At 37.8% G+C, this 144,179-nt stretch overlaps 1 protein-coding gene across 6 annotated transcripts; it reads right to left on the bottom strand.

Moving 5' to 3' along the window:
- Positions 1–61,878: 61,878 nt before the first annotated feature.
- On the bottom strand, positions 61,879–143,784 carry SS18 (SS18 subunit of BAF chromatin remodeling complex). Of its 6 annotated transcripts, none has more exons than XM_082416197.1 (11): positions 143,583–143,784; positions 140,610–140,686; positions 132,274–132,358; positions 100,253–100,406; positions 96,239–96,460; positions 83,603–83,770; positions 82,834–82,938; positions 79,881–79,973; positions 79,046–79,168; positions 76,609–76,742; positions 61,879–63,650 (listed from the first exon to the last, which is right to left on the bottom strand). In XM_082416197.1, the coding sequence occupies exons 1-11, from the start codon at positions 143,649–143,651 to the stop codon at positions 63,624–63,626; spliced, it is 1,257 nt and encodes a 418-aa protein (XP_082272323.1). In that variant the 5' UTR covers positions 143,652–143,784; the 3' UTR covers positions 61,879–63,623. The 6 variants fall into 6 exon arrangements, with proteins under 6 accessions (XP_082272323.1, XP_082272321.1, XP_082272319.1 ...); XM_082416195.1 differs by lacking the exon at positions 143,583–143,784 and adding an exon at positions 132,469–132,505; XM_082416193.1 differs by lacking the exon at positions 76,609–76,742.
- Positions 143,785–144,179: the final 395 nt, after the last annotated feature.

The following is a 144,179-nucleotide window of genomic DNA, read 5'->3' as shown; positions in this document are numbered from 1 at the left end:
GTTACTCCATCTCTCTGTATCTTGTCTGTGAAACGGCAGAACTAATGCCTACCAGGGTTATTGGATTAATTGATCTCAATGATCCACCTAGCATATATCAGATACTTGCCCTGGTCTTGCCCCCCACCTCAACACAGAAACTCATGTGCATGTGCGCGCACGCACAGACACACACACACACACACACACACACACACACACACACTCCTTCCCAAGAGAAGAAAATGAATGAAGCCCTAGAGATGAAGTGACTTGCTACTTAGTGACACACAGGTCAGTGACAGTTACTAGTATTCAATGAAGGGGACTCAGTTAATAAAAATAACTACCTCAACTCAGGATAAATGGCTTTTAAGTGTTACCTGGATTGGTCTAGTAAAAAAATATGTTCTTCCCACAAAACTGCCCGCTCAGAGAAGAAACATACTAGAGGCCATTGTGTGCGAAGATTCTGGACTAGGCAGGTTTTGCCTGTCCAATACAAAGAAAAGCACTGGATTCCTGGGCCTGGTGATGAAGTTTCTTGGAAGGAATGTGTCACTCTTTAAACGATTAAAAAAGACATTTCTCTCTGCGGCCTTAGTTGGGTTTCCTCTCTTATCTTTCAGAGTGCCTGACACATAAGGAAGTGCCCCCAGGAATTTTAAAGTCATCAGGAGACCAGTGCAGATCTGAGAACAGCCTTCCACCCTCATCCCCTGACTTACCCCCTGCATTTTTCCATCTCCCCAGCCCTCCTGTTTTCTGTATTTTTTAAAACTTCTTTATATTTATTCTAGTGGTAGCCTGCCATGCAATAAAAGAATGGGGAAAATCTCATTAAAATTATATCAAAAGGAAAAAGATGGAGTAGAGCTTGAAATTCCTGCAATCTACACACAATAACCTAATCAACTAGAACACACAGGTTGAATGGAGTCCACCCTATGGTGAGCCTGGATGATTAAACCCCCTCCCAGGGAACTGTTACCTTCAGGATACCTAGTGGTGAGCCATATTAAAATGCAGCCATGAAAAAACCTCACATTTAAGAGCACTTTCAACCTTCCCACTCACTTTCACAACTATTTATCTTACTGACTTCTGCACAAGGGCCCTGGGGGGGGGGCGAGAAAAGCTATTGCTATTATCCTGTTTTGACAGTTAAGGTAAAGGAGGCAGCGAGGTTTCTCTGAGGTCCCCTAGTTAGTTATGGGGAAGCCAGGCTAAGAGCTCAGTATTGGTTAAAACAGACCCAGGCCGAAAAGATTTCAGATGACTGACTTGAAAATTATCCTAGCATCTTCCTTTCCCTCGGCTTCTCATCTGAACTTGATATGAACCTGAATAAGTGGGAGAACACAGCATTTATCCAAAACTGAAAGTCAGGGTCCTTAAATTCATCTTAGCCTGGAAACACAGGAGTAACGAGAAGATCAGAAACCCATATGCACACCGCCACGGTCAGTAAACTCAATAAATATACCTCTTAATAAATTTGTACTGATTCCTCTTAAAGTTAATTCATACTAGTTTCAGTCAGGGCAAATTTTCTCAATCAAAAAATATTAAAAGTAGAAATGTGTGGGGCAGTGGGGAAATTTGAAAAACAATTTTAGCCTTAAAAAAAGGTTCCAGGTTCTAAAGGGCTAGAAATCACTTCAGACTATTTCTCTGCCCGCCCCCCACTCAGAGCTCACCATTTCGGATTTCCATTCCTTCAGGGGTGTGCTCTCTGCTTTAAAATGATAGTAAGCTAATATGATAATATAATACGTATTAATAATTTAATGCTTACCCTTCCTAGGTAATATATGTGCATTTTAAATGGGTCTTTTTAGACAACACACTTTAATCCGAAGCAAACTTCCAAACCCATCGTTCTCTAGCTCTGACCTCTCACCTGAGTTCCAGACTGTATATTCTTAGCTTACTAAAACATCTCCACTTGAGCCTCCCACAGGCATTGAAACTCAATACGTCCAAAACTGATCCTCCACTTCCATTCTTTATCTCAGTGAGTAACGACACCAACCATCCATTTATCAAAGCCAGAGCCCTGGCAGTTATTCTAGGCTCTTTACTACCCCACCCCCAGTTTGTAGCTGGGTCAATCCACGTAACTCAGCCTTTCCCAAACTGTGTTCTATGAATATCCTGTCAATAGACAAAGTAGTTTCCTTGATTAAATAAGTTTGGAAAACACTGAATCAGACAAAGTTAAACCTTTATTATAAGACTTAAGAGTTTCTAATACGTTGCCTTACATTACAAATATTCAAAAGGAAAATACACCACTTAGTGTTTCCCCAACTCATTTGTCCAAGGAACACTTATCTTCCTTGCAGAGTATCTTACAGGATCTGTGTCTTATAGAACACACTTTGAGAAATACCATGATAAGAAATATTCAAAATGTGCTTTATTATCATAAACTGTCTCAGGCAATGTCTGTGATGTAGATGAGTAATGTATGTATTTTTAAAAAAAAACTGAAAGGCTGAGGCATTTTATGATTTGAAATCCAGAAATGTGAAAGAAAATATGTCTTTCCAAATATTTATTGGGAAATTGTAGCCAAAATAGCACCGATATTTTGAGGGCACTTCTTCATGAAGTGAGTTTGTACATAAGAATGGGAGAAAGTGCGAAAGGATGGATACGCAACACAGGGCAAATAGGAGTTACCTCTGGGCTGTGCTGTTAAAGAGGAAGAGGGACTTGCCTGGTGGTCCAGTGGTTAAGATTCCGCACTTCCAATGCAGGGGGCGTGGGTTTGATCCCTGGTCAGGGAACTAAGATCCCACATGCTGTGTGGCCAAAAAAAAAAAAAAGTAAAGAGGAAGAGAGGGAGGTTGCCAAGGCATATTCTGCACCTGTCTGTATGGTTTGACTTTGTTAGAGCAATCATATGTTACTTTTGTAATTTGTTTTCCTGAAAAATCAATACAGAAAAAAAAAAAAACCAAATAAATGAAGTGCTTGGGATAGTAAGTACTATTTTTAAAAATCAATCTGAAAGAATAAAAATGCAAGAAGAGCCAAGACGTTTCTTAAAAAGTAAAATAATTTGCAAGAACTTGTATTACCAATTATTTTAATGTCTTTAAAGTCATAGTCATTTTTAAAATGAGAGTGGCATGGGTATATAGACAAACAGATGAGTGAAATCAAATATAAATTCCACAAATAGAATCAAGGAGGTATGAAATTCAGTGTAAGGTTAAGGTGGCATTTCAAAGCAGTGGAGAAAGATAAACTCAGTAAATTTTATTAAAACAATAGATTGCTATTTCCCAAATAAATATGCCTATATTCCTAAATTTTTACACCAAAATAAATTTGATAGATCAAATATTTTAAAGTTATCCATGAAGCCATGAAAATAATAGAAGAAAATATGTATAACTATTTTTATAATCTTGGTTTGAAGGAAGCCTCTTTAAACTTACAAAAAAGCCAGACATGATAAAAACAAAAGATCTTATTTGCAGTCAAAAAATCATGCATCAACAATAGAAAAATTCTCTAAAGCAAAAATCATGGCAAGGTTAAAATACAAATAATACATAGAGGAAAATGCAACATATATGACAGAGGGCTAACATCTTAAAGCATTAAAACCCCCTTTCAAATCAGTGAGAAAATGATGACTACCAGCAGACCCAAAAATTATAAGTCCCAATTTCTTAAACTTAGCATTAATTAAAATTAAAGTTAAAATCAGAAATCACAAGCTTTTCATAGCAGGAATATTGAGAAAATGAATCACTGAGCAAGGCTTTAACATTTTATTAAAAGATAAGGAAGAATATTTAAAACTCTGATACTTATATTTAAAACTTAGATACTTATATTTAAAACTCAGGTACTTATATTTAAAACTCAGATAAAGATAAGGAAGAAACTTCAGGATATTTAAAACTCAAAGAAATTAAGAATAAAAATACTACCCAGGTTGGAGTGAAGTTTCTTTCTTACCATCTTAATACTTAATCAATAGCTTTTCATTATAAAATTGAACCCTGGATAAGTCATTTGCAAGAAGCTCTCCTGTGAGGTTCTAGTTTATAAATAATATTTTATTATTATATAAACCTTTAATACTGAAATTACTAAGTATGCTTATTTGCTTGTTACAGGAGACTGTATTTACTCATTGTTCATTTGTTGTATAAAAAATGAATTTAATTCATCAGTGTAACATTTAAGTCACTGATTTTTACTGACATTTTAAATAATTCAAATAGGAAGGAAGGAAGGGAAGAAGGAAGAAGGGAAAGAGAGAGAAAGGAAGGGAGAAGGGAGGGAGGAGGGAAAGAGAGTAAGGGAGGGAAGGAGAGAGAGAGAGCAAAAGAAAAAGAGAAAAGAAGGAAAGTCTGTTCCAGTTTTCCTAGAGTTAGAAAATCAGCTTTTTTTCTTCCTGCATAAATTATAATGCAAATAAAAAAGAATGGTAATTACAGTCAAAACAATGCAAAATTTCAACTTTTTCCTCAACATGCCTTAATACAAAAAATTGGCAAAGAACATTGTATCAGTCAAGATTGTTTTTGGCTGAAAGCTACAGAAAACCTAACATTGTCTAAGCAATAAATACATTTAATTACTTCAAAGGACAAGAAGTCTGTGCCAGAAAATTCTAGGGATTGATTCAGCCTTTTACTAATGTCAACTTTCTAATCAATATCTCTAGAATCCTCTTGCAAAAATCACCTCCTTAAAAAAAAATCCAAAGCAACTAGGAAGCTTCTCCAGCTGGGAAGCCCCTGACAACCCCTAAAGGCTGAATCATATCCCCGCTTAAGCCCCCAAAACACACATCTATCCTAGCACTTGTCACAGTGTCTGATGCTCACTTTTCACAACTGCCTTCACCAGGCAATGAGGGAGTTTCCTTCTGATTTCTAGGACCAAACAAGTGCCAGGTACACGTAGAGGCCCTCAATAACTATTCTTTGGATGGATGAATACTAGAGACACCCTCTTAAGCAAGTGGAAACAGTTACGGAGCCCACGGACTTTCATCATCCCTCAGACACTGTTTTGAACCTTGCAACTAAGCGGGACAAAACAAAAGGCAACCGTGCCATTTAACAATAGGAAATTCTGTAAAGATGCAGACGTAGAGAATGGACTTGAGGACACGGGAAGGGGAAAGGGTAAGCTGGGACGAAGTGAGAGAGTGGAGTGGACATATGTACACTACCAAATGTAAAATAGATAGCTAGTGGGAAGCAGCCACATAGCACAGGGAGATCAGCTCTGTGCTTTGTGACCAGAGGGGTGGGATAGGGAGGGTGGGAGGGAAACGCAAGAGGGAGGGGATATGGAGATATATGTATACATATAGCTGATTCACTTTGTTATACAGCAGAAACTAACACACCACTGTAAAGCAATTATACGCCAATAAAGATGTTAAAAAAAATAATAAGGGAATTCTGAAATTCTAAAGCCAAAGGCAATGGGATCGTTCAGAACATCAACTGGCAGGTCACATACCATGAGACTAGAAAGGGCACAGAGACACTGGCCTTGCCAGGTTGGTTCCAGTTCTAACCCTGAAAAATTGAGCCCAAAGTTGCCCCTGCTGCCAGCACCACTTCTCACATGCAAGAGAATGTGTAAAACATTTAGGGGAACCCTTCATTCTTTTCCTTCAGGTTTCACAGGAAGTCTCTTTTCCCCAAAATTAGGCTTTCTCCCTTTTACTCCCCTTTCTTCCTTGCTAACCAGCCCAGGGGAGCCCTTTACTGACCCTCTTGGAGGAAATTCTCTCATCTTAGTCAGCACTGCCTCCACCATGAGAACTTTGCTCCTGAAGGTTTAGCACAAATTTAGACTTTGGAAACACAAAAACCAGAGACTAGATTCTACAGCAGATGGGGAGGCCCTGTCAAGGTGAAAAAGATGGAAATAGAAATAAACATTGGGGCAAAATGAGTCTCACTGTGTTTGTTGTTCTAGTAAGTCTTTGCATTCCTGCAAAGGAAACTTACTCTTCCTCCAGGTGCCCCCAGCAAACTGCATCTCTGTCCCAAACTAGTTTTTCAGAATAGGAATTCCCTCAAGCAAAATATCCCATGGTAGAGTGGGCACTAGCTTCCTCAGGCTCGAGTTGGTGAGCCCCTTTTCAGAGCACATCTCCTGCCTCACTGAACTGGAGGTCACTTAATCTAGGAGACCCTCAGCTTCTCCCTTCTGCATCTACAGCCCCATCCACCAGAGGGAGTCTGGCCGCAGGTAAGACTATTTCATGTCAGAGTTTGGCTTCAAGACAGTGGGTACTGTGGCTGGCGGGTTCCCCAGCTCCGTCTGCTCCCTTCCTCCTCAGCTGAGTCTGGGAGGGTGCCTGGTGCAAGAGGTGAAGCAATTCTCACATGATTCTCAAGTCTCATAAGTCAAGAAGCCAAGAGTCAAGAGTCAAGATCTGACTCTGTCTCTCCTTTCTCAAGACCCCCTCAACCCTACCTTAGTTTTGTCATTATCAGCTGTGGTTCTCTATTGTCTACCATGAAAAGTTCACTTATATCCTACAAGAAAAGGAAAGAGAGGGGAACTTGTGTTTCCCAAATTCTTGGAACTATTTTTAAAGCATTGCACTTCCAAGGCTGGGCAGCGTTCTGCAGACAGGGCACAGTCTCCCCCAGCTCATGGGCCCCAGGCTCCTGCAGCAAGCTGTGTGCCTGTTTGTGTGTTGTATGTTGAGCCAGCTCTGGGAAAGGGGAATTCTCCTTGCCTTTCCAAAAAGCCCCAAAAGTGTCCCTTGGGACTTATCTGTTGTCCCCACCAGCCTTAACTGTCAGGAACTGTGGTGGAGCCATGAAGTTCACTTCTCCTTCCCTTTCTAGAAGATTCTCCTGAATATCAAATAATTTAATCTCTTCTGTGGATCCCATTAAGGTACCCTCCTTCTGGTTTCTACCCACCTCAACCCCTCCTCTCCTTCGTCCCTCTGTTACCTTCTCTGAGTCTGTCCCTGAGGGTTAAAGCACCCTGTGACACTCTTAAACTCGAATTCTTCACAATCCACCTCACACTCCATGGTTACTCCCAAGAGTCCACCTCATCTTTGCCCACCAATTCCCTGCCTGGGTCATGGTCTTTGCCTCAAAATGGTTATCCTCTAGTTTGAGGGAAAAAACAGTCTCCCATGAACTTCCTCAAGAGGCTTAGAAACCCTGGATCTGGCCCTTCTCATGACAAGCACAAATCGTAGTTTACAACTCTTTATTTTCATAAAGTCTTTACTTTTTATATTAACTCACTTTATTTCTGTATTGATACCACATTCTTCCAGGCTGGTAGAAATTCAGTCTCACTTCTTTTAGAATCCACCTTCTTTCCCCAGGGTTGTGTTTAAATTCTAAGGAGACCTCAGACAGTGCTAGCATGTTTAGTCCCCATAGGAAGCCATGACGTGCCTGTTCTTTATTCCTTTGTGCCCCCTTGGGTCCAATGGCTCTCTCCCCAGCTGCCATGGCACTTGCTGGGGCACAGGAACCCTTTATTCTTTGGGTGCCACTTTGTGGCTCAGGAATTTCTGCAAAGCCGTGCATAGTCTTTGAAGACTGGCTGTGTCACCACATCCCCCTGGAACTGTCCAAACTGCAGGGCACACAGCCCTCCTTCCAGCACCCATCAACATCTCTGCTCTCCTCCCTTCCCCAAGCAGTCCCCTCCACTCCCTGGCCCAAGGGAATCTTCCTTAAATCAAAGAGAAAACTCTCTCTCCTCAAACCCTATTCTACCAAATTCTACCTATATCCCAAATCTTCTGGATTCCTCCCAGGGCTTAGATTTTAGAAACCAAAGCTACTTCCTCCTTCTCTTTGACACATTGTCATATCCCTCCCTTGTGGCAATGACCCTAGAGGACTTACTTAATCAGGTGGGGCAATAGAGGAAAAGGGGAGAATAAACTCAGGGAGAAAGAAAGAGAAAAACATCAGTTAATATTTTTAAATGCCATCACGTTTGCATCTGCTTTTACCTGATTTGGAACTGTCTTGTTCTTAAATCTCAGGAGATACTAGTAATTGAAAGATGCCTTCCCTACAGGCTATTTCCCTTGTTCTCAGATCATGAGCCCTGCTCTTTCCTTATCCCCAGCCTGAAAGTATGTTTTATACCTTCACCAAGAAGCCCAGATCCATATTTATAACAAATACTTCTCTCTCTCCATTATTACACTGAGGCATTCTTCTCAGCTCCTGGACCACTTCACATTTCATTAGGTGCTTCATCAGGAAAGGAAGAAAGAAGTGGGGTAGCTCAGAATGACTGCCTTCATTTGTTGATTTCTTTGTTTTGCACCAGAAAGCATTTCTGCATCTCAGTTGGCATATTCAAGCACAGTCAAGAGAAACCCCTCCTGTCAATTCCAATTCCACTCCATTTACTGGCAAACACAGTTGAATGAGCTGTTTAAATGTGGTTGTTACGAAAAGAAATGAATTTGAATTTGCATTTCATATTCTTTCAATTATTTATGGGTTGGGGTAACCCATATCTATGACTTTTCCCCTCTACCCTCCTGAATCATCACGAGAAAGCAGAAGGAAAAGTAACTCAGCACTTTCTTCAAAGCCTGATGGTGATTACTGCTTACTGTGCTGAACTGATTTTCATTAAGGACTCATACCCTGGCTTCTTATTATAACCTTCAGACCTCTGAAGGTCTTTGGGTCAAGGGCTACCACTCTACCGAGCTAGAGGAGACCAAGTGTGATTTGAGAGGCCTCACCAGATACCAGGTGTTCTACCCTTCTGAAATCCCAAATATTAAAGTCGTTTTTTAGGCTGCTTTCAGAAAAAGTCTTAATTAGTCACTATTTGAGTGATTCTTTGGGGGTTTTGGAGTAGGCCCCTTAAAGGTCACTGTTAGAATGTATATTTGTGACCTGCCTGCCATGGGGAGTCTCCCCTAATTTTCTCTCATTATCAGCTTAACTAACCATCACCTAAGAAGGCTCAGAGAATCTGGCCCTGCAAGGGAGACTTTTTGTAAAAACCTCAGGACTATACCGGGAACGGTGAAAGGACAGGGGTTGACTATACACTATTCAGCCACCTGACTATTAAGTTCACGCACAGACTCCAGGAGAATGTGCAAAACAGGCCCTTCCTCTAGAAAACAAACAAAATGTCTGCCTCTTCAATTAAAACTAGGAGGCTAAGCACAAAGGGATCAAGGCAGTCACCCACTCATTCCAGGGCTGGATTTAGTTACCAAACCCATATTGTTAAGCCAGTCTCCTCCCGATTTAGTCCATTCTTATACCACTTATTTCCACCAAAGTTTATGCAGCCATTTTGGTGATTTTCTTAGGTTGTTTTTTTTGTTTGTTTGTTTTTAATAAAGAAGGGCTATATTGGAAAATGAGGGTGGTGTATCACTAAAAAACAAATACAAGATTATAAAGAACTGACATGGTAACTAAAAGTATATTACAGAACAAAAGCCTAGAGAAAATGAACATAAACAAAATTAAAGGGCAGCATTTGGAGGTCCTTTAATTGCATGGTAATTGGGAGTCAAAGCAGAATCTATTTAGAATCCACAAGGCCTATTAGGAGTCCAGAGGACCAATAGCAAGTCAACCGAAATTAGGAAAAGAAATCAGACTTTAATTGTAAACAGAAGACTAATCATTAGCTGTTCCCTTTCCCTAGAGTAGGTCATGGATAGCTGCCTGACATTTTACATTTTACTTTAAGTACAAAAAAAATTACACAAGTGGCCTGCTCATTAGCAGGTTTTTCTGTGTTAGTAGCCATCAGAAATCTAGCTAAAGCCCAAAATTAAAAAACGTCTTCCCAGTTCCTCCACAATAGTACACTCTTCAAATTGTCCCGTACCCACCCTAGGTCTACAACTGTGGACAGGGGACCACCTCCCCATTGCATACGTGCATGACAGCTCACCTGTGGCTTCATGCCAAGTCACCGCCTGATATGCAGACCAACTACATGTATGTTGAAAATATAGTCAGTCAACCTAAAGACTTTTAGAAATGTGTCTCACTGCTAAGTTGCAAAGAAATTTATTCAACAGCTGCCAGATTCATATGACAGAGGTAAATAAGGTCAGCATAAGCAATAATTACATACACATTGACATAGCATCAGCGAGCCTAAAGTTGATTACATCTTTTAATGACCATGCTTATTATATAGTAGACAAATACGATTTTTAATACTTAATCTAGCCATAATACCTTTAAATGTATTAGGGCTCCATTAGCCTAAAACATTAGAGCAAACTGTTGTTGAGTTAGAAATGAAATTATGACATTGTTTAAATGGCAGATTATGTTGAAAATTACCAACTGCTAAAATATGGAAAACTACCCCAATCTCTTACCTTTATTTGGTTTTACTTTAATACCCTACCGTTCCTTTGTCAGATCCATATACTAATCTGCTCTGTGTAGGTTCTAGGAACATTTCTGTGGTATTAAAAAAAGTAGAACTAGGTCTACTTTTTAATTTTAGTTTACTAAATATTAAATTATTTATTAAGTGGATTTTTAAGCTTTTTAGGGATCCCATGAAATTCATATCCCAAGGGCTTTGTGTTACATGGGTTTAAAAAGACTGAATTAAGTCTTTCATTCATTTAATAAGCACCTGTTAGGTATAAGGTACCATGATGGGCATTGGAAAGACTACAAAAATGTATAAAGTGGCATAGGACTAATATAATAAAACAATGCCATAGGAGCTCAAAGGAATAGAGATGGTTTCCAGGGAAAGGATCAGGAAAGATTTCGTGGAGGTGACAGAACAAGAACTAGGCTGAGAAGAGTGAAAAGAATTCTGTTCGATAGCTGAGCAGATACCTGAGCAGATACTCCATTCATTTATTTAGTATATATTTCTTGAGCTACAACCTGTGCCCCAAAATGTCATGGGTGAAGAGGCAGAGACAGATACACTCAAGAATACTGGCATAACTACCAGCAGACTGGCCATTAGGGCTGTGGTGAGAGAAACTGCTCTCGAGATACTGACTGGACTTGAACTGACTCATGAAGGGCCCTGAATTCCAGCCTGAGGAGTCTGGGCTTCACTTCTGGGCAATATGAAGCCATTAGATAACCATAATAGATAACCGCACCTCCTGGTTAGATTTATAACAGGGAGAGGAATGGTAGTCTCAGGTTTCACTTGGGTAAAGAGAGAAAGGAGTCAAGGAAAGAAGGCAGAGTCTGCTGGAAATGCTTCTGGACATGAAGATGTATCAGAACTAGTGTTACTGATTTGGAAGTCACACAGAGATGGTGTTTAAAGCCACCAATTTGCAAGAGATTATCTAGGGAGGATGACTATGTAGACTAGAGTGACAAGAGAATAAGATCAAAGAGACCACACTAGAAAACAGGAAACTGAAGGAGTGGACAGTGGTCAGACACAGGAGAACTGTGGGGCAATGGCGTCTCAGGCATCCAGAAAGCAGAATTTCACGAAACAGGGAGTAAACAATCTACCTTACGCTACAGAGAGGTCACATAGAATGGAAACTGTAAGTGAGCAATTAGGAGCACTTGATAAACCAAATGTGAGAAGTTTTGTAGTTTTGTGGGAGCCAAAGCCAAAATACTGTGGCTTTTGAAGAGTGCGTGAAAGGGAGGAAGAGACAAAAGCCAGGCAGAATACTCTTTCAAGAAATAGAGCTAAATGGGCTCTAGCGAGGGATAGCAGTATCTTGGCCAAGGAAAGAATTATTTAAGATAGGGGCAATCTGGGAGCATTTCTATGTTTTAGGGAAGGAGCCAGAGAAAGGGAAAAATTAAAGATACAGGTAAAAATCGAATAAACTGATATAGTGACAATGCATAATCTAGGAAGTACTTTATAAGAAGCAATAAGTAGAGAACAAATGCCATGGTTTTCCCGGACCCCTAAAACCCACCACCACAGACTCAGGCACAACAACATGTTGAGAAAAAAAGACAAAGGAAAAAAATAGGAAACTCCAATCAGGACCAGGAACATAAGAAACGAAACACAGCTGTCCAGCATTTGTGAGGAGACTCCTCACCCAGGGGGACCTGAAGAACATTCTAGGATGACATCTCTGTACATGCCTACTGCCTCTACTGCCAAAGCATTGCAGTTGTTCCTGGCAATCCAATGAGTCCTGAGAGGGACGTCAGGCCCTGTTTTCAAAGACTGGTGCTTGTAGGCACCTCTTGAAAAGGGCAGGAGGGATTTCCCAGCTGTGGGTTTGATGGATTCAGTGAAGTCTGTGGAAGCGACAGAAGAATGAGGAAGGGTCCCTTTATACCAAAAAAGCAGTAAAGGGTAGGCTACCTTGGTTCACCTATTCTTGGCCAAAGCGGTATAATTCTGTATGGCATTTTAATTAATTAAGTAGAGGAAAATTAATTAGAATGAGCAAGTAAAATTTAGCACATTACGTAAACGACTTCCAGTAAATTCCTCAGAAAACAACCCCAAATATTTCACTGAGAGGTGCAGCAAGTTTACTGTTGAATTTCTAGGGTGAACACTTTCAGGAAAGCACAGGTCCCTACAAAATCTCCAGTTGCTCCCACTTTCCAAAGGGCATCTCCCTACTGACCACTGAGCAAGGTTATGTTGTAAAAGACTCAGGCTGAGGAGAGGCCTACAGAGAGGGCTACAGGTGCTCCAAATTATCCCAGGGACTCTTGGTTTAGCCTATTAGAAGGTTAATCCTAATTCCTGTAAAGGAACCAGATTTGAAAACAGGTGTTTAGGAACAGAAGCGGCCCCAATGCCATGGCTCACAAAGCAGCCGGGCAAGTAGCATGTTCGGCGCACCATTCAATGATAACAGGTTTACTGATCGAAATGAAGCCTAAATTGGGGATGGCGGAGAGCATTTTACCCTATTTGACCTCTTAGGAATGTCACCCAGGGTGTCCTGGGGGGAGCAGAGCAGATAGAAGGAAAATGCGGACATGGCCCTCCCCCCACCTCCCCATCTGAGGTGGCTCCTTGTTACGGAACTGAAACAGAAAAAAGAAAAGGTTTCCAATTACTTTTGCAATTATTTTATTTGTCATTATTTTATGTATTGGAGTAGGTCAGTATCTGTCAAGTTCTCCTCCTTGGTCTCCACTATTAGGTCAGAGTGGAGCCCACAAACACTACAGGGGCAGCATCGCCTCCTCCAAATCTCTCCCAGCCCACATCCCTGAGGCCACCCTCTGTCCCCACAGACCACAGACACACAGGGACCCGCCCTAAAATCCTGACAACTCTACTCAAGCATAGGCTGGGCAGGAGGGATGTGGGTGGAATATATCACAATTTTGGAGGTCTGAAGTTCCACATTCTATGGCATTGTTATTTCATCAACCCTAAATTTCTTAAAAAAAAAAAATATTTAAGTCAATCTGTCTACGGAAAGTGAAAATTACATGGATTGTTAATTCTGTTTATGCCTTTTTGCATAGAGATCATTGGGTTTTCAGACCACGGGTTCTGCACATACACACACACATCACATTTTAGCAGCCTGCATGTGCTTCTTTGCAAATGTTAATATCTCTTTGTTAATGGGAATTCTTGTAGTGGGTGCATATATATGCACTATATACAGTTTTTGAGCGATTTTTGCCTTCCTATTTCCCATTATTTTCTAAAATAATATTTTCCCTACTTGCAAATGGAATACTTGTTTATTATAGAAAATTTAGAAAGTAAAGGAAAGCACAAAGGAGAAAATAAAAATCATTCATAAGCCCCTACCCAGGAATAAACACTCTCATTTTGGTGTATATACTTCTAATCTGGTTTTCTATGCATAAATACACTTTTATTTCCTCCAAAATAGTATTATACTATGTATACTATTTTATAAAGAGGTTTTCTTCCACTTAATATGTAACATACATTTTTCTATATCATTAAATATTCTTCAAAGCGTAATTTTCAGGAGACGCATAATATGCCATACTATGCATATACCTGAAGTTATTCAACCATCCTCTATTGTTGGATATTTAAGTTATTGCCAATATTTTGTTATCATTAGCCACATTATGTTGAACATCCTTTTATCCTTGCTTAAATCCAGAATTATTTCCTTAGGGTAAAACTTGTAAACTGAGTCATTGGCATTAGGCAATTATTAAGGCTTTCTATATATTGTAAAATGGCTTTTCAGAAAGATTATATCAATTTACATTCCTACCAGTGGTGTATCAAAGTGCATTCTCCCCTATTTTCCAACACTACTTTTCCCACTATTATGACATTATATCTTTTTGGAATAGAATTTTTTCTGACCGTTGTCTCTAAACCGGTAAATGAACGGCATTAGACCTGTCAGGCAAAACTGGCCGTCAACATATTAAATCTGATCACTGACCACTGTTCTAATGCGCCTCCCATACTCTCACTTTCTATGGCTAATCTGTCCTTTTACATCCACACAAAATGTTTCTGATCATATATCTAAATGCTCTTAAGTAAAAATAAAGGTAATTTCAAACAGTTGGGGATAGAGATTCCAAATATGGTTCTATGAAATGTAATGAGGTTTTGAATTGTAAAACTCTCAGTTGAGGGGAGAGTTCTCGGCAGTGACTGTGATACTAACAGGAAGATCTAAAAAGTAAACAGCTCAGATCCCTGAACGGACCTCTGAGGAATGAAAGCTGGGTAAAAGCTAGCAGGAGTGAACAGAACAATATCAGAGTAAATAGACTGTACCGATTCCAAGAGATAAGACTGATGAAATCCAGTGTAGCACTAATATATCCCACCCACACAGTTATATAAATAGGATTGTGGAAGAGAGCTTATGGAAATGTGTGCCCTAGGGAAAAAAAAAAGAAAGAAAGAAAGAGAAAAAAAAATGCAGGCTGTGTCAGGTCAAGGCAGTGGGCTTGCTTTGTGTAATGAACAAACTACCTCCCCAAAGAATCCTCCTAAAACTGGATCTGACCTGGTAGGGTAATATAAAATAGGGTGCATTGAAAATAATTTCTTTTAACTAGTAATGCTAGTCCATATGAAGTTATGATCTACATCCAATTTCTCGTCTAAAACAGCTTGGAGCTCAGTAATTAGTATGAAAGGTAACTTCTAGAAATGTTTGACAGAGAAACCCATTATTTCTGTGTGAGGCTGCCACCTGGCCTCCACATCCACCAAAGTAGTAAATGAGTCCCAGAATGCTTAGGAAAAGCTGACACACTGAACTAATCTTTAATTTATTGATTTGCTACCTCACTGAAAAAAAGTAGGATATCAATAAATGGCTTTTGTTAAGAAGTTAAGGTCCAAGAAGAAACAGTGAGGGTTTGCTGGAATACACTGAGTACAACAAGGTTTATAGAAAATAAAATCAAGGGCTTCTGGGAGAAAATTGATGTCTGGTAAGGATACAAGAGCATCAAACAATATAAACTTTAAGATCAACAAACTTGAAGATCTATTTTATTATGTCCTTCCTTTTTTTCTGCCCTCTTATTTGTACAAAATAAAAAACAACAACAATAAACTGGAAATTTTCAGATGAACTAATCTAAAAACAGTAAGTGAAATGAATAATTTAGAACTCTAGGATCCAGCAAAATATGACTTTGTAACTTATGACTTTATGCTTAATTATAATGATCAATTAAAGAAATCTCTGTATGAAAATTAAAAATAGGGAATCCTAAAATGATAAAACTAAAAAGGAAAGTAAAAGAGAAAAGGCAATGATGTAAAATAAAAATAATCCTTAATTCTGAAGTTGAAAATGGCCCCTGAACATATTTAAATTACTTCTTGCTCCTGCAGTCTTATATTACTCTTTCATAAGAAGGAATTGTAAAATTTTCCTTTATACACAAGAGAAAATGTTGTTGAAACATATTCTGAGCATCTATATGACATTAATAATTTGGAAATGTGCAAAATTATTTCTTTTTAATAAACATGGAAAGTTGATTTTGAATAAAATTTTAGGTAGATTTTATAATATACATGTGGTATAACTTTTAAGAAGTTTTGATTAATGAAGAGCAGACTGACTCATACAGCTATGAAAATTTTTGTATGTTCCTTTCCAACATTTTTTATTTGTATTAATGTTTATTACATAGTTACCATAGGTTTCATAAAATTGGGTATCCTTTTTTTCATTAACAGTATATCAGAAGCATTTTTAATATTACTATATGAGAGCTACCAAATAGTTCTCCCAGTGTGTCATAATTTTTTATTGCTCATATTGGACATTGAATTACATTTATGTATTGCTACACTATAAAAACCACGGTGATGAACATCTTCATGCATAATGTTTTGATTGCCTATGCAGATTGACTGCAAATATAACAGCAGTTCTTCCCCTTCTAGTATCCATGCCTCTTGCCCTGTAACTGTGAGTGCAGTGCCCCCTGCTCTGACTCTGAGCTCATGTGACTTGCTTGGCATATAGGACATTAGAAACCATGATGCATGCAGGTGCTTTCACATTGGAGCTTGGCTCCCTTGCTCTCCTGGGAACTCTTGTCACCATATCAACAAGCCCGAGCTACCTTGCTGAATGATGAGACACATGGGCCAAGTTGCTGCCATCCCTTCTGCAGACCTGCCAACCACCAGACATGTAAGTGAAGCCATCCTAGATCACCCAGCCACCAGCCAACTCTCCAATTGAACATTGAGATTTGAGCAAACCTTGCTGAAATCAGGAGAGCTGGCCCAGACAAGAAGTAACGCCAGTGACCCAAGGAATCATGAGCCAAATAAATAGTTATTATTTCAAACCACTTTGTTTTGGAGTGGCTTGTTATACAGCAAATATCATTAATATAGATTTTTTTTATATTTCCTTATGCTACTTTCCCAGAAATGAATTTACTAGGTCAAAGGGCAAGCACACTGACTTTAGTGTGATAACTTTAGTTATCACATTCAGTGATAACAAATTATTGTAAACAGTCTACCTTCTCAACATGCAGTAGCCCCGAGAATGAATTAGCCATTGTGTAACTATTGTCTGAGTGGTTCCTAAAGTCTTCAAAGACTCTTCTTCAGTGAGCCAGAACGTGGTATTTGAGGTATTGATGGGCTAAAGGAGAACCCCTTGCCAGGATTTCCTTAACACCCAAAATTTGAACCTCCAACTCTGATAAAGAGACATGTCCCAGGTCCCAAATCTGCTAGTAAGGTGGGAAATTTCCTGTCCTTGGGCATCCTTACTCTTAGGCCTGATGAGGTCCACTCTGAAGCAGTGAAGCCATTCTATCTCTTACTTTCTTTCACTCATTCATTCAAAACATATTTACTTAGAGATGAAGCAGGTGTTGGGAGGCAGCAAGGAAATGCCTCCTACCTTCAGGATGCTTAGTCTTCTAGAAGAGAGGATACATGTCTAACCACAGAGATCCTGGCAGCAATCTCCAGACTTTCTATTAAAATATATCCTGAAACACTCTGTTCACAGCCACCCAGTTCCTACCTTGATCCTAATTTAATTTCTTTTGGCTTCAGTAGTAGAGTAAAAGTGATTTAGAATAAAAGTAATTTTTATATTGATTACCTGGTGAAATGATAATATCTTGGATATAGTGAGTGAAATAAAATATATTATTAATTTCACTTGTCTCTTTTTTTACTGTAATTATCACTAAAATTTAATGTATGGCTCACATTTGCAGCTCACATCATATTTCTGTTGGACAGTGTTGCCCTAAATACTTTCAAAGTCTGGATGAAAAGGATGCTGATTTAAACCGAGCAGTAAATAAATTAATTGAATGAAGTTAACTGCAACCTGGATAGGTGTGAAGACTCACATGAAGTAACAAGAATGGGTCAAAGTGTGGATTTGAAGTTCTCTCCTTGATGTAGAAACTTGGAAGATTAGCTAACCCTTCGGCTGGTAATACAGAATCATCACAGATGCATGTAGCCCTCAATCCCCACATCCCATCTCTCACCTCTGATCACATCCTGGCCATGACTTGTAAACCCAATAACCAACTCTGCTCACCCACTAGAGGAAATATTCTAATGGGTAAGTATCAGCATATTATCCAGATTGGGAAAGGCTTGAATGAAATAGAAATATAATGAAATAAATCAAGCCCATAGTATTAAAACTTTTGTGTTATATTCAGGAAAAAGTTTTACCATTAGGACAATCAGTATGTATCTGTTATTAAAGTATTTTTAGGAGAATTTGGTATATTAGGGATTCTGACAGGTTATTAAGCTTTGTGATTCCAACATAAAAAATGTGTATATACTTTTAGAATTGTTTTGAAAGGATTAAGAGAATTTTTCAAAACATGCTAAATAATACTGGAATGTTTCAGAGAATTTCTTCATGCTTATCATTTGTTTTACTATGCTTCCAAATTAATGCAGTAGATTTACAAGAGTTTTTTAAGTGCTTGGGAAGTTTCCCCTTGTTAGAGTCAATCATTTGCCCTATCAGTATTCAAATTTGTATAAAAGAAAATAAAATCTATTAAATAATTGGTGCATTTTTAAATGCTTAAGAATTTGTTTAAACTGGATTTGTAGATAGGACTTGTTTAAAGACTCTCTGTTCTTTTCAACTTGAGTTAATTAAATAATCTAAGAAAAAGAATTATTTGTTCTTATTTTAATATTTTTATTTTTAAAAGCTTAATAAAATGTATTTCATTTTTAAAATTTTTACGAATTATTAATTTAAAACTCAAAGTATTATAAGTGGTTCTTTCTATGCACAAAAGCCCTACTCAGGACATGAAAAAACCATGCACAGCAGCAAGGGAAGGTATCCAAAATTCTTGGGGGAAAGCCAAGTTCATCCTTGTATACAAATTATACTTGTTTATTGAGTAATATTTCCACTAGAGATTAAAAAGCCAATCTTATATGAGATAAGAAAGTTGTGTTCGATGTCAGCTTAGACTCCATATCTGCCTCAAAAGGCCAAACATCTCCATCCTTGGAAGCAGTTGCCTGGTCATGCCCAGGAAATGGCTGTGGGTTGTGGGCAAGCCCTCTGTGAGCATCCCTTCAACCAAGAGGACCACGCTGGTTCAGGGGTGCTGGATGGCTCATATCGTGAAGCATTCCACTTTTGGCAGAGGCCTCAAACAGTACCTTCATACTGCCCGGAACTGGGAGTAGAAGGACAATAAAAACCACGTGAGGGGTCTCTTAGAGCCCTGAAATTTCTATCTCATTGTCATTAAGAGAACCAAAGTTGAGCCTATCCCAGAAAGAGGACTCATTTCTAATTACGGCAGTCCCTAAAATATATTCTGTATGCCCACCCTGGCAACTATGTCAAAATGCTGGTCCACATATGCCTCATTCGTTGATGCTCCATACTTTCCTTTCATAGAGAAGCAGGAAGTAAGACTGAAAACACAGTTTGAGGCCACATCGTGGAGGGCCTTAAACAAAGACCAAAGAGCATTTACTCTGTTTAAAAGGCAGTGATGGGTTGGTGATGGTTTCAAAGCAGAGGATCAATCTTTTCCAGTAAGCACACATCCAGGCAGAACCTAGAGGTAAGAGGCCAGTTAAGAGGTACTGCAAGAGGGACTGAAGATCTGATCTAGTGCTGTGTAAGTTGTAGGGTGACTGTCTCATGGTCCTAATCAGGACACTTTTGTGAGTTAAAGAGGGTGTTAACAGGATGGGATGCTGGGCAGGTATAAATCCAAACTGTCCTGAGAACACTAGGGTGTATGGTTACTCTAGCCAGTGGGAAGGTAAAGGAAGAAAGATGAGAGAGAAATGTGAAGAAAAAAAGCAAAAAGGGGCTTCCCTGGTGGTCTAGTTGTTAAAATTCTGCGCTTCCACTGCAGGGGGTGCAAGTTCGATCCCTGGTCAGGGAAGTTCCACATGCGGTGAGGTGCAGTCAAAAAAAAAAGGCTTAGTGATTTACCAGATTCAAGAGGTGAAGAGGAAGAGAAGAGTCAAGTATGACACTGAACTCTGGGTAACTTGGAAAATACTGGTACTGTTAACATAAACAGGACACACCTGGGTGCTGGGTAGAGGGTGGAGGTAATCAGGTAGGGATGTCAAGCAATCAACAAATGCTGGATTAAAGCCTGACCAGGTCTGGGTACAGAAATATGGGACTCAGCTCCATAAGAAGGAAGGTAAAAAACGACAGAGAAGGAGTCTTGGAAATATTGTCGGGGGAGAAAAGGAAGGGTAGGCAGTGAAGGAGTGGACAAAGGGGTCAGAAATATACAAGGGGGAAAATTGAGCGCGATCATTACAAGAAAGGCTTCCAAGCAAGTTTGGAGAAAACAGGAGAACAATGGTACCAGACACTACAGGAAACACCAGGCTGCGAAGAACTGAACCAAAAACTACTGGATTAGGGATCAGGGAGTTACCAGTGAATGTCAAGAACATCTCTTTAGAGAAATGGGAACTACAGCTAAATTGCAAGAAAGTAAGTAGTGAGTGGTGATGAGAAAATGGAAACACAGAGAATAGACTATTCTCTCTTAAATGTTTGATAATGAAAAGAAGGAGAAAGACAGAAGGGTGCTGGAGCATAATACCACCCTGTACAGAAAACATATTTCCAACAGCTAAATTCAGGTTCTCTACACAGGTAAGACCTACATGAAAACCACCTGATTCTCTTGGGCTCTGTATATTCATTTTGGAGAGAGCCCAACAAAGCCCATATAATAACCTACAGCATGTTCACTTCTGTTTGAAGTCTCTCAGTGACTGTAAATTCTGGATCAATTGTTTTGGTTGAATTCAAGTCAAGTGGTTCTTTGTGTTATTGGAATTTTGTCAAAAATCTTATTTCTCATTCAAATTTCCATGTTATTGCTATTTAGAAGACTGTCAATTTAGGAATATTCCATCTTCTAAATACAATTTTAATTTTCAAGTTACCGAAGTAAAGGTTTACTTTCACCTTAATAAGGTGGAAAGAGGGGACAGGGAGAGGAAGGTGGGAAGAAAATAGAGAAGAATGGCAGCTCACTATAATTTATTTATTTATTTTTTATATACTGTATATATGAAAGTAAAATAAGGTAAATAAAAATCTCTCTAGATTTGCTCATTTGAACACTGGGTCATTAATCAGGACAGTACTCCAAGAAAATTTAAATTTACTTATATTACTTATTGACCTGCCTCCTGCCCACCCATCCCCAATCTTTAGCCCCTTTTCCCATCCCCTTTCTAGCTCATGGTCACTTTCAGTTTACAGCTGAACATCACTCCCCATGGCCCTTCAAACTGGGTTAGGATAACATGACATATGTCACTTTCATAATCCTCAACATTCTTTATTTGCAATTATTTGTTTACTATCTGTCTTCCCACCAATCAATATTCTAAGAGGGTAGGAACCATGGCTGTCTTGTGTAAGCTGTGTCAGCACTTAGCACAGTGCCCAGCACAAAGTAGGTGCCCAATGATACTTAGCAAATGAGTAAACACCTAAAGCTCTGAAAAAGGTGATCATCTATCAAGCCTGGTTCTACCTCCTATTCCTGACAGGCCACAGTATTATTTTTTTTAATTCACAGAATCAAAGATCATAGTACTTCCAAGCAACAGTGATACTTAAAGATGATCTGGTTTAAACATTTATTTTAAGCAATAGATCCTTTTTAAAAAAAAACACACACACAATCTTATATAGGCTCTAATCTCTAAGTGAAGTAAAGGAGAGCTGCTGTGGTTCAAGCATGGTTGAGGGAACCAAGAGCCCTGCCCATTCTGCCTTTCATTTTCAAGGAAATATACCCACACACCTCACACAGCTCCACAGAAACTTGGGGCTCCATAGACAACAATTTGAAAACTACAGGACTAGATTAATATCAGTATATTAAAAGCACCTGGAAATCAATAAGAAAAATGACAAATTAACCAATAGAAAAAAGTATGCAAAAGCTATGAAAAGGAAATTCACTGAAGAAGATATACTAATGGTCAATAAAGATATGTAAAGATGAGGAACTTCTCTGCTAATTAGGAAAATGTAGATTGAAACAAGGAAAAAGACTTTACCCATAACACTGGTAAAAATGCAAATATTATCAGGAAGAAACACTGCTATGGAAGTGGAAATTGGGCAGCAATTCCAGTTTTCAATTGTATTTGCCCTTTTTCCTAGAAATACTACTTTTAGGAATCTATTCTACAGAAATTGCAGACATGTACATAAAGATAAACATCCTTGAACATATCTTCGTGCATTATTGTCAATAAAGAGAAATTGAAAACAACCTCAGTGACTATAGCAAAAGAAGATTTATATAAATTATAACATTCATACTATGGAACACTATTAAATCATTTTTTAATGGTAGATAACAACAAAAACAAATAACGATGAAAGTAAAAGCTGATATAACACTATGTTAAACTGGGAGTTTTAACTGAGGTACCAAGATGCAGTGAATATAATATACCAAAGTCTGATACCAGCCTAATTTTCAATGCAAATAATCCAAAAACTTGTTACTGAAATCTTAAAACATCTCTCCCTATTCAAAGATACAAAAGGATTGAGTTATGGGAAATAAAGAGGATCTGAGGAATACTTCTCTGAAAGGAACAATTTGCTGAAAGCCATTGATGTACAATGAGTATACCACCAAGGGGGGAGGGTTTGAGGTGCTCCCTGTATATCTCAAGTTAAGAGAGAGGGACTACAAAGACTACTTAGAGAAAGAAACAAACATCCCCTGAAGTTAGGGTGCAAGAGGGGGATACAGTGAACTCATGTCTGATCCCACCTGAAAAATGGAAAGAGAGACAGGCTGTCTTGCTACTGATGGATGAGCTGAAGGAGTGGTGGCTGTGCGGGGGGTGGCCCTCACTGCCAGAGCTGATGGAAGCAAAGAGACTTGAGCGATGCCCATGAGCCAGATGTGGGCAGCGGGGGAGGAACAAGCAGCTTGGTGTCTTCTCGGGGCCCATCTAATTGGGCCATTTGAAAGGGTGGACAGGCCTCAGCAGAGAGAAGCTGAAAGTAGTAGTGTATTTCTAGGAACTACATAGTGGGAAAGAAGTTCATCATTCTTATCAAGGGAAATACAGGTGGGAACTCCCTAGTGGCTGGGATATCCCAAAAGAGCCCATGCATACACTCAAAGGAGAAAGAGTCCATTGTTAAAAACTGCCAGATTCAGAAAGCACAAAATCATCCAGTAACTTTCCTGCCCCCTTACTGGTCTCCTTCCGTTTCCCCCCTGAAAGTGTCAGGGATCATAAAAGATGCCAGAAGAGGGATGGAAGGGGAAAATGGAGAAAGAACATGGAGAAAGAACTTGAACTCCAACCACCTTTCCCTGGTTAAGCTTCCCACTTACAGCAGGTCGTAGCTGAAGGAGGGGAGAGGTTTGAGGTTTAACTGTAAATCATTGATTACATTTCAAAGAGATGGCTCCCAGGTCCTGAGGAAGACATTCCTGGGTCATAAAGAGACTGACAAGAGACTTATTTAGCTTCTAAAACGATTTACATACATTTCAAAGAGATTGAGAAAGAACTTCAGTGACAAGTTTTCTAACATAAATGCTCTAAGAGAAAGAAGAGGAGGGAAATCTCTTATGAAGGAAGAATTAAGCCTCTTATTTTTAATTTCTTTTTTGTCCTTACAGATTGAATGTTTTTACTTAGTGGTTTGTTACCTTAATTTATAACCTTTAGCTATTTAGATATATGTCATGTAGACCTCATTTTTCCTGCAGGAACTGCAAACGTTAGAGGCAAGTCTGCCAGCATATTGCTTGTATTTATTTTCTAACAACATTTTTTGGTCATTTTTAAATGATATTTTTAATTTTTAAAAAAGGAACTGATCTAGGTTAGCTATTTAGTTTACATTTGAGGAGACTGAGTTTCGGAATCAATGAGCACCTTGCTCAGGTCACTCAGGAAGTCAGTGAGAACTAACCAGACCTCCTGGTAAAGCTCTGCCCTCTGTCTGTTGAATCATGCTGCTTCCCAGTCACTCAGATCATTTACTATCATTGCAGGCTATCCTGGCATATCTTAATTAGTCCTGATATGGTCTAAGAGCTAAACAGCTAAACAGGGACCTGAAGAAAACTGTGTTGAATTTGAGTACTTGAAACTTGGTGGGGGGAAATATGTTTTTAGCACATAATTGTTGTCTAGGAAGCTAGTCTGAAATCAATAATGTCAGAAGAGGTCATTTTGCACTTCCAGAATTAAAGATTTTTTAAAAAACTGACATGTCAGCTGCCCACTCCCCATGCCCAAGATTCCTATAAATCCCTGAGGCTCACATTCCCCCAAGCCGCCTCTGGCTCTGACTTCCCTTCCTCTAACTCTCCGTTTCACTCGCACTGCTCCTCCCCAGACTGAACCTGGAGCTCATCCCACATTCAGTGAAGTCTTCATGCTACCAGACTTTCTCGTCTTTCTCCTTGAAATCCAGCTCCCCCTCCTATTTCTCATTCCCCATTCACACACACAGACAAACACACACCTACTCACATCTGGGCTCAAGATTCTCATCCTCCCTCCCTGATCCTCTGTACTCTGGCCCCCTTCTCTCAAAACGCAAATCCTTTCATTTCATTATGTAAAGCAACTTTGGTCTCACCCACACCCCAGCTACCACATTTGCACATCCAAGACTCTGGAAGGACTAGCTACTCTGGGATCCACAGTCACATAAAAGAAAGAGAAGAGACTTTGTAATTTCAATATTTTCTTTCTCCATCGGTGGAAGGGAGTACTAGAGAGATTTCTTTTTCCACTGTATAAATTAGGATGATTTCAGCTATAAGTATTAGATGACACAATTCAAACTGATTTAAATAAAAAGGGTTTATTTTATCATGTAACAAGAAGTCTAGGGTTTGGGAGATTTGGGGATTGATTTTAAGGACACAAGCCCCTCCATCTTTTTTGCTCTGTCATCCTCAGTTTACTGGCTTGATCCTTAGAGCTGTCTCCTTATAGTCACAATATAATTGCCATGGTTCCAGAAGTCAAATGTATACACAACAACATCAGACTGAAAAACACATACGTTTCCTCCCAGAAGTCTCTTTTTAACTGTAAGGAAATGCCATCCAGCATCTCATTGACTGAACTGGTCAAATGTATCCCCCTAAAATACTCTGGCAAAAGCCTTGAATTACAAAAATTGGCTTAAACTAATCAAGATTCACCTCCTGGGACTGGCAAGGGGGCCATTTCCTGAGCACATTTGTTCTCGTTATCTATTATTACATGACAAACTATCCAAAAACTTAGTGGCTTAAAATGATTTACTATTATCACTCATGGTTTTGTCAGTTGACTGGACTAAGCTGGGCATTTCTGGGGGCTCTTATGTGGCTACAGTCAGATAATGATGGGCTGGAATCTCCCGAAGGCACAACTGGGCTGGATGTTCTCCAAGATGGCTTCCTTGCTCACACATCTGGTCCTTCAGGATGCTTCCACACAGCCTCTCTTTCTAGCAGAGCAGCCTAAACTTCTTACACGGCAGTCATAAATGACAGGAGGCAGAAACTGCCAGTCCTTTTTAATGGTAAGTCTGGAACTAGCCATATTCTATTATGTCATACTCTTCTGCCATATTCTATGGGTCAAACCAGTCCAGCCCAGATTCTAGAGACTCCACTTCTCAATGGGAGAGTGGCATTCCTGTACAGAAAGGGGAGAATTCATGCCAGTCATCTTTGGAGTCAAGTTACCACAGGATTTCTGACCAACATTCAAATAAAACTGGGATCCTGTTGACAAGGAAAAAGTGGAAAAATAGCTGTTGAGTAGGCAACCACTTTAGCCTTTCTTTGGGCAAATTGTCTCTGAGAAGAGGTGTGTTTGCAATCCTAATCATGAGTCTGTAGAGCCTAATCATGGGTCTCCATTATGAATCTCAAACCAGAATGACCATCCATGATATAACTGCATAGATTCCTTTGATGTGTCCAATCATTCACTCAGTTTTAACTACCATAATTTTTTTTTAAATCATAAGATATTTTAGCTGATAGAAATTCAGAGATCATTTTATCCAACAAATCATTTTGCAGGGATTCAATGGAAATTATATGCTATATCTAAGGTAACAGTAAATGGCAGAGCCAGGACATTGACCACCAAACCTTGGGCACTTCTCAGTCCCCCTCTCTGCCACTACAATATAGAGTTCACATCTTCAGTTGGGTAGTAGAGTTAAAAGAGCACTCGATTAGGAGTCAGAGACCAAGTTCTACGTCTGACTTTGTGTGACATAGACTATTAGTGCCTCCTCAATATTCAGCCTCACATTTTCCATAGTGAAAGACCTCCCAATTTCATTTAGGGCATGGGCTTGACTAGAATACTGCATTTCCCAAACTTCCTTGGCCAACAGAAACAGCTATGTAACAAAGTTCTGGCCAGTAAGATTTAAGCACAAGTGTGTGCCTTCCAGGAAACCTCTTAACAATCTAACCTTCACCCATGGCCTTTGTTTTCCCTCTTCTTGCCCTTTCTCTGTTATGATGTCTGACTCCGCCATGATAGCTAGAGCACTGGCAGCCCTGTGGACCACACAGACAAGGGCCACACCCTAGGAAAATGGAAGGAAACTGGGCTTCTGACAACTCTGCACAACCACCCACAAATGATTTTACCTTTCCCCCCACATTTTCTTCCTGTCAGCTTCCACAGTCTCCAGGTACAGCAATACTGCCCTCCCAGACACAAAACTACTCATAACTTTGGCATCATTTTCATCTCCCTTATTTCCGTCATCAGACAGCAAATCCCTCACACATCTTTCTGATTCTTTCATCACTGCATGCTTTGGCTCTTCCCTCCTAGCCTGGATCTGCCTGAGCAGCTACCTGATTTGTATTGATAGTGACAGCAGCAACTAAAGCTACTTGCCAACCTCCTAAGATGATGCTTTGCTCACTGACTCAGCTGTATCCTCTGTTTTTGTCAGTCACTGTCCATTGTGTTCTCTGTGGGCAGTGCATCTTGTAAGCAGAAAAGAAATGTCAGGGTTAAGATCTTCCTCCAATGAACGTACAGTCCTACCAAAGAGAGTCTGCCATTCATTCATTCACTCAGTCAACTTTTATTATGTGTTTGTTTTGTGCTAGGACCTGAGCTGGTGCCAGAGGGAAAAAAAAAGGATGACTGTGACATAGCCCCTGCCCTCAAGGACCACAGCTTCCAGAGGAGAAGATAGTTTTATATAAACAGAAACCAGAAACAAATAACTAGATGAAAATTTATTTTCAAGAAGAAAGTCCCAAAGCCAACCAAGTTTCTGTTTGCCATTCAAGGAAGAACAATGCAAACACCACCCAAAGTCTCTTAGGCCCAGTCTACACATTTGGAAGAGAGTCTCATAGAGTCCATGCAATAACCTACAGCATGATAACTTCTGTTGTAATCTCTTAGTGGTTGCAAAATGCCCATCTATCGTTTTAGCTAAGTGGGATTTGGGTGATTACGTTCCTTCCAGCTCTAAATTTCTATGTTCTATGAAATACATACCTAATGAAAGTTATGGCTACCCACATACATATACATGAGTGCTTACAGTGATACGAGTGTCTTGAGATGAGCGAGTTAATCTAGGAGGGTTTAACAGAGGAACTACCCACATAGGCATTCCAGTAGGAATGAGAGTGCTTTCCTGTCAATAATACTTCCAAGTGAATAGCAGCCACAATCAGAACCCTCACCTATGCTTAATACAAAAGAGTTTCCACATATATGATTTAGAAAATGAGGCAATACTATTTAATAAAATTTTATGGTTTCATTGCACATTTTTTTATACTCCCACTGTTTCTAAAAACTGGATTTGAAATCACTTATAATAATATATATATATATATATATATATATATATATATATATATATACACACACACACACACACACACACACACAATAGTAGAATTTTGTAATGGGTAAGAGAGCAAGAGACCTAGAAAACTAGAATGATGGAATTGACCAGAATACTGACCTATGAGCTTCCTGATACCTAAGGTAAAATGTAAAACATCTTGAGTTACATCATTCTCGTTAACTGAAAAAAAGAATATCAGTTTATCAGGATCTCTTTTTAATTTTTGAGAATTTATTGTATAGATCTTTATGAAAGGGACATTGAACAATTTGCAAAGAATATATTCAAAAGCAGGTTTTTAAATACCTTAAATCAACATTCAATAAAACACCAAAGCATGGAATCAAATTATATCCTGTGTAGGACTACCTAATATAAAGTTCCTGCTAACTACAGAACCCTATTTTTAGAAGGAATGAAGGTCCTGTCCTAGACTCTTGTGTAAACTGAATATCCTAGGCTCAATTGCCCACCTGGATGAGCTGTCACTTTGCACAGATACACTTCTGTGTGACCTGGAACTTTGCAACAGGAACCCCCAACGAGGGGGTTCTCTGAATTCTCAGTCAGTACTTGCTGACCACTTGACCAAAGTAAGCCAAACCAGTCCACCAAGTCCTAGTATACAGGATCACAAAGAATTCTCTGAAACAGCCTTCATTCTCAGTGGGTTCATGTTGAACTCTGAGTACCCTGAACTTCACTGAAAGCCACTGGCAGCACCAGATAACCTTCCCAAATGGACCAGGTACATTTCTACAATGACAAATGACCAACTAGGGCTGCTGATGCTTCTTTGTTTTCTTTCCAAAAATTCAAGAGCATGGATTCCTCTAGTCTGCTGGATGGATACTGGTTTGTCCCTTTGACATCTCAGGCTTGGTCCAACCTTGATCACCAGACATCTGTCCAAGGGCTACCTAGCTTCTCATCCCTAAGAAAGAAGCAGCAGTGCTCAGCATCCAATGCAATTCAAAGAACAGGGACTTTGGAGACCAAAAGCAGATGCTCTGGAGTAAGGCAGGACTCCAACAACTGCTTTCCAAACTTGGTTACCCAAGAGTTTTTTCGGAGTATTTAGAACCCACTTCTTGCTCTGAAATCTTCAGACTCCCCTAGATCCACAAAGCAGATGCTGAAAGCCCCAGCAGGCTTTAAACGTCTTTTCCTAAATCACTCTGGATCTCAAAGATCCCAAGTGCAGCCAGCAGAGGAGGGCAGGGTAGAAGCTTGGGACAAGTCCCTTTGCCTTTGCACATGCTCCTTCCACTTGGATGGACCTGCCTCTCTCTTGTTCATCTGTCAGAATCCTATTCATCCTTCAAAACCCAGGTCAGGCCTTATCACTTCTGTAAATATTTCCCTGACAACTCTCTCTCCATGAGCATAAATCACTCCCAGCTCTGTACTATTTCTTTATTTGTATGGACTTTACTGTTGCCTGTCTCATTCGTGTGTTTATTTCTCATGTTCAACTCTAAACTCAATGAAGGCAGAGATTTTTACCCCTCTTTGTAATCCTCAATGCTAGCAGAAAATGTTCTAGGGGCTTAATTAGAGTTTGTTGAACTACCTGAACAAGAGTTTTAAGCATGATTAAAAATTCCATGTGTTACATTAGGGATTTTTCAGTCTCCCGGACTGCCTGGGTAAGGTATTCATACGTCCAGTGCTGTCTACCATACTTCACATTAGATTCTTAAGAGTTGTCAGAGTTCATCTTTAAGAACTCAAGACCTGTACTGGTGACAAGTTGGGACACGGAGGGATTGTGTGCTCAGTGAGGTTACAGAACATGTAGAAGGAAAATGTTTTGAAATGTTTGCCTCTATTGTTCCCTGTTTCTCCCCCTTCCTGCCATGGGGAATTCTCCCACTTGTATACTGATAACCTCTTTTCTCCTCAGCTCATGGTCAAAATTCTCTCACTCTTTGCCAACTAAACTTTAACAAAGACAAACTTTAGTCAGGATCCTGAACCTTCCTGTAGGCCATCTGTGCACTTCTTGTAAACTCTAGTTTGAGCAAGAACCCTGCTAAGTCACTCTGATCAGAGGCCCCTCCCTCGCTATCTGAGCACCTCTGATATCTGGTCAGGCTCCTCACCCTCCACCATCCCCCAGGTGATGTCTGATCACCCTGGCCTGTCTTCAGCAAGAATCCCATCTGGCTGGTTGAGCTAGAAGCTCCCTTAGCCCTGATGGTTCCTCCTAGTAACTTTCCATCCACTGACCCCCACTCTGCTCCTTGGCAGTAAAATCCCACTTGTCCATGCTGCATTTGAAGTTGAGCCCAATCTCTCTCCCCCACTGTAAAATCCCATTGCATAGGAATTCCCTGGCAGTCCAGTGGTAGGACTCCATGCTTTCACTGCTGAGGGCCCGGGTTCAATCCCTGATCAGGTAACTAAGATCCCACAAGCCTCATGGCCAAAAAAAAAAAAAAAAAAATCCCATTGCAGTGGTACCTATACCTATCACGATGGTCCTGAATAAAGTCTGCCTTAACATCTTTTACATGTATCAGTGAAAAATTTTTTCTTTACTAGAACCAGAAGGAAAAGCTTCAGGCACTTAACTATTTTGGGAAAAGAGAAAATCTACTAACCTAAATCCAAGGAGAAAGACTCAAATGCATACTTGCAAGGTGTGTTTTTCTGTTCTTAGAAATAAGAAATTTTCCTTTCTCAGCTTCGAATGGAGAGGATAAGGGAAAGGGATCACAATGGGGGGAGGGGTGGCACGTTGAAAAGAAAACTGCTGGAGCCAAGAGCACGGAGCCCACCCTCTCCCTCCTGTGTCTGAGGACCCGCAGCTGACAGCAGCCAACCCACTGCCCAGGCATTCTCTGCGTTGGAGTGACTCTCATAAAGACACCAGAATTTTCCCTACCCTCTTCTCCCCACCTATCCTTACACCACCCTCATCTCGTGCTGGCCCGGGACGTAAGCTCCTCTCAGGATGGACAGTGAACGTCTTCACCTTCAGGTGATGGCAGGAAGAGAAAGACTCCCAACGGGCAGGGACCATATGGAACCATTTGAAATCAGCCACCCATCAGCACAGTGGTGGGACACATTATCCCCAATACAACAGCCTTATAACTGTGCAATGTTCTGAAATATGGAACCTTCATACATGTGACATCAGGCAACTCAGATGTCAAGGTCCCTTGATCCTGGCAGGATTCTAGTTAAATGATCTATGGTTTGAGGAGGGACCCATCGTCTGTGTCTCCAGGCCACATAGTTAGCCCTGTGTTTGGGATTACGAGGAGTCTTTCGGATCCTATCTTCCAGCTTCCAGCTAACACCCCAAGTGCTAACATTTTTAGTACTGGGGCTCACTACAAAAATGTGCTTAAAGTTAAAATCTAACCTAAAATATACATTTTTTTACTTGGTGACTGAGGCATGAAATGGAATCATGTGGGATAAGGAAGTAGCAGAGTAGAACAAAGAAAAAATACCAACGACACAGAAATTAGTGTTTTCTGAGCCCTGGGAAACACATGTTTGAGAAAGCTAATTCCCCAGGAAGTACTTGCTTCTGTGTTGTAGTTTTTTTTTTTCTGTTCTACTCTACCACTTCCTTATCCCATGTGATTGTGTTTCATGGCTCAGTCACTGAAAAGAAAATGTATATTTTAATTTTGAAGTGCGAATTCTGAAACATCTTTGAAGTATGCATTGGTGCAACAAAGCTGAATCCCTAGGCCCGACAGCTCAGCAACAGAGGTGAGACGATTGAAAAGAAAGTTGAGAGCTCAAAACGTTGATTCAGCAAGAAAATTTGGGATGACATTAGGTGGCAAGAAGTAAAGAAGTGCCAAACTAACCTACTGCTGCTCAAAATCAGGTATATACTGAGACCACCAAAAAAATAGTTCAAGCGCCTATGGAAGGCAGGTGGTAGCAATTAACAGGAGAACAACGGGTTTTGTTTTTTTTCTGCATTGATTTTTCTGGAGAGAAGCATTGCAATGTTTGAGCCCAATTAAAAGAATTCTAATATTAATCGCTTCACTTGTAAAGAAGAATAAATCCAAAGGAAAGGTGTATACAATAGGTTATTGTTGCGTTTTTAATCAGAAGTACAGCATTTTAAGAGTCCAGTCACATTTTTTAATGGCGAAGAGGGCTACAATTGTTTTTCCAAGACAGTTATTCAATAATTCTTACACTAACTGTTTGCTGTTATAGAGAAAATCTTTGGAGAGAGGGAATTGATGGTTGTAGAGGGACAAGACCTGCAGAAGTTCCAACACAAAAATGCTCCTAACGTCCAGTTGACGGTTCTATCAAAGTCAACAGCCATCTGGGGCTTGAATGTCATTTGCTATTTGTGTTTCTGAAAGTTATTTATCATCATTTCTTTTTGCCTTTCTAAAAAAACAGAAAGAAAAAAAATCAACTTCTTGTATCCTGGGAGATAAATTTCACCCTCAGTGGAAAAGAGCTTTATGCTCATATGTTTTCCTAACAATAACAACATTTGTGTTACCCAAGCAGCCTCCTCCTCAGCTCTACAATAAAAATCTATTGTTCAAGGAGAGACATGATTCCTGAGATAGCTGTCATGCTTCAGTTTATTTGCTGCACTGAAGGAGAAAGAATGCTGATCCCTCAAGTCCTCACTGCACTTCTGACGGATCTCAAGGTTCCAAAACTGCAGCTGATGATTGAAAAAAAAAATCCTACAACGTTGTGTGTGGAAAGTCATGTTTACCTAACAGGCCTGAATGTTATAGAGTCACCAAAACAAAGACATGACTGAAGAAGAGAAGTCTTGCAATAAAGAGACAAAGAATCCCTGGATAGCCATGGGCCAGCTGTTCCTCAAAAAAGGCCTTCAGTTCATGGCATATCTTTTTGGACTGTTTTCTATAAACTAGTTCAATTATCTATTAAACCTCTCCTGAACCTTTCACTAGCAACTTTTCGCTCCTCTCTGTTACTTAAGACAAAGTGAGACAAATAGCCCAAACAGGGGGAAAAAAAAAAAAATCTATAGTAATGCTTACTAAAATCAAGAACTTAAGAGTTTTTCCCTTAAAAATGCATTATAAATTTTTCAAGTCATGACTTTGGCCATTTACTATTTTTATTTCAGAACAAAGTGTACAGAGTCTGAAGAATGTACACACGTGTACGTTCCATGTGTGTACATTCCATATGGCTCAGGAACCATATGTATAAATTCAGAGATTAAACCCCTTTAGTGTTTCACATATTTGAGCTCACATAAGTCAATAAATTTTGAAGTTATGGGTTTCTAGAACAAGAATTTTCCAACTCCTTCACAGTAAATATTTTATACTTTTAAAAATATATAAGCAAACCCAAACTGAGAGACATTTTACAAAATAACTGAATTGTATTCTTCAAAATGTTAGTGTCATGACAAAGACAGACTGGAGACTGTTCCAGATTGAAGAAGACTAAAAAGACTTGACAGTTGAGTGCAATGCATCATCTGGGGTTTTCTCTTGCTATAAAGAAAATTATTGGGAAAACCAGCAATTTGAATAAGGTAGATTAGATAATAGTATTACATAAATGCTAATTTTGTAAGAGAATGTCCTTGCTTTAGGAAACATACAAGCATTTAAAAGTAGAGGGGCATCATGTCTGCAACCTACTCTTCAAACTACAGTTGAGAAAAAACTAATAAAATGTATATATGTGCGTATATATACACACATACACACAGAGTAGGGGCAGTATAAATAAAGCAAATGCAGTAGTATAAAAATATGGAGACTGACTAAAGGGCATACAAGAATTCTTTGTACTATTCTTCTAAGTTCTCTGGAAATCTGAAATTCTGTCAAAATGAAGAGCAAATAAAAAATATTTTTAAATAAAAATATATACAATTCGGGGCTTCCCTGGTGGCGCAGTGGTTGAGAGTCTGCCTGCCAATGCAGGGGACACGGGTTCGAGCCCTGGTCTGGGAAGATCCCACATGCCGCGGAGCAACTAGGCCCGTGAGCCACAACTACTGAGCCTGCGCGTCTGGAGCCTGTGCTCCGCAACAAGAGAGGCCGCGACAGTGAGAGGCCCGCGCACCGCGATGAAGAGTGGCCCCCGCTTGCCACAACTAGAGAAAGCCCTCGCACAGAAACGAAGACCCAACACAGCCATAAATAAATAAATAAATAAATAAATACATAAATAAATAAATAAATAAATAAATAAATAAATAAATAAATGAGTTCCTTTAAAAAATATATATATATAAAATTCAAATTTTTACTGTAATACATGCACTCTCATACAACCTTTAGAAGTATTTAAAAAGAGAAACATATTAAGGGGTCAAGACTCCTACTAGGCTGTTTTACCCTAAAAATACGTAGAAAAGAGCACCCCCTTTGTCAGGAGGCCTTGCTGGGCACTGCCTAATTGACCAGGGCCTTGTTAGATCAGGCCAATCAGCCTGTCATCTCCCCAGTCTCCCCGTAAAGAAATGTACCGGGGAATACCGGGTGGTACAGGACCTCAAGGCAGTCAGTGAAGCACCTGAGGATGTACATCCAGTGGTCCCCAATCCCTATACCCTGCTGGCCGCTCTACCGTCCACCAGGACCTGGTATCTGTATTTGATTTACCTGAAGCTTTTCTTCTGAAAAACAACAAGACAACAAAAACTACAATACACCAGGGATATTCAGACCCCGGCAGTGAGCCTCGACACCAGGGCACACTCGCCTACAGGCAATAGATCTAGATACCTGCATTTTTAGGAAAAATCTGACACATGACCATTATTCCTTTGCTAATATTTGGGCCATGCAACCTAAATTTTCTGGCATCCTCTGTCGCCAAAAGGTTAGACAAATGGTGGTCGCTCAGAGAAACAAACAGTGAGGGCTGAGGTCTGGGGGCAAACAAACACATCTAAAGGCAGCTGAGGAGAAGGTCTGCTCCTCCACCCGCGGTTATGACGACGCCCACACTCAGCAGGCAGCTGTTACAGAAGACGCACCTGCGCCCCTCAGCGTCCCTCGAGAATGAGGAGCAGGACAAATGGCAGAGGAGAAATTTGTCACCAGCAAAGATGATTAACAATTTCCGGGGAATAGAAGTAGAATCTGGGCAATAAAGTCTTACCTTTTTTTTTTCCTTTGTGCTTAGGCTAGTTTCACTGGCTCACAGGATGCCGCAGGCAGAGGCCTCGCACCTGGCCCTTCAGACCAGACTTCCTCAGGCAAAATGGCTGCTCCGACAGCTCAGCTCGGCAGACCGTGTGCAGAGACCGCACACGCCACACCTCAACCCAACATGGCGGTGGCAGACCGTGTGCAGAAGCACGGCGCCCGGCACTGCAGTCTGGAGCCGGGAGCTGCACAGCTGCGCCCGCCCTGCGAGAACCCCCTAGCCCCGCGAGAACCCCCTAGCCCCGCGAGAACCCCGTTGCCCCGCCACGAGATCCCTATAAAGCAGCCCCGCCCACCCCGTCTGGGAGAGCGTGTGCCCCAGAGCGAACTTGCATCTCTCCGTTCTTTGATCAAAGGATAATGGTTGGCTTGAAGGATACCTATCAGGAGGACCCTTGTTGGGGCGCGACTTGAAAGGTTTGGTAACATTAATCACCAGCCTTCTGTTTCCAACCAGTCTGGGGTCTTCGTGCTTGTTCTCAGCATGTAGCCACCATCCTCCACCTGGGTGGGCGTCTTAGTTCCTGCAGAACAACTGAAAGGTATGTGTCAAATTGTTATGACTATCCCTTGAGGAGAAATTAGGTCTCTGTTTTATCACTGAGCTCGTTTCTTGACTGCTTTTCCTTTGTTTCTGCATTCCCTCACTTCCCTAGTGAGTAACTCTCTTGCCTGCTCTTTGGGACTCAGGAAAGGCATAGGAGACTAAAGGCTTTTTCCTACAAACAAGAAACAGGGTACATGGAGGGGCTTTGGTACCCAGGAAGGGCCCCCCAGGGTCCTGCTCAGTTTCAATCCCTTCTTTGCTTTGACACTTCTCAATCCTGAGGGGAACAGGGGTGGGACAAGAAAGGGAATGAAGTTTTGGATGGAGAGGTTAATCATCAACTCAGCAGGGGAACTCGGTTTTAGGGGGACTCGGTTTCAGCGGCAAGACACGTAGACAGTTGGGGAATGTTAAAGCTGGCAGTGTCAAAGGTGACTATAAATATTATCAAGTTCAATTCTTTTCAAACTTTGGAAACGTAATTCCGAAGAAATGCCACCAGGAGTAAAGGGGAGATGGAGCATGTGACTCAGAACTTTCCACTTCAGCTTTAAATGGAAGAGCTTAAATTTCATGTTTCATTATTAGGCTTCCACAAAATGTTTCATAAATTTTTTAAAGGGTCCTCTGGGAAACAAAACCTTGCTCAAAAACAGTATGCTTATTTACAAAAGCCACTAGATGGCCTTCACTTTCTTATTGCCCTCATCATCTTGGTCTGCAGAAGCAACTCCATAAATGTTGGTTGAATTAAGGCACTTGCCCAAGACAACACTGTTGGTCAGTACTAAGCTGGGACTGGAACCGAGGTTTCCAGATTCCCAGCCCAGGGTTGTGACTGCCATTGTCACACTGCTTTCAGTTATTAGGGTCCTAAGTTTAATAAATACTTGCCGAATAATTGCACTAATCTGCTTCATGTAAAAATAGATGCACACTTCCAGGAAAATATATTCAGCTCCATCGTCATGGTTGGTCATGGCTTTTCCAAGACCTAGCTTTGAGTTGAGATGGGACAGAGGGTTGCCTAGGTGGTGCAACTTGGAGAGGAGTGGCTATGGCAACACCATAGAGAACCCAATTTCCACATCTTTTTATTTTTTTAATTAATTTTTATTGGCATATAGTTCCTTTACAATGCTGTGTTAGTTTCTACTGTACAACAAAATGAATCAACTATACGTATACATATATCCCCTCTTTTTTGGATTTCCTTCCCATTTAGGTCACCACAGAGCACTGAGTAGAGTTCCCTGTGCTATACAGTATGTTCTCATTAGTTATCTATTTTATACAGAGTATCAATAGTGTATATATCCTGTTTATCACAGACTTCTGTTCTTTCAGTACAAAATTTTGTATCACCAGAAGTCCCTTTTTCAAGTGCAGATGCTCCTGGGTAGACCAATTCATTCAGTCATTATCAAAATGAAGTAGAACAGTGATTCAGAAAATTGTACACAGCCTTTATCTTGGGCTCTCCTTAAAAAGCAACTTCTGATTCAGTCATTCTGGGGTGAGGCCTGAGCTTCTGCATTTCAAACAAGTTGCAGGTGCCATGATGCTGCTGGCCTGAGGACCACTCTTTGAAACTAAGCAAACAAGTGTCCAAAAAAGACCTGGGGGAATAGAGCACAGGCATAAATCTGGTGGCAGAGCTTCCGCATGAGTTCCAGATTCAGAAAGGCCAGGCCTTGGGGCTTCTAGTATGGGAGATTCTAAAAATTTTCTACGAAGGGCCTGAGTGTGGTCACGAGGCACAGAAAAGGCAGGGCACCAAAGACTGTTTTGCTGGAAGCTGCCTAGTTTGAAAAAGAAAGTACAAAGCTGGGTTCAGCCAAGGGAATGGGTGAGTCTTATAATGAGCCATCTCTACGCTTAGCACCCACCTGGGCAGCCACAAGAGCCTGGAGTCCCGGATTGTTTAATAAGACCCCCTTCCCAGGCTCCCTCGACTTTCAAGTTAACACCTCACTGAGGTGACTAAGCTGTAAGCACGCACTGGAGTCTCACCTAGCTCCGCCGCAGCAGCAATATCAGGATTGGAGATGATCTTCATAAAGGCTGGGGGACAGGAGCACTTGCTAAGTTGGTTTCAGTGAGACTTTCACAAAACTCCTTAAGCAGTTTGCCTTGTAGCAGGCAATATCCAGTCTTCCTTCCTCTGTGGCATTATGCAGGGGCTTGGAGTTTCCTTAGCCCCAGCTTAATTTTTACCAGATCCCTACTGAGCATACACAGAAGCAATTTTTTTAATTGCGCTGTTTTTTTTAAATATATTTTGTACTTTTCTTTCTTCTTTTTTAAAATTTAAGCAAATGCTATTGCAAAAGGGAGATGAGTCATTGGTGAAGTTTGAAGTTTTATTTGTCAGGATTTTTTTAAGGCATTATGGTAAAAAAATATCTTTTCTCTTTTAAACCTATACAATTTAGAAATATATCCATATTTTTTAAGGGTGGGGAATATCTTTGTATAACAAAATAAAGAAAAACGAGCTCTAAAATAATTTCCCAAACTATGTTATATGTAAAATTACATCATTCATTCCTTTGCCAAATAAGGTGTAATTTTAATTTCTAGAAATGATAGTTAGGTATTTTGTTCTCATCTTGAACACGTCTTTTCTCTTATTGAAAAAAAACCACCCCAGATTATCTTAATTATTTGTCAGCCACAAGCTTGAGACAAACTGGAGCTAATCTCGTTTTTAACTTTCTGAGTTTGTTGACACCACTTTGCATTCAGTTAGTTAGCAGTTAGCCCTCCTTCTCCCAGAAAAAGAAAATTTTCTTGTTGGCGTTCAGTACATTCTTCACGGTTGTCTTCCTAGTTCTCATCTGCACTTCCCATGTTGAGGAGTCTTCCTACTTCTTTTCTATCACTGAAAAGTTAATGTTATTTTAAAATGTCCCCTGTCAGAGCCTAGATTCTCCCGAGGAGCATATTCCTTTCCATGGAATGGGCATTTTCGCAACTTAATATCTCATATTTGATTACCATCGGTGTGTATTTAAATGTTGTCTTGCTCATCTTGTTTATTACATATATGTATTAAAAACTAATAAAAGCAAAATAAGACAAAAAACGAGCATTTCATTTTGGCATCCTCCCTACTACAACACCCTGCAGATGTTTGGCTGCCTGTGATATATTTTGGAAGATGGAATTTGCAACTGTTATAATTAAGCAATGCCATTAAGTCACCCGAGAGTAAATTAGAAAGTAAACTGGTGCTGTGTGCTCAGGAACCCAAGATTATAGGCTGAGATCTCTATTCAGTGTCTGAAGTCAGCTCCCTTCAAATTGATTCTGAAATAAAAGGTGTTATTTCTATTCCCTACCTCCAAAATACATAAGTGTATTAAACATGTCCCTAATATTGATTTGGCATGCCAGTTGTAATCTTGAATTGTAGGGGGGGAAATGTTTTCGTAAATAGAGCTATTTCTATTTTACTACTACTGTTTCAGTGGTAATGGGCAAGAGAAATGCGTAGGTCTGGATTATTTCCAGGGATTTGGCTGAGATCCATGAACTCAGTAGTGGTTTGAAAAAAAAGGAAAGAAAGAAATCAAGAGAAAGAAAGGAATCCTAGCACTTCCCATTGCAGTTAGAATAAGATGAAGGTAATGCCACATCTCAGACTTTTCCCTACATAATACCATCTGGAAAGAGACAATCAAATCCCAACAACCCAAAATACAAATCGTCAGCAATCTGAATAGAACATTGATACAATAGTTGTTCACCAAAGCAGCTTGAACAACCTATAATCTGATAAATTTAGAATATTAACAATTAAAAACTTGTTAATAATTACCTAACAAAATTAAGCTAGATAATCTTTTTTCTTTATTATTAATTAATTTATTTATTTTTGGCTGTGTTAGATCTTCGTTTCTGTGCGAGGGCTTTCTCTAGTTGTGGCTAGCGGGGGCCATTCTTCATCGCGGTGCGCGGGCCTCTCACTGTCATGGCCTCTCCTGTTGCGGAGCACAGGCTCCAGACACGCAGGCTCAGTAGTTGTGGCTCACGGGCTTAGTTGCTCCACAGCATGTGGGATCTTCCCAGACCAGGGCTCGAACCCGTGTCCCCTGCATTGGCAGGCAGATTCTCATCCACTGCGCCACCAGGGAAGCCCCAAGCTAGATAATCTTGAACATAGCACCATGCTAAACTCCTCTTCTACAGCAATTTAAGCTGACTAAACTAAGACATAAAGGTCCAGCCCCTTGCTATTAGCTACCCAAAGTATGGTCTTAGGAACTCGCCCCTTGCTACTCCAGGTATGGTCTTTGAAGCAATATTATAAGCACAGTTTGGGAGCTTGTTGGAAATGCAGAATCTTAGCCCCACCCAAGACCTACTGAATCTGAATCTGTATATATATATTTTTTAATTACTATTTATTTATTTATTTGGCTGTGCCGGGTCTTAGTTGCGGCACGCAGGATCTTTAGTTGCGGCATGCGGGATCTAGTTCCCTGACCAGGGATCGAACCCAGGCCCCCTGCATTGGGAGCGTGGAGCCTTAACCACTGAACCACCAGAGAAGCCCCCTGAATCTATATTTTAACAAGATCTCCAGATGATTCATTCATATATTTAAGTAGGAGAAGCACTGATCTAGATCCTTGGCTTCCTACCTATTTTCAGGGACCCAGGTCAGCCCAAATTCACAAAGCCTTTTAGTCACAGGACAGGTACCTTCTTTTTCTACTTTCCCACTGGTCAGTCATTTCCTTGACTTTCATGATGTGGCTGATCTCCCTAAAGTCACACTGCATTTTGGCAGTTTCCAAGAATGCTTTACAAATACCACCCGTCTAGAGGATTGGATCCCCCCTCTTTTCAGCAGAGCTGCTTTTACTGAGCTCCTCACAGAAACATTAACAAGATATTGATGGTATACATTTTCAATTTAGTCCTCAGACTGATCTTTCTGCACCTGAACTGTTGTTAGGATAGATTGCTTTTCTGCCCATACCTGACATATGCCTCCCCTGATCTAACAATCTGTTGCAACTTGGCAGCCTAAGTTTATCAAGTTTTCTATTCTTCCAGTTTTTCGTCTATAGATACTACTCTGCTTTTCTTCTTCATTTGTCTGGGTTTAATCAGTTTTGATCTGATAGAATTGATGCAAAAGGACACTCTTTGTAAAATGACATTGTCCTTTATAGATATGGCCTATCAGGAATGTGTCCTACTACGATGACTCCAAAGACCTTCTTCCACGGCCTTCTCAGGCTCCCACTTTTTCACTCTACCCATCAGCAGAGGTGGAACAGTGTTCCCATTGTGTGTGATTTTGTTGGAAGATTGCAAAGGATATCAATACCTGAGGACATATATCCTTTAATGAACTTTAAGGAAGAGGAAAAACAAAAATACAAACCTAGCTACATGAGGTCCATTGCATCATGTTCATACAGATACAAAAAGATTTAACTATGGCAAAGTCCAATCAATCACTATGGTAACTAGTATATCAACCAAAAGGCCAAGGTCTGCTTTGTACTCTAGGCAGCCTCTGTAGATTCTTCTCCTCCCCCACATATACTTGCTTGTCAGTTGCCTCCATGATTACGTTTAATCCAAGATTTTGCTACATAGGGTTTGCTTTTATTTCTACCTGGCAATTTTAGTTTTGCTTTGACTTCCAGAAACTCAACATTATGAATCACTTGAGCAAATAACGAGCCAATAAACACAAATCCAAGGGAAATTTCTACAAAGCTGTCTTTGACTCTTTTTTCACACAGAGTGAAGTGTTTCTTGTCATGGGATAATAATCTGAGAAACAACATCTGGCCAGATCCACAACTTCATTTCAAATTGCATACTATTTTAATATGTTAGAATAAACATTCCTTTATGCAGTCAGTATCTATTCAGTGCCTACTAGATGCAAGAACAAAAGAACAAAGGAACAACTCATACAGTTAAATGATTTTTTTTCTTATTTCTTCAAGCCTGTTCTTCTCAAATCCATCAAAAGGGCCTCCTAGCTAATTGAAAGGTCTCCATGGCTTTCCCTACTCCTAAACAGCTCACATCAGCCCTGGGAGCACTATCAATTCAGAAGAGGCCTTGAACACTTTTCAACTCCCCATGGAGGCACTCTCGCAAGCATCTGGAGGAGAGAGCTCTTGATAGCAAATCAAACATAATTTTAGTTAATATGTTTCTTAGTCATCTCAGTTTAATTTTTGTCCTCCCCCCACATGAAGCATTTTTCATACTACTTCCAATGGTAACAATTTCCCAGCCTCTTGAAACTATGTGCTTAGCACTGTGGGACCTAATCAGGTTTTCTAAGCAGCTCCATGCTGTGCTCTCAACACTCTGGGACAATGGAAGACAACTCTGAAATAAACTGGGGGAAATGTTTTTCTTTCCCTATTCCCAAGTATGCAGTTGGTTCTCAATAAGTTTGCTTCTGATACAGTAGCCAGGCATGAAACCTTGTGATCATATTGAGAATCAGTGCCCCCAAGATGCATCCAAAGGTGCTGAGAGACTTCTGATACCAGACGGGGGCTTGCACAAGACCAGGGAGGGGGCACTCAAGAGAGCAAGTCTCCATGCTGGATGCTGGATCTGTACATCATTGGCTGAGCAGAGAGATGTACATGAACAAATAAAATCGCATTTTGTTGAAAAGCCCTATTTGTTTCAGCTACCTGCTCCAATATGGGCTGTTTTCCAATTGAGATGTCCTTTAACTTGGAAGAACTCTTCATTCTATTTTCCTAAACATTCCCTGATAAATTCTTCTCTTTTGCATATGGTAAGTTTTTTGTCTCCAAGGCTTTTCCTTCTAAGCTTCCCTGGAGCTTCACACAGCCTTTTTTAGGAGATACCGTAAGAGAAAAGGCAAACAGAATTATAAAGTTGAGACAAATGCTGCCTGATTCTAAAACTAAAAACAAGATTCAGCCATCACTATCTAGAAAAACAGACCCTATTAATAATAATATGATGCTTCTGATACATCCCCTACTTTATACTTTGTAAATTAGTCTGCCATTCTCATCAGTCTCCCCTCAGGGTTGGCGAGAAGAGCACTGGCGCCCCAGGTAATATTTTTTTGGCAACCCCTCCCCAAAACAACAAAGCCAGTCCCCCACTGCTCTCTCCTCTCCAGTCCTCAGGTCGCCCCATCTCTCTAATTGGTATTCATCCAACGCGGAACAGTAGCTATCAGTACTTGATGATTAACAGCCTTGTGAGACCTTGTGGTAGCAGCAAGAGTTGGCTCTTGTATCCACCATTTAAAAGGGATGCTTGAATGTGAGATTCTTGTTTCAAAGAGTTACAGATGGATGGCACTGTGTTTCCACCACCTGAATGGGTCATGGGAGCGAGGGATGTGTGGTGGAGGACGTACACCAAAATCCCTCTGTGCAGTGTCCCTCCCAACATCGCTATATTCTGGGGAACTTTGAAAGCTTGATCTGATTCTACAACGCTCAGACATTAATAAATCACTTGACTGTTTAGTCTTGAGACACCTGTTTGTATTTCAAAGGGCCTTCTGATCTTTATTCACTTTTCTCCTCCATATTTTTTTATATAAATTTATTTTGTTTTATTTATTTATTTTTGGCTGCATTGAGTCTTTGTTGCTGCGTGCGGGCTTCTCATTTCAGTGCCTTCTTTTGTTGTGGAGCACAGGCTCTAGGCACGCGGACTTCAGTAGTTGTGGCTAATGGGCTTAGTTGCTCCGTGGCATGTGGGATCTTCCCAGACCAGGGCTCGAACCCGTGTCCCCTGCGTTGGCAGGTGGATTCTTAACCACTGCACCACCAGGGAAGTCCTGTCCGTGTTGATTTTTGTGCAATCCAGACCTCTTGACGCCCGCCTCCCCCACCAACCCCAGATTCAGGATTCCTGACTCTCTGCATTTTGCACCAACTTCACTGAGTCATAGAAGATTGGATATTCATCTACATTTATGCTAGAGAGTAACCCAGAGTCACATATAGAATTAAACTTCTTTTCTGAATGATCCTGAAGGTCTCTAGTTACAAAGAATTTTGCATGTCAAAATGATGATCCCACCATGTGGGGCTCTTGGCTTTGCACTGGACTTGGGCACTGGATTTCAGAAACATGTTTTGGGTCTCATGGAACTACCAAGTATATTTAGATGGCACCAGACTTTATAAGCCACAGAGCAAATTGTAAATACTTTTGGATACTGGTGCACATTTTATAAATAATTCTGGCAGAGTTTTAATTCTTTAGGACTTTGGGGGTTTGTTGTATTCCATTTTTCATTATTTGTTCATTTCCATGTGGCCTTATTTCTGCAAACATGATTTCTTGAGAAATGGAATTAGGTCCAGATTTAGCAAATACAAAAGGATCATTTGTAACATTTCTCTCATAAACTAGTTCTGAGCAAAATGAACTCATTTATACTTAGTGGAACATAATTGTAAATTTACACATAAAAGTTGAAGGGAAAATTGATATTTTGAATTTCACCGGTCTCTACAGTTGCTCTCCTAACTGCTTTAGGGTGATGAGGCCCCCCTCTTTCGGTCAGTCTTATGCCCAGAACCCCACAGCGCCCGTCTGCTGACCAGAGGAAGCAGTGACTAAGTGGCCCCGGAGACAAGTTCCTCTCAGTAGAACTATTTCTTTTTCGAATGCTTCAGACTCACCACTGTGCATTGGTTCTATAGAGTGACTCAAGGAGAAAGGAAATGGCTAATGTAAAAATAATTTTTTGAGCTATTCATGTAATTATGTTCCTTCTGCCTAAAATACTCTTCAAGCAGATTACACGACACAATGTCTCACTCCCTCACCACTTTCAGGTCACTCAATTGCCACCTTCTCAGGTAGGACCTCCCTGACCACCTATTTTACATTGCAGCCCCTCCACCCCCAAACCCTTATCCCTCTCTGCTTTTTCTCCAGAGCCACTGTGCACGCACACAGACCATCAGACACACACACACACACATACACACACACATACACACACACACACACACACACACACACACACACACACACACACACACACACACCCCACTAGGATGCAGGCGCCATGAGGAAAGGGATTTTTGGTTTTTTGGTCACTCCTCTATCCCCAGTTCCTAGAATAGTGCCTAGCGCAGGAGAAACGCTCTGTAAATATTTGTTGAATAAAAAAGGAATACAAATCCATAAACAACATACATATAAACACAATCTCAGCCACATTATCTGTGTAAAGTTCACACTATAATATTCACTTTTCCCCTAGACTTTTCCTCATTAGGACTGAGCCTGTACTTGATATGCCTTTTAACCTGTTTTCCTCTCTATAGAAAGGTTTGAAGTGAGAGAAAATGCATTTCCTAAACTCTACACTTTACTGGAAGTAATTAGTTGAGCTCCTTAAATGACTAGTCTATGCCTTTATTTCTTCAACAGACTCCCTCTTCAACTCCTGAGTGCTGAATTCAGTCCCCACCACGCCACATAACAACCCTGAAATTCTTCTCACTCAATCACTAAATCCAAGTGGATGAGTTTTCACTTTTGTGTGTGTCTCTCTCTCATGGAGACTAAGTGGCCTCCCTCATGGAGCTTACATGCTGGTGGGTCTTACCTCACTTTAATTCATTCTCCACAATGATGTCAGAAGGACGTTCCCAACTCTTTACTCATCCTTCAGGTCTGAGCTGAAATTCCACGTGCTCAGGAGAGATTTTCCTCATCCTACAGACTGGGTTGGATGCCCAGGTCAGATGTCTTCCTGGTGTCCTGCCTTTCTTCATTATGGTCCTTACCACTCTTAAAACTGCTTAAGGATGAAGTTAAACCAAAGTATAATATGTGGCTTTTACTGCTCACTTCTGCCACTTTGCCATGTGCTCACAATTCATCCCCATCATGGCAACTTATCAAACCCCCCTCTCCCTCCCAATGCACTGCATGCTCTCAGCTCTCTGGGCCTTTGCTCACAACAGGAACTGGCATTTCTTGAGGCCTGTTATGAATCAAACATGGTACCAGGTGCTTTTAATATATTATCTCATTCAGGACTTAAAACAATCTAAGAACTTTTGTTTTAATGGCAGTGGACAGAAAGCCTCACAGAAACTGACTTATGCATAGGGAGATTTGATTCATAATAGAGTGCAGGAGCAAAATGGGGGTCAGGCCGGACCTCACTGGGGTGACAGTGAGGACCTTGGCACTCAGTTTCCCTTTTCTCACTTCTGAGATCTGCTTTCCTTATATTGGCATTTCTGTGGGATTCAGATGGCTGTAGAAGGTCTAGCCCAGTATAATTCTAGGTTCAAGCCTCCCCAGAAAAAGTAGCGAATCAAAAGAAGACTCAAAATTGAGTCTTGCTGGCCCTCAAGTGCCCATTCCTGGACCAACCATTGCCATCGGGAGAACACAAGGCATTGAGTGGCCCAGGCTGAAGACACATGCCTCCACTTGAAGCTGGGAGTGAACCCTGCCTCATGGGTCTCACCCAAAGATGAGAGACGGGTGGTTTCTCCAAAGCAAATTTAGCATACAGTTATAACAAGAAAAGGTGGTAAATAATAAATAACAAAAATAACTAACACCCAGTATACAGCCCCATCATCATAAATAATGCTTCCCTCTTTTTTTTTTTAACAGTTTTGGCAATAAAGCTCACAAAGGTTAAGCCACTTGGCCAGGATCACAAAGGCCAGGTCTCTCTAGTATGACCAATGCTTCCTAAGACCTCTCTTCTCCCTTTGCCTAGAAGGTTCTTACCCTATTTCTTCACCTGCCTAACTCCAAGATGTGCTTTGAATCTCAGCTCAAGTGTGACTCTCTTTTGGAAGCCTTCAGAGATGCACCTTCTCTCCTACCCAAGCTGATACTCTGAAACTCCACTGAGCAATCCCCCTCCTCCCATAATTTCCTCTCTATTCTCCTTAAGCCTTGACTTCTTATTTGTCTTCACCAGAAATCTGTAATTTATTCATCTGTAGAACCCAGTGCCTGGAGAAGTGCTAAGTTTGTTGAATAAAATTGAGCTATCAGGGTACTTTAAATGTCACAAAACCAAATGAGATAGGTTATCAGCTCCATTCTGTAGGAGGAAACTTGAGGCTCTGACAAGTTATGTGTAACTCGCATCCTCACAGGGTCTTGGGTGAGCCAGAGTGGGAACTAAGTCACCAAGGGTTGGTGCTAGGGCTAGATAACTTAGTTCAAAAAGGCTAAGATTAAAGTGAGTTTGAATCTAGGTTCTAAAGAATGCTGGGAGTTAAGAGGGGAAAAAGATAGAAAATTAGGACACTTGGAAGCACATGGACATAAACCTAGCAAGGAGGGGTCTGGATAATTGCCACAAAACAACAGAGCTGTTCACATTATCTCCAAGATTTATATTTACTGGCTGTTGGGTGGGATTGGTATGAAAATGTTGAGGCAAGGACTCAAGTGGAGGTCCTCTTCCTCAAAGGCAAATACCGTTAACATTGTTTTTTTATGTTATAAAGCTCTTGGTTTCCTTAATCCATTTTATGGATTGTAGATGTCATTCTCATCTAACAGCTTAATTAATAACTTCCTTGTGTAGCTCATTCTGGAAAGATGATTAGGAATCAGGAATATTTAAATATGATGAAGATGAAGTAATTCATCTCCATGTTCATGCTAGTAGCAAAAGGGCAGGGGAGGAAGAAGAGAATTAGGAGGTATATGGCTTCAAATACCATGGCTAACGGGGGCACCCTGTGTTTTCTGGAATTCAGCAGGGCCATCCCTTGCTGTCTAGTCTATTTCTGGAAGAGTAGCTGAAGAGCTAGCTGCTAACGTCAGGTGCATTATTCTTACCAAGCTTTCCAAGAAGGCACTGATGCAGTGGGCCAGAAGACTGCCTTCCAGGAAGGGTGAATTACAGAGAGAAATGACCCTATGTTTCCTGGGAGAAGGTAAAAATGAGGGGAAACATGAGTAAATACGACACAACAACAATATTTGGGCCCACTAATAATGTGACTTGGAGGACTTTTATATGATTCCTGTTTTGGGGAAACTGTTTTAAAATCTTTCACTGGCCAAGGCAGACCTGGTACTGTTAGCTGGACCGGTTAATTTTACATCTGTTCTAACACAAATAGCCAACAGGCATATTATTTCCAGATTCCTAAAAGTTGGTGAATAGCAGTGGAATTAATTCTTCAGTACACATGAGAACATGCACTCCCCCTACTTAAATCCCATCGTGTTTTTCTCTTATACATGGCACACAGCAGAGCTTCTTTCACAGTCCTTGATTTCTTACTAAGAAAACCTGATCCTTTTGAAAACTTGAACTAAAAAGTTTTAGAGTTTCTATAATATGATTGCTATAAAAATTGTGGAATTCACCAAAACTGTGATCCTGGATTTGATTTAGATAAGCTCCCAATAACAGAGCTAAAGTTATTAGCTCTGTTAAACTTTGGTTTTCCTCATGGAGTTTACTCTGAGACTAGATTCTCTATCCAAGTCTAACCCAACTAGGGGAAGGGGATATATATATATATATATATATATATTTTTTTTTTAAGTATTTCATTTTGTTAGTTTAGCATTGAATTGAACACTATTCAGATTGTAGGAATAGCAGAATATCACTGGAATTTAGGCCTTCAGAGAATATGAAGATGAATTAACTATAGTCCCTGCCCCCAAGATGTTTATAATCCAACAGGAGGATAAGACAGCGGGCTTACATAAGAGAGCTTCAAACAAAATATAATGTAGATTCAAAAGAAAAATATGGGTCGAGAGCTAGAGGTTGTTGCATTTTAGAAGGTTCTTGAAGGATTTTATCAGGAATATATTGAGGGGAGGGAGAGGAATGCAAAGTTGTGGAGGATATCTCAGGGAGCAGGAAAGCGTGGATTCTCCTGTCCCATTGCCCATGGTCCTCAACATTGATCTATAAGAACTGCATGACTTACTTATTCTTCTCTGAAAAACCAAACTGAGTGTTAAAACTGCTCCACAGACTTTTAAAATTTTACTCTGTTTTAATCGTCACTGCTGTTGATCACCAATCAGTAAGCAAATTCTTAATGTGCTCTGGGCATAACAATCAAAAGAACCAGAATAAATCAAGCTAATTTAATGACTAATGTAAATATACTGGATCTTCTATTCATGATTCACTTTGTTATTTGCCAGTTGACTCCAAAGTTGTGGTCCAGGAATAGACATCAGGTAAGGAAATCTCAAAGTCAGAACTTGGCTCTCAGGCCATGCAAAGGTACTGTTACATAAGACCGCTGCCTCAACTTGACCAACAGATGATACAGCAGCCACTCCCTTAAGAAATATTTGGAGTGACTATTTGTGAAGTTTTGTCACCTGATGTTCATCTTTCCTTTCCCACCGATATATCTTTCCATCAGTAATGTGCAGAGTAAAAGCAAGCATAACATAATATATAAGATCGTAACCCAGCAGAACTAACTATAACCAAGGAGAGGGGCTTCATCTAGTACAAGAGATGCAAGGGCTTTACACTTGACCTCTGAGATCCTCAAGTGACCGCCTTCTATATCTCTCTGTGTTGCCCTGCCTATAAAATGGGGCTAATTCAGCTCACCTAGATAACTCACAGACATGAAAGGAAGATTAATTATTCAGGGTTCATTGAGTGCTTTCAATATGAAAAGCACGATGTATGTCACAAACAGAGGGCTGTAACTTCAGGGGAGACAGTCAGCAGCAGGCACAGATGAACATTTAAAAAACAAAGGCCCTATTCTCATGTAAATACTCAATAATAAAGGCTATGGAAAGAAAGCGGCAGGAAATATAAAATATAAACAGAATATTTGCCATGAGGAGTCAGCAGATTTTATCAAGTTAATAAATTATTACAATAGAGTATATAAAATCAAACTCATGCAGAATCAGACCAGAGAATATCATGTGTGGCTGCTGGGATTATCTGGTGGGAAAGATCTCATTGATTTTTGTAGAGCACTGGATCTGAGAGATTTTTAAATTAGGTAAGGATGATGACCCAGTTTGGGTGGGAAAAGCTTAGAGGTTCCCAAGGAAGAATACAGCCCAAGAAGAAGTCCCTGGAGGTACAGTTATTTTTAACCTTTCAGACCTGCATGACATGAAGAGAATTCTGAAAACTGAATGCAAAAAGGAAACATTTTAAGAACTTCTGTATCCATTTCTCACTGTCATGATCTGAGCAAAGATTTTAAAAGGACAAAGTTTATTTACAATTAAATAGAGATTTAAGGAAAATAAAATTCAGGTTGCTTTTTTTATATTTATCAGTATATGAGGGAACAAAGTTGGGTGAATTTTCTCTTGGCCTGTGATTTGACTAAGAAAGCCCTGTAAACTATAAGCATCAAATACAAAACGTATTAGAGGTAAGTATGCCAAATTAAAAAATCAGTGGAGACATTACAGGAACACTAAATACTTTAAAAAGGCATTATGTATCAGTTAGCTATTGCCAAAATAGTGCTGCATGACAGACAACCACAAAAACTAGCAGCATATAACAGGCACTTGCTCTCATGGTTCTTGGGCTGGTTCTGTTTCACATATGAGGCTGGACTGTTACACATGTCTCTCATTCTCCTTAAACCAGTGAGCTAGCCAGGACATGTTCTCCTCATGGTTCCAGACTTCAGAACTGAAACTTCCACTCTATTCTGCCAGCTAAAGCGAGGAATATTGCCAAGCCCAAAGTCAAGGAGCAGGGAAGCACACTCTTTCTGTGTTATGAGGATCCAGGATGTGAATGCAAGGAAGGATGAAGAACTGAGCCCAAGAATTCAAGTCGAATTTTTTTCCAAAGTTATATATCAGAAAGCTCTGGAAAAAAAAAAGAAGTCCAGAGACAGAGATCAAGGTGGACCTGAGATACAGAAATACAGCTTTTAACAAAATATTTATGAAATGATGATGTGTTCAATTTCTTTTCCATCTATGTGTATATGTTCACTTGGGCATATAATTCTAATGGCTGACATTAATCAGTTCTCTTCTTACTGATAAAAAAAAGTCTAAGGCATTTTTCTTTTTAAACTTACAAAACTTCATAATGGCTCTATAATATGGAGAGCTTAGCTTCTTTGAGAAGCATTCGCCACGTACTGAAAGGTTTTGATAGTGTCATTTCTATATATCACAAGTAAACTCTCAAAAAGTGTCCTACCAAGATACTGTCTTCAACCGTAGAGGTGAATTCCATCTCCACGAATTTTGGGAGCGTTTCAAACTAATGAGGAGTGGAGGTAGCAGCCCCAGAATTTCTAAACCATCTTCATCAACTCAATAAAATGTACAACAGGCTCTCAGAAAAGTTAACTACTAAACACACTTTTAAACTCAACTACTGGGAGAATATTTTCCACCTGCAATATCAACTGTCATAATGTCAGTTTTCATCTTTTATCACCAGAATTAGTTTTTTAATCTTAAAATATAACTTCAACCCATCAGATAGAAATAGTGATAATGTTCTGTGTGGGTAAAGAAACAAGCACTCTTCTACACAGTTGACTGGGAAATAAATTTATGCAGATCTTTGGAAGGCAGTCTGGCAGTGTGTATTAGTTAATTAACTGGTATGTAAAATTACCAGACCCTTTGACACAATAATTCTAGGAACTTATAGATAACTTTGATAACTTCTAGGAACTTATCTAAAGTAATTAACTAAGTAGAAAAAGGAGCATATATTAGATGTTCCTTATATTGTTTATAGTAATAAAAAAGAATCTACTTAAATTCTTATCAATGGGGAATTTGTTCAATATCATGGAATATTAGGTAGCTATTAGGGCAAAACTAATCATGTTAAAATATCCAAGATGTAGTATTGACTGAAAAGTAGTAGGTTAAAGACCAAAATATTATATATAATATTTTGCACATGTTCATATATACATGTAAATTCCATATGTGCTTACGTAGGCATGAAAACCTATATACCAAACATTTACCGGTGACCGTCTCTAGGAGGAAAGAGTTGCTTTGGTGCAATAGGAATATGGTTACCTTTTGTTTTTCTTCACACACTCCTACGTTATTTGAATTAGTATAAAGAATGTATTAGTTTCATAGCCTTATTCAACAACAGAAAAACCTTTTCAACTATTTTCACTATCTCTGGCCTCAAAAATGCCTTTTCTAGTGGTTTTTACTTTTTCTGGCCTCCATACCACCTATATACAGTCCACCAAAATCTCCCATTTGCAGAAACCAAAATATTCAGTTGAGCAAAATGTGTTACTGTAAAGTTAATGAAAGGTCAGCGGAGCCCACACAACTAACTAGCCACCAGTAGTTCTGGGTCAGGTGCTGGATCCAAATGTGCTTTGGTTGAGGTCTGGTTTGTCTAGTCTAGGCAGTGTCTACTTTTGGTTTAAATATCAATAGCTACAATTCTGGGTTCATGTCTGGCTAGGATTTCAAAGGCAGTGCCAATAACCCCAGTTATCTCCTACTTAATTGGTATCCATTTCACAGCCACGGAAATAAGTCTAAGACACTACTGGGATGTGGCAACACACTCTTTTTACCTCCCTGCTTCCAAAGATGAGGTTACCTGCCACTCCCCCGGCCAGGTCTCCATCCCAAACCCTCTTGCCCCAGTACAAGAGACTTAGCCCTGCCCCTCTTTGAAAATGGGGCTGAGTGAGGACAAAAGCCAATGCCAACCACTCTACCTGATTTTACTTATTGTGGGTACCTTGTTGCAGGCGTTACCGTACTTCTAAATCACAGGTCTCTAACCAGATTGTGTTCATGCATTTTTTTCTCCATGCTTTTCCTACACTATCCCCTTTCATTTTCCCTCAGGGAGATTTTTCTCCCCACTGGCCCTTCAAGAGGCAGTTCAAATGCAGTCTCGTTCATGTGAAGTCTTTACGTGAAGTTGTAAAAATTTACATCCTTAACTCTAAGAAAATGCTTCACTCTCTTCTCTGATCTTGCCCATACTTTCTACTTCCGTCATTGCATGAGAACACACTGTCTTGTCCTGTAATGTATTGTAGTAAGAGCCTTCAATAACTCTCACCATCATCCTCATGCCTCACCCTCTTCTGCTTGCATTACACTTACGCAGCAAAATCTCAACACTGGGTCAAGCCAACCACCTGCCTTTGTACTCCTACACTGAGACTGCTGAGGAATGGTTAAATAGCAATGCAAAGTGCTGTCAGGGTCCAGTGCTAGTCTCCAACAGTAACTGGACCCTGACGCTGCCCAGGGCAGCCTCTCTCATACTGCCTACATGTAGTAGCTGCTCCAAAGCTTCCCACCTTAGTCAAGTTCTCTGCCCCCACCAGGATCCTGCCTACCCTCAGCAGTTAACTGGGATTGCTCTTAGAGGGAGAGCCCACTCACCAGGACCTGTCTCAATCTCTTCTCCCCTCCCATCTCTCCCCACCTTACACCTATGCATGGATCCACACTACAGTGGAGGCTGCGGTGCCCAGATCCCCTTACTGGCAGGTGCTTTTGTCCCTCAGCTGCTCTGAGAGCTGGTTGTTTAAAATTCACAGCTACTGCCTTCCCTGGAGAACTGCCCTCGGACCAACAAGACACACCTAGTCTGGAAGGCTATGACCCACTCCCCTGGTGGGCAGACCTTAACCGATGAGTAACTGGCACAGGGGGAAAGGCCAGTCCCCTGCCTCAAGGTGGGTAACCTTGTGATGCAGCCCCTCCTTCCATGATCAGACTGACATTAGTTTCCAGTCAAGATCACACTCTTGCTTAGCTTTCTTCCCTACCCCATAGAGAAGATGCAGAGTAGTATCAGAAGAGGAAAAGATTTTAGGAGAAAAATGAGTTCTGTTTTTGACATGTTAAGTCTGAAATGCCTATGATATTAAACTTCAAATGTTTAGTAGGCAATTGATATTGAAGGTTTCAAGAAGTGATGTGCTGGTAAACATATAACTGGCTCTTGGTGGGGAAGGGGTAATACATGCACACATACGTACATAAGTTTTTATACATTTTCCTGATATGAAAGATGTGTGGCGCCTAATTTACAAATACTAATAAAGTATGTAACACTCTACTGTAAATTCCATACCACCGATCAATACTCACAAAATGTTTTTGTTGACTTTTACCAAGTGCTTGTATCATAGACAACCTATAAGTGCAATTGACAAATGACTGCAGTTTGGTCTATATTTATGTTTATTTTAAGAGAAAGTGAAACTATGAAGATATGGGTCAGAATTTCTCTTGTTCATCAATGAGAGGAGTAATTTCTTTGCTGAACTGGATAATAATTTTTGAATATTTCCTCAATTTTTTGGTGTTACAATGTTACAGCTATAGACATGACACACTATTAAGCTTAATCTGCATTATTAACATTTTCTCAATCACCTTCTTAAGTCTAGACAATCAACAAAACAATAAATTAAGCCCTGATTTGAAGTATTTCCCAATTTCCATGGCATAAATATTCTCACTGTGGCAGTTCTCAAGCTACCGAGATGGCATCACTGAATGCGAGTTGGAAGAGATGTGCAGTGATACACCACTGTCGAGTCCTTTCAATATACAAATACAACAGACATCCCAAATCTCAAGAGCATTAATAGTTTTAAAATGTAGAAAAATTGTTAGGAAGTAATGAGTTTTAAGTATTTACTACCTCTGTTTTTACTATAATTTATTTTATCGTAAATTTATAATAAAGGCTGGGTTTAGCAGCTGGCTCACAAAATTCCTGAAAATTGGTAGTTCCCTGGCAGTCCAGTGGTTAGGATTTGGCACTTTCACTGCCATGGCCCAGGTTCAGTCCCTGGTCCGGGAACTGAGATCCCGCAAGCCACACAGCTCGGAAAAAAAAAAAAAATTAAAATTAAATCCTGAAAGTTTAACAATCGGTTCTCCTGAGGTAGCACAAGCTGGCTGCCGCACACCACTGGTTTAAAGTGAAGTTGAGAGGTCCAGGCTGAGACATTAAGTGTATAGATAGTCGTCAAATCAGGGATATGGATGAAATTCCCCCAAGATGAATATATTTAATAAGAAGGTAAGACAAAGTAGTGAGGATGAAACCCTGGAGGAAACCAGCATTTAAAAGCAGGTAGTAAAAAGTGAGCATGGGGAGGAGATGAGAAACTATGAAGGAGTAAAAGGGTAGGAAGCAGAGAGCGGTAGGGGCAGGGCAAGGGCGAAGAGTGACATAAGAAACGGGGCGGTCAGCGGTATGAGATGATGCCAACAGGTGATCACAAGGAATGAAAAGTATCCATTCATTCACGGGATCATTTGTTCACTCACGCAACACTGAGAATTCATTTTTGCTGAGCACTCTGGAGTGCTTGGGAATCTAATATATCAAAGTGGGACCTGTTAGCCTTACTTGAGGCTGAGGACCAAAACACACTCCAAATAAGGTGCTAGCCCCCTTAGACACGGTTGGGGGGTGTAGCAGCCTGGCGGCTGACTCGCGCCAGGAAAAAGAGCACACGTGAGAGGCGGGCTGAAGTGGTCTCCAGCCAGAGCAGGAGGCTAGGTTTGAGAAGTAGAACCTCAGAACCATTGAATGCATCCTAAGAAGGTTCTGCCAGAGGGCTAGGCGGTCTCCGCAGAAAGGCTGGAGGTGTATGTTTGGATGCAGAGATTACAGCTACCCATTTACTGTATAAAATTTTCTTCCCTTAGTTTCTGTGACATTTCTCACATTGTCTCACTAATGCTCCTCATCCACCCACTGCCCCCATCTGCTTACCTCTTTAGGAGTTCAGTCCTCCGTATATTACTGAGACTCCTCCATAAAATTATCTTCAGAAAGAAATACTACTTCCTAGTTTGAGCTGAATATACTATATTTCATCTAATCTAAGACTCATCTTAGATCTGAGTGTCCAAACTGAAGTGATATAATACGGCTTACCCTTTTCAGCCTGAATTTTCATACATCTTCCTTTCTCCACTGTGGCAAACTTATTGATGCGTCAGCCCAGATATGAGTGTACAGATCCCACACATGCTAACCGAGGTGCTCCAAGGAGCTCCTGCTATCTATTTTTCACAGAAGACAAATTATTAATAATAATAAAGCCATGTCAGAAGCCCATCACCCCTCATGTAAGGGAACTGTCTACTAGAGGAACTTGGAAATGCTTAGAAGCCAGAAAATGTTAATAAAGGAAACAGGTTTAACAGGCAACTGGATTGAACATGGTTGAGTGAATATTATGCAGTAAGGAAAGCCATTAGGAATGTAACAGTATGTTTGTGGAGGGTGATGTAGAGCGGGGGAGAAGCACTAGGAAATAGAAGGAGCATTGTTAAGGCAGAATGGCCATGCAGCCAAGGCTACAAGAGAGATGTGAAGTGGAGAGGCCGAAGGAACACGTGATGGTAAGATCATTATATGTATCATATAGTCGGCTATATGGGTGAAGGAGCAAAACAGCACATATTTTCCTAGCAAGTTGTAGAGTCCTAATGGTTTAGCTCTGGGCACAGAATAGAGGATAACAGAGACCAGCGAGGAATGTTGTCATCAGTGTCATCATTCTTCCCACAAAAATAGGCTCCCCTAAGGAGACTTTTTTTTATTAACAAGGGGAAATAAGACAAAGTTAGCTTTGCTTACCATTTTATAACTACAAAATTATTGCAATACTATAATTCATTAATCAATCACCAGCATAACCAGGCAACGACCCCTAGCCTACTTAAAAATGAAATGTATCCTTCTGCTACACATCTTAAGTATAGACATTGAAACAGGTTCACAATCCCTTATCTGAAACTCCTAGGACAACATGTGGGCATATACAGTATCTTACATTGGCACCTCAAGCAGAATCTGAGTCAGGTAAAGACAGACTATAAATAACCTCACCACAGGTCAGGCCAGGTTTTGCAGTCAGATGACCTCAGGATAGGTCAGGATGGGGGAATTGTGGAGAAGGCACTGTGGATCTGTTAAAAACCTGACCTTTATTTTAACCCATCTGTTTTATCACTTCATTTATAATATATGATTCCTTGATTTCTGCATACATCCTAATTCATAACCAAAATTCCTGATACTCTCTTTCAACTAATATTTATGGAACTCTCATTACATATTAAGTAGTATTCCACGCACCGTGTGACTAGCAGTAGATAAAAGCAAAGTCTCTCACTTTGGGGAGCTGACAATGACTCCCTTTAGGCAATAGGAAAATTCATAGATGAGCTATAAGTGATGAAAGAATTCAGTTTGATTGTTACATCTTGTCATGGCTCCTAAAGGGGCCAGAGACCACATCCCACATCACGCCGACCATATTTTGTGATATTAATGCCAAATGTAAGAATTTTATGATTAGGCTTGCTATACAGCTTTTTTATAGTATAGTTTTAGCAAACTATTTGGAATATACAGCACATTTGTAATCATACTCCTCTCCAAAACTGCTTCTTGTGCCTTTCAGAATAGCCTGAAAGTCGTGAATAAAGAAAAACATTGCTGTGTTTATTTAGAGAGTATTACCCCTTGGAGCCAGCGTTTGCACTAATGCATTTTACATTAGCGTGCCGCATCAGGAAATCCTGACTTTTTTTGGTGCCAAGGGGGTAATTAATATCAGTTCATGTTTTCAAAATAGTTGTGTTTATGTGGGAATGAGGACTGAGCACTAACATGTTGAGCTTGAAGTATGAAAGCTTGCTGTGAAGCAAAATCTTGGAAAAGAATGGAATACTGAAATTAATGAACAGGAAATAGGATTTCTATGGATAGAATAATATTAGGACCGAAAAGAAAGCCACAGCCACACTTCCTTGTTCTTAATTTACTAAGCATTAACAGAAATAATTCCCTAGTATAGTCATATCAGTAGAAGATAAAATCCTTGATAGCCATGAACAGTATTTTGATCCATGATATCAGGAGTCTTAAGTGAAAAAATCTGATGTGTTTGAAAAAGTATATGAAAAACGATCACTATTCCAAAATATCCTTCCATAGCTAATATAGTTACGCCTCCTGTAGATAGCAAATTCTTTATATTTGACCTAAAGCTGAATAATAAGAGCTACTATAGGTGTAAAATCAGAATGCTTTTAGTATTATACATCTTTTTTTTTTTTTCTTTCCCAAAAGAAAAGTTGGCAGGGAAATTAGAATCAATGTACACACTTCATATAGTGAAAATCAGAAAACTAAGGAAATATCAAGAAAACATTAGAGAAAAAAGTCCAAAGAACAAGTTAAAGCAGAAGCCAAAATAAAGTTAAAAACCCAAGAGATTTTATGAAGTCCTACCTAACGTAATTCTCAAAATAAGTACTTAGAAAACATGCTATTTATAAAATTTATAACTATAAAGATGCCAAAAAAATAATAGTATGTATATTTTTCCCGGTATTTTAAAATTAACTAAATCTATTGTTACTAAATATAGCATTCAATTAATTCACGTGATGGAAAGCAGAGGATGATCTTAAAGGAAATATAATGGATTCTGTCCTATTTCATTAGTCAAGGATATGAACTGAATGACCATGAAGTACACTCCACACACAATACACTAATCTGTTATTCCTAAAAACTGTGACCCCAGACGACTATGTCGTAGGGTAGTATGAACTGGCCCTCCGCTACGTGACCCTACGTTAGCGTACGGGGTTTGCGGCTGTAACAAAGAGCCTAATGTGACAGAAGTGTTACTTCTCTCATGTCAACACCCAAGCAGATAGGCAGTAGGGAGATTCATGAGGCAGTCCATTCAGGAGACTTTTCATTCTATCTAGCTGCACTGCCATTCTCTAGAGTATTTTTCTCATCTAGAAGGCCAAACCTCCCCACTAATATGTCATACGCCAGCCCTTGGGAAATGAAAAAAAGAATATGGAGCACACTTTTAAAAATGTAATCTAGAAGCTACACATATCACTCCAGCTCACATCCCACTGGCTGCACTTAAAGTCATATGACCACACCTAGCTGCAAAGGAGGCTGTAAAATGTAGTCACTGGGTAGGCAGCCATGTGCCCACCCAAAACTTGGGGATTATTTTTAAAAGGAGAGGAGAATATTGGGGAATAATCAGTATTCCCTAACAGAGACCAAATATATTTGCTATCACTCAGAATATTTCAAGGTTTTTCATTCAGCTATTTTAACATTAAATAATTATTTATAATGTACCGTCTCATGAAAAACCTCTCAGTAGGTTATCACAGTTAAAGATTATAGTCTAAACATAAATACACTGATTCACATATCTACGTTCTGAAACTAAACATCTCTATCAGGAAAAAGATAAAATAAAAAAGATATATACACATTTATCTACATATATACAAGTATATAACACACACACACACATATATATATGAATGTGTATGTATGTGTGTGTGTATGTATAATATCCCCCTTTCATTCTCAGAAGTTTCCCAGATTGAGCAATAAATTAAATGATCACCCTATTTATAGGTCTACTGAATTAATGAAAACTATATTGCATTGTCTACTTCCAAGACATGAAGTTTTAAACAATAAAAAAGAGTTTACATTGATTAAAAAAATTTTTTTGTAATAGTAATCAAATTGAGATGCTTTGGGGTGGCCGTGGAGAAAATTAATTAGTAGGGTACAAAAAATTACAGAGCTTGAAAACATCAGCAAGCAAAAATCTTCAAGAGGTTCCAGTTGTTCTCTATAAATACACATTTCAGTAATTCTCTTACACATTCAGTAATTCTATTAAGAAGCCACTCATTGTTGATACCCTTGCAGTTAACTCTTAGCCAATAAAAAACCCCTTGTGAGGGGGAAAAAACTCATAACTTTATGCCAATTAAGTGATGTATACTTAAATAAATCTAACTAGTCTTTGAAATGACATAAATCAAACATGCCTTAACTATAATTAATGTTTTAAATAAACAAAATAAGGTGACATCTCAGATCAGTCGGTTTATTCAATAAATGATGTTGAAACAACTGGTTATCCATATAGGAAAAAAGTTAATGCTCTAAATCCTACCATGTAAAATAAATTTTAGAAAAATTTAAAAAGTATGGGGAATATTTTTATGGATGATTGTAAGAAGCTATGAAATTGAATATGTAAAGTCTTAAAACTTTAATACAGCGAAAGGTAGTATAACTAAAGTTAAAAAATAGAGACTGAAGAGATGTGCAACATATAGAGGCAGAGAATTAACATTTGCATTTAGAGAGAACCATATATAATTTCATATATTTGCACATATGTCCTTACATTATTTCCTGTCTCTTACATCCCAAAAGAAAAACGGACAAAGAACATTAAAAGGCACTTCACAGCAAAAAATAATAAAGTGTCTTTAAGTATTTGAAAAGATGCTCAAACTTACAAATAAATCAAATGTAATTCAAATTAAATTCTGAGGTCGCATTTTTTTAAAGCATACTAGAATTGCAAAAATTAGCAAGGCTAATAATCTGGTGTTAGCAAGGATACGTCTTTTAGGAAGACAAAAATGTACATAGCCTTACACCTAACATATTAGAAATTTACTGTATAGGAATACCCCAACAATCATACAAAAACAAAACCAAAAACCTAGCCAGATAGTTTATGACAACTTTGTTTTTGCAGTTGTAAAAAAAAAAAAATCTGGAACAATACAGGAATAAGGAGCATCCAAGATATTTTTAACCTTAAAAAAAAAGTTACAAAAGTGTGACTAGTATAATTTCATTTTTGTTTAAAAAGACAAAAGAATAATATGTTGGCTTATGTGTGTAAAATCAAGCTGGAAGAAATGTATCAAACCTTTTTAATAAGTGTTACCTTTAAGAGATGAAATTATGGAAAACGTTCACTTACTATATACTTTTGCTAACATCTTAATTATTTAACATAAATGACTTTTTAAAATGAAAGAAAAGGCAGTGATTTAGTCGTACAAATTCTGAGATGGTTTCTCATTCATTGTTAACACTGAAAATACAAAATTTCAGGAGCAGGAAGCGCCCTGGTACCAAGGTGTTACTTTAAAAAGTACTTATCCTTTAGAGATACTTACTGAAGCAATTAAAGGACATAGAGTTTGCTTCAATTTGTGGGTGAATGTACAGGCAACACAAGATTGGCCATGAATTGCTAAGTGCATAAATTAGGTTTCTGGTACATGTGGATCTTTTTTTTTAAAAATTATTTATTTATTTATTTATGGCTGTGTTGGTTCTTCGTTTCTGTGCGAGGGCTTTCTCTAGTTGCGGCAAGTGGGGGCCACTCTTCATCACGGTGCGCGGGCCTCTCACTATCGCGGCCTCTCATTATCGCGGCCTCTCTTGTTGCGGAGCACAGGCTCCAGACACGCAGGCTCAGTAATTGTGGCTCACGGGCCTAGTTGCTCCGCGGCATGTGGGATCTTCCCAGACCAGGGCTCGAACCCGTGTCCCCTGCATTGGCAGGCAGATTCTCAACCACTGCGCCACCAGGGAAGCCCCCATGTGGATCTTTATACCATTCTCTCCACTTTGATGTATGTCTGAAAATTCCATTAAAAAATTAAAAACAACACCGAAAACAATTTGCCACCACAACTCTACAGAATAATACTAACATCTTCTCAAACAACTAAACTAGCACAGTTAAATATTTTTAAATGTTAATAATCACCCTGCTCTCTTCTTAGTAATATTTTGCTTCTGGAATTTCATGGGATGGTATGATATTTCTTTGTAATAATACATTTTGCTAAAATGAAACTTCCAGCTTTGGAATATATATAGTCTATATGGCAATGTCAAACTTGGTAGAAAGCTATTGGTAAAGTTATTCTTCTTACGAGGTATCAAAGGAGTAAGGTAATTTTTGTCACCACCAATTAAAAACTTTTACGAAACAGGACTGTTATAAAACAATTAAATAGTGCAAATGCACTAGTCTCCAGGAAGAAAGTCCTGGAGGAAATTCTGCTTATTAAAATTGCAATTTTAGTTTCCATTAAAAGAGAATAAGACAACAGAAGATGGGCTGGCAAGACAAATTATTTCTTAATGTCAGTTGAGCTTATTTCAAATGAGATAGCATATCTACACCAGGTTGGGTTCAGTACAATTTTGTCTCCTCAACTCATTTATCTAATTCAGTCATCTTGATTATGGCCTCATGGACTTCATTTTCAGAGAAAGAATTCTGTAACAAACAGCCCACACACATGCTGATTACTGCACAGTTAATTCTAATTAACTTGGGCATGACAGGAGAATTTTGATAAAGTCCTAGAATACAAATAAAGTCTGCTTATACTAGGCTAACTTATATAAAAAACCCACAACATAGTCTCCAGACAAAACAAGAGAGTCAAAGAGATCTAATTTAAAAAAACAAATGAGAAAATTAAAATCACAAATAATTTATTCTTCCGTTAGAGTTGATACAGTTTTAAATAGCAACAAAGTACACAGTGGTGGAAAATTGGCACAGAACCTAAAAGCGTTTCCATCACAATAAGGCTGTCCATGCTTTATGTGTTCAAACTTGATGTCCATTTTCTACTGACCATGTTGAAAAAAACCCTATTCTGACCTTAAAACACACACACTCTCTTTCATACACACACAGAGACACAATAAAATTTCTCCTTTTGATTACAGTATGTTGAGAACAGTACATTTTGCTTATTCAGATTTATCGCACCCCTTCTGTTTTGTTTCCAGTTAGAAGTGGGGAAAAAACAATTCAATTATAAAGAATATACCTTATTCCCTGGGCACAGGCAACTGTGATGAAAATAGCAACTTACCTTTGGGCTAGATCTTTTCAGATTACGCTTAAGTAACTGTGGTTATAAACTTCTCAATGCATGATTTCCTGCCCAATGCAATATCCCTGAAATTAGCTAAAACAATCAGGCACAGGACAGTCTCAAATATGATTAAGTATACCATGCTAATAAACAAAGTGATCTGAAATGCAACCTCTATGCTTTTAATACAGATCATAATAAACATCATCAATAAGTGTTTTCCTAAACATCTCTATATTAACCAACATAAAAAAGGGAAAAACTTAGAAGTGTTCCTTCCTTTATAAATGGCGTTATTTCCAGTCAATAAAGGTTTGTAAAGTCTCCTGAACTATTCTTATTATATAAACCAATTATCCTTCTAATGTTAAAAAATAAAATTACCGAATCAACGTTGACTCTTCTTTGACATCATTTATAAAATGTTTTGATGTTACTTACTAAGTTCCCTGATTACTCAAACAAGGTAAAATTAACACTTTCACTTTCAGTTATTGCTCTTTTAGGAGAGGATTACCACTTCATTTACATGAAACTTAGCAAGATTCTTCAGATCCAACATGAAGTAATTCTTATTGCCTCACATTTTAAAACTGTATTATAAATGATCTTTTATAAAAAGGTTTTAACCCACAAAACTGGAAAGCTTTTAAAAAATGTCTTTTTACTTAAAACTGTATCACAGTGCCCTTGATTATCTAACACATAAAAGGGATCTGAATTTTCTCTAAAGAACATAACAGTGGACATATGGTGTGCTTTGTCTTCTCCCTCACCTTCAGCTTCACAGAACACCACTTTGAGACCAACACCATCAAGCATCCACCATGCTCCAATCCCCATTAACAGAGGACTTCTGATTCTGTCCAGTGCGTAGTGTACCTCCTTGCATATTCACCACATGAAATAAACGTAATATACAAAATATTGCTGCTGTAAAAAGTGTACATTTCCCTCGTCCCCTTACAAAAGAATCTGTGGAAAAGTATTAAATTCCCTTAACCTTCATAAACATACAAAGCTGTTCACACCTTTCAGTCTGTAACAGTCCATTTGAAATACTGTTCCGAAATCATTGCAAATTGGTTATGTCATTCTATTTTCTGTCCAATGTTGCCATCTAGAGTAGACATGTGAAATCAAGAGTATTTTTGCACTACTGAAGCCTTTTATAACTAAGCCACAAAGGCTGTTTACTGATGAAACAGCCACTTATCCACAAGGTTTTTCCAAAAACTAGATGGAATGGAAGGGTCTCTTCACAGGGAGGTGTCCACAGTGCTGAGGCGACAATATGGCTGCTAACAGATTCTGGCTATTGGAATGTAAGTACTTTTCACTGCTGGTAATTCCCATACTGTCCCTAAAAGATAAATTTAAAAATATAATTAGATCATAGGTTGACCGTAATAGTTTGGCACAGAAAATTACAAATCAATCTTAACACTGTCATACTACAAAAGCAACTACAATTACAACAAACAAAAATTGTTACATATAATATTTAGGTACAGAGTATCTCTGTAATTTCTTCTGATATTACAGTCAACTGCAAATGGATTTCAAAGTCTATGAGCCTAGAACAGCACCTATCAGAGTGAGAACTCAGATGTTTGGTGAATTTTATTGAACTGAATCAAGAATGAGTGAGAAGTTCTGGTTCTAAATGCTGGCATAGCATATACTAGTGTGTCAATTATATTCTAGTACAACAAGTTTGTGACTGTTTAGATTATTATAGTGACTTATGAATTAACACCAAGGGTATTTGGGATAAGTAGCAAGGATGGAAAGATATTTGGGAGATAAAGGAAAAAGAACCTTCTAGCCACACTATGGAATTTGGGCCTCTGCCCGAGGCCAATGAAGTATTCGCAGAGGTATTCAGACAGGCAGCTGGTACATAAAATCAAAGAAAGATTGTTTTTGATTTTGTTGCTTTTAGTAAGGTAGACCTGAAGGGCCTGTAGGCTGACAGGAAGGGAAAGAAAATGAAACACAGGTATAAAAGAGGTAATGAATGAAGTAACAAAATTCTACAAGGGAGGTAAACAGTGTCCAGTATACAACCGTTAAGGCTAGCTTTTGGAGAAAAGGAACATCTTTTCCTTCAAAAGAGAAGAAAGGTAGAAGAAAAGAGGAATGTACTAGAAAAAATTCATTTTAATAACAAAAATGTCTTAAATGTGTTTAAAATAGATGCTCATAAAAGCACTTTGGCACATAATCAGTTAACTGTTTCCTTTGGCTAAATATCCCCCCCTCCAAGTCAAATTAACTATTTTATATCAAGAAAGTATTCTTATAGTTGAAATCCTTCTGTACAATAAGAAATAGTACCCTAAAAGTTTACACTTCCACAGAAGTAAGATATACTTGAAAATCTGTTGAATACCACTGTATCTAATGGAATAATGCACTATAAATAGAATTAAGGTATTTTAAAAATATTGATGTATTTTACATAATTATTTATATTCAGAAAAATTTAAAGTCAATGCTCATCCTGAAATATCTGTAGGTAAGATTTGCTTTAAAATACTCAATAAAATAGGGTGTGGGTATATAAAACAACATTGGTAAAATGCCGATAATTGTTGGATTTGGTTGGTGGGTACACAGGGATTCATGATGCTCCTCTTTTTGCTGTCTTTGTTGAAAAATTCCTATAATACCAAGTGTAAAATAAGAAATGCTTAGCATACAGGAACTTACTATTCAATTGTTACATTATCTAAATACTGAGTTTAAGTCCCAACTCTACTGTTGCCTTTTCATTTGAGCCTAAGGAAAGCTCTCTGAGATTCAGTTTCTTCACCTATAAGGTGGGACTGTAACATACCCATCCCTGGCTCTCAATTTTCTTTCTGTTTAAGGTTACACTAGTTCTACCTCATTTATTTGTTAGGACACTTAAATAAGAGAGGACATGAGAAAGAGCTTTCAAAAATTATAAAAAAGTATAAATAAGCAAGTCTCAATGCTGGAAGGAAATGCTCCCACAGTGAGTATGTGTGATGAGATATTAATGATGAAAGCGAGTTGCACGTATTATGAATGATGTGAAAGCAGGAGAGGTTAAGAACTGGTGTGCTATATAAATAAAAGCTATAATGTATCTACTATAGCATGAATTACTTGATGATAGGGACTAGGTCTAATCCATTCTTAGGCCCCAAGTATTGAAGAGTGCCTGACACATAAGACTTCCTCAATAATGTACACCAAATATGATATTCAAGCAATTACAAAGCAATTACAAACATTTATTGAGCAAATACTATATGCTCATCACCATAATAAATTTGAAAAACAGGAAAGGTAAGACTTACAAATAAATAAAGGATAAGTGCAGAACAAGGTCTACAAGAGTTCAGAAAGCAAAAGGCTATCCGGCTAAAATAATTTGAAAAATATTTCAGAGACTGTGAGAGCCTTAAGAAAATAGTAAAATTTGAATGGCAGAGAAAAGAAAAAGGGGCACTTCAAATAGAAGAAACAGCTAAAGCAAAAGAATGGAGAAAAAATAGGTAAAAAATGTTTAGGGAATTGGAGAGTAAAAAAGAATATACAATAATCAGGACTAGAAGCTATTGATTATTTGTTAACACAGAGCTTGAAGTAATGGATACGATAAGTCTGGCTAATACCAACAATAGCCGACTCTTAATATATCTCAATAACTTAATATATCAATAATATATCTCAAAAACAATATATCTCAATAACTCGTACCATGTGTCGAACACTGTAACAAGTGCTTTGTGTCCATCTGTTACCTGTGCAGTAAATGTGATTTCCATTTTATGAAGAAATTGAAGCACTGATAATTTAAGTAACTTGACCCACACCGGATCACTTTGCTAGGACAAAATCAAATCACAAGCAAGCCTAAAAAAATACTGTATATCTGTGACCATTAGCAAATTCCAGGGTTAAAAGTATGGGTTTGGGAAGCAGAAATCAATGTCTAGTTTTAACTCTCCCACTTACCAGTTTCTTGTCCTTGAGGCAAGCTATCTACCTTCCCTTTCTTGACTGTCTCATCCAACAAGTGAGGATAATCATGATTTCTGCTTCAAACAGTTGCTCAAGAAGAAAAGCACGACAGCACTCTGCAAAGTGCTGGTGTGGCTGGAGGCAGGGGCGCCGTGAAGGGCCCAGTCCCTGGGTCTTAGCCACTCAGCACTGGCTGTCCAGCTTGGCCCTGCTTACCCGTCATCTTGGGTGGATCACTCCAACTCTCTAAGCCTCGGCTTCTCTCTCTCTCTGCTCCTTCAGTTTCTTTGTTTGTAAATTACAAAATTCCTCTGACTGGAGTAAAGAATAAGTGGGAAAGGAGGCAAGAAGACAGCATGGGAGGATCCTCCATCCCATCATGAACTTAGGAGATGTTAATGGTCTAAACAAAGATAAGGCAGTGGTCAGAGAGAAGTGGATGGATTCAAGAATGTTGAAGGAAGTCAGGCTAACAAGATTTTGTCATTTATTAGATGGGGAGAGGGAGGAAGACTTAAGCATCAAGTGTGGCACATGGCATTCTAGCTTGGCTATAGTGCCCCTCTCTCTAAGAGAGAGCATAGAAAGGAGGAATGTGTGGGTACAGAAACTATGAATTTGTTTTGGTTATGTGAAATTGACGTGATATTTCCAAGTGCAGATGACTACTAGGCACCTGACTTTCAGAAGAGAAAGTCAGACTAGAAATAGAGATTTGAGAGTCAACAGCATGGTAAGTTAAAACCATGTGCGTAAATGAGATTTTCTAGGGAGTGTATGGAGTGAAGAGTCCCTAGACTGAGCAATAAATTTCTTTCTTTCTTAAAAGTATTCTGTCCCAGTACTTTTTAGGGGTTTCTTTCTCTGTTCTTACAATCACCATTCAAATTTAGTAAGTGAAGGCCCTACGTATTCACTCACCAATATTTATTGACTACTCAATGTGTTCTACTAGGTGATGGAGACTCAACAATGATAAAAAACAGATGTGGTGATGTCTTTAAAGAACTGACATCCTAGGGGAAGAGGGTATAAACAATAACTACATAATCTGTCACATGGAGATAAATGCTATGCTGAAAAATAAAAGCATCTAACACCATATTTCATGAAATTTTCCTGCTAAGATCAGGAACAAAAAGCAGGGATGTCCCCTCTCACCACTCTTTTTCTACACTGTACTGAAATTCCTAGTTTATGCAATAAGAAAAAGAAACAAAGGTAAACAGACTGGAAAAGAAGAAATAAAACTGTCTTTGTTCACAGATGACATGACTGTTTAGGTAGAAAATCCCAAAGAATCAACCAAAGAAACTCCTGAAACTAATGAGCAAGGTTGCAGCACACGAGGTTAACACAGAAAATTCCCCTATACACTAGCAATGAATAAGTGCAATTTGAAATTAAAAACAATACCATCTACATAAGCACCCCCCAAAATTAAATATTTAGGTATAAATCTAACAAAATATAGAGAGAGAACTGTATGAGAAAAACTAAAAAATTAATGAAAGAAATCAAAGAACTAAATAAATGCAGAGATGTTCCATGTTCATGGATAGGAAAATCAATATTGTTGCGACGTCAGTTCTTCCCAACTTGATCTAAAGATTCAACACAATCCCAATCAAAATCCCAGCAAGCAAGTTATTTCTGGATATTGAAAAAATAATTCTAAAATTTATATGGAGAGGCAGAAGACCCAGAATACCCACACAATATTGGAGGAGAAGAACAAAGTCAGAGGAGTGACAATATTCAACTGCAAGACTTAATATAAAGCTACAGCAATCAAGACAATGTGATATTGGTGAAAGAACAGAAAAATAGATCAATGGAACCGAACAGAGAGCCCAGAAATAGACCCACATAAATATAGTCAACTGATCTTTGGCAAAGGAGCAAAGGTAATACAATAGTGCAGAGATAGCCTTGTCAACAAATGGTGCTAGAACTGGACATCCGTGTACAAAAAAATGAAATTTAGACACAAATCTTAACAATTAAGATTTTCTTCATTCAGAACATAAACTCAAATAGGACCTTTACCTAAATGTAAAACAGAGAACTATAAAACTCCTAGAAGATAACATGAAAAAAAATGTAGATGAACTTTAGTTTTGGAGTGACTTTATAGATACAACACCAAAGGTGTGATCCATGAAAGAAATAACTGATAAACTGGACTTCATTAAAATTAAAATCTTCTACTCTGAGAAAGACAATGTCAAAAAAATGAGAAGACGAGCCAAGAAGACAAGGCAGTATTTGCAAAAGACATGACTGATAAGGACTGTTATCTAAACTATGCAAAGAACTCTTACAACTCAACAATAAGAAAATGAACAACCCTATCAAAAAATGGGCCAAAGACCTGAACAGACGCCTCACCAAAGAAGATATAAAGATGGCCAGTGAGCATACTGAAAAGGTGTCTACATCACATGTCACTGGGGAAATGCAAAATAAAACAACAATGAGATACCCCATACACTTACTGGAATGGGCAAAATTCTGAACACTGATAACAGCAAATGCTGATGAGGATGTGGAGTTAACAGGAACTCTCATTCATTGCTGGTGAGAATACAATATGGTATAGCCACTACGCAAGATAGTTTGGCAGTTTCTTACAAAACTAAATATACTATTACCATATAATCCAAAAATCATGCTGACTCCTTGGCATTTATCCAAATGAGTTGAAATTTTATGTTCACACAAAAACCTGCTCATGGAAGTTTATAGCAGTTTCATTCATAATTGCCAAAACTTGAAAGCAACCAAGATGTCTTTCAATAAATGAATGGTATATCCAGACAACAGGCTACTATCCAGTGCTAAAAAGAAACACTTTATCAAGTCATGAGAACACTTTAAATGCATATTATTAAGTGAAAAGCCAATCTGAAAAGGCTACAAACTACATGATTCCAAGTGCATGACATTCTGGAAAAGGCAAACTATGTAGATCAGTAGGAAGGATAGAGGGATGAATAAGGGGAGCACAGAGGATTTTTAAGGAAATGAAACTCTTCTGTATGATATTATAATAGTGGATACAGGTGATTACATATTTGTCAAAATGCACAGACTGTACAACACCAAGAGTGAATCTAATGTAAGTTATGGACCTGGGGTGGTAGGTTTATTGATTATAACAGATGTACCACTAGGGTGTGGGATGTTGATAATGGAGTAGGCTATGTATGTGTAGGGGTAGGGAGTAAATGGAAACTCTCTGTACTTTCTTCTCAATTTTGCTGCGAATGTAAAACTGCTGAAAAAAAGGTCTATTTTAAAAAAATTACGTAGGTTTCTGGTCAAGACAGATTTATACTCCAGCCTGAAAAAAAACCCAGGGCTTCCCTGGTGGCACAGTGGTTAAGAATCCGCCTGCCAATGCAGGGGACACGGGTTCGAGCCCTGGTCTGGGAAGATCCCACATGCCACCTGGTGCCCGTGCGCCACAACTCCTGAGCCTGCGCTCTAGAGCCCATGAGCCACAACTACTGAACCCGCGTGCTACAACTATGGAAGCCCACGCACCTAGAGCTCATGCTCTGCAACAAGAGAAGCCACCACAATGAGAAGCCTGCGCACCGCAACGAAGAGTAGCCCCCGCTCACCACAACTAGAAGAAAGCCCACGTGCAGTCATGAAGACCCAACACGGCCAAAATAACCCCCAAAACTACAAAAAATATATGAAATACTTGTATTCAGGACACAGAACAGAAGGTAACAAAGAACAGCAATCTGTGAGAAATGGGAAACAAATGAGGCAAGCACTCTGATTACTGCATCTTACTGCACTGAGAGTTTCCACACTGCAGCATATGGAGAGGAAGTGAGGCTGGGTCTGAGGTAAGGAGATAAAGCTTAGAGTCTGAAGAGAAAAAAAGGAGCTAGAGTTCACAGGCCATAGTACCAAAGAGGAAAGAAATGCACAGAGAAAAGAAATGCACTGTGGAGATCTGCAGAGGAAACCTCCTGAGTATTCAGCATAGCACTGATATGCAAATGCATGCAACGAAAATACCCAAGTCCCAGAAAAGAAACACCCCAACGGATTAGAGGAAACAATTCCTGCACTCACAGAGGAATGGAAATAGTGTTTATTCCCACCAGCCAGAGTGGAAAACCTCATAATTCCAGGGCATTGGGTTGAGTACCCAAAAGGGTCTTAACTTACTAGTGGGGATATTTAGCCCAGGACTAAACACTGTCTGGTCCTGCCTAACAAATCTTAAAAGCAATCCCCAAAAGAGCAAGCTGTTTTCAAATTACTAAACTGCATCCCAAAACAAAACTCAAAAATGTTTGTAGGAATACAAATATATCCATCACTCAACAACGTAAAAGTAATATTTGCAATTTCTGGCATTTAATCAAAGATCACTGCACATGGAAAGGATGAGGAAAATATGACCCAAAGCGAGGAGGGAAAAAAAACAGTAGATCAGAACTGGCCCAGATGTTAGAATTACCAGAAAAGGATATTAAAGCAGTTAACGTACTTATATTCCTCATGTTCAAAACTTGAGGCAGAGACATGGGAGATATGAAAAAGACCCATATCAAACTCCTGGAGATGAGAAATACAATGTCTGCAATGAGACACATCTGGGAGTGGATTAAAAGCTGGTAAGACAATGAACAAGAAAAGATTAGTGGACTTCAAAACACAGCTACAGAAACTACCCAAAATGAAACAGAGAGAAAAAAAAGAATTAAAAAATTAAATAAACAGAGGATCACTGAATTATGGCACAACTCTAAGCGGTCAAATACACATGTAACTGGAGTCTGGGGAAGAGAGAGAGGGGTACAGGTGTAGAGAAAGGAAAAATATTTGGTCAGAATTTTTCCAAATTTGATGAAAACCATAAAGTCACAAATTCAAGAAGCTATACAAACCCCAAGCATAAGAAAATACTCAAATAATTTGATAAGGGGAAAAATCTTAAGAACAGTCAGAAAAAAAAAAAATACACTAACAGTTTATCACCAGAAGACCTGCATTACAAGAAATCTTAAAAGGAAATCCTTCTGGCAAAAGAAAATGATACCAGATGGAAATATGGATTTATCATAGGAATGAAAAGTACAAGAAACAGTAAATACATTAGTAAATATGTGACTCTTTTCTAATCATTTAAGTATCTTTAAAGGATAATTGATATTTTAAACAAAACTAATTCCACATACTATGAGGTTTGTAACATATGTAGAAGTGGAAATTATAACAATAACACAAAGGTTGAGAAGAAATGAAAGTAAACTATTATACTTTATATGAAATGGTATAATATCACTTAAAGGTACTGATACATGATACAATATGGATGAACCCTGAAAACATTATACTAAGTGAAAGCAGCCAATCACAAACACCACATATGCATGACTCCACTTAGCCTAAATGCTCAGAATAGGAAAATCCATACAGACAAAAAGTAAATCAGCTATTTCCTAGGGCTGGGTGTTTGGAGGGAAATAAACATACTTAAAAAACAAACAAACAAACAATGGTACATCTTAAAATGATGAATGGTATGTGAATTATGTCTTAAAAACGATTTTTTAAAAACAGAAAAAAATTCAAAATAAGATAGAAAATGAGGAAAAAGGACAAAGAACAGAAGGGACAAATAGGAAAAAATATCAAGATGACAGACTTAAACCATTATCCATATTCACATTAAACATAATGTTCAAACCCCCTCCATTAAAAGGCAGAGATAGATTGGGTAAAAAAAAAAAAAACCAAAAAAACCCAAGTCCTAAGTATACGCTGCCTTCAAGAAACAATTTAAACATAAAAATACAAATGTGTTAAAAATAAAAAAGATTAAAAATATATTATCATTCTAGTACTAATCCAAAGAAAATGATATTACTATTAGACAAACAGATTTCAGAGCAAACAATATTACCAGGGATAAAGAGAGTTATTACATAATGATACAGGAGAAAATTAATCAAGACATAAAGATCCCCAAAACATATGCACCTTAAAAAATGTAGCACTGGGACTTCCCCGGTGGTGCAGTGGTTAAGAATCCGCCTGCCAATGCAGGAGACAAGGGTTGGAGCCCTGGTCCGGGAAGATCCCACATGCCGTGGAGCAACTAAGCCTGTGCGCCACAACTACTGAGCCTGCGCTCTACAGCCCGCGAGCCATAGCTACTGAGCCCATGTGCCACAACTGCTGAAGCCCTCACGCCTAGAGCCCGTGCTCTGCAACAAGAGAGGTCACCGCAACGAGAAGCCCGTGTACCGCAGCGAGGAGTGGCCCCTGCTTGCCGCAACTGGAGAGAGCCTGTGCGCAGCAACGAAGACCCAACGCAGCCAAATAAATAAATAAAAATTTTTTAAAAAGTCACATTAAAATACATGAAGCAAAAATGAATAGAACTGCAAGAAAATATAGACAAACACACAGATATAGCCAGAGATTTAATATTTAATATCCCTTTCTCAATAACTAATAGAACAGAAAATCAGCTAAGTCATAGGAGACTTGAACACCACTATCAAGCAGCTTGATCTAACTGACATTTACAGAACATCCCCACAGACCATATTCTGAGCCATAAGAGAAGTCTCAATAAATGCAGAAGAATTCAAGTCATATCAAGTATGTTCTATCAAGATGATGAAATTAAATGGGAAATCGGTAACTGAAAACTATCTGGAAAATCCCCAAATATTCAAAAACTATACACTTCTAAATAACTCTTGGGTCAAAGATGAAATCAAAAGCGAAATCAGAAAATATTTTGAACTGACTGCAAATAAAGACACAACAGAAGAGGGAGCGGTAAATACAAAGGTTCTGAGGGAGAAACATGCTGGAAACAGGCCAGTGTGACTGAAGCAGAATGAATGAGGGCGGCTATAAATACAGAGGTGAGGTGGTGGGGTAGGTGCTGGGGACATGAGCTGAGCAGGGCCTTCTAGGCCATTATATTACTCTGGGTGGGAATGAAGTCGAAACACGGTTATGTGCAGAGGGGTGGCCTAATCTGACTGACGTTTTTAAAAGATCACTGTAGGTCCTGTGAGGAGCACATCCTGTAGAGGAGCCAGGAGGAAGCAGGAAGACCAGGAAGGAGGACAGTGCAACAGTCCAGATGAGTGAGAGTTATGACTGTGACTTGGGTAAGGGCAGGAAGTTGTGAAAAATGACTATAGATACGGCATGTATTTTGAAGGAAGAGGGGATGAGATTTGCTGGCTGACTAGACGTTTGATTTGCAAAAAGAAGGGAGTCTAGGATGACTCCGGGTTTTCCGCCTGAGGAAGTGGAAAACTGAGCTGCTGTTCACGGAGATGGAAAGACTGACCCAGGGCGGGGGGGCGGGGGGAGAGGGGGGTCCGCAGCCCCTAACAGGGTTCTCTCCCAATGCCCCTCTTTTAATTCATCCTGCATACTGCTACAAGAGTCACCTGCCTAAACACCACTATAATTAGATTTCTTTTCCATTGCCTTAACTCTCTTCAAGTGTTGAACTACTTTCCCTAAAACGAAGAAACCAACAGGTGTTTGGGTTGGGGGGATCCATGAGATAAATGTGGGGAGGCTACTAACACTAGAGTAGCTAGAATGGTCCCCTCCTCATAGCCTTTTCCAATGGGGAAGAAGATGTGTCTGGCAACTACCCCAACATCATGGGTCTTTTTCTACTGTATAGTCCCAAAATTCCTGAGAACTTTAAAGGGTGGAATAATTATCATGATAAAAGAAGAAACATATTATATATCTATCATATATGCCAGCCACTGCTATATACTTTAGCTACATCATTTAAAACACTTTAAAGGCTCCACATTGTTATCAGGATAAAGCCCAAGTTCCCCAACATGGTTTATAAGAGCCCTCCTAATCTCGCCCCAATTCATCTCTCCGCTCTTGCCTCTTCTTCCCTACACTCCTGCTTTACTGAGCCACACATCTTAACACGAGTCCTTTGTGGGTGCACTTCTTTCTGACCAGAATATCCTTCTCTCCTCCACAACCAGCTGGCTAGTACCTACTCATCCTTGGGCTCTCGCACTTATATAATACTTCCCAAGGAACACATGTCTGGGTTAGGAGCTCCCTTCCACAAAAATCTTGCCTCTCCTCATCCAAGTACTTCTCACACTATATCGTATCATCTGCTTACTTGTCTGTTCCCACCAAGACTCAAGTTCACAAAGGCAGAGTCCATGTCGATCTTATTTCCCAATATAGCCCCGTCTTAGGTACTTGGCATATAAATGTTGCTCGAGAAACATTTGCTTAAGGAATGATGTTAAGTTTGGGAGACTCAGAAATATGTTGATTTAGAGAGAAAATGATGAAGCTGAGGAAAATGACAAGACATCCAAAGAGAGATGTTCTGCTCACAGCTGGAAAAATGGAGCTGAAGTTGGGTTGAGAAGAGTAGGCTAAGGATACTGAAAATGTAAGACAGGGTGAATATAGAGACTGGGAAAAACACTAAGCCAAGGATTGATATCTGGGGAAAAGAAAGATGAGAAACAAGTAAAAAAATAAAGGAGGAATCACTGAAAATGTAAGAGGAACAAAATAGTACAGTAATATAGACGCTAAAGAAGACCACTTAAGAATGAAGACAGGAACAGGTGTCAAATGCTACAGTGAAGTCAAGGAAGATCCAGATAGTTGCTCCATGAGCCATAAGGACCAGGTCTGTTTTACTCATCTAGGACATAATATAGTATCCAGCACACACAGAAAATTAATAAATATTTGTTGAATTAGGGAGTAAAGGACCACTTTTCAACAGTTAACCTGTGGATGTGAAGGAGCCTACGTTTTATCTGCTCAGGGATCTTGTCCTTAGATACTCACTAGTCAACACTTATTTTACTTTTAAAATTTAGATAAAACTTCTGCCTAATCCTTTGATTTAGTTCTAGTGTATTTTTCTTAGTATTACTTATCTGTCCATACTTTTTTTTTTTATTAAATTAATTAATTTATGTTTGGCTGCATTGGGTCTCCGTTGCTGTGCACAGGCTTTCTCTAGTTGCGGCGAGCGGGGGCTACTCTTCGTTATGGTGGGCAGGCTTCTCATTGCAGTGGCTTCTCTTGTTGCAGAGCACGGGCTCTAGGCGTGCAGGCTTCAGTAGTTGCAGTACAAGGGCTCAGCAACTGTGGCGCACGGGCTTAGCTGCTCCGCGGCATGTGTGATCTTCCCGGACCAGGGCTCAAATCCGTGTCCCCTGCACTGGCAGGCAGATTCTTAACCACTGTGCCACCAGGGAAGTCCTGTCCATAATTTTAAGCCTCTTATATCTCGTTTATTTTTTCCACTTAACTAGAACGTGTCAGTACAGGGGGTTGTAGACTTAAGAGAGCGTCGATGAGCGAGCTGCTTATGCCTTAGAGTCTAATCAGCACTGCATACGCGTTGTTTCTCAAACCAGATCATCCCCACTGGTCCTGGAACCCTAACATTAAAAAGTAACCTATTTTAGGTAGCTTAAGCGGTGAAGAGATCAGATTCTCCTCACTAGAAAGTCATCAGACAAACCTGAAATCAATTAAAAAAAACCTGCCAACATAATAAATCATTTTAATAATAATTTAGAGTATGTATGAGAAGATTCACAGAACAATGACTGTGGCACAGATTATTAAGTCTGAGAAATTTACTGATAAAAAGAAGGTAACACTAGGTTCAAGAGAATACAGTCATCTTAGGATGAGATACACCTATAGATATCTGAAGGTAGTAGAAGGGAAGATAACGGGAGAAAGAAAGATGATTAATATCTGAGATAATGGATATGTGTATGGAAGGAGGCAACAGAGACAGGTGGTGAGTGTGAGCTTAAAGAGAAGGGATATCGTGCATGTGAGGGGAGTGGGGTGCACATGCTGGAGTGCAGACGAGAGCCAGGAAGAGCACTGCCTCAGATGGACTCCACATTTCAACAGGTCAAAGAAGAGTCTTGAACAGTAAACGTGAGGGATATCAGAGAAATTAAGGGCTTCAGAACATGGAATAACGTTTGGGATAGCGAAGGGGAAGTATGCCTGGGGGGTAAAGCCCAGGGAGAAACTATGAATGAACGAACATGAACGAATGCTGGCGCTCAGAGATACACCATGTTTCGTAGGCTACAGCAACGATGATTAACTGTGTCAGCGTTCTATGAAGAAGACTCAAGAGTAAGTAACCACTTTTTTTCGGTTAACACTATAAACAAGAGGCGGGAAAAATGAATCTTCAGCTGAGAAACGTGCAACCTAATCGAGAGTGAGCAAACAACAGGGCAGTCCCGGCTGCCCGGGTAACTCACCTGGTCATACCCATAAGGCCTCTGCTGTGGGGGCTGGGGTGGCCCAGGCTGGGCTGGTCTGTAACCTCCGTACTGCTGCCCTTGCCCCTGCGGGTAGTTAGGGTACTGTGGACCTGGACCACCCTGCGAAGGACCTGTAAAATAATCAGCACACACAAGAGCCCAGAAGAAAAACAGTAAGTCCCTAGAATTGCAGAAGCGGTTTAAGATTAGGTGTTACCATATTCCCTTGCAGTCTGGTATCTCGATTTTTCTTGAATGCGTTTTGAAATACATTCCAAAAGTTATAAGAAGTAAAACTACTGTTAAGGACACTACCATGTATCAAGATGCTCTGATTCAGTATAACTTGTGCTATGTGTTAGCCATTAAGATTTTATATGTCAAAATGAGTAAAAGAGACTCAGGAGTTGTAAAGCAGGTTAACTCCATGATGTTAAGGAAATTCATCAATACCTCTACTAGGAAGTTAACCAGTATAATAAGCAAGCGGTGAAAAGAAAAGGCAAGGAGCAGACTCAAATTGAAATACTGAAGTAATTTCTGAATAAAGTTTGGAAATCAGTGATAGTTACAGCTGTATAACTCTAAGATTTATACTTGCAATAACTAAAAGAATCACAAAGAATGATTTTACATGTAAATTCTAGATTTGCATTTGCAATCATCAAAAGAAAGCTTTATGTTCCGCACTGACAAACTCATTATCACAATATTTTCAAACAGAAACTAAAGAAGACTTGAAAAGCCACAGGCTGTATGTGGAAAAAACATGATTCAAAAGTTACACTCTGTGTACCCATCACCTTTAATACTTAACCCATATAAAGAATGATTTCAACTTCCAGAGATGACAAGGGACTAATTTGGCTTGCCAAACAAATACGTCTATTTCATAAACTCTACTCCTGTCTATTGTAAAGAATGATTTATAAAGCATAAGCTGAAAAGCTTTGATACTTAAATGTTTTCTATCACAGCCATTCAAATCCTGTCATAAAAAAACACTGCAGAGAAAGATGTTAAAGAGAACAAGAAATTTTCAAGCTTAAATTCCACCAGTCTATTATTTTGTTTAGTTAGTTATTATGCATCCAATTATTAAAACTCTGTATTTTTTATTAGAAGCAAGTCTGACAGCTGAAACCTATAGATAAGCAAAATGGGAATGTCTCCTTTAGGGTGCCCAACGATGTCTGACAAAACAGCATTTAACTACTTAAGCCAAAATCACTAAATTTCTTTTATTCTCTCTTTCCACTGAAAATAATATTTCTCTTAAATCAATAAACTTACCTGACTGATCCACATAATATTTGTTTTCATGCAAACACAATAAAACCAGAATACTCTATTTATTCAATGTACAAATATTTAATGGTCATGAAATGGAAATGCCATTTGAGAGGAGCAAGAAAGTCCCTTTGTAAAGACAAGAAATACATGGAACATTTCTAAAGTCATAGTTGGAATTTGGGAACCAGAACTGATCATTTTGGGGAAAATTCCTGACACCCAATACCTGGCTGAATTCCAGTGCTTCTGTCGAAGGTGCAAGAGAATTTCAGCCTGATCCTGGTTCTTAGATTTGCTATCACAGGTGGAAAGAAGTGCCCATAATAACAGCAGAGTTTAAACCAATGAATAAAAATAATAAGACATTACTAATGTTAAAAAAAGAGGCCATGTTAGCAAGAGATGATGTCAGATTAAGCAGCTACTTCTCCTATCGTAGGAATCATATTTTCCTATATCTAAAGTAGTTATTATAGAAGCCGAAAATTTAAGACTGAGATATCAGGTCTGCATTATTCCCCCCCTCCCTATCTAATAGTCAGATAGCCAACTAGTAGACATTATAGTGAGTATATAATAAGAAAAGATGGCTATACTTCTCCCAAAGTGTAAGATACATACCTGCAATAAATATACTCCTATGAATGTGTATACTGCTATTTTAACAGAGAACGACAAAGACATTTTCTTTACGCATTCCAAATAGATCTCACTTGTACAGTAAAAGATCAATGTTACTTTTCATGGTAACAGTCATTAGTTTTAGAAACAAATTTGCCAAGCGGATTATGTAGATGTTGTTAATAATCACCCAACTCGTCAGTTTTCCAAGCACATAGAAAGCTATTGGCTGGTTGTGGATGCCAAATAGGTTTAAGAATTCATTAAGGATTCCACTTTGAGTGACTACATACCGTACCTTTGGTCAATGAACCATCTCTAGTTTATGTTTCTTTTTAAATGGATTACTAGTTTAAGAACAACACTTCGAATATAAACACTCCAGTAACAGGCTAAGCTAAAACTGTGAATTTTCAAAAATAATTCTTAGAAAAATAAACATTAAATATCCACTTCCATATTATGAAAGAGTAATCATCACATTTTTTGGTGACAAGAATAAATTGCAGTAAGCCATTACCGTAGCCCTGCTGCTGTCCTGGATATCCCTGCTGCCCTGGGTACTGCTGCTGCTGGGGTGGATATCCCTGTTGGGGAGGTGGTCCTTGGTAAGCATCTTGCTGTTGGCCATACTGTGAATTCCCTACAGGATAATTGGAGAAGAGGAAAAAAAAAAAACTGAGAAGTTTGCTTAATTAACTTTTTTCCTCTAAGATGCATAGCCAACAACACAAGAACAAAATAAAATGCCATATTGATTTTTAAAAGTTAACAAAACAAAGAAAAAACTCAAACCAAACAGAAGGATTTCGGCCAAACAAACTGCAGTTAAAGCCAATTGTGCAAGGTTGAACTGCAGCATTTTCAGCGTCTCTGCCATACGAGCATTACATTTACTGGAACATCACAGTCATAAGATCATGACTATGCTAAATAAAATAAAAAAGACAAAATTAAAGACAGCTACAAGAGCACACACTAGCTACACAAGATCAGCAAGCTGTTTCCTAAAGGCACTAAACTTATATGTAAAATTATACATATGTAAACACACACAAGAAAAAAAAAATTGGATTGATGGATTTATGTTCAAATAGAAAATTTCCACTGAGGAAAAAATTATTTTAAAATGTTTTAGTCTTTTTATTGTTGTTAGAAATGGCAAGTCATGGTTATACATTTTAAATATTTGTAAGGAAATTATTTTGATTGTTCTAGGCTCCCTGCGACTTTCAAGACAGCCAGCAACTAGTATTCTACGAGAGCTTTGCGTGGGTAGAAGTTGTCTTATGCAAGAATTTTCGTTCCTGTAGAAGGGGATATATATGTGTATGTGTGTGAAGGTATATAGATACCTCCTTCGTAGTAATGTTGTGAGGAATCCTCATAAGGCCTATCGTAGCCTTGTTCAGGATACGACGGTTGCTGATAACCGTAATCATTATGACCTACATCAATTCGACAAGAGACAGGAAGAAACGTTAATGGCCACTGAGTGAAAACCCTAAATATATTTAAACTTTCAGATAAAATTGAAAAAAAGAAAAAGAAATGGAAATACATAAAAAATAATTTCAATTGCATTAGCCAAATATTTACCAAATGTGACTGTTTTCATATTGAGATAACGTGCAATTTTTTTTTTAAGCAAAAAAACAGTTTTAGAAACATTACACTTAGTCTTAACTCTGATAATCCTCATCAAGGAGGGAAAAAAAACTTTATCTTCAATTTAAAAAAAAAAAAAAGAAAATGAAAGCATTTAGGACTTTCACATGTAAATAACTTGAATTAAATTAGAACGAACAAAGGAAGCAATTATATTTTGTCAAACACCTGTTCTGCTGGTCGCCAATTCCACAGCATATGCTAAAACAATGCAAAATATAAAAGAGCTCCATAAGTCTTTTTCCCCTAAAAGAAACTGAAACAAATTTTTCACATTTTCTTTTAACTTGCTTAAAGTATATGTATCTCAAAGTATTTTCAGATGCAAAAATATATTGCTTAATCCTGCCATTCTAGGAGCCTTTAGAAAATATTTCTAGAGTATCACAAACACACACCTTCATAAAATTAATACTGTGTTAAGTGCTAGAGTACACCTTTAATTTTAAGGCACGATAAATTTACACCTGCAAGATGACTAGACTTTTAATGAAATCAATACTCTAGTCCTTTTAACTAAGCTGCTCAAAGAAATCGCAGGAAATAACTTTTCAGTTAGCTAAAATCTGAACTAAATTTTAGAAAAATACCTAATTAAGTAAGGAGGAATATAGTTATGAATAAATGTAATACTCGTTGCTCTAGTATTCCAATGTTCCCAAACCACCTCATAAATATCTATATTATGGATTGGCAAACTATGGTCTGCAGTCTAAACACAGCCAGTGGCCTGTTTTTGTAAAGAAAGTTTCACTGGAACACAGTCATATCCATTCATATTTTCTATAGCTGTTTTCATGCTACCACAAGAGTTCAGTAGTTTAGACTGCGACCACATGATTTGCAAAGACGAAAATATTTCCTGGCCCTTTACAGAAAAAAGTTTGCCAACCCCTAATCTACATATTTATTGACATAGTATCTGAACATAATAACAAAATATCCAATGCTGTTTAAGAAAATTAATTGTTGTTATAAATGGAATAAATACTCTATGTAAATGTCAGACAAATATATTAATACACAGCTATTCAAAACTGATACCACTGAAATTTTAAAATTCCATTATGTAATAAAATGAATTATTTATAGCAACCTTAAAGTTCTGCTATTTACAAAAATAACATCTCTATTTTGAATAGAAAGTTCATATTTATAACAATACAAATTTCACATTTCAGGAAATACTCAGGACCAAAATAACAGTGTTAAGTTCAACTCAATTACTTAAAATGTATTTTTAAAATTAAACAAAACAATCATTTATTTTCAGCAGACTTCCTAATGTATAATATTTAACAACCTAGAGTTCATTTCTTTAAAATATCTATAGTCTATAAATGTAACTAAAGTTTTTCATTAAAAAAAAAACTTAATATAATGTCTACATGTGAGAGGAAAAAGAAAAAAAAATCCAACATTCTAAATAATTCAGGGCAAGTAAAACATTTTAAAAAAATGTTGTTTTCTAACCAGAATTATCCATACATATCACTGCCACTAACAAACATATATTTTGTGTGCAAAATTCTACAGGTGAGTGAGTGCTCTGCCTGTGTAAGCAGAATCTTTGCAGGAAAAAACCAACGTCCTTATACCACTTATGCTTTATACACTGATAAAAAGTGGTGGACAAAATTATTTTTTAAATACACCAAATTATATCTTCTTGCTAGCTTACATTAGCTTCTAGTCAAATGGTCCCAACACTTTAGCTTGAAGTTCTTAGTTTGCCCAAGTTTTCTGTTAGGTAGTTTACCTTAAATACATCAAGGGAGCTTAATATAAATGAAGATTTTGGCAAGTCCTTCCAAACAAGAAAAATCTAACCACCTCTATTTGATCAATTTTATATGTTTGTATTATTTTTTCTTCAACATTGTATCATAAAGTTTTCAAACATACAGGAAAACAAAGAACTGTATGATGAAAGCCTGCTTGTATGCTTGTATTACTACTAAGCACAGTACATCTTTTACTGACCACTTTTTCACAAGCCACCTTCCCACTAAAAAATAAACATACCATTAAACTAAATAACTAAAGTTAAAATCTGGTTTCCAAATGCCTTTCTATTCTACTAACTCTATTATAAACAGCTATATTATGGATATGATTCAGTCTCTAAAATCTTTCTCAAGTACAAATGCTAATGTATATAAACATAGTTCTGTTCTTTGAGACATATGCAACATTAACTAACGTGATGAAATTTGGAAGAATATTCAAAACTATATTCTCTTCATATTTATACAATGCATAAAAGTAAACCAGTGGGTGAACTTTACGGTATATGAATTACCTCAATAAAGCTTTTATTTAAAAAAGTAAATCAGTAACACTTGCTTTGGTTCAAATGAACAATTCCAAATATAAAAGGATCCTCTTTCATATAAGAAAGGATTCCAATGACAGAACATGATTCCTGATGGTACTAATATGGAATAACCAAACAAAATATACTTTAAAATAGATTATAAACTAATGCTACCATTGATGCTTTAGATTACTGAAGTGTTTCTAAATTTGGAAGAAACACATTGTTAGTTTCTTCATTCTGATTAGAATGTTTTGAGTAGCTACCCACATTAATACTGGGCAGGGATAGAAAATGGGAAAGTTAACATTAGGAGAGATTACCATCAGGGTAATATTGCTGGTTCATGCCTTCTGGAGGACCTTGTCCACCATGACTGTACTGGTCCCCATAATAGTCTTCCTGGCCTGAGTACTGCTGTGGTGGGCCTGAAAAACCACAACCAGTCAAGATGTAAATAATTTGTTCTCCAGGTCATTCAAAGGCTTTCCGTCTAATCTGGTGTTATGAGAGATGATTTCTCAGCTGTAGGTTCCCCTCCCATGCTTTGGCATTTCAGATACTTTTGACTATTCGTATATACACACATACATAAACACACAGCAACACCACACACCACATTTCACAAAAATTAATGTTAAGACCATACATGCAATATCAAACAATACCAACTCAAAAAAACAAACATTAACTTCCTAAAAAGAGATTCAAACTGGAAGAAAATTAATTTCCTTTTTATTTTGATATTAGAGCAGTTTGAAATAAATTAGGGTTTGTTTCTGACCATATATTTAGTAACCTCTCAAAAATAAAACAGTATTTTCTGCTGTAAATTAGTAAGCTTTTGATATAAAATTTTGACGTAAACTTTTCCCAGAAAAGAGTAAGTAAAAGAAGGCTATAAACCAGGAAGTTCATATCCACTTTCTGTGACCCTTTGTACCTGCTATACCCACTGCCTTTTAAGAAAAATAATAAAATATGATTTTTAAAAATCAAGAAACAAAAAGCTCTGACTTTGCCTGTATGAAAAGTTCATTAAAATTTAAAGCCTTTCGACTACTGTTAAAAACTTTCCAAATGGAATCGTACCCTGTTGCGGTGGCCTATAGGGAGGAATCTGTCTCTGTGCCATCATATGGTTGCCCTGGTTAACTTGACCCATCATTCCCATAGGCGGCTGCTGGCCTTGGTAATGCTGCCCACCTCCCTGAGGCATGTTGTACTGCTGAGAAGGAGGCTGCTGGTGCATCATTGGACCTGAAAACAGACAAAACATTATGCACGTAATTTTTTGCATATAATTTTAACATCTTAAGAGAAATACAAAAATCTTTTGTTATCATATAATCCCTAAACTATATAACTTATTGCAAGATAAACTGACTTCAAGTAATAAAAACAAATCTTTGAACTACAGTTCCCATGCCTAAAATAATCTGCAAACAAGGGAAAACAAGTAATCCATGGTAGCTGATTCGAATTCCACTGGAGGAATACTGTAACAATTTCTAAAAAAACAGAGTGGATACGATATATGAACATCCTGAATGTATATATTTTTTTATTATGTACTATATAGTATTTATCTATGCAATTTTTCTAGGAAAGACAGAATCCTTATGCTACATAAGAAAATATGCCAAAACAAAGTAAACCACAAAATCACACAGCAAATCAGTAGTCGAACTAATGGAAAGAAATCTAATTTCAGTGTATCCATTTTTTTTTTTCCTTTTGCAATGCCCAGTCATTATATAATGGTAGACAGGGAAACTACAAACACAAAAATTTAAGGGTCTTCTTTCCTTTTTCCAACTTTAAGATTTATAAACTAAAAAGGTCTTCCTGAAATCAAAAGGCTATACAATGCTTCTTAATAAGCTCCAACACACACATACACAATCAAAAACACCTAGGCAGAGAACTACAATAAGCCATAGACTTAGAAATCAGAACTCTGCGGTTTCCAAAGCGAGTAACATCGAGGTAGCCCAACTACCACTGCTACAGTTACCACACTGGCAACAGTAAAAATATATCACGTGATACAATGAACAATGGCCATCAAGTTCTGTGTTGTCATGTAAACATGTACGCAGCTCCCCAGAGGCTCACCAGGCTAAGTCATGGCGTGGGGAGCTCATCATTCTACCACTATAACCATTACTGCCTGACGAGTACGTATGAGTCATCCCCCAGTTTACTGCCTAAATAGCTACATACTCCCCCCCTTTACTGACTCGGGGAAAATTTAAGAAGAAAGTACAAAAGGCAAAGAACTAGAAAACTTTTACAGGCAAAACTGCCCAGATGAGCCAAAAGCTCATTATTTATATAAACATTCAAAACAAAACATTCCCACCTCTATAAATATGTTGCTGACCTACAACAGCAGCAACAATGTAAGCAGAAAGAACTCACTCTTCTCCGGTTTGAAGAACTGGTTATCTAAAGAAGCATTTTATCAGAGCTAACTTTTTCTCCTACTTGCCTTCTTCTGTTCTTCTACTTCTTTTCAAATTCCTTTTTCCTTCTAATTTTGTCATAAATATAAACCTTTCAAAGGTTACTCTGGGACTTTTTTTTTCAACAATAAACTCTTAATAGTAGGGATAAGGTGGCTCAGTGGAGAGTGGAGGGGAAGAGAACCTGACACAGAATGCACTTAACACTACCAGACACGCTTTCACACTTATTTAATGTAAATCACTAACAACTACCAAAGGTAAGGATCCTAATTTTCAAGTTTTTAGCCAAAGAATCCAAAGATCAAGATCATATAAGCTAATAGATATCAACTGGGAATCAGGCAAAACTCAAGTTTGATTTCAAAAGCACATTTATTCTACTGTTCTTCACTGCCTCTACTGAAGCTATAGCAAATGTAGTAGTTCAGAAACAAATTACGCAATTTAAAAAGTTCCAAAACACTAACTACTTTAACTGAGGTTACAATTTTTAAAATGTATTCTGTATATAATAAAGTACTGAATACTAGCATTCATAATATAGTAGGCAGCATGATTGGCCATTTATAGAATTCATTTTTAGTAAATGAAGGTTTTGCCTTGTCTTTCTTCTCCATCACTGATTAAAGACCTCTTGTCTTAACAGAAGATAACTATAAAATTAAAGCATATAACATGCACTGGAAGCAAAATTAAAAATAAAGGAGAAAGAAAGCAAAAACACAATAGCTGGGGGAAAATCCAAAAGGATACAATAACAACAAAATTCCAAGCTCTGCTGTAAAGGAGAAAAGTAATTCTAGTTTTAAGCCCTAGACAGAAAAGACCATGCCACTTGTGCTTTATCTTTGGGGACTGTCAGCACTTCCAATCCCAAAGAGCTCAATTACCACCCTTCTTTTATTCTCTGTCACTTCTCTCCCTCTAAGGATCCCTGACATCATTCAAGATCAAGCCTAAAACGGCAGAGAATGGAGGAGGAGAGCACTGCTAAAACATGGTACTTTTCATCTTTTCCCTTGAAGGCTTATCCATTAAAAAAAAATTACGACTTCAATTCTGATTGTTTAGGAAGCATATTATTTTTCTTATGATAATGAAATATGCTACACTGGCAAATAAATGTATGTTATCCCTTGCGATACTAATGGAAATAAGAGACATAAATCTCAAAAGGTTACCCCCAAAATAAGTTCTAAAAATTTGTGCTACAGAGTGAAGATTATAAAATAAGTCTATTAAAATCACTTTCTACAAACCGTGACCTCACACATTACTGTATGCTTAAAAGTTACTCTTTATCTTTTACATAAATCATTCTGATGCTAAGATGAACTAAAAAGTGTGATACAAAGATCCTACTAATGTCTTAATTATCTATAATATGCTTTTGTAAAAGTGTTTTAAAAGGACATGTAACAAATGTACATCACCACATTATTTCTTTCCATTTTGAGCTTCACACCCTAACAGATATTCTATGGAAACAATGTCCTATATCTTAAACACATGTAAAATATTCCCAAATCACCATATTTTACATTATTGGAATTCTTTGCTCCAATGAGACAGTTAATACGTAGTTTTGTCTCAAGTTACTCGTTCAAAAAAGAATTTTTTTAAGACTCAACTATAAAGATAACAATAAGCTTTGCACAGCAACGGAGACCCAACGCAGCCAAAAATAAAATAAAATAAATTAATTTAAAAAAATAAGGTTTAAATAATCTGTGAAGAATTTATAACTACATAATTTTAAAAATTCTATATACATATAAATATATACATACATGCATATATATTCATATCTTGAGATGCAAACCAATACACTAAAACTCTGTAAATCATGCCATTAATCTATGAATTATTTTAAGTGAAGGTTAAAAATGACAGCTAACAGTTAATGAGCACTTATTACGGGCCAAGCATTAAGCTAAGAGCTTTTTTTTTTTCCTTGTTGCGGAGCACGGGCTCTAGGCGCGCAGGCTTCAGTAGTTGTGGCACATGGGCTCAGTAGTTGTGGCTCACGGGCTCTAGAGCGCAGGCTCAGTAGTTGTGGCGCACGGGCTTAGCTGCTCCGTGGCATGTGGGATCTTCCCGGACCAGGGCTCGAACCCGTGTCCCCTGCACTGGCAGGCGGATTCTTAACCACTGCGCCACCAGGGAAGCCCAAGTTAAGAGCTTTATGTCTATTATTATTCTCCTCAAACCCTATGAAACATGTAGTATTGTTATCAACTTCACTTTACAAGTAAGAAAACTTAAGGCATACAAGCATTAAGAACCTTACCTAAAGTTGCATAGCTAGGAAACGGTGGTGAGAACTCTAAAGCCATGCTCTTAACCATTATGTGTACCTCTTCTTCGAAGTCAAATCATACTTCTCCCATGTAATATCTCCCAGGAAAACAGTTCTATGTAACATCATCACTCTAATAATAAAATCCTAGAATACAAGAAGTTTCTTCACTTCATCAATTATCTCTGTTATAGTGACCACGAAACCACGTAGATAATACCTACTCCAAGCCTATTTTCTTGTCCATATTTCATCATCTACTGCTCACATTTTACTACTTGTTCCTTAACCATTCAGTCTCAAACTAAACCACTTACAGCTCTCATTTGAATGTATTACTAATGGTTTATTTGCAAGAAAAAAAATCCCTGTATTCCAGTAAATTCAATTAGCTCACCCACCTATTAAATAGCCACTTAAAGCGAATAGGATTCTTTACTTACCAAAAACGTACATCTGTCCTCATCAAGAGTTTTAAGCAGTTCACAATAAGACATTTAGATATAACACCAAGGATAAAAGAACATGAGCCAAGTAACTAAGAAAATCCCAGCAGCTTAGTAAAGTCACTGTTAACTAGTACAAACTTAGCTGAATTTCCTAGAAATCAATGAAGAATTAGAACCATGATAGATTTTATCTAGTAAAAAGAACAGTTCATTAAGAGATACAAACTTTTCATAACATGAAGTTTTTAGAGAAATCTCATGAAAGTATTAAAAAGTACTGAAACATAATAGTATCAATCAATAACTTTTGTTATTGTTAGTTTCTTCAGTAGCACAGACCATCCTTACATGTACTTCCTTACAGTAACTATTTCTTAAGGCTGTGATTTTCAACTGTGGGTGATTTTGTCCCCAGGGGACATTCAGTAAAGTTTGGAGCCATTTTTGGTTGTCGCAAGTGGTGTAGGGGGTTGCTACTGTCACCTAGTGGGTACAGGACAGAAATACTGCTAAATATCTCACGATGCACAGGACAGGCCCCGACAACAAAGAATTATGCGGCTCAAAATGTCAATAGTGCTGAGTTAAGAAGTCCTGGATTCTCAAGGGCATAATCCTAAATCACAGACATCTCTACAAACTAGTCTGAGAATTAGATTATGTATTCAGTTTTCTGGTGATTGAAAATTGGAAAAGGGATGTGTCGTGGCTTAATAAATCCAGCAAAGTAAAAAGCTAGGCAATTTCTTAGCCAACTTCTCTTAATAGTTTCAACTATACTATACAATAATATTAATTCGAAAACAAAGTCACTGTTAAACATCTATTGTAGACTGAAAGGCATTCCAAAAGCTCTAGATTTATGGGACACAAGTGACAATCTGTTGTGAAAGTAAGGTCCTATCTTGGCCAAGTAGAAAGCCATGGAGATGGGCTATATTAGAACATATAGCTTTGTGTCACTTAGCATGAAAGCTGAAAAGTTATGAACCATCAGGTACAGAAGAAATGATCCTGCCTAGAAAAAACTTCTGAGGGAATGGACTGTAAATAAGTATGAACTTGGAATGTTTGTAAAATGTAATTTCTAAAATTTACCCCTAGAGATTCTGATTTAGCAGGTATGGGGTGGAGCAGACAAATCTTGTTTTAACAACTACCCCAGATGATTCCGATCCCGGTAGTCTTAGGATCACACACTGAGCCAGAGGTGTAATGGAAAAAAAGTAACCAATTGTCCCCTTTTACCATAAAAGCAGCCAGATTATAGTTCATGCAAAATGGTTAAACTGGATTAGAACTGCATCCCATAAGGGCACCTAGGATGTTAGCTATAAAATGAATCCCAAGGAGTAAATGTTACAAATACGTCAAAACCCAGTGAATGATACACTTAAGATTGGTGCACTTCATTGCGTGTAAATATTACCTAAAGAAAAAACGATTAAAAGAAAAAAGAAAAATTTTTAAACGTTGAGCTCTAATGATACACAGACTAAAGTATTCATGGGTAAAGTGTACTAATAATCTGCGAGTTACTCTGAAATGCATTTTGAAAAAGAAGATGCTATTAATGGATGAGTAGATGGATGGGCAGATAGACAGTTAAAAAATAATTCAACTAGAAAACGGGCAAAAGACACGAAGAGACATTTCACTGAAGAGGATATAGAGATGGCAAATAAGCACATGAAAAGATGTTCAGTATCAGCAGCCATTGGGGAGATGCAAATTAGGACCACAAGGAGATGCAGTCTACTACACACGTTTAGAACAGCCAAGATAAAAAAGAAAAAAACTGACAATACCAAATGCTGGCAAGGACTTGGAGAAAGCAGATCTCTCACACATTGCTGGTGGGATGGTAAAATGGTAGTTACTTTGGTGATCACTTCGGCAGTTTCTAAAAAAACTGAATATATAACTTATCATATGACCCAGCAATAGCACTCCTGGTTATTTATCCCAGAGAAATGAAAACTAATGTCCAAACAAAAACATTATCATGTACACGACTGTTCAGAGCATCTTTATTTGTAAAAGCCAAAAACTGGAAACTGAAATGTCCCTCAATAGATGAATGGTTAAACAAACTGTGGTACAGCCATAACAGGGAATACTACTCAGCAACAAAAAGGAATGAACAACTGATACATGCAACAAGTTGAATAAATATTAATCATGCTGAGTAAAAAAAGCCAATCTCAAAAGGCTGCACACTGCATGATACCATTTATGTAGCATTCTGAAAATGACAAAATAATAGAAATGAAGAGAAGAGCAACAGTGGTTGCCAGGGCTTAAAGATGACTGCAAGGAGGATACACAGGATCTCTCTGTATTACCTCTGCAACTTCCCGTAAACCTATAATTATTTCAAAATAAAAAATATTTAAAAATGAGTCATAATGAAACTAAGTTTATAATCTGTTGAATAGAAATTCATCTGGATTCTGTCTCCCAAACCTGAAAGGTTTTGGTATAACTGACAATCATCTGTTTTCTCTGACAGTACCTGACAGGTTCCTTCTTTGGTTCATTCGTGGAATGACAGCCAATGGATGACAATACAACAGACAAGGATGCTAGTTCTCTAATTTGTTACAGCAGCGGGAAATCTAGCTAATCTATCAGTTAACAAATAGGATAAAACAGTGAACAAAACATGACACAGTTCCTGAATTCACAGAACTTGAAGAGTCTAGGGAAAAATAATTAAACAGATATTTACAAATAATTATGTAATTACAGGTACTCAAACTGCTGCTACAAAGAGCCTAAGTACAGGTTACTTACTATCCATAAGTGGACTGTACCCTGTCTGTGGAGTAATGTAAAACTTACAGTGCAAGATTATACAGGTGATTTTATTTTATGCTCTATGCTTCTCCTTCTTTTCCAAATTTTTCATATTAAATATTTTATAACCAGAAAAATGTCATTCAGTGGGGGAAAGATTACAATCTTGAAAAACCCATCCAATATAGGAATAATGATCAAATGTTTAAACAAAGCATCTAGTCTGAACTACAATGTAATGGTTGTGTATACCTAAACTGTAACAAAAAGAAACTTGCGATATTACCACTGTTGATTTACCAATTTTAACAGTGAAGAAAGATGAGTGTATGCACAATTCTTACTCATTCAAATCCACTATGCAGGTACACATGATATTTCTATGGAATAAAATATTTGAAATCTTTCATTTGTAGATATTCTATGTTGTACCTGAAATTCAGTATAATATCACAGTGCTTTTTTATATTGAAGATTTACTAAATTTATTAAACTGAGGATTCCTAAAGCTCCTGAACCTGGTTGGCGGGAGCTTTGGATCATGCCCAGAGGGACCAGAGACTGGAGACTGAGATAGACACCGTGAGCAATCAATCAATCAATCAACCAATCAATCAAATCTACATAATGGAGCCCCAATATAAACTCTGAACATTGAGGGAGGCTCGGGTGAATTCCCCTGGTTAGCAATACTCTGTGTGTACTGTCACACACTGGACCAGGAGAGCAAAGCAACCTGACTGCATGAGGAAAGAAACTCTGCATTCATATGTCTTCTGGATTTTTCCCTTGGCTGATGTTAATCTGTATCCTTTCACTGTAATAAATCGTAACTCTAAGTATAACAACTTTTAGTGAGTTCTGTGAGTCTTTCCAGCAAATCACTGAACTTGAGAGTAGTTTTGGGAACCCTAGACTTGTAACTTCTGTCAGATATGAAGCCAATCTTGGGGACTGTTCCCTGTAACTCTGCAGTTGGCTAGACTCAGAGGTGATGGAAGTCTTGGGGACTTTGACCTCAATCTCCTCCCAGCAGCTCAAATACATTGCTCCTGCAATTGTCCCTTTCCTCACTCTCTTGCAGCATCAATTCTCCTCTCTCCAATGGATCATTCCTGTCAGTATACAAACATGATTTAGTATCTTCCCATCTTTAGTTCGAAAAGATGCTAGCTCCAAACTGTCATGATGTAACTGATGATTTGGAACTAGCGTCTTTTCTATAGCTTGGTAAATTGGCATAGTCCTTTTTAAGTATAGACCAACTTCCAGGGCTTCCCTGGTGGCGCAGTGGTTAAGAATCCGCCTGCCAATGCAAGGGACAAGGGTTCAATCCCTGGTCCAGGACGATCCCGCATGCTGCAGAACATCTAAGCCCGTGCACCACAACTACTGAGCCTGCACTCTAGAGCCCGTGAGCCACAACTACTGAGCCCGCGTGCTGCAACTACTGAAGGCCACGCGCCTAGAGCCTGTGCTCCGTAACCAGAGAAGCCACCGCAATGAGAAGCCTGTGCACCACAACGAAAAGTAGCCCCTGCCCACTGCAACTAGAGAAAGCCCACGTGCAGCAACGAAGACCCAACGCAGCCAAAAATAAATAAATTTTAAAAAAAGAGTACAGATCAACTTCCAACGTTTTATCCTTTGTGCTTTCAATGTTATGAAATGTCTCCAAGACTTTCCTTAATACAAAATATTTTGCTAGTCTCGCTTTCTCTGGGACATCTTCGTTCTTTCATCACAGCCCCAGTATCCTCATTTACATCAGCAAGTTCACCTTCACTGAGGACCTGCAATGCAGATCTAGAGTCTCTCAAATGGCAGCAGTGTCAACATTCCCAAGGTCAGCAATTCCTTCTGTAATTCTACTTACAAAGGACTTGGATTTATTTCCCACAGTATTACTTTTCATTTCTTTGTTAGACTTTTATCTTTGTTGGCCAAGGCCCTCTTTGAATTATCTATTTTTATAAAATAACATATATCTCTGGGAGCCAAGGAAGCAACACAACTCCATGCTGTGCTGTTATGTGTGTAACTGATGGATGCAAAGTGATCAATCACTGACAGAATCTGAAAGTGACGTGAATGGTCATCAATCATGATACTCATAAATACAGTGATTTGTGGACTGAGGAGACAGCAGCCAAGTCTGTGCTTTATGCAACTACTCACGGTTAATACACCATGGTAAGTGAACTCTGAACCATGTTGTTTGGCAACAGGTGTTATTTAACTAAATTGTGGTAACAGAAGTTCATGCATATCAGAACTTCGCAACAGCAGGCCTGCCTGTATTTCCAAAGGATGTGTTTCCTCATGCACGGAATGAGGATAATAACAGTAGCTACTAACCCAAAGATGTGTACAGCTCTGATCAGATAATAAACCACTGTATAATAAGAGTAAATATAACAGTCCTGGCTATGGTAATACATACTTTCTGCCCTTCATATTTACAATAATAAAGGTACTGAAAGAAAAATTTCCCACTACTCTAATGCCAAGCCTCTAGATCAGATCATTATCACTTGCAACTTATTAGCTAAATGAATCAAAACTTTCTTAATACTATTCAAACAAAATTAAAGCCAGAAATAAATTAGATCTTATGGTTAAAAAAGACAATAGCCAATAAACTGATCTCGAGTTTTTATTACAAAAAAAAAAAAAAACACCTTGTTTTTTCTAACTGATTTTATGTAAACTATACAATTACCGAATTAGGATTTTTAAATGCCATCATCTCACTTAATTTTACTTAAAGAAATTGAGTAAGTTAGTCAAAGATCCCACACATGGTAATCTATGGGGCCAAGACTTGGATCCAAGTCTGAAGAATTATATACCATACCTGGAACTTGTGAAATACATGCTTTAACACAAATATAACAATTTGTGAAAATCCTTATATTTGAATATGGAATAAGTAAGTAAAATGGTGTTAAATGTGGAAAGCTATAATCACTAATGCCTGGGAATGAAAACTATGCTGATTCTATCAAACGCTAACTGTTGGTCCAGAAAGCCTTACTATTCCAATTTGACTTTTAAAGAAACATCTTTAAGGCACTAACTCTGTCTTTCCAGGTTATCATATAACATCTGGTTTCAATTCCTATTCACTGAAGAGACAGATTTGTCAGGTTTTGTTCTAGGCACCAGAACAAAACAGTGTGAACAAAAGAGGCAAACTTCTCCCTTTGTGGAGCTTTTTGAATTCCAGTGGAGCTGATGACGCTCTCTCTACATGAGTGAGTAGATCCAGTATGTAAGAAGGCAGTGATTCACTCTGAACACAGGTCTTACTCCTGAAGTTCAAAGTGATCATCACTGAACTTTATCTGGATAACAGTGAAAATAACACGGAAAGTTTGTTGGATTGACTATTTACAACATTTTCCTAGCAATTTAAGAAAGAAATTAACATTAAAAACTTGTTGGGGCTTCCCTGGTGGCACAGTGGTTGAGAATCTGCCTGCTAATGCAGGGGACATGGGTTCGAGCCCTGGTCTGGGAAGATCCCACATGCTGCGGAGCAACTAGGCCCGTGAGCCACAATTACTGAGCCTGCGCGTCTGGAGCCTGTGCTCCGCAACAAGAGAGGCCGCGATAGTGAGAGGCCCGCGCACCGCGATGAAGAGTGGCCCCCCGCTTGCCGTAACTAGAGAAAGCCCTCGCACAGAAACGAAGACCCAACACAGCCATAAATAAATAAAATAAATAAATAAACCTCTAAGTTAAAAAAAAAAAACTTGCTAAACCTTTCACCTAAAAGCAGTAGTCCTCATAAGAGAACTTACAGGGAAATATTCTGCTAAAATAATAAACCTAAATGCTGAATTAAAAAATATTTCAGTTTTCTCACTGCATAGATATGTATAAAACCACAACTAAAACTACAACTAAAAGTAGGCACCAATTACAATGCCACTGTCATATAAACTCATTTTTCTTTTAAAGCTAAAAAAATAGTAACTGTTGAAATTTTTATAATGACCATATATAATCAGTAAATTTAATAGGGCCAACTTTTTGTGCAGCTTTTTCAAATGACATCTTTTGTGTGGTAGGTCTACATGTTTTTATTATATTAGCCTTTGCATTAATATGGTTTTTTTTAAAATTTTTCACATAGGGAATACAGTCAATAATATTTAACAATTTTGTTCAATGACAGTTGGTAACAGGACTTATCGTGGTGATCATTTCATAATGTGTGAAAATATCGAATCATGATGTTGTACACCTGAAACTAATATTGTATGTTAATTATAACTCAATAAAAGAAAAATAATTTTAGTTAAAAAAAAAAAAAAGAATAGTTGGTCCCTATGTTTTGAACAAAAAATTCCTATAAACACTTCAAGTCCTTTCTCCAAAAACAGTTAACTATTTTCTACATACACACTGCTGCATGCATTATTTTTTCTTCTTCAGATCTTATGATGTCTTATCAAACCACACTGCAGCAACATCCATTTTTGCACACATCCTACCTTTCCTTAACTACAGTTTCTAAGAAGTGTACCATAACTACGGCGGTTGCTGTAAAGAATCACTATCAATTTTTCTGCTTTTTCCTGGTAACCAAACTGTACAGAGAAACATCTGAACCCCCTTCTGATCTAGCACTGACTGGATCTTGCTGTTGTTTTGAACCTTTAATTGATAGAATAAAAAAAAAAAGAAAATACTCCACCATGGGCACTGAACAACTTTTGCGGGGAAAAATGGAGCAAGTGCCAGTTTTGTGAAGCTGCATTCACTGACAATTTGTTCTATTATCTCCCTTTGTTTCCGGTGTATTTTATCTAAATTACAGAAAATATCTGTATTAATATTTTAAAATTACAATATATTATTTCATCAAAAATCATGATCAACAGATTAACATTAACTTCCTTTTTCTGGGTGTACTTTGGTGATGCGTTTTTCATAAGCAAAATCTAGAAAATTTTATTGCAAATACATTTAATTCTTAGACTCTTAACCTCACCACATTTCATAATTGAAATAGCTTTAGGCTGGCAACAGGCCAAATGTTTTCCCAGGCAATTAGCAGAACAGAGCGCCACTTACTGGTTTTTAGTTATTATTCACAAGAATACTTAAAAGAGAAACATGATAACAATTTGATTCTCTGAGACTGGTAATAAACTTTAATAGACTTCACACCGCTCTAAGAATATAAGAATACAGCAGCACCTCCACTGAACATTCTAATAACAAATTATGTTAAAATTACCTTTAATGCTGAAACACAGCATCAGAAAACATTAAATCAAGGGAAATTCACAGAAATTAATATATTCTTCACAAGTAAAATGAACCACAGAACAGATGTTTTTTAAGGAGTGTACTTATAAAGATAAAATTATATTTTCCCAGTTTTCTAGCTCTAACCAAATGTTTGGTTATTCATTGATTAGCTTAAAAATCCAAAAATATAAAATCTCAAATAAACTGTCCAAAAGACATAAAAATAAATAAGCTTAAAAAGCTAAATTGAGCATCTTAATTTCTAAATGTAAAAGGAAAAAATTATTTTAAGCTGGTTTCGAACTTGATGTTCCTTTTCTATGGGTATGATCGTTCCTCACTTCAAACTTGTAATTTTGCAAATCAGCTAACATTCTGAAAAAATTGTTTGATTTTCGAAGGCTAATGGAGCATCCTACTCAAGAATTTTATAAAGCTTACTTACCTTGGTTTGGTTGAATATTCATATTTGGTCTGGGGCCATAGTTTCCCATCGGCTGCCCTTGACTCATGGTCATCTGGTTCTGTACCGGCATGCTCTGGGACGATGGCACGGAATGGCTGTAACCTCCCATGGACCCGTGGCTACTTGAAGGCATATTCATGGAACTGTTTGTCATATTCAGTTGATTGGGTCCAGGTCCCTGCATAGGCATATGGTTAGGCCCTTTGAAGAAAAGTGATCAGAACCAAAATATGAAAGTTAAACAGATGATCTATACAAAAGTACCTTAAAAAGCTTATTTATTTTTTTTGCATTAATGTAACAATAGCACAAACAATAACTTGAGTATTTAATCAGTAGCAAACAAAGTGAATGCTTTACACGAATGACAGCAAATACTGTGAGGTGGACATTATTATCATTTTACAGATTAAGAAACTGTTGCTTTTGAAAAGCCAGGAACATTCTGGAAAAAAAAAAGAGTAATGAAGGAGGACTTGCTTTATAAGAGACAAAAACATATAAAGCTGAATTAAAAGTATGTAGTATTAACACATAAATGAACTGATTAACCGATCAATAAACCTAGAGCACAGTCTGAAAGTGACTGAAATGCATAATTTGGTAAATGACAATGGTGCTGACATTAAGTATCAGTGAGCAAAAGAAAAAATAATTCAATAAATGATGTTTAACAACTGAGTAGATATCTGGAAAAATACAGGTTAGGTCCCTACCACATTCCTTCTCCCAAAACTAAGTCCAGATGAATAAAAATATTAAACATTAAAAAAGAAGAAAAAGCAAAGAAATCATAACAGAGTATTTCAAAACAGAGAATTTTAAAAATAATCTTGGACTGTAAGGGCCTTTTTAAGTATGCCAAAAAACCCAGAACCATAAAAGAGTTATAAAGTAGAGTACATAAAAATAAAACATTTGCACATGACCAATAAAACAAAATTAAGTAATAAAAAGATAAACTGGGAAAAAATTATTTACAAGAACTATCACAGACCAAACTACTTACTTAACATATAAAGCAAGTAAAAGACCACCAGCAGTAAAAGGGCCAAGTATATGAATGATCACTTCACAGGAAAACTACAAAAGGGGTCATAAAACATGAGAAAATTGCTTGCTTTATTTAATATAATAAAAAGGCAAATTAAAACTATGAGATCCATTTTTCACCTTTTAGATTTGCAAAGATCAAAAGTTTTGTTCCAATTATATTATGAAGAAAGAAGCACTTTCATACTTGGTTGAGAGAATATAAATGTATAAATAAGTACTATTTTTATGTAGACCAATATGGCAATAACTACCATATTTTAAAATGAATATACCTTTAGGGCTTCCCTGGTGGCGCAGTGCAGGGGAAGTGGTGCTAATACAGGGGACATGGGTTCGAGCCCTGGTCCAGGAAGATCCCACATGCTGCGGAGGAACTAAGCCTATGCACCACAACTACTGAGCCTGCATGCCACAACTACTGAGCCCACATGTCATAACTACTGAAGCCCGCGCGCCTAAAGCCCATGCTCCGCAACAAGAGAAGCCACTGCAATGAGAAGCCCGCACACCAAAACAAAGAGTAGCCCCCCGAAACTAAAGAAAGCCCACATGCAGCAACAAGGACCCAACGCAGCCATAAATAAATAAATGAATGAATGAATGAATGAATGAGTGAATAAAAATAAAATGCATATACCTTTAACCTAGCAATTTCAGTTCTAGGAACTTATCCTATAAACATACACGTTTTTGTGTGTGCACGTATATGGATGCAAAATTGTAAGTTTATCTGTTTACTTATTTATTTATATTTTACAGAGTCACAAGAGCATAATTTTTAACACCAAAAGACTAGAAATAACCTATATTTCTGTCAGAAGGGAACTGTCCAAATAAATTAGAGGCATCCATAAAAAAGAATGTAATGCAGTCATCAAAAGGAATGAGGCAGCTCTTTATATACCGAGTGGTCTCCAAAATATATGTTTATATACTCATGGTCTCCAAGAGAAACCTTTAAGAGGTAAAAAAATGATATATAGTAATATCTACTGTATGCTACCATTTGTGTTTTTAAAAAAAGAATAAGAAGAAAGAAAATAGAATGTATACATGCATATGTTTTTCAAGGATAACTGGATACCAATGCCTGTCTGGAGCAAAGAGTCTGGGTAGGTAGGGGCTGTATGCCTTTTTGTACCTTTTTATTTTATTTTATTTTTATTAGATACGTATTATCTAATTTTTTTTAAAAGGAACCTAAGACTACGAGGATATACGACCAAGATCAAACAGCATATAAGAAGCACTACAACTTACATTATAAAATATTAAAAACAAAACTAAAATCGGAAATTAAAAGCCTAGTTACAAATTTGTGTGCGTAAAAAGGTTGGCTAAATACTATACAAAACTTATTAAATAAAGACAATATAAGTAACTGGACCTCCAATTTCTCCTACACCTAAATGTAAACTCTCTAACTATAAATTGTTTTAGAAGCTCTACGGTATTCTGGACAATCTAGGTCATAAGTGGTTGAAAATCTCTGGCTCATAAAAAGTATATCTTACTCCAGACGGCCTTACACAAAAACGAATATGTCACGTTAACAATAATTATATTGCTGCTCGCTTGCTTCCTCAGCCTTAGGCTTGAATGTTATCTGGAGAAGTTGAGTCAAAATCCTAATTAAAGATACCACCATAAAAAGTCACAAAACTCCTCTAACTTGCTAACCTGCATTAGCACTACCCCACCAGTTTTAAAAGCAATGTGTCCTAATGAGCTAGATGTGGATTAAGCAAGAAGTTTGCTTCTGACCACAACCAGACAAGTAGTTACCTCTTTATTCCTACCTCCACATGGTGGAGGGCCACTGGGCCATGACCATGGAAGCCTTGGCAGGAAAGAGAAGGTTGCCACCAAGACACCACAGCCCTCCTACATGACCCCATCACACATCAATCTCCTATAAGCCAGGCTATCTGGCCTCTTTTGCTCTGTGCTCTCTTTTGCTTCATTTTTTACACCCACAGTCCCTGGACACCAATGCTACCAACCAACATAATCAGTTAAGACAACACTATCCTAAGGATGCTAATATTACTAATTTTAAAAATAAATTGCTCTGTTATTTTAATTTACTCTCTTTATTGCTATTTGGCTAATACTTTCTTTTTGTTAATGAAAACCACCTTTGTCTTTAGAAAGTAAAAATATGCCCCACCAAGAATTATAGGTATGGGTGTGACTGATGTTACAAAAACAAAATAGCTTAAAGATAGTGATACTTTTCAGATTAAAAATTCAAACCAGCAAAAGGTAACTAAATAAGCATCCAATGGTCTGAAAGATATTTTAAGTGGCTCTAAACTTAAAATGGATAAATAGTAAATGGTTCATTATATAAGAAAGCTGACACTTTTCAGCTTTTAATTTTGCTTCAGTATCGATTTCCATATTTCTATTATACTATAAACATATGTATTCATAAAAATGCATACTCAATTTCAAAAGACCAATGAGGAAAGACTAAGTACATGCGCACTTTAGAGCCTGTTTTGTTTTTTCTCCCCATGTGTCTTTTCCAGCAATACTGTTTCTGAGACCAATAAATTTTTAAGTAAATACAAAACTCAGAGAAATGGTACACATTTTTATAAACAGATCTTAATTCTTAAGCCATGGTGCAATGCCTTTTTTCCCCCAAAAGCTTCTAAAGCCAGCTGTATTGCATAGTTTCAGACAGACTAAATTTAGCCAGTTCTGTTCATCAGAGGAATGCTGTGTGTCAGCTACATCAAAGCCCAAGGGCAGCCTGATAAACACTGAATACAGGTCACGTAGCTCTGTAGCTAACAAACTCTAAGAGAGCTTGGACTCGGGGGCATTCAAAGCAGTTTTGTCATCAACAATCTAGTATCCCTTGAGCCCCCACGTCGTTTCAGTTGCTAAGCAACTCCGGTGTTAATGTCTTAGAGGAGAAAAACTTACCAGGCATCTGGCCGTTCATCTGGTTCTGCATGTGTGGTGCAGGAGGACCCCCAGCTACCATTCCATCTGAAGGCATGTTGTGTGAGCGTGGAGGTGGGGGAGGGCCGCTCTGATTCATCCCTCCAGGACCCATAGGCATATTCTGTGTGGGTGGCTGAAAGAAGACAGTTTAGTAAAACAAGAAAAACAGTCAGACTAATATACTAAAGATGCATATGGTATAACAGTTGCCTATACTATTCAGTTGAATAGGGACAAAAACACAAATGCATTTCAACTTATTCTAATGCATTTTAATCATGGACTTATCAACATCATATTTAATATGCTCCAAAGACTTCACAAGATCATTAGCATGAATATGTCATCCGACCACCTTAGACCATAAGAACACCACGATTCAAGTATATTCTACGTTACAGTGAAAATTAAAAATTATAACATTCTATACAAAAAGAATTCTTATTTATATATAAGGATTTCTAATGTGCCCACTATTGTTTAAATTATGTTTTAAAAATTAAGTCTCCTTTCATTATTAATATATTTGGATATATTTACTGTTAATGATGAATTTTACCTGAAAAGATATAGTAACAAAAGACTAACGACCAGAAGCTTCAAAATGTGATATATTTTATACTGTTTGAGGAGGGGGAGTGGTTTTGAAGGGGGAATGTTTTAAACTGCAAAGACTCAGCTCAGCCCTACATTTTTGTGCCGACTACTCCTATGGATTGGAAACATTACTGATGGCCTCCAAGGGTACAGAGACAGCTGCCTCAAAAGGATGCCTTTGGCAAATTTCCTAATGAAAGTGTGAAAAAAATCACTGACTAACCTTGAGAGTTCACAAAAGGGCGAAAGGAAAAACACAGATACAAGGTGCTCTATAACACCTGGCTCCCTTCTTGGGAAATTTGGGTAGAGAAAGCACCCAGTTAGTTTCTTTCCAAACCCCAGTTTTTTAATCCTGCAAGAGGATAGGGAAGTATTGTTCTTTACAAATCTATTTCTGCCTTCTTTCTCTACTTGTCTACGTTTTAAACATAATGTCCATTCCTAGAACTTCAGTCATTATCTTCCTCCAATATGTTTACTGTGTCTGTACCACCCAGATTTTGCGAACACAATCCTCCCCGGCATACTTACCAGATATACATTGTTCTTTAGACATCACAGTAAACACTCAAATCTCCAACCACCTAATAACCACTAACATTTACAAAATGAACCAAGTACTACTCTAATAGCACTCGTGCCAAGCTCATAATTTCTTCACTACTAAATTCAATCCAATAATTGCTCATTAAATATTTTCTCTTCAATTCTTATCTTAAATTCTTCATCCAATTTGTATTCTTTAAACACTTCGTTCCGTTTTCAAAAAACTTACTAAGTATCAACTTAGTGTCACATATCTCACTTTAAATCATCCTTTATCATCCTTCAATATGGCTGACTTGGCCCTCTTGCTTGAAAATAAAATTCCTTTCTCCTACATCCCTGTTCAGATTTTCTCTTGAAAATTCATGCTCTCACTCTCAATAGGTATCAGGTTTTTCATTTTCTTGTGATTCAATTCATGAAACATCAGTATGTGTGGTTCCCATCATAATAGAATAGCTTGTACCAAACCAACCCTCTTGCTAATAAAAGTTATAAAATCTAGACAAATGTAGAAACCATTTGAAGGCACTGAAGAGTAATGTACACAGAGAGGAACAAGAGGGGATATAACTCTTGAAAGAAGGGAAAAACAGAAAATCAGCCCCATAATCAACTCGGCTTTTCCTTTACTTTGCTGTATAACAGGAAAGTAGAGTCCAAGTAGAAAGTGGCAGTCCTACTAGACTGAGAGAAGGCAGAGTTTTTGGCTAATAGAGAGCTGGAAACTAAAGAACCAAGTTCCAGAGAGGAAGAAACACAAAGAGGGGTAAATTCAAGAAAACTAGCAGAAAACAGCAGTTAGGAGGCAAAAGAGCTGAGAAGAGATTTCAGCTTCTGCCCAGTTCGAGGGAGACAAAGATTGGAGTGTAGGCCCCACCAAATCAGAAGGGCCTTTATAAACAATTCAGTCTCTCTGTTGAGACTTCAAAAAAGCCTCTCTGGGGCTTCCCTGGTGGCGCAGTGGTTGAGAATCTGCCTGCCAATGCAGGGGACACGGGTTCAAGCCCTGGTCTGGGAAAATCCCACATGCCGCGGAGCAACTAAGCCCGTGCACCACAGCTACTGAGCCTGCACTCTAGAGCCCGTGAGCCACAACTACTGAGCCCAGGAGCCACAACTACTGAAGCCTGCGCACCTGGAGCCTGTGCTCCACAACAAGAGAGGCCACGACAGTGAGAGGCCCGCGCACCACGATGAAGAGTGGCCCCTGCTTGCCACAGCTAGAGAAAGCCCTCGCACAGAAACGAAGACCCAACACAGCCAAAAATAAATAAGTAAATAAAATTAAAAAAAAAAAAAAAAGCCTCTCCTCGGACTAAGGTCAAAATTGAAATAGATCAGCCCTAACAAGTCTATTAAGTCCTCAATTAAAAGTTACAAGGCATTCTAAAAAAATAAGAATAAATGGCCAACACCCATTAGGATGGCTATAATAATTAAAAAAAAAAAAAAACTACAGAAAGTAACGTGTTGGCAAGAATGCAGAGAAAAAACTCTCGTACATGCTGATGGGATTGTAAAAGGGTACAACCATTGTGGAGAACGCTTTAGCAGTTTCTCAAAGAGTTAAACATAGAGTTATCATATGACCTAGCAACTCCACTCCTGGTACAGACCCAAGAGAACTGAAGACATACATTCACACAAAACTTACACGTGACTGTTCACAGCAGCACTATTCATAATAGCCAAACAGTAGAAAAACATCTAAATGTCCTTCAGCTGATGAACTGATAAACAAAATGTCGTAAATATCCACACAATGCAATATTATTCAGCCACAAAATGGAATGAAGTACTGATACACACTACAACATGGATAAATCTTGAAAACACTATGCTAAGTGAAGAAGTCAGACTCAAAAGGCCATACATTGTATGATTCCATTTATATGAACTGTCCAGAATAGGCAAAGCCGGAGAGACAGAAAGTAGACTGATCAGTCTTTGCCAGGGGACGGGCAGAGTGGAGAACTGGGGCTGACTGTCAATGGTCATGGGTTTTCTTTTTTGGGGTGATGGTGTCCTAGAATTAGATAATGGCGATGGCTGCATAGCACTGTGAATATACCAACACCCACTGAATTGTATACAGGGATTCCTCATATTACTGTGCTTCACAGATACCATGTTTTTCTACAAATCAGAGGCCTGTGGCAACCCTGTGCGGAACAAGTGCATCGGCACCATTTTTCCAACCGCATCTGCTCATTTCGTGTCTTTGTGCCACATTTTGGTAATTTTCACAATACTTCAAACTTTTTCATGATTATTATATATATTATGGTGGTCTGTGAGCAGCGCTCTTTAATGTTACTATTGCAAAAAGATTATAACTCACTGAAGGTTCAGATTATGGTTAGCATTTTTTAGCAATAAAATATTTTTTAATTAAGGTATGTACATTGATTTTTAGACACAGTGCTACTGCATACTTCATAGACTACAGTACAGTCTAAACATAACTTTTATATGCTCTGGGAAACTGAAAAATGTCTGTGACTAGCTTTATTGCCATATTCACTGTACTGTGGTGGTCTGGAACTGAATCCACAATATCTCTGAGGGGTGCCTGTACTCTAAAAGGTTAAAATGATGAACCTCATGTAATGCGAATTTCATCTCCATTAAAAAAAAAAAAAAAGAGTAGATGGACAACAAATAGAAATAATAGAAAACAGGAGAAGACACATAGGTCATGCACATTTTAGAGTTATCTGAGAGACTTTAAAAATGACTGATTGATATATTCAAGGCAAAAAACAAACAGGACAAATGGAGAATTTCAGCAAAGCCTAGAATTCTTAAGTCAAAGGGAGCAACAAATGTACAGAAAGGACGACACATCAGAAAGATACAAAGGAGAGAAAATATGAACAGAAAGTGAAAAGACATGTACGTCATGGTGAAAAGGCCTAAAACACATCTAACTGGAGTTACAAAAGTAGAAAAGAGGGAATTCCCTGGAGGTCCAGAGGTTAGGACTCCGAGCTCTCACTGCCAAGGGCATGGGTTTGATACCTGGTCGGGGAACTAAAATCCCACAAGCCATGCAGTGCAGCCAAAAAAAGAAAAAAAAAATGTAGAGAAGAGAAAATAACACATAAGCAATAAGAATACTGCTCAAGAATTTTCCAAAGCTAACAAAAGACATGAGTCTCTAGCAAACGTATGAAGCGCTACAAACCTCAGCAGGATATGAAGAAAACCATGGCTAGATACTTCAGAGTCAAAGTCCTAAAAACCAAAGTCAAAGTGAAAATCTTAAAAGTAGCCAGGGAAAATAAGACACATTACCTTCAGGTGAATGGCAATTAGACTAAAAACCTATTTTTTATCAGAAATAATGGAAATAGAATATTTAAAAAATGACATCTTTAAAGTGCTAAGACAGAAAAAGAAAATAATCAACAACCAACCTAGAATTCTATACTAAGAGAAAATAATCTCCAAACACAAAAATGAAACAATAATAGTTTCAGATGGACAAAAGCTAAGATAACCTGTAACAAGTGAAGAGAATTCATCCAGCTAAATGAAAATGGCACAGAACTAGAGGGATTAATAAGAATGGAAAGGTAATATGTAGATAAATAAAAACATTAACATTTAAAATAATAGTGGGACTTTCCTGGTGGCACAGTGGTTAAGAATCCGCTTGCCAGTGCAGGGGACATGGGTTCAAGCCCTGGTCTGGGAAGATCCCACATGCTACGGAGCAACTAAGCCTGTGCGCCACAACTACTGAGCCTGCACTCTAGAGCCCGCGAGCCACAACTACTGAGTCCATGTGCCACGACTACTGAAGCCCGTGCGCCGAGAGCCTGTGCTCCGCAACAAGAGAAGCTACCGCAATGAGAAGCACGCGCATGGCAACAAAGAGTAGCCCCTGCTCGACACAACTAGAGAAAGCCTGCGTGCAGTAACAAAGACCCAACACAGCCAAAAATTAATTAATTAATTAATTAATAGTAACAATGAATAGTATAGTTTAAACATATGTAGAAGTATAAAATATGACAAGACTAACATAAAGGACAGCAGAATACATGAAGTTATATTGTTGCAAATTTCTTGTATTTTTCAGCAACTGTTAAAAGTACAAATTTAGAGTGGAATCTAATAAACCAAGGATGCATATTGTAATCTGTTAGGCAACTACTTAAAAATGCATATGCACATATAAAAAATGTATATCTAAAAAACTAGTAGAGAGGAACAAATAATGCTTGATTAATTCAAAGAAGGACCAGAAAGAGACCAATAGGAAACTAGTATCAGGTTGATAGACGGACAGCCTACTATATCATGTTCAACGTTAAATGTATACAGACCCCTCATTTCAAAAAAATAACAGAATTATTAAATTTTTAAAACGCTCAACTATATTCTGTTCACAAGAGATCCACTTAAAACTTAAGGACACATATGTGTTAAAAGAAAAAGAATACTATGTAAACACTAATCAAAAGTATGGTGATGTCACTATATATTAGATAGTTGACTTAAATCAAGAAATATTACTGGGGGAATTCCCTGGCAGTCCAGTTAGGACTCTGTGCTTCCACTGAAGGGGGCACAGGTTCAATCCCTGGTCCCTGGTTGGGGAACTAAGATCCCACAAGCCATGTGGTGTGACCAAATAAACAAATAAATAAAATAAAAAGAAATACTACTAGAAATACTAAAGGGATAGTTTATTATAATAAAAGGATCAATTCAACAGAAATGTAACAATCATAAATTTGCATACAACTCATAATTGCAGTTTCAAAATCTATAACGTAAAAGGATAAATGGAATAATCCATAATAATGGTTGGAGATTTTAATATACTCCTTCTAGTAACTGACAGAACAAGGAGATCAAAAAAACAACAAACAAATGGAAAAAAAACCCCTGAGAATATGAAAGATTTGACATGATTATTAACAACTCAATGTAATTAACATGCATAGACTACTATATGCAACAATTACATAATACACATTCTTCTCAAGTACTCAAGGAATATAGACCAAACTAGGTCATATACAGGGCCACACAGCAAGTCAACAAATAACAAATGATTGAAATCTTACGCTGTATGTTTTGAGCACAGTGAAATGAAACTAGAAATCAATAACAGAAAACCAATAACCTGTTAGCTAATGAAGAAATAACAATGGAAATTAGAAAATACGTTTAACTGAATGATAATGAAAATGCAACATCAAAATTTGTGAGATGCAGCTACAGCTATGCTAAAAGGAAAATTTATAGCTTTAAAAATGCATATTTAAAATTCATTTTTAAGAAAAGTTGAAAAATTAATGATATAAGCTTCTACCTGCAGTAGCTAGGAAAAGACATCAGTCAAACCCAAAGTAGTATAATGAAGGAAATAAAATAGACAAGTACTCAATGAACCATATGCAATCTTCCAGAGAACACAAAAATGCAGAACAATTCCCAATCCTTAATGAGGTCACCAAAACTCTGACACCAAAACCTCACAATGACATTATAAGAAAGAAATTTACAGGCCGATATGTCTCATGAACAGACACAAAAATCCTAAACAAAATTTTGCAAATCAAATACAGACTGTATTAAAAAGACAATGCATTACATAACCAATGGAATTTATTCCAGGAGTGCAGGCTGATTTAACTTTTGGAAATTAATCATTGTAACTCACCAAATTACCAAAATAAAATTCATATAATCATCTCAATAAAGGAAAATTATCTGATAAAATTCAACACCCACTAAAAACTTTAAAAAATTAATAGGAGCATCCTTAATCTAACAAGTCTAGTTTACAAAAAAAATGTATACTCAATATCATCTTACTGATGAAATACGGGACTTTCAGGAAAGAAAACAAGAATTCAGGAACAAGACAAGAATATCCATTAACACCAAGTCTATTCAACAAAATAAATAAACCAATAAACAAATCAGTAGTATAAAAAAAAATAAAGTAGGAAAAAAATAAGAAGGAATAAAAGATTGGAAAAGACATATAATTATTATTCAAAGATGACATGATTGAATGCATAGAAAACCCCAAGAAAATCTGTAACAAACTATGAGAATCACTAAGGTAACTAGAGACAAGGTCAATATATAAAAATCAACTGTATTTCTATATATTGCCAATAAACTAGAAAATTAAAATTTTAAAAATGATACCATGTATAATAGCATCCAAAAAAATTGAATAGCTAGGAACAAATCTAGCAAGAGATGTGCAATACTTCTACACTGCGACATTGTTGAGAAAAATTAAGGAGTTTACTAAACAGAGGGATATGCCATCTTCATTGACTGGAAGACTAAATATTGTGGAGATATCAGTTTCTCCAATGTTGACTTAGAGATTCCATGTAATCTCAATCAAAATCCCAACAGGCTTTCTGTAGAAATTAACAAGCTGACTGTAAAATTATATGGAAATACAAAAGACAAAATAGCCAGGACACTCGAAGAACAACACTACCTGCTGCTATAATTAAGATATTGGTTGGTGCAAGGACAGATAAACAGACCAATAGAATAAAAAGACCAACAGAATAGAGCTGAGGAACACTGTAACACATACAGTCACCTTACAACAAAACGACTTCTATTCAATGGGTAAAAACTGATCTTTCCAATAAATGGTACTGGATAAGTTGAATATCATATGAACAAAAATGAACCCTGACTCCTAGCTCAGATCATAAACAAATTTAATTTGCAATGAATCATGGATAGACAAACTTTTAGAAGAATGCATAGGCATATATTCATGACCCTGATACAAGAAAATATTTCTTAAACAAGATACAGAAAAGAAATAAAAAAGATTGATAAATTGGATTTCATTTAAATTAGAAACTCTGTTCATCCAAAGACATCATAACGAGAATAAAAAAGCAACTTTCGAACTGGAGGAAGGTATCTGCAATATATATAGCCAATAAAAGATTTGTATCTAGAATAAAGAACCCCTACAAATCAATTTTAAAAAAGAAAACCCAATGGAAAATGGGCAAAGAACAGGCATCAGAAAACTTTTCTGGAATGGCAGCATTGTTCTATATCCTGATTGTAGTGGTGGTTACATGGATTTGTCAAAATTCATCCATCTAAACAATTTAAATCAATGAATTTTATTCTCTGTAAATTATACCTCAAATGGCATTTCCTCAAGGAAGACCTCCAGAATCATCAGCCCCCATTATCTGCTCCCTTAGTCCTAGATGCCCTTTCTTCATAGCATTTACAATTGGCACTTAAAATGTTTGTGTAATTAATTAATGTCTGCCGACCACACTATATGTTAACTCTGTTAGGACTGAGTCCATAATTATATTTGCCTATCACTGTAGCCCCCAATCATCTAGTGTCAAATATGGTACTCAATAAAGATTTGTTAAATGAAAACATGATTTTAAAATACAGCATTTCAAAATTACATCAGGGGCCAGTATCTTTGTGGTAATTTTCATGTTTTTTAATTGTCAAAATTGCCTACTCTACCTCCACATCTCCATCTGGAAGTCTATCAGACATCTCAACTTAAAATCTACAACACTGACTCCCTGATATCTCTGCCTCAGCCTCAAATCCCTTTACCCAACAGTATCAGCTGATGGCAATTTCATCCTTCCAGTTGCTCTGAAAACCATGGGGTCATCTTTGACACTTCTCTTCTTCTTACACTCTGCCCCCTACATCCAATTTTCAACATATCCTTTGAGCTCTACCTTTAACATATACTCACAGTTTGACCACTTCTACCACTACCTCTTCTGCTACCACCCTGCTACCAGCCACCATCACCTCTCTCATGTTGATTACTGCAAGGGCCTCCTTACTCGATTTCCTGCTCCGACCCACACTTCTCCATAGAAAATTCTCCACACAGTAAGCAGAATGAGCTTATTAAAATATACCAATTCACTCTTCAGCTCAAAATCCTCCAAGGGCTTCCGATTTCAGAGTGAAAAAGTCCTTACAATAGCCTACACAATAGGTTCTGTTCATACAAACTCCTTATTCTGTCCCAGCCACAACAGCCTTCATGTTGTTCCTTCAACAAGCCAGGCGCAGTTTCACTTCAGGAGCTTTCCACTGCTTCTTTCCTCTGCCTAAAACACTCTTCCTCAAGTCTTAGCTCAGATGTCACCTTCTCAAAGAGGTCTACCCTGACCACTCTATTTCATATTACAAATTCCATCCCCGGCCTCCAGTATTCCCAATACACCTCTCCCTCTCCTATTTGTTTTCCTTTTCCTTAGTTCTTTCCATTGTCCAACAGACTACGTGATTTAATTATTTGTTATGCCTGCCTCATTTGCTAGAATATAAAACCCAAGAGAGCAGGAATATCTGTGTTTTGCTCACTGATGTTTCAAAAACTACCTATTGCCTGACACACAGTAGGCACTTAATACTTAGTAAATAAATGAAGAAACCATCAAATTTAAATGATTTACTATAAAACTAAAAATAATTCTGACTATAAAATTATCTTCAATATTTCTTTAGAATATAAAGAAACTGAAAAACACAAATTTTAGTTTAACAATTCTTCATCTGTATAACTATCATTAGTATAGCTGTCATTAAAATAGTTCCCCAAAGGAGGCACTAAAGTGACATGTAGAAATAGGAGATTTAAAAATAAATTATTCAAAACAGGCTACATATATTTTACATATATAGATACATATACACAGATAAAATACTTCCAAAAGTTGATAAAGAGATGATCCCTATACACACAAAAGACTCTTGATTAGTCAACCGAGACTGGATCCAAAAGCCCCATCTGTATCATATTTGCCTTACTTCCTAGTCCTAAAATCAGTCTCCCCAAAATGAATTTTACACATATCTGTAACAGTTTAGGAAGGTCTCCTCGATTCCTCATTCGTGCCTACAAGAAATTTCAGGATGCCACCATGGGTAGCCTTGAATTTATGCTGCCTTTCAACCTCACCAATTGATTTCTTCAATTTAACAATCTCATAAATTGTCATATGGCACCTTGTTCGAAAAAAGATAGCTAATATTCAGTCCTATTGTAAAATGTGATCAGTTTAACTTTCATAACTAATAATATCTCCCAGTTATTTTCACAGCATGCTGATTCTCCAAATGTCCTAAAGGCTTAGGCCCCAGAATGACTGACCTACTAACAATACTCTCCCCAGTTTTAGTACTAGGTTCCCCACTAAATTCAACTTTATGAAACAGCAAACATTCCTACCATAACAAATCCAACATTACACTTTGTCTCAGTTCTGAAAAACCAAGTCTTCCAGACCCTGATGATGTTAACCACTAAACAATCACTCCAGAACCATATAATCTAAAGAACAAAAAGTAAATGTCTTTTTCTTCACAGACCAGAAGATTTCTCTAGAGTATTCTTTCAAAAGAAAAGAAAAAAATAAACTAATCTACTCCTGAAACACTGGGAGACAGGAGTCTAAGCCTTTCTGAAAGTTGTAATAATACCACCCATTAAGAAATATATATTTGGCTTGGGACTTCCCTGGTGGCGCAGTGCCAATGCAGGGGACACGGGTTCAAGCCCCGGACCGGGAAGATCCCACATGCTGCGGAGCAACTAAGCCCGTGTGCCACAACTACTGAGCCTGCGCTCTAGAGCCCGCGAGCCACAACTACCGAAGCCTGCGCACCTAGAGCCCGTGCTCCGCAACAAGAGAAGCCACCGCAATGAGAAGCCCGCACACCGCAACGGAGAGTAACCCCAGCTCACCGCAACTAGAGAACAAAGCCTGTGTGCAGCAATGAAGACCCAGCACAACCAAAACTAATAAATAAATAAATACATTTAAAAAGAAGAAGAAATATATATTTGCTTGATCTTGGATTTTTTAAATATTATTTTTGTATCTATACCAGTCTGGCTAAATTACAAAAATAATGTGTAATCATTATAAAAATAGAAACAATACACACAGGAACCACTGCTAAAAGCTTGGTATGTACATCTCCAGAATCTTTTTCAAAATTCATATATATAAACATATATTTAGTTTTTAAAAGTAGGGTCACACTATCCTGTTATTAATTCTACTGTAGGTATTATTCTATATCAGTATATAATTCAATCTCATGCAAAAGTACAGAACTCAACTGAATAAGATATAACAGTTTTTAACCCATGCTCACTACTGACAGTTTTTCCTTGTATTGTTTTATTATTTTGCCAATAAAAATAAGGCTTAAACAACCTTGTACAAATACTTTTCTGTACTTATTCTGTGCAAATAAGAGTAAATTACTTAATTTCCAACATTCAGGTTCTTTACTTTCTTAGCTATATGGCAAACAAATTCTGCGCTTTATAGAGGTGAGCTAGATACATCATTTTCAATTAACGACAAAGGGACAACCTTTAGGTTCTCTAGTACATTTATAAGCTTCATTCACTAATATAGTTCTGCAAGAAAATTACACACCCATTTGTATTTCTCGCAGTAAGATAGATCCAATTTCTTTACATATTTGGACTCAGTTAGACAGTCTTCTGAATTTTATATATGCTATCCAGCAAATAGTTAACATGATTTTTCCTAGGATTCTAAAAAGACAAGACAGGCAACAATGTTGGCAAAATGCTCCCTATAATACATTAATGTAGAGAAATGTGCCCCCATAAATCAATTCTCTATGAAATACAGGGTTACCTCCTTTATGAAACCTTCCCTAATCCTCAACAGCAGAACTAATTACTTCTATGTTTCAAATGTACTTTAAATATACATAATTCTAAAATAGTATATAAGTATACTATAGAATTACTATCTGTTAATATCATTTATAGAACTTTTTGGCATATAAAATACACATACACATTTCAAAAGACCATTTCACCTGTAGTCTTGCTTCTGTTTTTAATACCAAAATGTCTTAATTAGACACCTTTTATTTTGTAGCACTTTATTAGGTAGAAGAGAAAGAAGACAGCTGTGGCTGGTGAAAGAAAGGGGAGTAGTCTGAGATAATCACTATGCTTCTGACTAAAAGAACTCAGTGTTTATACTACTCATTTGAGATAGGAAATAGCAAAATGGCTGTGCACTTTTTTTTCCTTTAACAGCGGGGAACAGAGGGGGAACTGAGACGGATGACTTTTGCCTACATTGTGTGGGGAGGCCTGTAAAATATCCAAACTGGTTATGTCAAGTGGAAGCTAGATTCATGGAGCACACTTGGGCAAGAAGATACATATTTGGGAGCCAAGAATATGGAGGGGAAGGAACATCAAGTCGAGAATATAAAAAACCAGGAATGTGGGTGAAATCTCCCAGGAATGGTGTGTATAGTAAAAAGTTGTTCAAGTACAGATCATCAACATTTGATAGGCAGGTAAAAGATAGGGAGCTGAGCAGCTAGAAAGGTAAAAAAGAAAACTATCACAGAAGTTAAAGAATACAAGTTTCAACATTATCACACTGACCAAATAAATATGATCATGTTCATCAAACACTTAAAACATTCAGAAAATGATCACAATATTGAAGAAAAGTTCTTTCCATACTTCTAAATAAGAACTTAAACACTTTCATTAAAAAAACTGTAATAAAAAAACAAGGTACAGAACAGTGTGTATGGCAAGGTTCTACCTGCCTAGAAAGGAAGGGGGAAGTATGTATTTACATTGGTTTTTATTTGCATAAAAAGCAGGTATAAGACAGAGGTAGGAGTAGGCTTCTGTATGACTTTTTGTAGTTTTTAATGTTCTAACCACATCAAAGTATTACCTGTGCTAAAAACTAAGTTAAAATTTATAAATGAAATAAACTCTGCTAATCTTTAAAATGTTCCACAACTCTAACCACGTGTTCCCACATGTTCCTTCACTTCACTTGGATCACACCTGTACAAAGTAAATCCTATAATATCAAATTTTAGTCAGTGAAATACCTTAACAGATGGATGCTCTGCCAGCACATTCACTGAACCTGAAGACAAATATATTATCGTTTTTACTGACACTTGTGTAAGGAAAGGCTGATCAAGTGCCCAATGCTAACTCAAAACATCAAGTGTGGTATCACCAAAAAATGAAATTTAGGAAATAAAAAACAATATATAAAATGTAAGGCTACTTCCTCTAACCAATTTTCATTAATAGTTAAGACTTTTATTTTTTGTACAGAACACCTATTAAACAAAAATGATCTTTAATACTTCTAAAATTCAAGTGTATCTGATTAAATTAGAGATTTCTTTAAACAATGCTCATAATGAATTAAGTGAAAAGCAAGACAAGTAATTCCAATCAACTTTCAGCCTTCTTTTAAAATTAAATGCATACCATAAAAAGAAAGGAAATTGAGTTATTTGTAGTGAGGTGGATGGACCTAGAGACTGTCATACAGAGTGAAGTAAGTCAGAAAGAGAAAAACAAATACAGTATGCTAACACATATATATGGAATCTTAAAAAAAAAAAAAAATGGTTCTGAAGAACCTAGGGGCAGGACAGGAATAAAGGCGGAGATGTAGAGAATGGACTTGAGGACACGGGGAGGGGGCGGGGGAAGGGTAAGCTGGGATGAAGTGAGAGAGTGGCATGGACATATATAAACTACCAAATGTAAAACAGATAGCTAGTGGGACGCAGCCGCATAGCACAGGGAGATCAGCTCGGTGCTTTGTGTCCACCTAGACGGGTGGGATAGGGAGGGTGGGAGGGAGACGCAAGAGGGAGGGGATATGAGGATATATGTATACATATAGCTGATTCACTTTGTTATACAGCAGAAACTAACACCATTGTAAAGCAATTATACTCCAATAAAGATGTTAAAAAAAAAAACTTGATTCTACAAATATATGCTTTGCCTTCTTCCATACTGACAAAAGAAAATTAAATGCATACACACTCAATCTTAGGGAATGGCATTAATGTCAGTTGCGTCTCCAAACTCCTTCCCTTATCCTGCATATGTATTCAGTAACTGAATCCTGCTAATCTTCGTTCAAATTCTCCTTAATCTGACTTCTCTTTCCATTTACACATTCCAATTGCGTACTACCTTCATCTTCATCGCCATCAATATTTACTGAGTACCTCCTACATACTGGACACCATGAATTGTCTGAATTAATCCTTCATTTAATAGCATTATAGAATAAGTATTATCTTTCTCATATTGTAAAAATGGCCATGGTACACATCAAATGAAGGTGATACTACAGAAATAGGAATCATATTTTTCCAAATTTTGCATATCCTCAAACATCACTGGATATTCCATTTAAAATGCATAGCAATATAAAATCCTGAATTCCCAGTTACACAATAGAATCACCTGAAAACCTTTTAAAATGTACAGCCAAGGTAAAGAAACACTAGACTATGTGATTATCCAAGCTCCTTCCAGTTCTAAAACTTTTAATTCTGTAGAAATATTTCTAGACTGTACGCCTACAAAATGAACTACCACAATAAAAAGACTATTTTCTCCCCAAGTTTTTCCCAAAGAAAAATTAAATCAATGGATAAAAGCTTTTTTTAAAATTTAAATTGTTCTCTCATAATTCTTTCTTAAATCAATGGTGCTTACTACTTCATAATACTAGCAGATGACAAAAATAAACTAACAATAACTAATACTAGCCTAAAACTTAGAAATGCAATTTCTTCAAAGTACATTTGTAGGAAGGACTTACATACACATAATACAGTCATATTTTCTACTGGTAAAATTGTTCCTAGTTCATATAACGAAAATAATTATGTCAATAGTTTATGTTGTTTCAGAAAGTAAATACCAACTCTGAAAACCAACATTCTAATGATGTCTCCAACAGTTACCAAGGTAGATAGGACCCTATATACCTCTACTAAATGGAGTCAGAATAGTGTAAATTTTGAATTATGTCAGTTTTGTGCAAATATTTGGACTCTTTCAATGCCACCTCAGCTGTCAGGTACACTGCTTGTAAGTATGCCTGCCTATGGAATACACTCTCCAAGTTCTGATTTGTGATTTGCTGCTTTTTGGCTATGGGCTTAAAATTGAAAAAGCAAACTTGTTCAAATATGTGTAAGGCTAAGAATAGTTTCTGTTACAAACTTACAATGCCTTTGAAATAAGAAAAGAATACCCAGGGCCCAAACTAAGAAGCAAAAGGCCTAAGTGTTAGTACACTGGCTTTATAAGTTGTTTTTCTCCTTTTAGGTCTTTTTCCATTTATTCCTGGTTTTTTAATTATTGACTTTCTTTCAAATAGGAGAAGTTTGCTAGATCTAGTCTTGTTCCAGATACATGAAATATCACTATAAATACAAAATTCCTCTTTTGGGAGGACATTAAAAAACTTAAAAGCTGAGCATACGTATAATTATGAGCATATTTCTAACCAGTTAAATAAAGTGAAAAACTCCGTTCTGGAAAACTTCAGTAAAATCACCCTAAAACATACAGTCCTTTTTCAGGGTCAAAATTTCTCAAACTACAGTTAGTAAGTAGGATATTCTATCCCTTTTGGCAGATTGGTTGTATGTATTCTACTATTCTAGTTTTCTCAAATTCACCTTTCTTCCTATTTCATCTCTAATCCAACTGCTTTCCTTCTTGCTGATTTTTCCCCTCTTTAGCCCCGCTTTTATTATTGGTCCAACTCTCTGTTGTTCCCCCTACTATGAGGATCTATTTATTTCTAGGCTTTCTAAAACCCCTCTTCCTTTGTCAACTTAGTTTCCCAAGCAACCTAACCTTCAAAATACCCTTTTTTTAAAATGAAAATTTGATCACGTATTTTAAATAAAACTTTGACCAATATTAAGAGGGAAAAATTTTATTTCAAAATACACAAATGGCAATAACTATATTCTTTAGTAAAATATGATGTAAAATAGTGACTGTGTTAAATGAATCTGAAACAATGGTAGGTTTGTAATGAAATGTGTGTATTTCCTTTGTGAAGGTTCTTAACCAGGTGACGGTAAAATAACATAATATTTTCGCTGAATATAAATAGTAATAATTTTTACTGTCCTATGTGATTTGTAGGGGAAAATGTAAACTCTATAAAAAACAAATTAAAAAAATTCAATAACAGTGTATAGCTTAGCAACAGATGAGAATGGACTAGTAAATTCTGAGTTAGAGATTTTGCAGTACCTTAATGAATATCTATGGGAAGCTAAATTTTACCACATTGGCTTCTCAATAATTACTACCTCCTTGAGGCAGGGCAAGAGAAATGACTAACTAAATCTCAGGATGTGTGGTGTGACCCAACATTTTTGTGTTCTGCATAAAAGCTAGAGAGAATATGGAACATATCTGAGAAACTGTAATGTTTATGACTTTAAGACATTTCCATATTTTATGAAGACAATAATTCAAATCAAGACAAACTGACAAAATCCAGAATTGCACAGTATCATAAGTCACAGAGACTCTCAATTGGTTGGGTAGAAGGGATATGGAAGGGTAAACAGAATCACCTGAAAACACTTTGCAAACTACCCTCATTCCCCAACCACCCACGAGACTCTAATAAGACTATCTGGAGGAGAATGACCCCTCTCCACATTCAATGCCCGGACTTGAGAACCTGTGCGCAATGTGTTACTGTTCTGATGAGAACATGTACAGAATGTGTCACATCTTTCAGATGTACGAGAACAGGAGAAAAAAAAAGAAAAAAGAATCACTGAGTTATAGGCCACCATGGTGATGATAAGCTAAATTCTTTTTTTTTTAACATCTTTATTGGAGTATAATTGCTTTACAATGGTGTGTTAGTTTCTGCTGTATAACAAAGTGAATCAGCTATACTTATACATATATCCCCATATCTCCTCCCTCTTGTGTCTCCCGCCCACCTTCCCCATCCCACCCCCCTAGGTGGACAAAAAGCACCGAGCTGATCTCCCTGTGCTATGCGGCTGCTTCCCACTAATAAGCTAAATTCTTAACCTGCCTCTTAAATCTATAGTATAGTCCCCAAACTATAAGCAGACTCATTCATTTAACTTTTTTTTTAAACTTAACACCTGAGTACAGGAATAATGCTAGACAAGAAAGAAACAAAAATGATCAAGGCATTCATTTCCATAACAACACAGTAGAACAATCAAGACACTGCAGGTTGTAAAATTTAGATTCAAGCTCTAGAAAAATCTAGCCACATCCTACCCTGATACACAAACTTAAGAGCAAATGGGTCAGACTTTAATTTCCATTCCATCCTAATAGCAACATGACTTGGTATCATAATACATGAACTGCTTTCAGTAAGGCCTGGGTTCAAATGCCATGCTACCACTTACCAACTACAAGTCCCTAGACACATTAATCACCCTGAGACTCAGTTTCCTCAACCACAGAATGGGACTAATATCTTAAAAGACTCTGAGGATGAAATAAAGTACTGAAAGGACCCAATACTTAGTAGTCCTTCTGCAAGTGTTTGTTCTCTCTCCAGTGAAACAGTCATATCTAAGAAGCCTCAAAAATAACTAATATTCTATGGATAGCAAAACAGAATTCTATTCCAATACTTAGGAATCACATAGGTTATCAGCAAATTAGGTCATTCAAACCCTCCACTGCAGACAACAAAAAAAGCTGGAGAAAATACTTTTAAAATATGTTTAAAGATATGGAAGAGCAGACAAAGTCGTTAAAAATGAACAGGCCGGGCTTCCCTGGTGGTGCGGTGGTTGAGAGTCTGCCTGCCAATGCAGGGGACGCGGGTTCGAGCCCTGGTCTGGGAAGATCCCGCGTGCCGCGGAGCAACTCGGCCCATGAGCCACAGTTGCTGGGCCTGCGCGTCTGGAGCCTGTGCTCGGCAACGAGAGGCCGCGATGGTGAGAGGCCCGCGCACCGCGGTGAAGAGTGGCCCCCGCTTGCCGCAACTGGAGAAAGCCCTCGCACAGAGACGAAGACCCAACACAGCCATACATACATACATACATACATACATACATAAAAAAAAGAATGTAAGCAGACAAGAATAGCATTAAAATAAATAAATAAATAAAATAAAATAAAAAAAAAATGAACAGGCCAAGATCCAGAAGAAAAAGAAATCCAGAGACATGGGCCCAAACTTGGGGGCTACATTTGCTGTGGGCATGTTAGCCAATATAGAAAGCCAGTTGAGAATTTTCCAAAACTGATAAAAGATATCAATCCACAGATTTCAGAAATCTCAACAAACACCAAGCAGGATAAATAAAAAGAAACACACACCTAGAGAGATCATAGTAAAACTGCAAAAAACTCTAGACAAAGCAAAAAATCTTCAACACAGTCAAAGAAAATAGTCAAACTGCCTTCAAAATAGTAACGTTTGCAACGGCACTCAACTGTCAATAGATAAAAGCCAGAAAACAGTAGAATGATTAATTTAATGTGCTCACATGCCAACCTAAAATCTGTCCCTGGCAAAAACATCTTTTAAGAATGATAGTGAAAAGGCATTTTCAGATCACCAAAAAACCAAAAACAAACAAACAAACAAAAAAAGACCTGAAGGTATTTGTCACCACCAAACCAATGCTAAAAGGAAATACTGAAATATGTTCTCTAGGGAGGAAAAAAGAAATGATCTGAGAGAAAAGGTTGTAAATGAAGGGAGGAATGAAAAGCATCAAAAACGGTAACAATGATAATCGTCTTCTAATGAAGACTAACTTTAAAAAAAAGTAAAAATCACTTGTGAGTAAACATCCACAGATTTAAAATGTGTAACACAATGGATAAGTCATTGAGGGAATGAATTGAAATAAAGTATCTGAGGGTCCTTGAATTGTTAACTATATAGTAACCTCTAAAATAATAGTAAGTATGTAAGTATATAATTTCCAAACTAGCGGGAAAAAAAAAATTATCAAGACAAAAAGAACAGAAGAAAAGGAATATAAACAGATGAGACAAAAATAAAGTGCATTCTACGATGGTAGGTTTAAATTAAGATATATAAGCAATTACATTCACTGTAAATGGATTTGATGTTTCAAGTAAATAACAAAGATTGCTGGATTGGATTTTTTTAAAAAAACAACATGCTGTTCATAAGACACATATCTCTAACACAAAGAAATGGAAAGGTAGATACACCATGCAAATGATAAAGAAAGCTGACTCAGCTACACAAAAACCAGACAAGTAGACATTAACACCAAAAGCATAATTAGAGATAAGGAGGGATACTTCATAATGACACGTTACAAAGAACCAGAAAGCTATAACATTTCTAAACATACATGCATCCACTACAGTGCCTCAAAATGTAATAAACTCAAAAGAGTTACAAGGAAAAACAGTCAATCCACAACTATACTTGGACATTTTAAACATACACTTCTCAGTAACTGATAGAACAAACACACAAATGAAACATCACAAAGATTTAAAAAAAAAAAAATCAGTAAGGCTATGCAGAAGATTCAAGCAAGATTAACACACCTGAACTAGTGAACATATACAGGACTCTGCACTCAGGGGCTAAAGAATACACGGAACATTTGTAAAAACTGACCATATGCTGGACCATAAAACAAATCTCAAAAATTTCCAAGAACTGAAATCATACAAAGTATTACCTACCCACAATGCAATGAAGTCAGAAATTATTAAGAAAAAGAAAACAATAAAATCTCCCTATGTTTGCAAACTAAGAAACATATTTATCAACCCATGTAAAAAGAAGAAATAACAATGGAAATTATAAAATATTTGGAACTAAATAAATATGAATATACTACATAACAGAACTAATTAGACAGAAATTTACACCCTTAAATGCATGTATTAGTATGGAAGGATTAAAACTGATGAAGCAGGCATTCATCTTAAAACTCAGAAAAAGGACAGCAAAATACACTGAAGGAAAATAAAATGAAATAATAAAGATAAGATCAGAAATTAATCATATCCAAAAACATACAAAAGAGTAATAGTCACAAAGTCTGCTTCTCAAGATTCTTTTAGGGAATCCAAAAGGTCAAAACTATTTCCATAATAATACTAAGATGCTGTTTGCCTTTTAGGCTATGTTGATATTTACAACATCATGGTACAAAAGCAAAAGTGGATGTAACTGATGGAGCCTTGGCATATATCAAGGTATCAAACTCTACTGTAAATCATCGTACTATTGACTGCCCCAGACTAGCAGTTAAAGAAAGAAAAAGTCATTTTCACTTAAGAATGTCCTTGATGAAGCAGTAAAAATTATTCATTTATTAAATTCTCCATGTCAGTTAAATATTCTGTGTGACAAAATGTGAAAATAATAAACGTATCTGCTGCAAATCAAAGTAAAATGAAAACACTTTGTGATTGTGCTGCTTGCTGATTTAGGCACTGTTTTCATGGAACACCAATTTTACTTAAAAGAACAATATCTAGACAAATTATACTTATCCAGGCTTGGGTATCTGGCAGACATTTCCTCAAAACTGAACACCGTGAGCCTGGAAAACAACTGATGGCATTTTCTACGAATGATCAAATTTGACTTTTCAAGGAAGAATTGGGAATTTGGCAAACTTGTATTTACTGTCTTCAGCTTGACAGCATCCCAGTACTTAAGAGACCTTTCTGATTAGATTGGTGGTGATTTCAACAAATCACCAATTTTTTGGTATCATATAATGAAATATATCAGTATTTGGAAAAGATGCATAACTAAGTGAACTTATTATTTTCCAAATGACCAAAGCATGATGTTATGAAGTCACGCATGAGTAAAAGATCCATCCAGAATGCAAGACAGACCAATGAACTTTAATGTACCAGAATAAGAAAAATGTACTGATATAATTTCAGATTCCATACTGCAACTAACCTTTAAAAAACACTTGCTGAGATCTGCTATACCATCACAGATTATCCACAACCTAAAAAGGCTAAAAATATTCTTCCCTTTTCAAATTTCACATCTGTGTGGGACTGGATTTTCTTCTACTTCAACCAAAACATATGCTAGATTGAATTCAGAAGTAGATATAAGAATACAGATGTTTTCTATTAAGCCAGACATTTAAAAGAAATTTGCAAAATTATTAAGCAGTGTCATTTACCTCACTAAATTTGTTTTCAAAGATAGTTATTTTTCCTTTAAAGAATGTTATTTATATTAACATGCAATGGGTTTATTGTTGTTCATTTTAAATGAATATTAGCATAATAAGTAAAATATAATCAATAATATCAGTGTATAAAACTGACATGAAACTCCTCACAGTGCTCAGTAATGTTTACGTATAATATAATGGGGTTCTGCGAACAAAAAGTTTGAGAAATGCTGCAACAGAGAAAGATCAAAGTCAAAAACTGATGCTTTAAAAAGACTAAAAGAAGAAAATACAATAATACTTGGCAACAGTGATCAAAAAAAATTTTTAACGAGGAGACACAAATAAACCACGTTAAGAATAAAATAAACTATCACTACAGATCCCACAGACATTAGAAAAAAGATTATTTCACAAACTTTATGTCAATAAATTTGAAAATTTGGATAAAATGCTAAAAAGCACAGTTTACCAAAATAGCTATCTCATAAAATATAGAAATGTATAAAGTATCCTATAACCATAAAGAAATTGAGTCAGTAAATAAAAGCCTCACAAAGAAAACTTCAGATCCAGATGGCTTTTCTAAAGAATTAGACCAATCATTTAGGAAATGGCTATACTCTGCAAATTCTTCCAGATAAGAAAAAGTGGGAAAATTCTGCAGGTCATTTTATGAAGCCAGCATAACCTCAAAATAAAAACCAGACAAAGGCATTATAAGAAAAGAAAATTAAAAGTCAATGACACTCATGAATAGCCATAAAAATCTTGATCAAAAATTTAACAAACTGAATACAGCAATTTTTTTTAAAAAGACCATGACCAAGTGGGTCATGAAAAAGTAGGTTAATTACAAAAATCTAAGACTGATTGAGCATTGAGAAGTAAATCAATGTAATTCACCACATTAACAGATTAAAGAAAAAACTATGATCACCTCATTAGATGTAATAAAAATATTTAATAAAATTTAACATCCATTCAATATATAAACTATTAGCACAACAGAAACGAAAGGGAACTTCCTTAATCTGATAAAAGGTATCTACAAAAAAAACTACAGCAAGCATCATCCCTAATGGTCAAACAGTGAAAGCTTTCCCTTTGTGATCAGGAACAAGATTAAGATGTCCTCTATCACCACTTCTATTCAGGAATGTACTGGAGGTCCTAGCCAGAGAAGTAAGGCAAGAGAAAGAAATAAAAGGTGTAAGGATTGGCAAGAAAAAACAAAACTCGTTATTCACAAATATGTTCGTGAATACAGAAAACTGGAAGTATCTACAGAAAAATTGTTAGAAATAAGAGTTGAACAAGGCTGTGAGATTCAAAATCAATTGCGTTTCTATGTAAACTGCAATCACAGTTACAAAATAAAACTTAAAAAACAATGATTCCATTTCAAATTGCCTCAAAAAATATGAGGTACTTAGCAATAAATCCAATGAGAGATGTGTAAATCTCTCTGCAGGAGAGAGATGTGTAAATTTCCTCTGCAGGAAAATCACGAAACTTTACTGACAGATAGTAAAGGACTAAGTAAATCAAAATACATGCAATGCTCATGATTTGAAAGACTCAGTATTGTAGAGACATCAATTCTCCCCAAATTGATTTATAGTCAAGTTCACCTCAATGAAAATCACAAGTGGATTATGTTGGACATGCTGATGTTTAAGTGTATATGGAAATGCAAAGGACCAGTACCCAAGATATTCTTGAAAAAAATAAGGAATATAAGGAATAAGTAAAGAACTTCTCTAATATACATCAAGACTTATTGGACTGGGATTAACCAAAATGGCGGAGTAGAAGGACGTGCTCTCACTCCCTCTTGCGAGAGCACCAGAATCAAAACTGGCTGCTGGACAATCATTGACAGGAAGAACCTGGACTTCACCAAGGAGGATACCTCACATCCAAGGACAGAGGAGAAGCCACAGTGAGACGGTAGGAGGGGCGCAATCAGAGTAAAATCAAATCCCATAACTGCTGGGTGGGTGACTCACAGACTGGCGAACATTTATACCACAGAAGTCCACCCACTGGAGTGAAGGTTCTGAGCCCCACGTCAGGCTTCCCAACCTGGGGGTCCGGCTACGGGAGAAGGAATTCCTAGAGAATCAGACTTTGAAGCCTAGTGGGAATTGATTGCAGGACTTTGACAGGACTGGGGGAAACAGAGACCCCACTCTTGGAGGGCACACACAAAGTAATGTGTGCATCGGGACCCAGGGGAAGGAGCAGTGACCCTGGGGGAGACTGAACCAGACCTACCTGCTGGTGTTGGGGGGTCTCCTACAGAGGCAAGTGGTGGCTCTGTTTCACCGGGGGGATAAAGACACTGGCAGCCGAGGTTCTGGGAAGTTCTCCTTGCCGAGAGCCCTCCCAGAGTCTGCCATTAACCCCACCAAAGAGCACGGGTAGGCTCCAGTGTTGGGTTGCCTCAGGCAAAACAACCAACAGGGAGGGAACCCAGCCCCACCCATCAACAGTCAAGTGGATTAAGGTTTTACTGAGCTCTGACCGCCACAGCAACAGGGAGGGAACCCAGCCCCACCCATCAACAGTCAAGTGGATTAAGGTTTTACTGAGCTCTGACCGCCACAGCAACAGTCAGCTCTACCCACCACCAGAGCCTATCATCAAGCCTCTTAGATAGCCTCAACCACCAGAGGGCAGAGAGCAGAAGCAAGAAAAACTACAATCCTGCAGCCTGCGGACCAAAAACCACAGTTACAGAAAGATAGAGAAGATGAAAAGGCAGAGGGCTATATACCAGATGAAGGAACAAGATAAAACCCCAGAAAAACAACTAAATGAAGTGGAGATAGGCAACCTTCCAGAGAAAGAATTCAGAATAATGATAGTGAAGATGATCCAGGACCTCGGAATAAGAATGGAGGCAAAGATTGAGAAGATGCAAGAAATGATTAACAAAGACCTAGAAGAATTAAAGAACAAACAAACAGAGATGACCAATACAATAACTGAAATGAAAACTACACTAGAAGGAATCAATAGCAGAATAACTGAGGCAGAAGAACGGATAAGTGACCTGGAAGACAGAATGGTGGAATTCACTGCTGCGGAACAGACTAAAGAAAAAAGAATGAAAAGAAATGAAGACAGCCTAAGAGACCTCTGGGACAACATTAAACGCAACAACATTCGCATTATAGGGGTCCCAGAAGGAGAAGAGAGAGAGAAAGGACCAGAGAAAATATTTGAAGAGATTATAGTCGAAAACTTCCCTAACATGGGAAAGGAGATAGCCACCCAAGTCCAGGAAGCGCAGAGAGTCCCATACAGAATAAACCCAAGGAGAAACACGCCGAGACACATAGTAATCAAAGTGGCAAAAATTAAAGACAAAGAAAAATTATTGAAAGCAGCAAGGGAAAAACGACAAATAACATACAAGGGAACTCCCATAAGGTTAACAGCTGATTTCTCAGCAGAAGCTCTGCAAGCCAGAAGGGAGTGGCATGATATACTTAAAGTGATGAAAGGGAAGAACCTACAACCAAGATTACTCTACCCGGCAAGGATCTCATTTAGATTTGATGGAGAAATCAAAAGCTTTACAGACAAGGAAAAGCTAAGAGAATTCAGCACCACCAAACCAGCTCTACAACAAATGCTAAAGGAACTTCTCTAAGTGGGAAACACAAGAGAAGAAAAGGACCTACAAAAACAAACCCAAAACAATTAAGAAAATGGTCATAGGAACATACATATCGATAATTACCTTAAACGTGAATGGATTAAACGCCCCAACCAAAAGACATAGACTGGCTGAATGGATACAAAAACAGGACCCATATATATGCTGTCTACAAGAGACCCACTTTAGACCTAGGGACACATACAGACTGAAAGTTAGGGGATGGAAAAAGATATTCCATGCAAATGGAAATCAAAAGAAAGCTGGAGTAGCTATACTCATATCAGATAAAATAGACTTTAAAATAAAGAATGTTACAAGAGACAAGGAAGGACACTACATAATGATCCAGGGATCAATCCAAGAAGAAGATATAACAATTATAAATATATATGCACCCAACATAGGAGCACCTCAATACATAAGGCAACTGCTAACAGCTATAAAAGAGGAAATCGACAGTAACACAATAATAGTGGGGGACTTTAACACTTCACTTACACCAATGGACAGATGATCCAAAATGAAAATAAATAAGGAAACAGAAGCTTTAAATGACACAATAGACCAGATAGATTTAATTGATATATATAGGACATTCCATCCAAAAACAGCAGATTACACATTCTTCTCAAGTGCGCACGGAACATTCTCCAGAATAGATCACATCTTGGGTCACAAATCAAGCCTCAGTAAATTTAAGAAAATTGAAATCATACCAAGCATCTTTTCTGACCACAACGCTATGAGATTAGAAATGAATTACAGGGAAAAAAACGTAAAAAAGACAAACACATGGAGGCTAAACAATACGTTACTAAATAACCAAAAGATCACTGAATAAATCAAAGAGGAAATAAAAAAATACCTAGAGACAAATGACAATGAAAACACGACGACCCAAAACCTATGGGATGCAGCAAAAGCGGTTCTAAGAGGGAAGTTTATAGCTATACAAGCCTACCTAAAGAAACAAGAAAAATCTCAAGTAAACAATCTAACCTTACACCTAAAGAAACTAGAGAAAGAAGAACAAACAAAACCCAAAGTTAGCAGAAGGAAAGAAATCATAAAGATCAGAGCAGAAATAAATGAGATAGAAACAAAGAAAACAATAGCAAAGATCAATAAAACTAAAAGTTGGTTCTTTGAGAAGATAAACAAAATTGATAAGCCATTAGCCAGACTCATCAAGAAAAAGAGGGAGAGGACTCAAATCAATAAAATCAGAAATGAAAAAGGAGAAGTTACAACAGACACTGCAGAAATACAAAACATCCTAAGAGACTACTATAAGCAACTTTATGCCAATAAAATGGACAACCTGGAAGAAATGGACAAATTCTTAGAAAGGTATAATCTTCCAAGACTGAATCAGGAAGAAACAGAAAATATGAACAGACCAATCACAAGTAATGAAATTGAAACTGTGATTAAAAATCTTCCAACAAACAAAAGTCCAGGACCTGATGGCTTCACAGGTGAATTCTATCAAACATTTAGAGAAGAGCTAACACCCATCCTTCTCAAACTCTTCCAAAAAATTGCAGAGGAAGGAACACTCCCAAACTCATTCTATGAGGCCACCATCACCCTGATACCAAAACCAGACAAAGACACTACAAAAAAAGAAAATTACAGACCAATATCACTGATGAATATAGATGCAAAAATCCTCAACAAAATACTAGCAAACAGAATCCAACAACACATTAAAAGGATCATACACCACGATCAAGTGGGATTTATCCCAGGGATGCAAGGATTCTTCAATATACGCAAATCAATCAATGTGATACACCATATTAACAAACTGAAGAATAAAAACCATATGATCATCTCAATAGATGCAGAAAAAGCTTTTGACAAAATTCAACACCCATTTATGATAAAAACTCTCCAGAAAGTGGGCATAGAGGGAACCTACCTCAACATAATAAAGGCCATATATGACAAACCCACAGCAAACATCATTCTCAATGGTGAAAAACTGAAAGCATTTCCTCTAAGATCAGGAACGAGACAAGGATGTCCACTCTCACCACTATTATTCAACATAGTTCTGGAAGTCCTAGCCACGGCAATCAGAGAAGAAAAAGAAATAAAAGGAATACAAATTGGAAAAGAGGAAGTAAAACTGTCACTGTTTGCGGATGACATGATACTATACATAGAGAATCCTAAAACTGCCACCAGAAAACTGCTAGAGCTAATTAATGAATATGGTAAAGTTGCAGGATACAAAATTAATGCACAGAAATCTCTTGCATTCCTATACACTAATGATGAAAAATCTGAAAGAGAAATTATGGAAACACTCCCATTTACCATTGCAACAAAAAGAATAAAATACCTAGGAATAAACCTACCTAGGGAGACAAAAGACCTGTATGCAGAAAACTATAAGACACTGATGAAAGAAATTAAAGATGATACCAACAGATGGAGAGATATACCATGTTCTTGGATTGGAAGAATCAACATTGTGAAAATGAGTATACTACCCAAAGCAATCTACAGGTTCAATGCAATCCCTATCAAATTACCAATGGCATTTTTTACGGAGCTAGAACAAATCATCTTAAAATTTGTATGGAGACACAAAAGACCCCGAATAGCCAAAGCAGTCTTGAGGCAAAAAAATGGAGCTGGAGGAATCAGATTCCCTGACTTCAGACTATACTACAAAGCTACAGTAATCAAGACAATATGGTACTGGCACAAAAACAGAAACACAGATCAATGGAACAAGATAGAAAGCCCAGAGATTAACCCACGCACCTATGGTCAACTAATCTATGACAAAGGAGGCAAAGATATACAATGGAGAAAAGACAGTCTCTTCAATAAGTGGTGCTGGGAAAACTGGACAGCTACATGTAAAAGAATGAAATTAGAATACTCCCTAACACCATACACAAAAATAAACTCAAAATGGATTAGAGACCTAAATATAAGACTGGACACTATAAAACTCTTAGAGGAAAACATAGGAAGAACACTCTTTGACATAAATCACAGCAAGATCTTTTTTGATCCACCTCCTAGAGTAATGGAAATAAAAACAAAAATAAACAAGTGGGACCTAATGAAACTTCAAAGCTTTTGCACAGCAAAGGAAACCATAAACAAGACGAAAAGACAACCCTCAGAATGGGAGAAAATATTTGCAAATGAATCAACGGACAAAGGATTAATCTCCAAAATATATAAACAGCTCATTCAGCTCAATATCAAAGAAACAAACACCCCAATCCAAAAATGGGCAGAAGACCTAAATAGACATTTCTCCAAAGAAGACATACAGACGGCCACGAAGCACATGAAAAGCTGCTCAACATCACTAATTATTAGAGAAATGCAAATCAAAACTACAATGAGGTATCACCTCACTCCTGTTAGAATGGGGATCATCAGAAAATCTACAAACAACAAATGCTGGAGAGGGTGTGGAGAAAAGGGAACCCTCTTGCACTGTTGGTGGGAATGTAAATTGATACAGCCACTCTGGAGAACAATATGGAGGTTCCTTAAAAAACTAAAAATAGAATTACCATATGACCCAGCAATCCCACTACTGGGCATATACCCAGAGAAAACCGTAATTCAAAAAGACACATGCACCCGAATGTTCATTGCAGCACTATTTACAATAGCCAGGTCATGGAAGCAACCTAAATGCCCATCGACAGACAAATGGATAAAGAAGTTGTGGTACATATATACAATGGAATATTACTCAGCCATAAAAAGGAACGAAATTGAGTCATTTGTTGAGACGTGGATGGATCTAGAGACTGTCATACAGAGTGAAGTAAGTCAGAAAGAGAAAAACAAATATCATATATTAATGCATGTATGTGGAACCTAGAAAAATGGTACAGATGAGCCAGTTTGCAGGGCAGAAGTTGAGACACAGATGTAGAGAACAAACATATGGACACCAAGGGTGGAAAACTGCGGTGAGGTGGGGACGGTGGTGTGCTGAATTGGGCGATTGGGATTGACATGTATACACTGATATGTATAAAATTGATGCCTAATAAGAACCTGCAGTATAAAAAAACAAACAAAACAACTAATACTAAACTTTCATTGGGTTATATGTATGGAAATATGTATGGAAATATGTTAATATAAATGTTTCAGACATTACATGAAATTTCTAAAAATCTTATATGTTCTGGTATAATGTTATAAGTAATAATCCTAGTTATTACTTTAAAATGTATATCTCAGAAATAACTAATTTTCTTGTCAACTGCATTATTATGAACTTTCATCAAATCTTTTACCATGGTCATTTTTAAGTCTTTTGTCATTTACAGACAGTTCTGGGTGTACTCTGATGATTTTGCAAATATGTTCCTATAAAAGGGTTTCATCTTCAAGAAATTCATGGAAAAGACTCTGACAAGTACAGGTTTCTGGTAACTGACTGTACTGCTGAACTGAATGAATAAGCATTTTCAGAACTCTGATGAAAAACTGATGAACTCATAAAAGTGCTAACAAAAGATCAAGATGAAAAAAAACAATTAATTACATGGGACTGAGTGAACTGATGAGGATGAGTATAATTTTTGTGACTTTCTGTCTGAATTAAAAAAAAAAAAAATCCCACAAGGACTCAGAGGCAAAGAATATACAAATCAATTTTCACTGCAAAGTAAAGGAGCTGTTACAGTGGAGGATTACTGGACTGAATGTCAATATTATGACATAGTATGAGTGTGTTTCATGTTTGGTAATTGCAATCATTGTTGATTTTGTTGTGGTCATCCATGTACAATGCTTGGTGTCAGTCTATTTATCTCGTAAAAATAAAATACAGTGTGTGTGTGTGAAAAAAAAAAAAAACAAAAAAAAAAAACAAAATTATCAGGCTTACCAAGAAAGAGAATCATGAGAAAAAAATGAATAAAAAAAAGACACACAGATGATCCAATTATTACAATGATATGATGGATCACAAATAAACTGTGATTGAGGTGTTGAAATAAATACATAATAAATAATTTCAAAAAAAAAAAAAAAAGACTTATTGGACTATTGACAACTGTGACAAGATAGTGGAATTTCTAAAAACTGGCCAATGGAACAGAATAGAGAGATGAGACACAGACCCGCACATATATGGACACTTGATATATAATAGAGGTGGCATGACAAAATAGAGAAAAGATATTTTGTTTTATTTTTCCAACAGATAATGCTGGGAGAGAATTATCTACCTGGAAACAAATGAAATCAAATCTGTTCCTCATACTAGCTGGTAATGAAGTCCATGGCAAAAATCACATTAACATTCTTTCAGATTCAAAACTAAATTTATTCATTATATATCCCTAGTGAGGTATATCTAAGGACAAGCATGTTATTGTTAGCGGCAATCTTGGTATTGTTATATTGAAATTATGTTACATATATAGTAGTATAAAGCAAACAAGTGACTATAATAATGTCATTGAGGTATCAAGATTTTTGGAGTAAGACAGAAGAGGTACTAATACATAAAATCAAATCTGGGTAAAAAAACTTATCCTGAAGTGGCAATATCACTAATTTAATATTTTCTTTCTTTTTAAAAAGCGTGTTTCCTACCTCTGTCCGCTGAAAATGCCAAGAAAAAATGGAAACTCAGTAATAACGAATGCCCCAAACATCCAAATTGTGGTTTCTAAATACCAATTCCCATAGGAAAAAGGCTGGTTGGAAAAATAGTTGGGGCAGAAAATATAATTAGTCTGATCTCTCTCACAAATTCTGAAGCAAAGAAGCTATACAATACCGAAATCATGTCAGAAGGACACAGGAGCCAAATGAAGGGGTTCCCACTGACCAAAGGTGAGAAAACTTGAGTATCACAAAGAATGACTCAATGGATTTAAACACATTAAAAATATAAAAATGTATAAGTTCAGATAATAAAAACAAAGACAAAATCCTTGGTCATCTCTGACAGGTTACTAGAGACCAACTTGTTATTCTGAAAATTGATAAAGGAATAGAATCAAGCCTTTATCATGACTTTCCTATAGGAACTCTCTATTTCAGGATAACCAAATATTTGATGAAAGGAAATTTTCCTTTTTAAAAGAAGTACAATCCAGGAGGAACTGTAAAATTAGAAACTCATTGTTCTTAGATCCCAAAATGAAACAACGAACCTGGTCAACAAGCACCAATGACTGCTAAAACCACTAACTGAAAGGTAGATGGGGAACTTTATAATGGACTGATCAGACCGATACCAACTGTGTGCACTGATCAATCAATCAATCACTAAAAACGGGACAACAAAATGTGTCCCTGCTAATAAAACACAACAGGCACCACACACGGTGCCACCAATGAAATAACATAAAACTAAACCTAATTCTAATGGAGCCTCTCAATCTATAAATTATCAGTTTAGAGGAAATAGAGATGAGATGGAGGAACACGTAGGAACACGTTAAAGAACCAACAGGATACAATCAGCCAAATCCAAAATGTGAGAAATTCTGCAAAATATATGACCCAGTTTCTTCAACAAATAAATGGAGAATAAAAAAGATAAAGTGATACAGATTAAAAAAAACTTAAGACACAGATCAACCAATGCAACAGGTGGACCTTGTTTGGATTCTGCGGCAAACAATCATTAAAACATTCGAGTTTTTTTAGATAACTGGTGAAAATTGAAAACATCCTGGGTATCATAAGACATTAAGAGATTCTGGTTAATTTTGTAGCGTGGGATAATAGTCCTTATCTGCCAGAGATGCATATTAAATTACGTATATGATGGCTGGAGATCTGCTTTAAAATATTACAGATTTGTTCCTAAATAATCTGTGCAATTACACATTTAAATAAATAAATAAACAAATAGGTAGGCTAGTGAATAGATGGATGGATATAACTTCCTTAGTCAGGGAATCAATTCCAGGTGAATTAATTCAAATTAAATATGAAGGCAAAATAATAAAGCTTGTAGATCATATAGAAGAATATCTTCGTGTTCTCAAAAGAGGGCAGGATTTGCTAAACAAAACTCAGAATCACCAAACAAAAATGTGTTATTCTGTAAAGAACTCTATAAAAATTATCTACTTCACACTATTTTAAAGGTACTTACTGCTGGTAAAAGAGACTGCATGTTTTGATTAGAATCTGCTATTGTAGCAAGGTAGACCAAGTTTGTATGCAGCATCTGTTGATACCTATTAAAACAAAACAAATATCAATATTAAGAAATAATTTTCTTCCTATCTGCTTACATATTATACAAACAGCATTTTATTTGTCAAGTTTAATGAGCGATTTCTGTTACCTGAACATCAACAGCACTGCAATTTTTCCTAGTTCCTCTGCAAAATAATTCCAAATAAGTATATTCAAAAACAATAATAAACACGGAGCTCTTACTATGTGCTAGATATTGCTATAGTTGTTCTACGTACTTAAACATCTGATTTAATCCTCAAACCAACACTATGAGGTGAAGATTCTTATTTTCTCCATTTCACAGATGAAGAAATTGAGGTTTAGAAAGGTTAATAACTTGTACAAGATTGTACAGCGTAGTAAATGGAATAACTGAGACAGGTACTGGCTCCACACATATAACATACGCAAAGAGACCTAGAATGAAGTAATCAACAAAACTGATATGCTTATTCCCTTCCCTCTGCCATTTTCGTGTTGCCAAAAACCTCAAAGCCAAGCACAGTCAACACGCTCTGCTAAAATGTCAGAAAGGAGGTGGAAACCACACATTTTTTCCCTTCTCATTCCTGCAGCAGTGACCAACAATTTATACCTGCTGTGGTTATGCTGCCCATCTATCAGGACATATAGAGAGGACAATAAAGAGGCATCTCCAATTACAAAAAAAAGAAAAAAGTTACATGCTAAAGCACCGGGATGGAGGAAATAATAGGACACCAACACCAACACCACTGCAAATTAACTTTAAAAAATAAAGCAAATTCTCATTATCGGAGTCAAGTTGTTAAACATGTTTACTGTGATCTTACTTACCTATTAGTTTTGCTAAGCCTCTCTTCATAATTTAAAAAATTAACTCAGATGAAACCAGACTGAAATTAGTAGTGATCCAATTACTAGTGCTGGTAAACCCACAAAATAATACAAACGTAAAACGTGCATCAAATTAAGCTTTTAGAATTTCATTTACTAATAAATACTGTACCAATTAAAATAATGAAAATAAGTCAAAAGAACTTTATTCAGCTAAATAAAGTCTTCTAATACAGATCCCAAATGAAGTAATTTTCTAAAACAGACACCATTAAGAGGAATCCTAGTAAATTCTTTGCTGCATTATTTTTTTCCTGCTGGAAAAACTGGTTTCACTACTGTTTTCTTATTAGGGGGGAAAAACTTATTTCTCACTGAACTTAAAGTTTCTTCACTAACAAGATCATACTTTTATAGTTTGCTTGTTTGTTTTTTTATAAATTTATTGAGATATAACTAATATATATAAAGAACTTCACGTATTTATGTGTACAATTTGATGAGTTTGGACATACACGAACACCAGTGAAAACATCACCACCATGGAGGTAACAGATATATCCAACACTTCCCAAGGTTTCCTTGTTTCTCTTTGTTCTTGTTTTTTTGTTGTTATTTAAAAACAAGTCTAAGTTCTTAATGCTCCTCCTCACATATACACTATGTTGCTCAATCAGACATGATATATTGTTATAGGGATCCTTAAACAAACAAGGACCAAAAATCATTATTTTGCACTGAATTATTCATAATGGTTAATTATGTCATTGAAATTCTTCAAACAGCACTAACAGGCACCACTAGCTGGAACTACTTCATTATTCCATAGACATCTTGAATGGAATTTAAGATACAGGATTCTACAATCTTGCCATTTTTAAAAAACCAACCAGCCATTTTAATTAGAACATGTAACTCATTTCAAAGGCTGCTCTTTCAAGTTTTTCTTTTCTTCTGAATATTAGTATGGCTCTATCACATGTACTCAGAGATGAGATTTGCTGATTGCCCTATCAAAAATAAAAATACCAACTTTATTCAGAGACTATGGCCTACTCATGACCCTTTAAGAAAAATTCTAGTCATGCTTATTGGTCCTCAGTAAGCCAGTGTTAAAATACTGTTTAATCTGCCACACGCTTGAGGCCTCATTTATAAAATAATGGCAGGGACTTCCCTGGTGGCACAGTGGTTAAGAATCCGACTCCCAATGCAGGGAACACAGGTTCGAGCCCTGGCCCAGGAAGATCCTACATGCCATGGAGCAACTAAGCCCCTGCGCCACAACTACTGAGCCTGCACTCTAGAGCCCGCGAGCCACAACTACTGAGTCCGCGTGCTGCAACTACTGAAGCCTGCACGCCTAGAGCCCGTGCTCCACAAGAGAAGCCACCGCAATGAGAAGCACATGCACTGCAACAAAGAGTAGCCGCCACTCACCGCAACTAGAGAAAGCCCATGCACAGCAATGAAGACCCAACGCAGACAGAAATAAATAAATTTATTTAAAAAAATAACAAAATAAAATAAAATAATGGCAGAGGGTAGATCTCTAAAGTCCTTGTGGTTCTAAATATCTATAAATACAGCAACTTCTATGAAATACTTTAAAGACATTTCCCCAACTATCAAATCTTAATTTTTAATCTTGAAATAATCTCAAACTTACAGTTTCAAGAATAGTATGAAGAACTCCCAAATATTTTTCTCCCACGCTCCCCAATTGTCAGCATCTTACATCTGTCTTATACTGTCTCTAAACACCTACACCAACATACACGTGCATGCAACGACACACTTTTTTCCAAAACCATCGAGAGTCAGTTACCAGCATAATACCCCATTACTCCTAACACTTCAGTGTCAGTTTCCCAAAAACAAGGACATTCCCCTATATAACTAAAATACAACCATCATAACAAGGAAATGAATACTGATACAATATTACCATCGAATCCACAGAACCCAGTCAAATTTCTACAGTTGTCCCAATAGCCCCAAATCTTTTTACCTAATGTAAGGGGGTAAGTAAAAATGATCATTTTTAATGGGTCTTCTGTAACTTCAGTAGGTTTTCTTTTTGTAAAAACTGCATTCTTTTTACAGCACTCATCAAATAAGCTTATTCTAAGATTCTTCTACAAATATTAAAGAAACATTTTCCTGAGAAACTTTTTTAAAATTCTATAAATACTATTAATTTGTCACTGAAGCAGTTTTTAATGTATATGCTTATTATTTCTAAAATAGTATACGTTAATAAAAGAAAACAGAGTATGTAAGCAAAGGGAAGATATAAAATATATTCAACATTTTATATTTGATGATGGTAACTTCCTCATAAATACTGGCAGATACTTCCAGATACCCTTAATTATTAACCTATTAAATGAGAGACAGTTCACTTCCCAAAGATTCCACTAAGAGCCACTACATGAATTACCTCAAATAAAGTAAAATAACCACCATTAAATTTATTGATATAATTACAAAATGAATCCAAAAAAGTCAGATTTCATTTTGAAAAAGAAACTTTTACCTAGACACTATGAACAGTGTATTTTTAGGTCAAAAGAAATACAATTTATAGAATAAAAGTTATCTTCCTAACTAGAGATTTAAAACTAAATTCATTTACACTATGATGAACAAAAATTTTTCACTTGACAACTGTTTATAATACACTCTGAAATAGGTGCACTCACCCTGAAATACAAAAAATAAGGGCTGATTTAAGCAAATACATGGGATGATTTAGAAAATGCTCAAACCAAACACCACAAGAGAGCAATAACATATTCTTACATATAAGTTGTCATTATTTAAAGGGAAGAGGATCTGGGCATATGAGCTCTACAAGTGATTCACTGACTTATATGAGTGAGTGAGTGAGTGAGTGAGTGAGTGTGTGTGTGTGTGTGTAGGTAAGGGTAGAGTAATATATCCAAAGATGTTACCAGTGAAAAATCTTTGGGTGGTGAGAATATGGTGTTCGTTCTCTAAATTTTAAATATCTGTGTTTTCTAATTTTCTACAATGCCTATACTGCTTTCATAAAAATAAAGTTATTTTCGATTTTAAAAAACACTGCTTCAGGCAGTTATCACATCTTAAGGAACTGTTTAATTAAAATTGAACTATCAATTCCCAGATGGCTGTCACTGATGTTTCTCTTTATTTTCCTTTCACTTCTCCTATGAGAAACAAGAACATTTATTAATGTTGAGAGGAGAAATTTTTTTTTTTTCACTCACAAACCAATTCTGACAACTTGAGAAAGAAAGAGTATATAAAGAACTCTAAGAATGAAATTAAATACATCAGAAAGGACAGAATTTAAGAGTCTACCTAAATCAATTTAAGCCCCATTTATACCAAATACATATATGTGAGCAAATGAGGTCTATGCCAATAGGCAGAGAAGGGGAAAATGATCACATACACAAAAAAGCTAAGACTATAAAGAATAAGACAGTATAAACTTTTGCCGACAAGTTGGAAAAGTGGGTTCTACACCTGAACATGTCTTATCCCTGTCACGTACTGCTAGGGCCTACAGGAAATTGAACCAGTCCTATGCCCGTGGCTTTACCTGGCATTTTAAAACGCCAGAGGTGTGGTGATCATTTTGTAACATATAGAAACGTCAAATCACTATGTTGTGCACCAGGAACTAGCATAGTGATGTAGGTCAGTTATACTTCAAAAACAAACGGACAGGGACTTCCCTGGCCGTCCTGCAGTTAAGACTCAGCGCTTCCACCGCAGGGGCATGGGTTCGATCCCTGGTCAGGAAACTAAGATCCCACATGCTGCACAGCGCAGCCCCAAAAAAAAGAATAACAAAAACAGACAGACAAACTCAAAAAGAGATCAGATTTGTAGTTACCAGAGGTGGGGGGGTGGGGGAGAGGAGGAGCTGGATGAAGGTAGTAAAAAGAAGAAAAAAAAAAGCCGTAAGTGAAAATAATTATTCTAATCAGTGCCTCTCAGTTGTTATCATTCCATGGCTGACTTGAGGTAGTGATCTGCTAACCACTGGTGATTATCCACAGTTGTAGTTTCTTAAAAGAAATTTTCACATATAAACAGACAAGATTCATCAAAGAAAATATACATAAAAGAAGTGGCAATGGTCACATAAAATGCAAAATGCACAAGTGATCAGAAATTAAGATATCCTAGCATCCACATCTTAATTTCTAAATATTATTCTCAAAAAAAAGAACTAGGGCTTGGAGAAATGATTCCAGACTGGGGCAGAAAAAAGTACAAGAGGAGCCTGGAACATTTTGTCATACAAGAAATTTTTTAAATGCTCAGAAAATAATAGAGACAAGTCAAGAAGCCAGCATGAGGGGCTCCCAGTGGCCAACATCTGGGACAATTTGAAAAATAAAATAAATAAATAATAGACTAACAAATTAAAACCCAGAGAATACAGTAAGAATCCATAAGTTCATTCAGATATAAATCAATGAATGAATGAATGGGACAGGGGCTGGGAAATTTGTTCCTTACAGTAGGATTCCAAATAACTGTAGAAGGAAAGATGGGTTCAGTCACCTTTTGGCAACTGCCACTGTAATAACTGTTTTAGTCAAGAATCACTGGTGGATGTTAAAACGAATGTGTGGAAATAGGCTAAGAAACAGGGTTATGTGTGTCTCAAGGTATCTCCCCAACACATACACAGAAATAACAAAGGAAGAAATAGTGACTTTACAGTAGAGATCCTGGCAGGCACCACCTTAACAAAGTAGCCAAAGTTACCATGAATATTGGGACAAACTGCTATCACACGGCTACTGAGGATGCACTGAGAAGGACACAACATCATGTCTGTGGTACTCCTGCCAAAAGTGTACAACATGAGTCTAATCAAGGACATATCACACAACAACTGGTCTGTACTCTTCAACAATGTCAACATCATGAAAGATAACAGAAAAACTGAAGAACAGTTCCAGATTAAAGCATCCTGAAGACACAGACTTAAATATAACATCTGATCCTGCACTGGATCATGGAACTGAAAAAATACACTAACGGGACAATTGGTAAAATTTTTGAAAGGTATGAAAATTTGATAACAGTATTTAATCACTGGAGCACCAGGGAAGTCCTTGAATTCTGGATTTCAACAAATAGACTCTAAGAATTTGTGCTTGTTTTTATGAAATACACATGGATGTTATAAAGGTAAGAGAGAATCATGCCTGCAACTTTTTTCTCAAATATTTCAGAAAAACGACATGGGGAAGAAGTGAATGACATAGTGGACTAATATGTTAACATTTGAGGCATTTCAGTGAAGGGCATACAGTAATTTCTTCTACTATCTTTGAAACTTTCTTATAAGAGTGAAATTACTTAAAAATAAAAAGTTTTAGAAAGAGATACCACTTTTCACCAACCAGATGTGTAAAAAAATTTTAAAAGATGGCCAGTATCCGTTGCTGGCAGATGTGGTTGAAAACCAGGACTCTGAAACCTAGTGGGAGGAAAGCAAACCAATACAATCTCCTTGCAGGGTAATTTGGAGATTTAGAACCGTCTTTGACCCAGCCATTCCATTTAGAAAACCCTAATCTATGAAAACTGAAATATCTGTCTAAATTTGTTTATATAAATGTGAGCACATATTTGTAAATGCACAGAAAAATGTTTTGAAAGATAGGTACTAAACCATTGTAAGTAATTACCTCTGTGGAGAGAAGAGAGATATAAGAGTGCGAAGTAAAAAAGCGACTTTTATCCCTATAAACTTTTATGGTTTATAATTTTCTTAATTCAAAAACAATTTTAAACAAAGGGGAAAGAGACAAAGTCATGGAGAGGGACTCAAAACTAGGTAAAGAGTTAATCGGATGATAGCAGGCGGCCAGCACAGCCATGAAAGCCACGCAGAGAAAGAGCCAGGGTTGCTGAAAAAATCTTCCTGAGAGCAGACCAATGAGATGTCTAGGAAAGATGGATGTGTCCCAAAACAATGGTGAGAGTAAAATATTCAGAGCTGAGTTGTCCAATACGGTAGCCACTAGACACACTGAACTTGTGGCTAGTACAAAATGACGTGTTAGTAGGGTAAGATGCACAACGGATTTCGAAGACTTATTATGAAACAAAAGAACGAAAATAACTCATTAGTATTTTTATACTGATTACATATTGAAGAGATATTATTTTAGAAATAGTAAGTTAAATAAAATATATCATAAAAATTAATTTCATGTTTCTTTTTACTGGTTTAATGTGCCTACTAGCAAATGTAGAATTACTTACGTGGCTCCGAATATATTCCTACTGACAGTGTTGTTCTAGAGACTTGTGATAAAATATTCAATTTGTTCCACTATACCAGATTCTATTAGGGGATACCGTTTACTTCAGACACATCATCACTTCAAAATAAGAAGTTCGGTTCTTATAAGTGGTAATCAACTCTCTACTAGACATAAACGTTGTGTTCTCAACCACATACAGCTGACCTTTGAACACAGTGGTAGGAGGGACTGAGCCCGGCGCAGTTGAAAATCTGAGTATAACTGTACAGTCTGCCCCCAGTATCCATGGTTCCGCATCCACATATTCAACCAACCGCAGATCATGTAGCACTGCAGTACATCTTTACTGAAAAAAATCCACGTGGAAGTGCACCTGTATAGTTTAAACCCATGTTGTTCAAGAGTCAACTGTACATGGATATAACTAAACACCTTATAAATGTGAAGATCTAACTTTTCCACAAATCAGACTATGCAAATTTGAAGTCATTATTTTATAATGCAGGATAAGAAGTATTAGAAAAACACTGATATCCACTCCATCCCAAAGAACAAATATTTTTTATAAAACATCAAGAAAAGCCACACAAAAAATTGTACACGAATGTTCACAGCAGCATTATTCATCACAGTCAAGAATTGGAACCAACCCAGACAACATCACTAATGAATAAATAAAATGTGGTATAGCCATGGAAGATTATTCAGCAATAAAAAGGAAGAAAATACTGATACAAGCTTCAACATGGATGAATCTTGAAAACACTATGCTAAAGGAAAGCAGTCGGTCAAAAAAAACCATGTATTGAATGAATCCATTAATATGAAGTGTCCACAATAAGCAAATCTACACAAACAGAAAACAAATTAGTGGTTAACAGGGGGTGTGGGATTGGGAGGTGAGAATGGGGAGTGACTGCTAATGGGATACGGTTTCTTTTGGGAATGATGAAAATGTTCTAAAATTGATTAAAGTAATAGTTCAACTCTATGAATATACTAAAAACCACTGAATTGTACACTTTAAAACAGGTGAATTATATGGTATGTGAATTATATCTCAATAAAGCTGTTCTTAAAAAGAAAAGTAAAAAACTAACCAACACAGAAAAAGAAATACAAAAAAAATTCATATCAATCTTACTGAGAACACTCTGAGGTCTTTCCTTTATTCTGATAGTCCATTATACACTGAATAAGATGGTTATTTTCATCCAACATCTGAAATGAAATGAGAAAAAGTTTATTGTAAATCTAGTGCAACAAGTAAAATTAATAAAAAATTCAGATTTCTAGAAACATTTATCTCTACAGGAACTGAATCCACACAGGTCTTTTTTTATACATACTATATAGCTCAGCGCAAAAGATCTTATTTTATACCTTTGGAATGTTAATCATGTTTAATCAACATTTTTCAATTTTTTTTTTTTGGCAGTGCCGCCCGGCTTGCAGGATCTTATTCCCTGACCAGGGATCGAACCCGCGCCCCCTGCAGTGGAAGCGTGGAGTCTTAACCATTAGACCACCAGGGAATTCCCTAACATTTCTATTTCAATTATTCTCCCTCTGAATTATTACCTGAAGCTCAGCACAGAAAATCTGGAGTTTCTTTTCTGTTCAAACATTTAATTACCTCTACTATCTGAAATAGAAGTTTTAGCCTACTAAGACTAAAAGTTAAGAGGGAATTTCCTGATGGTCCAGTGGTTAGGACTCTGAGCTTCCACTGCAGAGAGCATGGGTTCAATCCCTGGCAGGGGAACTAAGAGCTCCCAAGCCGTGGGGTACAGCCAAAAAAAACAAACAAAAAAGACTAAAAGTTAAGAGTCCAAGTTGGCTTTGCATCATTGTAATGCTTTGTCTTAGTGAAAAAAAAAAATCTGTCTTTATCCAGAATAAGCTCATGAAAACTTCAGCTCAGGAGGCTTAAGGGGATAGCTGGCTAGTTTCCAAGTTTTATACAGCATGGTTTTGTGATTCTCCAAATATGCAATAATCAATTACAGTAATTTCTAGGTAAGTACTGTAATATTTATCGCAGACTCTATGAGCCTACCTTATAATTTAACTTCCCCAAAAGTTTAAAAATAAGAAGCATATCAATTTATCATATTATCATCTTATAACAATTCAAAGCAAAACTGGCATTAAGGGTTAAATAATTCATCTAAGCAAAGTGGCACTGAGGAAAAAGCACTGATGTAGCAACTAAAAGGCCAGTTAGTTTTAGTGCCAGCTTTGCTATCCTGTGCAAACCACTTAAGATTTCAGGGTCTCAGATTTATCAAGTGACAGGAGTAGATGTTCCTCCTAAAACTGCCCCACCCTTCCAGGATTCAATGAAAGCATGAAGTATAATACCATAACCACTCTTTCTCACTAATTTAGTTAATGTAATTCTTTTAATTAAACACGAAAACTCATGGAACAGTATGACTTTTTTTCTGCATATGAATCATATGCAGAAAAAAATATTGTGCATATGATTCATATCGCTGGAAAAAAATATTAACATGCCCTTCTAAAAAATGTAGTTTTCTTCTTAATCGTCAGATGCCAACAAATTTGTCTTTAAAATGTGTTAATACAATCTCCAATCTAACGATTTCACAACCTATCTTCTCGGATTCTTCAACCTAATAAACTTCACCATTAGAATATTTGTCTCATACCTAACATCAGTCCCTCACACTATAGAATGAGGCACTTAATTTGGAATCCTTTTTCTCTCCTCAGCTGAGGATGAAATCTTTAACTGATCAGCATCTCCTGAATTAATCACCCATGATAAATATCTTAAGATGTATGTAAGAAAAACTCTTTACAGAAAAAAAAAAAAGAAAAACTCAACTTTTCTACAGTCCAAAAATAAAAAGCGAAGCCTTCCAGAAACACGTTTTGCCTATGTGTACTTGGAGCTGTTTGCCAGGCCGCAGACTTAGCCCAGTACGCTACACGAAAAGCACTGCATTTTCAGGCACTGCCAAGCCGATTTGTTCATAAAAATAAAGCAACAGTTGGGCAAATGTCAAATGCCACACTACAAAGAACCTGAGAGTCAACAGAAGCCAATTAACATAATCTACCGAGCGTACAATGGTATCCTGAGTGGTACTAGAAGTTGACTTCTCTTCAATTTTCACCTTTGTTCCGGTGCATAAAACAAAACCGAAATATTTAAGGTAAACTGCAAAAGTTTGCAAGTAACTTTTCAAAGTCTGGTTAACTAAAACTCAGAACGCTGCCTTGTTCATAGGCAACAAGGGGTACAGAATAAAGAACCTTTGTGTCCCCAACTGGCAAGTAACAGCAACGACAGCACAGCTCCCTGTGTATTTATCACTACTTCTGCAATTGGTCACGAGGATCAGACTGTCTCCACTACTCGACTGTAAGCTCCGTGAAGGCAGAGACCATGCTCACCACTGCAGCCTCGGCGCCTGCAGTAGGCGCTCAATGAGTATTCGCTGCAGCTGTAAAGGGGTAAGGGGTGGATCCGGAAGGGAGGTGGGACTCCGAGAGAACCCCGAAATCCAGAGGGTTCTCCCTCGTCCGCCCCTGAGCCTCGACTAAGGTTCCCTGCCGCGTCCCCCAAGTTGTGGTGAGAGCTCCCCAACTCGGCCGGAGTTTGCAGCTCTGAGCGGGGAGAGAGTAACGCTCCGGCTTCCCCTCGGCCCGCCGGCGACCCTAGGTGGGGTCTGCACTGAGCCACCGCGGCGCGCGGGGCGGGGCGACGCCAAAGTAACTCCGGGGCAACGCGCTGGGCCGCGGGGGGCGCGAGCCGCGGAAAACAGCCCTTCCCCGCGCGGCCGCCACCGCCGGGCGCACGCGCCCCGCCGCGCGAACGCCGCCCCATCCCTAGAGAAATCGGGCGCCAGTTGCTCGGGCTTTTGTGCCTGTAGGAAGGAGCCCAAACGCGCGCAGAACTCCGCAAGAGAACCGGTTCGCCCCCTTCCGCCACCCACTCGGGCGCAGCCCGCGGCTCGGGTTCCCACACCCACCCGCCTCCCAGCAGGCCCGCCTCCGCCCCCAGCCCGGCCGACTCCCGGCCCGGCCCCCGGGTCCCTCCCAAACGCTGGCCGGGCCTGGCATCTCCGACCCCGCGCGGTTTCACCTTCTGAATCGCAGCAGGAGTGATCTCCCCCTTGCCGCGCTGCCTCGGGGCCGCGAACGCCACGGACATGTTGCCGCCGTCACCACTATCGGCAAGTCCCGAGCGCTCCGGGTGAACAGCAAACTGGGGGAAAGACGCCGGCCTCTCGGGCCGAACCACGTCGAGAACGCGGGGAGGGGGGATGCTCCAGCGCCCGACGGGCAGCCGGCCGGCCCAGCCTGGACGGGGAACTCTGGCCCGTATTAGTCCAGTTTCTGCGCGGTACTTTGGAACCACAGCCTCGGCAGAACTTCCCTGCTCTTGATCGCCCTCCCGTTCCTCCACCTTTCCTTCCCCGCCACCCCCCAGCCCTCTGCGCTTGTGGTAGGGCCGCGCCCCAGCCCTCCCTCCGTTTCAGCGATTCAGGAAATGGTCCCGCCGCCGCGGGAGAGGGAGCGGCTAGGGCAGCCCCTGTCACAGGAAATGCGAGCGCCCGAGCCGGCCCGCCCCTTTCGCGCGGGGCCGCTTTCCTCCCTCCCCTCGCACTGGAGCGTCTCTCCGGGTGCGTTTCGGCGCTCTGCTGTAGACCGCGTTCAGTTTTTCCAACTTCATCCTTAC

Source organism: Balaenoptera physalus, assembly GCF_965194825.1.
Source record: "Balaenoptera physalus genome assembly, chromosome: 12".
NCBI lineage: Eukaryota > Metazoa > Chordata > Mammalia > Artiodactyla > Balaenopteridae > Balaenoptera > Balaenoptera physalus.
Note: the sequence above shows the minus strand (reverse complement) of the source record. Positions and strands in the feature narration are given on the sequence as shown.

Coding starts and splice junctions, on each gene's coding strand:
- SS18 (XM_082416197.1), bottom strand. CDS start 143,651: ATGTCCGTGGCGTTCGCGGCCCCGAGGCAGCGCGGCAAGGGGGAGATC. Junction 140,687..143,582: donor CTCCTGCTGCGATTCAGAAG/GTGAAACCGCGC, acceptor ATTTCATTTCAG/ATGTTGGATGAAAATAACCA. Junction 82,939..83,602: donor CTATAGGCCACCGCAACAGG/GTACGATTCCAT, acceptor GTGGTTTTTCAG/GCCCACCACAGCAGTACTCA.